Here is a 140,675-nt window from a genome sequence, read left to right on the forward strand (position 1 = left end):
GCAATGGCCCTATGTCTAATTTGGTTAGTGAAGAAATGAGTGTCATTATGCAGTCATGTTTGCTCCAAGATCCCTGTCATTATATCAGTATCACCCCGAGTCCCTCCCTTCTCATCTGTCTCTGCTCTCCAGAGCTCATCAGCCAAAGTTCTGGCACTTCTATAGAGAGAATAGCTGATCAGAGTATTTGTCTGTGAATTCTTCAGTCTGAGACACAGAATAAAACAGCTGAGTTATTGTTGGGCTGCTTGTTACAGTGGAATAAAGGCGAGGCCACATTCCGGTGACACCGTGGTAATTTATTTGTATGAATGCAGAATTCAATATTGGCGAGACGATTTCAAAAAGCAAAACCCTGTTGTCGTTTTTTTATGACAATGCCACTGTGCACTTATTTCCCATGGCCACCACGGCGTGACAGAATGAGTGCAGCTCTAATGCAAATGCATTGAAGTGATGTTGTGAGGATGTTTGAAATATTTGTGTGTTAAGTGTGTGATACAAGCATGGCTGAGACTAATGTTTGGTGAGGTGTAAGCAGGGGATGAGCTGGGGGTATGGATCCCCTGAGACAAGGAGGGTTAAACTTAAAAATAGCCCTGCTGATGAGCAGAGTCAACAGCTAGACAGGGAGGGGACAGAGAAACACTCCTGTCAGCAGAGGCCAGGATGCTAATCGCTATCAGATTAAGAGACATACCTCGAGCACGGGCACTACAGGAGACCACAGTTCAATTTCAAACATTAGACCAAGGACTCAAAGTTTTCAGGACATTATTTCTCTCTCTGTTGTGTGTTTTTATGTTGTTTTGGGGTATAGTTTTACACACTGAAGGTGTGTAAAACCAAAATATCGACACCCCTCTAAAACTGCCTGAACAAAACCCAAACATCATGACCTTCGATAACCTAGTGAAAAGGGACCTCATGAACTGAAAACTGAATGCATATAACACAATGGTGCTGTTGCATCACAGATCAAAGCACAAAAAATTGTACAGTGTCCTCCCTCTTTACCTCCATAGCAACAGTGGGTCTCCTGTGCACACTGATGCACTCAACCCATTCAAGCTCTTTTGTCATTTAGATTAACAAATGCTCCTCAGTTTATAGTACAAGGCTCTTTGTCTTTAGTCTCTGTTGCTCATCACATCTCCACAAGGACCAGGAGCAAAGAGGAGGGTTGGAGGATACTGATTTTCCTCTGAAAATCAGCATCCTCCAAACAAGGACAAACTGAATGAAGTTCTGGCTGTTAGATGTGTTTCCATTCATTGGATCTCTTGTCATCAGCTCCACTCCAAGTAGTTGGAACACTGGAAGATGAGGACACCTAGTGGTAAATATGGCAGATTGCACTGTAGGTGCATGGACAGGGACATGAGGATAGATTTTCCTAAATAATGCTATTTGCTCAAACCATTCGTCAGTCAGTTCACCAGCTTCTCACTTATCCTTAGCGGTGTCTTGTCATGCATATAGTTTCAGTTTGATGCGATGAGGTTTTGATATATGTGCTGCTGAAAATTTTACAACCACCAGTGGAGGTGAAGGGAATTTTACTTGTAGTTGTTTAAGCACAGAAAACATGCATTTGTAAAACTCCCTCTCAGAAACAATGTTGGATAATTCACAGGCATCGCTATAGATGGCTTTTACATGGCCTATTTCTCCCACAGAAAGTAGTTCTGATGGAAACTATTCATAGTTAGGTCTGCAGATTATCCCCAGTGACAGGGACATTATTGGAAAGTACATGGTTGGATTAGCCTGTTAGAGGGCCCCAAGTGCAAAACACCTTCCAAGTAATAGGTGCAATATTTCTCCATATGGGATTTACAGAACTGCTGACCTTTGCACATGCCACCATGCCCAGTCATCCACAAGCTGCCATTAAGTGTATAGCATACAGAAGATGACAACTCCGTTATTTGCCCAAAGACCAATCAGTACTCTTAATGCTGGAACATTACCTGGCCTTACCTGCGTCAGGACCTCTCTTTAGTGATGCTGTACTTGTGAGGTTCAAATTTTTCAACACATTTGCAATTATTCTTATTACCAAAAAAACAACTCAGTAATTCAGCCAATTGTTACTGAGTTTGTCAAATGACAGTTTTGAGTTAATACTTTGAGCACCACAAATTTAATTCCCATCATCCCCACTGATTTGTGGTGGCAGCAGAAATCTCAAGGACTTGCATCTCGACGCCTGGGCAAATATGTCTTTTAACTGGTTTGGCTGAAATGAAACTTTAACTTCCCCCTGGATATTTCGCTCATATTAAGCATATATTTAATCAGGGAAATGACATCTGAAGGAGATCGGTATGAGCATTTTTCATATGTACCACACTGAAACAGGTACACTTTGGTTGCAGTGCCTTGTTTTTCCCTAACCCTGGAATAAAATGTATTAATCTCTACATGATGGTTTACACATGGGTGTAGTAATTAGACTAAGTAGTCAGTGCTGATGTTTACCTTCTGGACTTTCTCAGGAAGATGTAGGAGGTCACTTTTGTTGTTGTTGGATTAACAGACCACCTGAGGGCAGTGTTAGGCTGTTGACCAGACTGTTGGTGAACTCAGCATGATGGAAAGGCCCATTACAAACCTTACACATATTGTGCTTTTATATTATGTAATATTACCCTTGGATTACACATCATTCCTCACAGGAAAAAATATCTCAACCATCAAGCCAATTGCTGGGGCCTGCCAAAAATATTTAGCCACCTAACATTTAGTACTACTCCAACACCCGACCAACAGCAGTGTGGCATGAGTACAGGTCAGCAGTTCTGTGGAGAAACATTGCACCCATTACTTGCAGGGTGTTTCGGCTCGTTCCCAGGAGTATGTTAGACTAACAGCTCTCCAGGAGTCATTCAGGCAAAGCTCATATCCCATTCTATGCTGGGCTGGTTATAAATAGCCCAAAGTGAGCAGGCATGGGAATGGGACAGTCCAAAATAAGTGCACGCACATAGAGACTATTTGAGGAAGAAAGTGAAGATTCAGCCGCTGTTAACACTGGCTATAAATGGTTTCAAAATTGCAAAGTGAATTACCAGTCAGTACAAGCATGGATGGATTCAACAGTATGTCTATCTTCTTTGTGTATCACTCTACATTTTTTTCTGTGGACTGAAGTGCACATAAAAACACTGCATTGTGATAAATGTTTGCCTTTCATGCCCTTCCATCATCATTTTCCTGAGTGCCTGGGTGTGCTGCTGTCTTGCTGTGATGCCAAGTGGTGAACAACACAGGGCACAGTGCTTAGTTGGACTGCCACTACAAGTACCTGTCATTTCTCCTGCACTGTACCTATTTACCCAGCGGGGAGCGTGCCAGCACTACAGACTTGCCCTTTTCTAAATTAGCTATTCAAAATAAGATACAGAGCAAATTATTGTAATGGCTTTCCAGGAGATGCTGAGGAAGCATTTACTGCACACGCTGCTGTTGAGAAGCGGGTACTGTTACAGTGTGCTGTTCTTTCTATTTGTGATTTAAAGTCAGTTTCATTTCAGTTTTTCTTGTTTTCACTCTTTTGTAGCTGTGCTGTGTGTATGAAGTGCTGCTATAGGAAATACTTTGCCTTGCTTGTTTAGAACGTCTTTTACCGTCTTGTCTTGTCCCTGCACCGACACCATGATATCATAACTTTACAGTATGTATTACATCTTAGCCCCTGTCACCAAATGTAGTCCACAATCCCCCTCAGAGGCATCTTCTTATTCAACGCAGATGGCAAGTGGCAATAATAACAAACTGGCAACAGGATCTTACTAAATATATCATTACCCCATAGGCTTGGCAGGATGAGCCTACTGTTCTATTTACGTGCTCCTTTGTCTCTGTCACCCTTTATGGAAAATGATACCCACCAGCTTGAGGGACGTGATTCTCCACTCAAGTTTGCAATTGTGTAAACAAAACAAAGTTAGTAAATGTGATGCTTCCAAGCAGCAAGAAGCAGCCAAGAATGTGACTTTACAGAATGTGACACTCTTATTTCTTAGAATTAGTGAACACATTTAAGAGGAAGACGTTGCGAGAGCATGAGCAATTTAGTCAGATTCCTTCACACTGACAGCACCAGCAGCAGCATGTTTAATAGCCGTAATACTTTCTGTTGACTCTGGCATGAGGAAAAAATCCGTTGATGGATAGATGGAGAGACAGAGGGCTACAGATGGCATATTTTATCAGAGAAATGGGAAATGTCGCTCAAATCAAATAACCCTTCTGCTTGCAGATACACTGGCTTTTATAGGCTTGGAATGGGTGTTATTACAATCCACACCTGCTCCCTATACAGGAAATTACATCACAGACAACACCCTATCTCATTTTCCTCTCCTACAGCATACAGCAGGCATCAAGATAGAGGCCTGTATATAGAGAAGCAGGGCTGTGACTAATGATTATTTTAATTGGCTCACTTTCATTAGTCAGTCGGTTATTTTCTCAGTCGTTCAGTCTGTGAACGAAAATATTGACAGACATCTGTTAGAATTTCCCAAAGCTCAATCAGAGGCATTCATGGGTCTTGTTTTGTCCAGCCAACTATCCACAACTCAAAAATATTCTGTTTACTGTGATATATGATATATAAAAACAGCACATCCACACATCTGAGAAGCTGAGACTAGTGAATTTTTGGCATTTTTATCTTGAAAAATGACTGAAAAAACTATCAAAATAATAGTTGTTTTTTTTTTTATTCAAGCATCAATACAAAAAAAAAAGCCATATAATTTTTTTGAACATTACTGGAAAGACTTCTGTCTCACTTTGTTGTGTTTTCAACTGGCTTTAATTGTTCACATAAAACAGCATTTGAAGGCTTAATTTGCCTAAATTTCACTTTCAGTATCAGAGCCAAAACTCTTGCCCCTGGTTACACATAATTGCTGTTGCATCAGAGGTCCTCGTATTGTTAAAATTGTTGAATCTGTTTTCAATTTAAAGTTTTGGGCGCCCCTCTTAATCAGGTAGTCTTTCAATAGATTAATCTGGACGAGTGGATATCTTCTCAAATGAAAGTGTGTGATTGCATTCATGGTTAATCTACTGCAACTGTCACCCCTAATAAACAGGAGGCAGTTAATGAGAGATAGACTCAATTCCTTTTCCTCAGCCTCTATCTAAAAATCCTCTCATCTCATTCAAAAGAGCCTCAGCTGGAACTGTTCTTGATTGAATGAGGCCCTATCTGCATGCTCACATTTCCTCTGAGACTTGAAACAGGTTTGTCAGGGAGATGCTTTATGTCACAGAGCGCCAACGTTCTGTTGTAGATTTGGGGAGGAACGTCATAACATTGGGAGAGGAGCGCTCTCCTCTACGTGTATTTCTAAATCATGAATTTGGAGATGAGCTTTTATGTAACAGTCAGAGGGAGATGGTGGGGAGCTTGCATGCAAAGTCCAATTCATTTGTAGTGAGGTGTATCAGTATCTGAGACATAAGAGGGTCAAGAAAAATGCTAGGTCATCCCTTCCTATAAAGAGGAATTATGAAACAATATAATGTATAGGCCTGTTATATAACACAAAGGTAAGATTCCCTAGCTACCCTAATGTTACAAACCTTGTGAAATCTGGCTCTGCACACCTTGCTTGATTACCATAAAGCCATTTGTAAAACCACTGATTGGCTGCGCACAGAGCATTGCAATGGTTGCTCTTTTCCTCTGCTGTAATCCCACTGGCATCGGCCATAGTGTAATAGAACTGGAGGGCAAGATCTTAAAGCTTGTCCCTGAACAAAGTGCATCCTCAGCTCTCTTCACCAATCCCAGCCACTGTCTTCGTGTCAGCAGAATTCAGAGTATTGCTCTACCAATCAAAACCACGTTGACAAATGAAAATTATGGAGAAGCTTAAGGTATTGAAGCGCTGCCATATCTCAAGCATGTCAGGAAATGGCTGGCAGTATTCACATACATCAGGGGAGGAGCTGCTGTATTTGTCATCTGGGAAATTGATTGTTTCAGTTTAACATTTGAAATTCAATATGAAGCTGTCACATAAGTGATTGTTAGCAGGGTTTCACCAACATGTGTGTGTGTGTGTGCGCGTGCTCTGGTCCACATTAGGCCACAGTTTGAATAAGTAACTTTGAAACTGAATTTGAAATGGCAGCAGAATGTGTGCATAAAACTTGTTTTGTAATTGCATTGCCTATTAGATATGTTTTAATATTCTCTCTCTCTCTCTCTCTCTCTCTCTCTCTCTCTCTCTCTGTCTGTGAGTGTGTGTGTGTGTGTGTGTGTGTGTGTGTGTGTGTGTGTGTGTGTGTGTGTGTGTGTGTGTGTGTGTGTGTGTGTGTGTGTGTGTCTCAGAGATGGATGAGCCAGTGCATCCCCCCTCCAGCCTCCAGCTGATAGTGGCAGTGATTGACATCATGCTGCTCCATAATAGCCATAATTAAAACCCGGTTAGCTGAGTTTGCAATAGCGGATTTTGCAATAGCCTAATTAGAATGAAAACTAAATTGCAAGGGAAGAAGATTCATGCATTGCTCTTCCACACACCACTGGCACGGCATTAACAGCATTTCTGTTTTTTCTTCAGCAGTGGAAAAAAAAATCCCTTGTTACACTAAAATCTCACCATAATCTTATAAAATTGTGGCGTCTTTAATTCAAACGATCTCACACCTGACAGAGAAATTGTCGCATCCACTGACGCTCCCACAGTCTACTTTGTTTTTTGCATCTTTTCACTCACTTCTATGACTGGAGTATCCCGGGTTGTAGCCGTAGTAGCCGGTGATCCTCAGGATCCGGTCCTCTATGTCGTGCACCCCGTTGGCTGTCACTTTGGGGCTGCTGTCCACTAAGACAGCACGGCTGCCACCGGTCGGCGTCGCCTTGCCCGGCAAGTGCGTGTTCTTCAGGGGCTCCAGCCGGATGCAAGGCTGGTCTCCACTCTCCGAAACACTCTCGGTGCTTGTCATTTTAGGTCCGAGCGGACAGAGATCAGAGGAGACCCGGGATGAGCCCTGATCACCATGCGAGAGACCCTCGGGGCTGCATCAACAATTAGCAAGCAAGAGGAGGACATCCAGATCCACATTCACATTCCTTCAGTGATGCTCCCGGACGCAGAGCAAGGTTATCAAACTCCAGGAGCCTGGCACACATGAAACACTAGGGGGCGTGTCACTACTATAACATGCTCTATCTGAATTCAGTTAAACACAGAGAGGAGAAGCTGGCTGTAGTCAGTGGTGGGGGGCAGAGGACTCAGCCTTCATCATAATCTTCATAAAAACAAGCTGCTAAAAACATGACTTTTTTACATTATGCATGGTATCTCTAAAATATTTAGTGCAATAATTCCTCTGTGGTTTTCAGTAATGAGTTACCTGATTTTTTTTAACTCCTCTGTCTCTATTGACACAGCCAAGTGATTATCTTTTATGTTGGCAGTTGTACCACTGTGCTTTTTATATAATAATGCTCACAGATTATCCTTTGACTTTAAAGTGGCCTTTCTGGCATCACTGTGATGATTCTGTGAATATTCGAATTGGAGCTTGATATTTGATTCTTTTTTGGTAAGTTTTGAAGTGAGCTTCATTGATCTAAAATAAGCTTCTCTCTCGGGTAGCCTTCTTTTTTCCCTTTCATAATCAATGAAAGATAATCAGTTTAAAATAACTATGTGTGTCTATGGCTATTCTGAGGATAGAAAAATCAAATACGACTAACTGCGCAGATTAGATAAATGTTAACCTTTCATTTAACCCCATACGAATATAGTCATTATTTTCATCTTCAATTCACTGCTTTCTCTTGCTGCTTCCTCCTGCTCTCTGATGTCTTTGGACTAATGCTGGACCCCTCAGGGATGTTTCCATTTGTTGTTTCACAATAAAATATGTATGTGCTTTTGAGAAACAAATTCAGCACAGGTTTGTCTCACGCACCGGTTCACAGCTATTGACTCCTCTCTACATTTGAATGTGGGCCACAAGTGTTATTTTTATTTTTCAGCACTTTCACTGTTTCCCTTTAAATACAATAGCTTACAGATTATGAAGTTTGTGCACTTTACTGTATGCCATACTAACTAGTTTTTTTTCTTATTATTTTCAAGCACGTATTATGACATGAATTTTATTCTAAGGTAAAACCCAGAACAATCTCTTTTCCTCAGCTGGCCACAGGTTCTTGTGCTGGCGCGGGGAAGCTCCGCTCCACTGGATCCCCCAGCTTGCAGATGCTGCGCAAAAAAAAAAAAAAAAAGAAAGAAAAAATCAGAAAACTGGGCCCCAAATCCAATAACACAAGATGCAGTGTTTCAGTGTCTCCCTGATACGCCTCTTTCCAAGTCCTCCACTCTCTGTGTTAAATCGATTCCCAGTGTGTGGAGAATTTGCGCCCCTGTTGGCATTGTTGTGCAGGCACATGCTGGGGTTTATGATGCCCTTGGACGCCAGAAGTGCTTCCTCCCCCTCTCTTACTTACTAAACCAATCTCCACCTCATGTTCTTTTGTTTCAGTTTGTTTGTGCTCCAAAGCACTTATCTCACACATTCAGTTCAGGGACAGCTTTGTGGCTACAACAATGAAATGCCAATGCCCAGAAAGTTTCTCCACGCCTTTTGAGAATTTCTAATTTATTATTGGACACTTTCTTACAAGTCTGTTCAGCTACAGTCCAAAAAAAAGTTTTCTTCAATCTCCTACTTTTGTTGTGCTGCTTTACAATTCTGTACCATTTATGCAACACAAAATGTAAACAGCCACATTAGAAGATTATGCGTTGGTTGCTCTCTTTCATGTCTAAGGTACTTGTCTAAGTTATAATTTTCCATCAGATGCCAATACAAAATAAGAATTCAGCTCAAAGAGAAAATTGCTCTCTGACAGCAGTGGGCTCATTAAAAGTCTTTGCAGCCACAACCCACATTAAGAAAGCAATTTATGCATGAGCTGTGTCAGTGTAAGTTCTGGCTTTTTAGGTTTTAAATGCACACATACTGTACTGTAGTGTCTTAAATTGTCATTGCCAAATAATCTCCATAGAAATCATTCAATCCTTGGAGCAATATCTCACAAGCTATCATGAAACGAAGATCTTCTTTAATATCATCTCTAATTGTCCCCCAGCAATGAGGATGGAATGAGGCTGACTTCAATTTCAGACAACATAATTAGCATTCAGAGTGTCTCCAGACAAGAATCCTCTGTGCATGACTATTGTCTAATCTTTGTCTGCTCTTACTTCTTCTGTTTCAGGAGAATACTTTTAAGGGCCTGAGCTTTAAACTGCAATTATCATGTTCATCAGAACCCTGGGCATTTAGTTTAACTTTTATTTTTGGTTAGCATGTTTTTACCAGTGCTTAGTCTGTGCAGCTTGTAAAGTTGCTGTGTGCAAAGAGTGTCTGTTTGGAGATTAATCAAATGAGTTTGGCCATAACTGCTTCACTGAAATAGCTCATTGACTCTTCTCCTCAGTGCTTGTGGTAGGCATTCAACCATAAAACATAATCCTTTGCCTAAGTGGAATAAAAGGACACTCTGAGGAGACAATATGTCCCATGTGACTTCATCCCAGGCCAACCCCAGCGCACCAGCACCCCCCACAGAGGCTCAGCAAGTCACCTTAGAGATCAGTGACCGACTCCCCAGCCACCTGCTGTATAAATATTCAATGTGCACTAAAGATAACCTGGCTCGTGCAGCGGGGAAAGAGAAAGAGGGCTGTTCAGCAGAAGAAGGGGTTGTCATTTGAATATAGTGAACTCAACTGTGTCTGTGTGGTGTGTTGGCCTGCAAAGGTCATGTTTGAAAGCTTGGTAAATATTTAATAACTTTGATCACCAGGTCTCTGAAGTAATGTATGGCTTTAATTAAAGAGAGAAAGGAAAGTGGGAACAATGAAGAATAAATAATCCAATTAGAGCTTATTTACACTATGAATAATCACATTTTTAGGCAATGAATGTGTGCTCGTGCCAGAAAAAAATGTGATACATCTCTTCTTACAATAGAAGCCATTCTCTTGCACAAGAACAGTGAGTGTTGATTTTACTTTCTCTCTTTATCTATTGTGGCTGTGCATGAGATAAAATATCATAATGTCCTTTGAAGCCTGGTATGACCTTTCTTTGTTGTCTCCATGCAAAGAAAAACACAGTCACTTGCTTACGAAGTCTCACAGAGCACTGAACGGCCTGTAGGATTTCTTCCTCCTCTCCCTTCGGCAGCAAAAGTTGATTTGCCTCGAGGAGGCAATTGGCGAATGAGTCTGCTTGCTCTCTTTTAAGGATGCCAGTCCGCATATAAATAAAATATACAATGACCAGACTGCAATTTTAAAAATAGACAATCCACAGTGTAGCCTCTCTGTCATGCCAATTCACTCCGTGCTGTGTTTCATGCCTGTTTGAACATGCTTTTATAGGAAGACAGTTAAAGACTGTATGTACAGTACACACTGCAAACTGTAGTTCAGAGATGTGCCGCTGTCACATGTACTGTACACCAGACCCAGCTGGCAATTGGCCTCAATGTCACATACATGCAGCATCGAACCAGAAGTGTTTTTGCACATGAAAATTTCATTAGCAACTGTCTAGGTATCCACTTTTCTGAAGGTCATCTGCTCCATATGTGGCCATAAAGCATGTGCAACATGATTGAATGTTGCCTGACAGGTGACGCTGCAAGCACGTCACTGAAACTGTCAGTAAAATGGAAGTCACAATATATATATATGTGTGTGTGTGTACACACGCACACATGTCTTAAACATGTGGCTTGTACATGAGAACTTAGCCTTTGACCTTAGACCATATTGTTAAAGAACAATCAATATGCCAATTAAAATGAGAGTGAATGTTTCAGCAAGGGTCTCCATCCCATTAGTTGGAGGTTGTCAATAAGAGGCATGTGTGTATGGACTATTGTATGAGCTTTTTAGATTATTTACTATAATGTATATTTTTACTTATACATGTATAGTTGAGATGAAGATAAACATGAATGCTGTTTGACATTAGCAAGGCAGAAAGTAAATAAAATGCTTAATTTTAAATACATAAAAATGTCCTTTTGGGGTTGGCTGAAAGTTTCTGTCCATTAAGGCACACTGTTAATCAAGAACAAATTGGCAAGATGTATATTCTGTGATGATATCATTTATCTTAGCTTAAAGACTGAAAAACTACATACACCTCAGAGGAACAGAAGGGGACCCTTTCACAGTGGCCATCATTCTCACCAGCTGTTTCTCTTTGATATATACTCTATATCTGTCATGTTATGTCATGTGTTTAATCTTATTACCATGATCCAGAGTGTCTCTGTTCTTGTTTTATTCAAGTGGACAAAGGCAGGGTTCCTCTGGGGGAAGTCTGACTTGATCTCACCTGCAGAAGCACCCGCTGGAGATTTATGGCCTCTGGAGGTAACAAAGTTAAATCCCTCTGCGCAGCTTTTCTGCATGCTCCATCCCTCCTCGCAGCAGTCAGGATGATGGATTAGGCTGCTGGTGTGAGGGGGCTGAGGAGCAAAGGCTGTACGACAGCAGCAGGGACGGAACATTTAGTCTGATTGACCAGACAAGATTGTGAGTAGGCCTAATGTTCACGTCGATATTTGCTTAGGGTCTGTCTCACTCTCACCCGCTCTGAATTTAGATCATTTCAGGATATTTATTGTAACAGATTCTATTTAATAAATTGCAGCTACAGATTTTTCATTTCTTTTCCACCACTGGGATGCTAACAGAAACATGACTGGACATAATAGCAGATAAACCTGCTGAGATGTTTTGATGTGCAATGAAAAAAGAATCTGGCACCACTCTCTAATAAGGCACCATTTAGTGTTGTTAAGTTTAATGCTAACGAGTGTCTCGTTTTTTTCCTGTTACCCATCAAATCTGCATTTGTTAAAGCTAATTAGTTGTTTATACATGGATTTTATGGGATTTTTCACAACTTGACAATGCAAAAGTTGGCCTATGAGTGATCTGAGCCTTACTAAGCTCTAAGCCTCTTTTAGCAACATTGTTTGATTAAGAATTAGTGTTTATGTGACATATTATTTTGCCCTTTGTGCTGAAACACAAAGAGTCTACAGCTCTGTGAGGCTGTGCAAAGGCGTGGTGGTGCATTGAGCTAAATGACAGCATAACATCAGATGACTGGCAGGTTTAATGTTTACCATGTTTACTGTCTTAGTTTGGCATGCTAACGTTTTCTAAATAGCAGATGACAGAAAGTACACCTGAGACTGATGGTAACAGGAACAGAGGAACATCAGCTCCAGAAGCAGATGAGCTGTCAGTTGACAAACAATAAATCAGGACTTAAACCTCAATTCAGTACCCAGCAAGTCGCTGAACTACAGCTGATCACACTGTTTTCCTTGTGGATGGTCAGTTTTTGATTTTGTGATGTTAACACTGTCCATCCACGGCACTAGATCGGCACAGTTACTATTGACAGTAGAGTTTGGAGGGGCGGGGGGGATATCAGCTCAGAGGGTCAATTCTTAGAGTCAAACTCGTTGAACTCTGATCCAATAGAGGCATGCTGACACTGGGAATTCAAGGTCGAGATGCGTATTGACTGGGAGATCTATTAAGGGAGCTGGAAATTCTCCACAGAGCCCTCTGTACCAGCCGTTTTCATTTGTCCTTTAATGAAGAATAGTGTGGGAGCCTGCCACAGTTGTCTCCTGTGGCTGGAGCCCAGGGCGAGGTGGCTGAGGCACGTGGCAGAGCACATGGCCTAGTGGGTCAGGACCAGTATTTCTCTAAATCATCTTCTCCCAGGAGCTCCAGTCATCATGGTATGTCCACTTTGATTCATTAAACTGTGGTTCTTTATGGTTCCTCACACACATAGAGCCACTGACCAAGAGGATAAGTCTTATCAGGAAGTGCTTGTCAGCAAACACTACCTAAACAATGCAATAAAAAACATTTTGGTAGCAAATAATTATCACATTAAAGCTGATGTAAATAATTGGGATTGCAGGTCTGTTGCAGGGTTTTTTGCTGTAGCAGCCAAAAGGCCATCGATAATTTGTGAGCTTTTAGGTGCTTTGATAGGTGGACTTTGTACGGCCTTTGCACTAAGCTAAGCTAACTGGCTGCTAGCAATACCTTCACATTTCTCACACAGAAACAAGAGTGGAATCAATCTTCTTAAGTTTATAATTGACAAATATTCATCTGTGAGAAAAATGTCAAAATGCCTAATGAGCAGTTTTTTATGACTGGTAAGAGAGGCAAAGTCACACATCTCCGAATGGGTATTTCTATTTGTTTATTTTAGGATTCTTGGGTTCCACGTCGGCCTTTAAAATTTTCATTTCCCTCTGAACCTGAGTGCATTATGCCAAAGATCCACATTAATTAAACCACTTAGTTCAACAAGGTGTTTTAGGTACAGGGTCACACTCTCTGTCTCATGGTTACTGTCTCAGCAGAGAAGAATTTACAGATAATCAATGCTTGCATATAGCTCCTAAGGATTTTCCTGAAACAGGAAATGGCCCCAAGCACCTACTCTGTAATCAGCAACTAGCCAGTAAAGGCTGATTGGGATCAGATTATTGATTGATCATTTGTTTAGGTTATGTGCTGTACTTCATCAACACTAACTATGCTGCACATTTAAGAAAACACCGTGTAAACTACCTGACCAACCTACTGTAAATCCACCAGTGAGCAAAAGAGGAGCATATTGACAATTTTGGGAACTATCACTGTAACATCCTGTTGTTGTCATTGTCTTATAGAAAAACTTAAAGTACTGTGATCGATTGAAGCAACTTCAGGAGCTGAGGCAAATCTGAGACCTTTACAACAAACTTTACAGGAAATGAATTACATTTACATTTTCTATGCAATGTAAAAAAAATTACACTTACAATTCAAACAGAATAAATGTCAGAAATTGAATATGATTGATTCTGAACACAGCTAGAAGCTGTTATATTTCTAGTTCTTGTTCAACATGAGCACTTCAACATTAAAATTTTAAGTGGACTCAGAGTAAATGCAGCCATTTGCATGTGTCATCACATTAACTTTAATGAACAATAGGTTGTGAGGTTTTTTCCTTTTCCAACTCACTGAATTTCCAGCACCAGAGTATTAGTATTAGTATTATGTTTTTTGTTTTTGATTTTGATTTCACTGTATGACAAGAATGACCATATCAGTTTCATACATTGTATGTATGGTTTAATAATATTCTGCAGATTATACTGCATGTGTGTTACTATAATATAAGGTGTTAAATGAGCCCCTGTAACACAAGGTGTCATTAAACATAGCAATCAAGCACTTGTTCAAGCTCTGGTGCTTAAATTCATATTATATTTATAATGTCTTGTAAATGCAGAACTGATGCAATAGAAATCATTATGCATTAGCAGAAAAGCTGTTCTTACATTTAAATGTTACTACTTTCATTTAATTTGATCAATTAAAAATTCATTATAGCTGAATGCAAGATGAGAATAATGACATGATTATTTTTCAAAAATTAATTTTTGTCACTTACTCTCTTGTTCCTGCAGTTTGTCACATGGATTAGACAGATGTGCATTTTCTTCTCTGGAACCCAGTTTCTCATACAAATCCTGGTTCCACACTGTGAGTATACTGTTGGTGCTATTTTTATCCTGCCTGCCTATTACAAGATATTATGTTGTTTGCCATCATTTTACAGCTGTTACCAGAGTGCCACCCTCTGGTCAACCTGCTAATCACAGATCCAGGACAGTTCCCTTAGGCACTGACTACACAGATGATGCAGACACCAGACAAAAAGGCAGCAAAAAGGCAGCAGATACAGAAAGATTTACAGGGAAAAGGTTTCAAAATTTGTGCAGAAGTGTTTAGGATGCAGAAAAAGCAAAGTGAGTTGTATCCTTTTCTGGTCTGGTGTTTTTTTTCTCTTATTTTGGACAGAACATGTTCTGAAGGATGTCGATATTTTCAACTAGGAGCGGCACAGAAGGACTATCAGAGGATTATGCTGCCAGTTTGGCTGATGTTCTTCTTAACTGCATTAATTTGCACTAATCATAGATACATGAATGATTAAATTCAAGGTTCACTTACGTAAGTGACATTAATGCAAAATTCACAGACAAGGATATGTTTTATTGGTTGAACTTTGATTTACTTTTTGTAGATTACATTTAGTCATTTGTAGCTATAAGATTTCTGTGTGTTTTTTATGTTTATGTTTTGATTTCTGGAAATTCAATGACTGCCTCTAGAGGGACACAGAGTCATTTACTCCCTCCAATTAAAGCTGGTGCATACTGACAACAGATCTTTTATATATTATCAACGAAGGAGTACAGCATAACATCAGAGAAATGACAATGAGCAATAAATTATCTTGTTTTCCTCTGTTAAGTATGAAAATCTTTTGTTCAGAATCCAAGAGAAACACTACTTAAAAACTATAACCGCCTTAATGAAAACCATTATCTTTGTGACACTGAATTTCTGTCCAGTTGTTGATATTATCCATACTGTACAATATAAACCACTTTCCATTTATATACTACTATATCACTTTATCAACACTGGGAAATTCTCAAAAAGCTGGGATTTCACTAACCTGGTGTACAAATATTAAACCTGCTAATACTAATATTGTTTCACTTGATATTTCTTAATCTTTATTGTAAAGAGTCTGCACATAATTTTCTCCTGATTTGAGACAGCACTAATCCTAGTTGCTAGATCTAGCTGCCTAGTTCTGAGACTATCACAGCTGTAATTAACTCATTTCCGCCAGAGAGCTTCCAGTGTAAATAATTTGTTATGTTCATATTGCGCAATAAAAAGTTAAAGTCTACAAAGTTATTATGACTGTTAATTAATTTAGTGAATAAGGCTCAGTCGACTGGCTGAGAGATGTGAAAAAGTACAGCATGCGCATGAAGGCCTGGGCAAGATTGCTCATGACTGGCTGTGCAAGGCAGCTGCCTTACAGTCAAACCCATTTTCAGTTATTTCCATTAGATGCATTAGATGCAATACATGCCTTACAAATTCAAAAGTTGAATCAATTAATGTACCTCTAGAATTTAGGGATTCATCGGGAGCATTATGAACTCAAATTCATGCTTTAAATTACTGCCCCTTCTTGCAATATGACCAAAAAACTTCCTCAGAGGTGTGTTTGGCTCTTTGTGTCAGTGGACCGAGCCGTGCTGTGTGACAGATGTCATCTGTTTCTGAGGTCCTGTGTTAATTTACGCTGATTTTCACCACTCAGACACAGTGGTCTGCACAGATGAAAATTCAGGATCCTGCTGAAAACTCACAGTGTGGATAAATGGTCACCTCTGCAGTACATAAACTTTATTCTCGTTATTAGAGCGCTTATAGCAGTTTTTGCTATCACATGTACAAGAATACTTCAAAAGCCAGTATTCTTGATTTCTATGCCACTTTAATCAAATGGTTATGGTGTCGCATTTTTCATTCACATGGTATGAGTAAAACAAGCAAGTCAAGTCCAAGTGAAGAGAGTCAACATTCTTTTAAAGCAATTTAATAGGGAATAGCAGACACACTCTGTACGACAGAGAAGACCATGTCTGGATGAAGAGCCTGACTATTTATACCTCCCTTGGGGGATTTAGATTTAAAGCTTTTATTTTTCATTTCATAAACTGGAATGAGAGCTGCTTTAACTGCTATGAAGACAGAGCACGAAGGACGCATAAAACATGGCATCAAAAATTGGATTTGAGGTAAAATCCTGGTGCTCAGCAAGACTTAATGTTCCTTAAATGAATATCCTCATTGGGCAACTTGTATCACAGATTAAAGAGATTCAGTTACATTCCTTTTTTTTCCTCAAATATTTGTAACTATTTACTAGCTGACAGTCCAATTTAATTAAATTAACCAGGCTGTGAACCCAATAACCTTATATTCAAGGGCAGATGAACTTTATCTGACACTCCTCAGCTTGCAGTGTCAGTGTTCTCTGCGATTTGACCAGACTTCCTCACGCACGCCAAAAGCTATCGCACTGGCACCCCATGAAAAACATAATTTACTGGGTGAGGGAGTCAGGGTGCTCCAACTGCACAGCAAGACGGCATTTCCCAGCAACTTTCTGGGAACTGAGATTAGGAGTAATTTCAGATGTTATAGCAGTTTCCAGGTCTCTCAGAGCAGAACTGAGTCCAAAATCCGCAGTTTTAAAAGTCAGTCTGTGAGATAAAATTTGTCTATAAAGCCATGTATGGAACAGGCAGATCAGTTCAAAATAATTAATATTGCCTGTGACAGACTGGGACAACTGAACATGATACATACTAAGACTGTGGAAAGCAACAAAGAAATACTAAAGTTTATAAAATGGTTTTTGCAATCGATTCAGGCTGCAGATATCTATGAAAGAAAATTTTATCAGGTATTTAGGTGTGACGCATTTGGATTGTAAACGCATGCTCACATTACAATGACATAATTCAGTCAGATGGCCTATCTTGTATCAAACCCACAGTGATTGTAGACATTATTATTTATGTCACAACTGTGTTTTACTTTTCCTAAAATACTGTATCCCTGACATTTCTTCTCTCCCCTGCTGTATAGTGAGTTTTAATTGTATGTTTTATGTATATACAACACATAAAAAGCACAAACCATCAGTTCTCTCTCTCAACTTTGACACAGCACACACAACTTTAAATTCTAAAAACGATACATATGCAGTTGATCACTTTTCATGTATCAGATTTAAGAAATGCTCACAGTTTGATCTGTGCAAATGGAGCGATTTTTTTAATTTTAGAGATTTACTCCAGCCAGATCTTTTATATTTGCCTTAAGAAAACCCTGTGTCATTTTTACACAACATGCATTTCATTCATTCTTCTACTTCTTGTTCAGTAGCACAGCCTGATTTGCGAACTGCTGAACCTAGAAATGCCTGATGCCTCTCCCTGATGGCTCATTCTTTATTCAGCTGATAACTCTTAATATATGATTATTCCTTTTATTGAACGTGTTTGAAAATGTGTTGAGAAAAATGTAGCACTGATCTGATAAGGCTGAGTTAAGTTTTTCGTGACTTCACAGCTGCTGGCTTTCAAAGGCTTTGATGCCATTGAATTGATTGTACTATTGAGGTCACAGTTTATGTGTTTCAGATGCTTGTTAAATGATATTCTTGACTTTTATGGGAAATATAAATAAGTCATTTAAGCATTTCCAAATATTCCTTCTAAATAAAAACACAAAAGCAATAGAATCACCTCTCACGATGGCTCTAGAATTAAATCTCTACATTTCACATCTTGTTTTTAAAGATCTTTTCAAAAATTGTGTTTTCTATTTGTGCTGAATCTCAAGATAAAATCTTCAGCACAGTGGTTGGTGCAATGTAACAGATGTTTCTGATTTTGTTATCCAATACAGGTCCTAACAGTGTACAGCTTTCCCATTCTCTGCTTCTCATTAAAGGTACATCAGTTCTCATAAGGTAAATAGACACACACACACAAACTGACAGCAGAAAATCAAGTGCCAAATTTCATAATATCTTGTCCTCTGTGAGCCAGATCATGGGAATGACCATTTCTCGTTAATTTGAGTTTTTTTCACTTATTTCCTATTTCTCAGGAGGCTTGCTCTTGGCTTGCATGTATCACATCATCTCAGATACCATCTGCTTTGGACTGGACAATGAGTGTAGTATTTTAGTTCATATCTGCCTGCATCTTTGAGATTACAAAGTGCTCTCATCTCTTCCCCTGCCCCACTTTACTCAGCTTCCATCTCATTTTCCGCAACCAGAGATAAATATGACTTTTTGAAGTTTAGAATACACACAAAATTCTCAGAAAAGGAAAACAGAAAAGATCAATTCCAACGTGCCTCTCCATTCAGACATCTAATTTGTTTGTTTCGGTCTGAGAATTCATACAGTAGCACTCTATCTCACAGGTTATTAGATGTAAAACTCAGCAGTGTGAACTGCATACTGTTCATAAGTACTTATTTCCCATGCTGTAGTTTCTGATGTCTCCCAGCTGTTCAACATCTGCAGATTTGTGTTTCCTGCCCAGAGTAAAAAGGTCTGTCGATTCATGAGCACATTTCCCATGCTTGCGTGCTCAGTCTGATCCTGTTGCTTCAGTGCTCTGCGCTCTGTACCGCTCCCTTTCTCCAAGGCCTGTAATCTGATACTGGACTCAACAGAATGCACAACACAGATCTTGTAGCACACCATCCTGCCCCCCCCCCCCCCCCCCCCCCTTCACTGCTGCAAATCCCTTGTCACTGTAGACAGAAGATGAACAGCAATGTGCAGGCTCCTCAACTTAAGTTGGCATTTCCTTCAGTGACTTCTTCACATTGATAAGAGCCCTCTCTGGAGACACAGGGAGCAGAGGATGGGGAGGGGGTGTTGGGGGGTGGGGGGAGTGGGGGTGGTGGCACAAATGTAATTGCTGGTATCACATGAGTGTGTAAAACCCACTTGCCAGAACCCATTTGTCAGCGTTTATCTGTTATTTGGAAGACTGTAGAGAGCTTGGCCAAAGGTGGGGGTGGGGGGATCCCTTGGGACGGCGAGCCCCTTACCCCTCTAACCTCGCCCCCGGCAGAGTCATAAAGCTGCTGCGTATCTTTGCGGTGAAACTGGACAAAGTCACGACAGAAAGGACCCAGATTCTCTCTGGTCACAGTGTGGGAATATGTCCTCTCAGGAAGAGGCCAGAATAATAAGAAGACAAGGAAAACCACAGGGAGGAGGATGGGGGGGTGGGGGGGGGGGGGGGTCACTTGTAACTGCACCATCAAAGGGCGGCAGATGTGGAACTGCTCCTTTGCCTCAGTTACCCTGGTTATGAGACAGGGGAACCCCCTTTGGTTTGAGTCCTAGCATTGAATTCCAAAAAACGGTCCATTTAGTCTCCTGCTGTACCATTTAGTCTCTAGACCATCCCGCATACATTTCTGCGTGTTATGACCACACCGTCACGGTTTCCCATAAATCACCGGCATCACACCACCCGCTGTGTGATTAATCTCTCCATCTGCAGCGTGCTGGCTGCGCAGGTGCCAGTGGGCTAGTGTTTCTTTATGGCCAGGTGTATTGGAGTGCGAATGGAGAGACTCAAGAGGTTAGACAGTGGAACATTAGAGTAGAGTGGCAATTGTTCGGTTCCAAAATATGTCAAAATGATAGATGAGTTCAATACTAAGTGTTTGCTTTTGTGTGTGTCGGGAGAATGCAGGATCAGGTGGAAAAAAAAAAAGGCTTTGATTCTTCTCTGGTCGCTGACACAAAGACACCTGATGATTGTTACACTCTTTTAACATCAGATTTTCAGTTTGAAGTATCATTATTTGTTGTTACTGAAATAAGAGCCCCCAGGTCTTCCTGACTGTGGTGGGAATGTGGTTAATGTCGTCTGTCAGGAGCCGCTGACTTATCTAAAAAGCTCTAATCTGTCACTTATTGTTTCTTCTGAATTTGCTCTGTAATACCAGCTCAAGAATTGGGGTCAAACCCAAAAAAAGTCACTCTATGGCCCAACCCATTTGTAATGGTAGTTAAAATGCCAATAGAAAGCCCTCAAGAATTAAAACTATCCCTGACATCCTCCAGCTACAAATTGAAACCAGTGCACTTTATCTGGCAAACAACTGTCAGACTGTTGGTGTGGGAATCTGCTAAAAATTTACCCTTCTTACTGCTGTTGCAGAAGTTACCCGACCACAGTGCATTTGTGCACTCTTATTCACTTTACCAGGTGTGAGAAGAGGTAATGTGACATTCACTGTATACTAAGTTGAATTTGTTTGTACTGTGTAGTTTGTCTGGTCTGTTCGTGTACTTTGGGATTTGATACAGAATTTACCAAATGATAAATCTAATTAATGAGGTAGCAGTGCTGTGTGCTGATGTGAACATGCATACCACCAGCTATCCTGCTGATATGAAAGCATGCAGCACTTCCTGAACACTGCTTTCAAACCCACATCGGCACCAGCTTGTCGTGTGTGTGTGTGTGTGTGTCTGTGTCTGCCATCAAGCTACCACTAGCCTCCTTTTAATCCCAGGTCATTCAGGTCTTCTTAAACACTGAGCCGCAGAATGTAAACACAGCCTTATTAACACTGCCAGACTCAGTAATCTTCCTCAGTAACCTTCAACCACGATTCAGGCTTCAGCTTCAGATGTGCACTCTGCTTTGCTCATTATCGCATGGCACAACATAGTATGGTTTATAGTCAACATTTTTCTAGATGTGATTGGTTTAATTCTTAATTGGCGTCAACATATTATCTCTTCAGACTGCACTGAGATAAAACTGTCATCAAAAGATTTTAAATATGTGTATTTTTAAATGGATTTGAATGACTAAGCATTAGTGAGAAGATAGCTGTAGAGTATTTACAAACTGTTTAATGTACTGTAACCAAGGCGCAGATGATGATAAGGGTTGCAAACAGGGTCTCTAGCTTATAATAGCAAACACTATTTATAAAGATTTTGACAACAAAGTCCAGATGTTCCCTGATGCTCTGCAGCGAGTGTTTACGGTTGTCCTGAAATGCCCTCCAAAAATTTTCCCCGAACACTCAGGTTCATGTCATGATTGTTTTTATTTGTTAAGAGTGTGCTCCATCATTCATGACAGTTAACAAAAACCTGCATCAAAATCAATGCGCCAGATATATCATCTCGACCACCAACATTTCCGTCATAGATTCTGATGTGTCACTGTGGTGGCGGCTAACACAGCCTCGTGCCAATGGCCTCAAACACAGATGAGGAGCAGATGACAAGCTGACTTCTTTCTAACTCCACATCCACATTTTTTTCTTTTCAGTTTTACTCTTACAGTCTTTAGCCCCAACTGACTCTGCGTCAAGTTAGAGAGCACCTTCAAATTCCCTGCTTAAGTGTCTTGCTCAAGGACACTTAAGCAGGAAATTTTTTGCTCAACTAGGGGCTTTAACTTTGGCGCTTTGGTTGGGGGATGATATTTCTAACCACTGGGCCACCCTGCAATCCTGCCTAAACAATCTCATACCAAAATCCTTATCTCGGATGATGGCACAGCAACACAGACGTTTAACAGGCATCTATATAAGCCTTATATCTCGTCCCTTTGCTCTCCCGCCTCAGGATAGTCAGTTAGTCTCATCTCCAGTGGGAGCTCCTGTTCCTCCTCTTGCTGATCTGTTTACAAACCACGACCAAACACCCGGTGACTGGCCCAAAGTTCGTCTCTGTCTGTTTATGCTGTGAGCCAGAGCATGCACGTCAGAACTGAGCCGCAGGAGCCAAGGGGTTGGACTCTAGGGAAGTCAGGGCAGGGCTCGGGGGAGCTGCAGGTGCATGAGGCAGAGCCAGAGAGGATTTTTGCTGGAAGTACCAACTCCAGAAGGATGATGAGAAGAGGCCTGATCTCCGTGATTCCTCTTCCTGCCAGTAGTCAGGGGTCATAAACTAGATCAACATTGGGAACAAAACAGCATGAGTCCACCTAGAAAAGCCAACTAACCAGCGCTTGTCCATCTAAAGTGGGAATCGCCAGAACATGACATTTTTATCAAATCGCCTTGTTTGTGTTTTTCCATGAGAAAGTTAGGAGCTCTTGGACCGGCTCCATGTGCTCACAGCTCTGTACCTAAAGGCAGTGCCTCATGTGATCGGGCTCAGGGACAGCCACCCTTCCCATGGTGCTCATGTTCCTCCCCCGTCCCCAGGGGGATGGAGGGCCAGGTTTGCCTCAACGAGGGAAGGACACAGAAACGGAGTTGGTGCGACAGCGAGAGAGCGAGACGAAAAAAGAGAGACATCTGCTTCTCATCTCGATGGGAAAATTCCCCCGATCCTGGAGATTAGGATGGAGTCCCCCAGACAGAGCACGCTGGCTCCTCCGAGGCTCACCATTTGTAAGCAGGCTCCCTCAGGCCTCGTTGGCTTTAATCCAGAGTAACCCATTTGAGTGAGTGAACCTCAGCTTGTATCGTAGTGACACACCCCCAGCAAGCCAACATTTAGTTTATTACTAGTCCGATTGTGTTTCTGCTTCCTCATAAAACTGATCTTATATTTTGGAATTGTGATATTTGTATAATTCATTAAAAACCAAACTGATAGACTGTGTCACGAGGCCTCACCAATCTGGAGTCGTTCCTCTAGTTACCATGATGCCAGGGGGTGGTGCTCTGTTTATTTTCTGATTAGCACTGCACATTTTCACTCGTTCACGGCTTTGGGTGTGGGGGAGTCAGTTAGTGGTCTGCATTCATTCAACGCCAGCTCGTTCCACTGTGGTTCAAAGCTTATCACAACACCTTCTAACCCCTGCATCGCTTTCAGATCTGCTCCCAAGCACCCAGACAAGACCCACGTTCTGATCTTTGTTGATCTTACCGCTGGGACTGTCAAACACCAGTTTTCAATCATTTTCCAAGCCGATCACCGAGGAGATAAAACGCATTCGCCATTGGCAACACAGTTTTGTGTGGTCTGAATGCAATCGTGCCTGTAATCACGCTTGATATTTTTGGGATGTCTTACAAACATAATAGATGTCCTGGCCTTCATCATAGATGGATATTGGAAGGACCTCACACTTTCTAAAGAAAAGAGTCTCAGCTCAACTATAGATCCTTCAGTGAAGCACACTAGATTACTGAAATCTCTACAAATGCAATAAGAGAAATGAAAGATCTAATGTAATTCAGAGATAAACATCATCATTATCAGCGATCAACTTTTATTTGTGCATGGAATTGAACATACTTAAAAATTACTCAAATTCAGTCACTAAATCTGTAAAAACTCAATATTTTAACTAGTTATCTTCAATCATTTCCAAATATTTGAGGGTTATGTGTTAGCTGGGGGTTTATTCCTGTGTGATGGAGATGAAATCAGAAACTGCAGAGCAAGAAAAAAATTACTTTTAACCACAGGGCAGACAGGCTCCTCCTTTCTCACAACCCCAGCCTCACCATCCTGGAATTTGTGTATTTATTTGCTTATTTTCTTTTTTAGGGTAATGGAAAATTAAACTTCAGCCAGTGTCATTGAAAATGTTTCCTTATACAACTGGGAAGCCATGCCGATTTTGTCACGGGGAACTGAGGCTCATTTGATTGAGCCAAGTGAGACTATCATTCAAGATGGTCATGGTCAAACCTCCTTTTATCCGCTGCATTTGCTTCAACTTAACTAATATAATGCATGTTCATCCTGCAGACCCAGTGTCACTGTCTGGGTGTTTTATCCACTCTGGTGGTCCTCATTTATCTGTCCCCTCCAGGCAGAGCGCCATCTGGGATTGGTTGTCCCCACCATCTCCCTGGCAGCAACACTTCAAGACCAGAACCAGACATTTAATCGCAGGGGTAAAACAACAAACATGCACACTGTCTTGAGTAACGAGATCTCCTGTCCCAGCAAGTGCACAGTAGCCTATGAAAAAAAAATTCAGCTCAGTTTTTTTTAACCAGAGTGAATCTACTGATGATAATAAATGGCACTGCAGCCAAATTCCCGTCAGTCGGCTGTATTATTTATTATTTCAAGTTATTAACTTTCCCTAGCTCTTTGACCTCTGTGATCCTCTCCCTACTCTGCTCCCATTTCCTTGTTCCTTGTTCTACAAGCTATAGCTATTTGAGTAAATGTATTTCTCTACACAAAAATAAATCTCAGTGCTCAATTTTGCTTGGCTGCAGTTTATGTAAATACTTGCTCACAGATGAACTTCACCTAACACTTGCTCGGGCCGTGGCCTACTTTTGTCATTTTTCTCTTAGGGCACCTCTTATGACAGTGAATTGGTCATTTCACCACGAAACCCTGAAGTCACTGCCTTTAAATGAGTCTCTATGGGTTCATTATAATTGTTTGAGAAAGGCGAGTCGTTCCAGCTTTATTGCATTGCTGTCCAATGTTAAAGATCAAACCTTGTACAATCATGTTTAACTAGCCCACATATCAGGATCCAATCATTTGTTGAGTAATTAGAAGAATAGTTTTTTTAGTAGACATTTTGGGACAGAAATTGTGTGGTACATAATCCCCCATAAACCACAGACTGTTATTTTCACATTTTATCTTTTGTATAGATTAAACAAAAGAGAAGAAAGGAGAAGAAGAAAAAACATAAAGTAGTGAGCTTTAGAGGCATTGATGGGAGGTTTTTGGTTTAGTCGAACCAGACTAGCTGTTCATCCCTCCATTTCCACTCATGATACTAAACTAATTGGTTAATCATGACTTGCCCCCACTGTTTACCAAACAGACATGGGAGTGGTATAAATCTTCATCTAGCTATAAGCAAATAAGCATATTTCCCCAAATAATCCATCTATTCTTTTAAGAAAGTGAAAAAAGTGCAGAGGCTCAACAGAATTATATAGTAATTGTAAGTAGCAGCATCATGTACAGCTATAGAACCCTTTACCAGAGCTTATAAAAACTTTATATTATATACTTTATACAGATTGCAGAAGTATTACACAGCTACTGTCAGTTTGCCCAGGTTTGTGAATGTGGCTAAAGTGTCTGTTTTCTGAAGAAACCTTTTAAACATCTTACACAAAGCCCCTGAGGGAGGATAAACTAATTTGAGGTTTAAGGAAAACACTCTGTACACTGAAAAAATAAACAGCAGCACTCAAGTGCGATTGCAGTCCAGTAAATCTCGCTGCCTGACTGAATTCATGTTTATTTAAGTGTCTCCCGCTCCTAGGAATAAATCTAATCTCACTGCCAATCGATCTCAGTGCAACATTTACTATTAAAAGGTATATTCCATTAGCCTCAGCCTCCTTTATCTCGTTTAACAACATGTCAGAGGACTGAAAAAAATCCTGTTAGTTTATAAGGAAGTATGTTTACAGAGTAATCTGAGTACACCTGCTAGACCTAACATTATATTTACATTAAAAATAATTTTGGGGGTTATTATTTGAAGAGAATGTTTTAACATGAGAGAGATGTTAAAAACATCTCATTTATCTGTTTAATGGCCCAGGCTGAATCACCACCAACAGCGCCAACCCATGAACTCCTGAATGTGCACCACATGTGGGACCTCTTAATGGAGTTTAGAGTATCACCACAGGCCTGAGTTATAACCTGCTCTCTGACTGCGGGACCACTTCCGCACAGTTTGCACAGCTCGCTCTTCATTAATAAACCTAACGGCTTTTATAACTGGTGGTGACACAAGCCGTGATAACTCACTCTCAGTGCTGTTTTTCCTTTCCTATATTGCTAGCCGCAGGACCTTGTGCTTGCAGCTTGTGGAGGTGATGAAATTTTATTTTAGACAAACAATCAGTTTCCGTTCTGAGGAGCTAACTGCTGCTGCAGCACCAGGTCCCCTGCACAGTTAGCTGGGGGGTGCACAGCCACATGAACAGACACAAAGATCCTTACACAGTCTTTGTATGGATGCTGGCAGACTTTAACTAGACTGTCCATAAATTAGAAGAAAAACTGTGCATTACTTTGTAGGAGCTGGTCAACATGGGATTTAATTGAACAGTTTTTGCATTACAATGTTCAGTCATTCATTTAAAGACTTGTTACCACTTTCGGGTCTGTACGTAATGCAAAGCCAGCTGCAATTGGCTCAGCCTAGCCTGAAGACTGGAAGCGGGGGAAAACAGCTAGCTTGGCTCTCTGATAAGTTTAAAAGTCCACCTACTAACATCTCTTGAGCTCACCAATCAACATGTTGTATCTTGTGTAATCTGCACACGAACGGAAAACTCCAGTTTGTGGTTTTAGAAGAAGTTACATTCTGAGAAATTTTCTTAACGAACAAGTTCATCCATCCATCGATCCAACAATTTTGTGTCTGAAATATCTCCAGCATGTTGATTCAGTGTAAAACCACAAATGATCAGTTTTACACTTCTGTTTACACTAACTAAATGCAATACTTTCTGAGCTTTAGTGGTGCTGATAGGGAGATTTTGTAACTTTAGCCAGAGTCGGGTTAGTTGTTGTTTCTGGTTTTTATGTTAGGTTAGGCTAACCACTTCCTTGTTCTGCAAGTAGCTCCTCAGACCAAAGAGTGGTATTGGTTTTCTCATCTAAATCTAGGAAAGAAAGGAATTTGTGTATTTACCGAAATGTCAATCATGTGTCAGAGCACAGAATTGTATCAAGTCTTTGCTGCACTGCTCCCATTGGAAGCTTTTGTTCAGCACTGATTGAATACTGCATGGTTTGCTGTAATTGCTCCTCAAATTAAACAGAATAAATTAAGCCAAATTTTCTTGTGACATCAAGAATTAAATTCTCATTTAGCCTGCGGTTACCACAGCAAACTGACATTGTGGTGTCCAAGACACAGCTGCGTGAAGTTAAATAGTATCTGGAGATTTCTGCAGTGACTGATTCATGATACTTCCAGGCTAAAATAACTTCCAATTGTCTGCTAACATGTTGACTGGCTTCCTATGAAGCGAAACAATGCTCACACATGAACAGACTGAGCATGAAAACAGGATGACACCTGACAACCTCGGGAAAATGTGCCTGAGACAAAAATATGTCAATGCTGCATGTAAGCGTAAACAGGATTTGACATGTTTTAAATGAAAGAACTTGTTGTGATATAACGCTAATCACCTTAGGCAACGGTAAGCAGCTTTTTACTCATAGCTGGAGCACTTCCTATTTCCCCATGATTTCAAATATAGTTTTCTTCACAATAATAGAGTTGGTCTGGGAGGAAGGGATTCATGGTTTGTCACAGCTAATTAATGGCAGGAAAAAGGGTCTGGGTGTTAAATATTGCCATATCCTGTTCGGGTCTACTGTCCGGGTGGTTCAACATGGGTAAAATCATATTACATCATCTCCCAGAATCCTCTGGTTCAGCTTGTCCTCTCCACTCCTGTACATTTGCTTTTTTGTTTTTTGTGTTTAAACTATGCATTCAGCAATATGCACACTTTTATACCATACCATACGATGATACATACAATGAATTAATCTATAAGAACTACAGTGATACTGTGACTAACTTCTGTCTTTAGCAGAAACTTTGGTCTCCCTGAAGGGCCCTAACTATTGTTAATGAGATCCTTCAAACTAGAGGGGGGCTCTCTGGCTCACCACCATCCCCTTGAAGGCCCCACTGTGGAGGAAACCAAAGCCGCCCCAACAATGATGAATGGACATCATTAATGTTGTTCATCTGTTTACCTTTTACTCAGCAATCTGGGAAAATGAGGGGTCAACAGCAAAAGGGAAATGTGCTTACTTTGGCACTCCAGTTCCTGAGAGCCACCCATTTGGTCCTCACAACATCAAGAGACACTGCAGACTGCAAGGGATTTATTCATTCGACCAGCTGACCTTCCTTCAATCATGAAGCCTTATCACAAAACCGTTTAGCTGACATTTTGGTCTCTTCTTTGCATCCTAAATCAGTGAAAGCTTCCAAACATTTTCAGAACAAATGAACAAATTGTGAATCAGTAGGCAGAAAACAGCAGCCTGTCTCTTTTTTAAAACTTGTTTTCAGTAAAAAGGCACCATTTAAATGGATAGTATTTCCTTAGGATAAATCTTCCTCCAGTCTCAGGAGGAATGACTCATTTTTTTCTCCAAACACGTTGTTTAACTCAGAACAACAAGACAAGACACATGGTTGACACCATCAAGCTTTGTGGCTTCAGTAAAAGCAGTGAGGGCCTCAAGGTTGATTCACAATCTGACAGCAGAGAGATCCATCTCCCCTGGAGTACGATATCACCCGAGGCAGGTTTGTTTGTCCTGTCAGCGTGTATTTATAGTGCAAACAATTTGAGTGATCTTATTAGGCCCTATCAGCCGGTGCACCTTTAAAAACACAGATAGATCACTGAGCAGATGGTGAGACGGCGTTAAGAGTCTGGTTCTGTCTTCTGAGCAAACAAACAAGTCTGTGCGGCTGCTGTAGCAGGGAGGAGAAGCAATGATCTTTAGCTCTTCCATTCAAAATATCTTTTAAACAAAACATGGAAATGACTTGCACCACATCATTATAGTCTTACATCATCCTTTCCAGACGTGGAGGTATTAATCTCGCCACTTAGGAGGCACAAAACAGCTTCTGGACCATCTTTGGTTCATCTGCACCAGCAATATTGCAGCAATAAGATGGATAATTAGGCAGTCAGAAAAAGAAGATTGATATTGCTGTAAAAGAAAACTTTCACCATCCAGACAATGACAGCTCAGTGAGAAAAGAAGGGCAGGACTCAAACAAAATAATTGTGGAGTCCAATTCCCTGAAGAATCACAGTTTGCTTTGCTTCCATTCTGTCTTCTGTCTGAATTTCAAAGAGCATCCATCACTGCAATGTAGAGATACAATTTAGGAAAAGACTACTGTGACATTGCCCAGTATAATTTAGGGAAATGTCTTTCATCATCCCTCACTGTCTGAACTTACTGATGCTCCGGCCAGGACGGCTGGATGGTAATGGGTGAGGTGGCTTACTTCTGCTTTGAGTGTCTGAGATGTTTAGAAACACCACACTGCTGAGTGTGGTCTGTGCAATAGCAGGAGGCAGTGGAGCTATTCAGCACTGTTGAAGGAATGTGTGGAAGCCCACAAGGAGTCCTTTCCTTCCAGGGTTTCTGCAAACACAGAAGTCCCACACTGAAGATTAACTCTATGTGTCAACAGTAATGGAATCTCCCTTTCTGCCTCTGCAAACTTGACTAAATACTCAAGCCTCAGAGGGAAAATCTCCTTCTGTCCTGGAGCCTGGGCCAGCAATGAGTATACCATCCATGTCACCCCTGAAAAAGATCTCTAAATGTTTACCTTGCCCAAATAGCTCTCACAGAGATTCTTCAGAAGAAGTTCCTCAGCAGGTCTGTGTATACTCTGTGGCATAAATCACCTGTGGTGTATAGTCTAGGAATCAGAAATAAAGCATCAGCAGCAGTGTCAAAGCTCTGTGATTTTACAACATCACATAAATTAGCATTACATGCTGCAGCTTAAAGGAACGATTTAAAATTTACAAGAAAAGAAACCTCGTCTCATCGGTGAGTTCTGTGCAGAAAGATGAATCAGGGCAGAGAGGAGGACAGAGAAGGGGAGGAGATTTAAATGGTCAGCTTGTGAAAAGGTAGTGTGGGGCAATTAGAGGCAAGTGTGTGTTGCAGGCGACTGGAGCTCAGAGCAAGAGGGAAAACTGAAATCTGTCGGCGCAATTTCTTTCAGCTTTTTTTTTCTTTTCTGTGGCGGATCAACACTTGAAGATTTTGGAGTGAATAGACTGCGCTTTTATTTTGTCAAAACTGGTTGTCGTTCTTTTTTGCGTCTTTCTTTTTTTTAAAAAAGGCTTTGGCTCGGTTGATTTTAATTGTGAAAGTATATGTTTGAGACATATATATATATATACATATATATGAAAACATCTTTGTTATTGTTGACTGTATCATTTTATTATCCCAGCACCTCCAGATCGCCTCAGGGGCCTTATTCATTAGTAAGCACAATCTACTTCTTCAGGTTACACGCGGCAGCGGAGCTACGTGACTGCACTCATTCTCAGCCTTACTAAACCGGGAGCGGATGACTTGGAAATTCTCAGTCAGCATCTTTTTTTCTTTTCCGAGTATCTGGGGACTTTTGTTGGATTGTTTTGTTGTGTACACCGGGAGTCGTCATCCCCACCTCTCCACTCGCAGACATCGCGAAATGAAACTCGGTTTTGTCATCGACACCACGGTGGCTCTTTTTCTGCTGCTCTCACCTGCACAGGTAGGAAGTTACACGTTCACAGAAACTTTAGCGCTCGGTTTCTTCTTTCATTTTTTTTAAACCTGTGGTTTCAGAACAAAATCAGACTTTTACTTTATAGTTACTTTATGTGGGTCTTTCCATTGTGGGTTCTAAACTAAACTAACGAACAAACTAGCAAAGTAATAATGATAATGTTGATAGAATATTAAATTATTATATATTAAATTATTATCAGATATGTTATTAGCCTGGTATCAGTCCAAACTGCACATAGGAAATGTCTGATTCAGCAGGATACTGCTGATATTGAAGTGCTAATAATACATTGTGCTTTGACACCTCCATACCGTTTTGAATGGGCGCCATCCTGATTACTTCATTCATAAGATGGAACGTGACAAACTGCATCACTCTCCCTGTGGAGCACATGATGCAAAGTGACTCATTGTTATATTTGGCGAACCTTACTAAGCTTATAATTACAGCCGCATTGTACTTTATGGGCCAGTTTCACAGGGATGGATTATGTTCACTCCTGTGTGATGTGGTGTGGGCGTTTTTTCCCCCTTTTTTTCCTTTTTGTCTCACTGTGTTTAGATTTCCATCGTCTGGGAAATGGTCTGATATCTTATATAGTCTTATATATAGTTAGAATAAGCTGTCTTTGCAGGTAAAACTGGCAAGGAGGTTTACAGTCTTGAATTCTTTTCATCTGCACCATCTTTTTCTCCTCCTGTCTTTTATCTTAGCTTATATCTGCATGAAATACCATGACGAGGAAGATCAACCAGTGTGTGTTTGTGTATGTACTTGTACATCTATCTTTGTGAAGACCAAAAAAAGGATAGAGCTTAAGAAGTGAGGACATTTTGAGAAAGTGAGGACATTGTGGTCTGTCCTCACTAAAGGGCTGTTTGAGGGTTAAGACTTTGGATGGTTAAGATTAGGGTAGGGGCTAGGGAATGCATTATGTCAATGAGTGTCCCCATAAAGATGTAAGTACAAATGTGTGTGTGTGTGTGTGTGTGTGTGTGTGTGTGTGTGTGTGTGTGTGTGTGTGTGTGTGTGTGTGTTGGTGGGTGGGTGTGTGTGTGTGTGTGTGTGTGTGTGTGTGTGTGTGTGTGTGTGTGTGTGTGTAAAAATCTATTGAAACTTAATTTCAGGCTGGTCATATCACTGTCAGGCGACAGTGGATTAATACAAAGCTGTTCTGTTCTCTGTTGCCTGGCTCTGCCTTTTAGTCTTTTAATGAAAATGTGCCAGAACAGGACAGAGCTGAAACTGAAGTGAGGACTCTTTCAAAGGCCCGGTGTCACACCGTAGAGACACTTGTAAGGGGATGTGCATTGGACAGCAGGACTTGTGCCAGCCGACGCTCAGGCTCTTGAACCCATTCAGTCTCTGATTTCCTCCCAAGGTGGCTGAGAGCTGGCAGCTGTCTCTGATAGCTCTCATGTTGAATGCAAAACCAGGCCATTCCTGCTTCCATTAACTCCATACACTGCTACTGCCTGTTGAACTAAAAGTAACACTACAGCAGTTTAACTTTTGCCAGACAGCAGTCCACTTTTAGAGTGTTACGCACAGACTCAGTCAGTCTCTCAAGGTTGGAAAAAGCACCATGTCCCACCAGATTGTCTAACTGGAGACTTTGCAGCTGTTGCTGAGTTGAGAGTGAGTGGGAGAGGCATGGGATCACCACATCTTCTCTAATCCTCATAATCAGCTCATGGCCTGCTTAGTCAAAACAGGAGTGACAAAATCCAGGGCCCTCAACATGTAGTAGGCAGAATGGCCCCCCGCTGCCATGAAGACTGACAGCAAATGTAAACGGTTCAGTTCAGAGATTCAACATCCACTCTGTCAAGACAATCTATGTGGATCTGAACTTGTTATGTCTGAGGTCTGGGTCCTTCTCTAGTCCTTCAGTTGCCATTAATGGCTTTTTGTGGAAAGATCAGCTGAAAAAAATAGATTGTTCTATTTTACTTTCACTGCAAATAAGCACTTTGAGGTTTAGCCTTGAATATGTTTGAGGAACTAAATATTTCACATTTTAAGCAAACAAGTGACACATACTAGAAGCTCTTTTCTGCTCATGGTGACAAAATGGGCCTGTTGTGGTAGGTGTCTGTCCTGCCAGCTCCCGCAGTAAACTGTCAGACTGAAAGTGGAAAAAGCAAACATCAGCCATGTGGTTGCGAATGCTATTTATAAAACCTCTTTCGCTGGGATTTTTAACCCATGAATATGTGCCACTAATTGATAATGATGATTCCTCAACACTATCACAGCTGGAACTACTGTCAGCGGCCTTGTGGCTCGTGCAGTCATTCATGTCTGCTGTGAAATGTGGGAGGGTGAGGGTAACTTCACCGGCTTAATAATTCTGCTCTAATACCAGGGATTTACAGCTGTGCTCAGAGTTTGTGTGTGTGGGGTAGAAACATGTGGTCAGTCACTTTTTATCAAAGGAAATCCTCCGTTATTTAAAAATGACCTTTTAGACAAAGCAATGTCTACTGATTGTCAACAGTTATATGACAGTAGTTTATGTCCAGGTAAGCCACTGAGTAATATTTTTGGTCATGTTTAGAGGCCAGAGGAGATAAAAGACATAAAGTTACAGTATTCACAAGAAGAAAAAGTTAAGTTATTAGAGAGATCTAAAATAAATATATTGTAAGTTAGCAGTGACTATAGTTGCGCCATTGTAAAATCTTCTTTCACTTTGTTAAGCCCTAACAAGTTGTTGTAGCCAATGGGGTCATAGTGAGGCAGAAATAATACAATGGTAAATGCAAGTACAGGCATGTGCTTAGTGAGATTTGAGAATAAAACTACAGCTGAGTATGCAAACAATACATGGCTGATGAAAACATAAAGTACCAAAGTCATTAGCTGTCAATTAGTAACATTATTACTAAATGTTGGGATTTATCCGAAATCAGCACTGCAGCTAATAGAATCCATGTAATCCTCAATCACAACTGTAACTGCAGCGTCTGCTCTTTGTTCATGTGATTCATTTTCATAAAACCGTCCTGGTCCCCAAGTATACACAGTGTGGCTCTTGAGTGTGGGTGGAAGCACCTGGGTTTCCCTTCTGAACAATGGTGGCCTCTTGGTCACCCTATCCCCAGGGCCGTGCAATGGAGAGTATGACATAACTGCCAACCACCGGTTATTTTGCTCACATTCCTCGACACTCTCCATTCTCCTCTTCGGTATATTATAGGTGCATATAAATCACAAAGTGGTTACAGTATGTACAGTGTGTGCATATGTGTCTGTGTTCAAGCCACAGCAGTGAGAATATCACATCTCTGATCCTGTCTGGTCTGCACTCTGCCACTTCAACGAGCTTTGCCAGTAACTGAAGTGCCTGTTGCCTCCTGCCTCCAGCTTTCCCCACCTTATAAAAAAACCGCTGGAATGCTGTATATACAATACCTCTTCTTTACTGTCATAGTGAGTGTGTTGCGAAAATACAGGTGAAATCTTGCATCAACACACCCAAACTTGACTGACATTAATCAGTGTTTTGATGAAGAAACACAGCAGTGCCGGAGACGTGATCATCCACACCACTCAGAATTCAGCTCAAGTCCTTTAAAAATGATTTCCGTTATACTGAGAAAAAGACAGAGGGATAAGAATTATAAGCCTCTGTGGTATGAGATTATGAAATTCTTTGTTGGTGTCTCTTTTAAAATGCAGCGTTTTCCTCCTGTAAAACCAAAGGAACCAGATATGGGAAACACTTCTTGCCTAATTCGTTTGACTTTGCCAGACAGTCATCACTTCACCAGTAAAGCATGTTCCTGAGGTCGGTGAGCAAAGAAAGAAAAAATGAAGACAGTGAGTCTCCTTCTGCTCTCGTATCTGTGTGAGGACATGACGTTACACTGGTGTTTCCTTTACATCATCACCGGCAGCAAAACAGGACTTGAGGCTGACCATCTGTATCACACACGTGTGATACCGTGTGTTTGTGTTTATGGCGTGTTTTTCTTGTTGTTGTTCATATTTAGCCAAATGCAGATAGCATAATGTCACATTTCACTATTGTTACAACGGAGTTTCGTAAGCTGAGGTTTTCTCAAATATCTCCCATCAACAGAGAATATCAGGTGTAGGTTTCAGTTGCATTGTATTGTTGTCAGGATGCAGTTCAGTTATCAACAATCAAACATTAAAAAGTCAAGTTCCCCCTCCCCTCTGTGCCTCTGCCTCTCTCATACACTCGGACATCTTTCTAGCTCAGTGGTAGTGACCTGCTGACTGATAGGGCTTTCATTTGCATTGTTGTGGTATTTCTCTCTAGTTGTAATGCCCCGGCCCTGGGGAGAGTCTCAATCGCAGTCAGGAAATATGGATTTCTCCTTCCTCCTGCGGAGGAGGAGGAACAGTGTTGCTCGGGGCAGCCGTCTGCTCAGGGAGCTTTAATCTCCCATCTGGATGTAATTTACTGTGGTTTACACAGGGAGAACAGCGTTTACTGTAATAGAGACCACAATTACCACCGGTCAGCCTTATCGCAAGACCTGTGTCGTGTGTGTGTATGTTTGCGGACGGGGTGCACGGTTTATACAGTGTTGTGTGTGTTTCTGTTTGTGTCTTTTGGGGGACATTTGTGCATGCATTAATGGACTTATACTGAGGAAATGGTGTTTATCTAAATCAACATTTATATGGACCTTTATCTCTCCCTTGTCTCTTGACCCTTTTACTTTTTTTTACTACTCCCAGAAAACATGATAGTTGGTAACCTAACTCACAGTCAAAGACAAAACAGTTATATTCGTGGACATCATTGTCTATCACGGAGCAATAATTTTATGTTTACATTTTGAGAAGTACGTTTCTGCACTTTCTTGCTGAGAGGCAGATGAGGCGATTGATACCAGTCTCAAGCTTAAAAACCATTTAAAACATTTTACATTTTACAGTGGGTTATGTGCCTATTTCTTATCCTGGCCCATTAATTTGTTGTTGTCTTCACCATGAGGCCAGGCAACCAGTGGAAACTCCAGGAAGTCACTGCAACCTGCCAAGACAGCATGCTACATACCCACAACTCTGGATTTCAAAGGCTCCATTCACCCACATTGCTGGAGAAATTGTTGTGGCACATCTACCACATGTTCTGTTGAAGTTTTGTTGGTGTTTTGGCAGCTCTCTGTGATCATAAGCCCTGACCTGACCACCCTAGAGACCCAGCTGCATACTGTCAGACCTGTAATGGCACTGCTGTCATTGCAGTTTCACCCTCCTCATGTATACAAAACAGAACCTTGCTTTCTTTTGTAGCAATGTAGAATAGATACAGTGACCTACAGACCCCGTGAGAGGCCTGAGAATTAATGTCGTGGTCATGGTGTTGATGATGCGGAATCTAGTTCTCCATAAAGAATGGATGAGGGAGATCAGTGAGGCAGGGAGTTTGCTCTGTTTCTCACTCGTTTAGCTGTCTCTGTGTTTGTATTCACTCTTTCTGCTTTAGTGCTCTCTGTCCTGTGTGGTCTCGTGTTCATAGACAAGCTTTAGTCAGACTGAAAACCAGGACACAGTGCTCTCTGTCTGGCCTACATGTGGCCTCAGTCACAAAACACAGTTCAAGAGTCACAAGCTTGCATCTCATCCATGGACTGTTTATCCACACTGTTACACTCACCGAATAAGGTTGTAAGTTTGAGCTCTTTTGGAAAGTAAATAATGGCTTTATGCCCAATAGCTGGGATCATTATTTACCAGAGTGAAGAAGAGTAGATGAGGGGGTTTTCCAAAACTCAACCAGTCCACTTTTACTCCTGAACTCTGACATATTTACTCATTTCAATTAATTTCAGTTAGTCCAGTGAGTCTGCGGAAAGTCTTCACCTCGTGTTGCAAACTTCAGTCAAGTTGAATGAATCACTTGACTGAGAAACTAAAATACATTGCCACAGCTGAAGTCGCGCTCTCACTGTAATTCCTAAGAATTTGAAACTGAAATCCACAACTACCCCCCCCCCCCCCTTTACCAAACTACACCAAATATGGCAAAGGTATTGTAGTGTGTTCTAACTGGTAACCATAGGATGCTGTTGACTTTAATAATATAAATACAGGCACATTGTGATACTCATATCTTTCAGTTACTCTACTGTTTTGCATAATTTGGACCCGTTGACAGTGTTGGCCACAAGAGGTGTGACCCAGCATGCCAGTCATCATTTGTCAAATAGAGCATATGAAATCATATTTCACACCTATTGTAGATGAACATGATTTATGATACTCCATCATCACTATGGACGTGTAAACAGGATACAAATGGAAATGTGGTTATTGCTCTGGTTATTAATTAATATTTTTAGCACATCTTATCTGTCAGATTGAAATGAAAGTGCTATATCATGATTAATGGGGCTTCCCCAAGTACCTTCCGTTTCACATTACTTGGAAACAAGACATGACTCGCCCCTTACTGTCACTGTTTTGCAATCCAGAGAAGAAGAGGAACCTAGAAGAATTAATCTAAGTTTGCAGCATTTTCCAGTCCAGTCACCCAGGAGAAGGTGTCCTGTCTACTTACTCTAAACTGTCAAAGAAATCTCTGTGCATTTGATTTGCAGTACTTTACACTGTGGAATATGCATCCTGGCTGGTAAGATCTTTTTGGCAAATGACCATGGTACCTGCTGTTGAACTGGCCATCACCCCTTCCCCCTGCTTGACCCTCAGAGTTGAAAAACCTTTTATGACCATTATGCTGGGTCCCCATCATGTTTTATTTTCGCTCCCTACGCACACTGCCCTTCCTCTGACAGATGGAGTTAAGCAAGGAGGTTAAAGATGACGCAGTTCAGCTGTGTGGGAGTGGAGAGTAATGAGGCCCGGGGCCTCTGTGGCCTGACAGCAGGAGCCCAGGGACTCAACAGGTCCTTTGATCTGACCCAGAGGACAGAGCAAACTCTCAGCCAGCAGCTTACAAACTTACACTAGAGACTTCAGAAACATAGGAGACCAGTTTTTAAAGCAGCTTTGCAATCAAGCATTGCTCCGACTAACTGCCCCTCACTCTGAAAACCAATCTGGTCAGCTGTCTGCTTAGAGAAAGGTCTCTGAGAACCACTTGTCTTAAGAAGAAAACAGCTTGTTACATGCACGGGACAGTAACCGGAGGGGGCATGACTCTCATTGCCTATATCTATATAGATATAGCTCCAAACCTGTGATTCCAGTAAAATCTCACTCACCCATCCCTTCCTTTCTCCAATATCCACTCTAGATTTTTTTCCAGTGTAAATGTAGACTCACTCTTCCATGTCTATAAGCTTCCATAAGCTTTGATGTTCACATCAAACACACATGGACCATCAAACCTTGAGGCAGATGAGCTACAACAGCAGAGGATCACATCAGGTTCCACTCCTGTCATCCAAGAACTGAAATCTGAGGCTGCAGTGGGCACAGGCTCAGCAAAAGTGAACAGTTGAAGACTGGAAAAATGTAGCCTGGTCTGATGAATCTGGATTTCTGCTTATTTCTGCTGGTCAGAATTTAGCATCAACAGCATGAATCCATAGACCCAACTTGCTTTGTGTCGACAGTCCAGGCTGGTGGTGGTGGTGTAATGGTGTGAGGATTGTTTTCTTGGCACTTTGGGTCCCTTGATACTAATCAATCACAGTTTGAATCCCACAGTCTGTCTGAGTATTGTTGCTGACTGTGTTCATCCCTTTATAGCCACAATTTACCATCTTCAAATGGCTACTTCCAGTGTGATAATGTACCATGTCACGAAGTGAAAGTCGTTAAACTGGTTCCATGAACATGACAGTGAGTTCAGTGAACTTCAGTGGCCTCCCCAGTTACCACATCTGAATCCAGCCTGACACCTTTGGGATGCAGTAGAAGAGATTTGCAGCATGAATGTGCAGCTGACAAATCTGCAGACGTGATGTGATGCAATAATGTGAACATGGTGCAGAATCTTACAAGAATGTTTCCAACATCTTGTGGAATCCAGACACAAAAAGCTGAGGCCCAGCCCAGTAATAGTGTGATGTTCTAACAAAGTGCGTGGTGAGTGTATATTACTGTATATACAGTATATTTTGCTTTACATGTTTGTTGTTACCAAATAAGGGTTTACTTCTCTCCACAGCTGCTTTTGGGTCTATTTTTTTGTGTATTACCCAACACAGCCCTTGAAGTTTAATCTACCATGTTTAATCTACCATTTATCAAATGAAATTACCAAGTGCCAGTTAGATGTTTTGTGTTAGATTGTGCACGAAAGCAAGTGCTGTTTTTCTTTTGCTGTTGTTGTTGTTGTTGCTTTTAGCTTGTACTGGAAAGTAGCTTTAAATTTTTTTTTCCAAACCCCAGATGTTACACATATATTTCAGAGGACACAGTCAGGTCATGTGAAGTCAAGTTTATTTGCATAGCCTTTAATCACAGTTAGTCTCAAAGGTCTTAACACCCACATTATGAAAACCATAAAAGAAAATGACACATGGCAATGTTAGACCCTCACAGAGGAAAAAAGTCGGGGAATGAAGTGAAACCTTGAGAGGGAAGTGAAACCTTGAGAGCACAAGAAAGTGATCCTGCCTCTGGGATTTATTAGACAAGTACAAGTTTATACACATATTGATGTAAAGTGGTTCTCCCTTTCTGCCAGACCTGAGTTATCTTCCAGTCACCATTAATCACACAGTTAATACTGAAAGCGCACTAGGAGGAAGAAATGACTACGTGAGGATCTTCATGCTGCCTGTTATAATCTGGCAGCTTCTTGTGGCAGCTCACTCTTCTGTTCTCAACCACAGGAGGTGCCAAAGATGCTTCCTTGCCATGTCAAGGCTTAACCCATGACCAAGGTCAGAAAATCCTCTCCACCTCACCACATTCTCAACAGCAACTGAAGCCAGAGCCAAAAAGCCCTTGTGATGCGGCGCAGTCTCATGAACACCCATAGACGTGAAGAGAGTGAGCACATCATGTGCCAATTAACACTAGAAAAGGATTTATTTTATCAGCCTGGCGTTGCTGCAGAGGATGAAAAAAAGTAATCAATGCCCCAGAGAGTGGAAGTGACTTTTAACAATAACTTAAACTGAACTGTGACTTTCCCATGCTGTGCATAAAGACTATTCTGCAAGTGGAGCTTATATCCTGGGGTGGTGTTATAAAACCAATGCAGTTCAGTGAACGCCACTCTATAGAACAGCTCTGCTGTCAGAGGAACAGCTGTACATTGTGGCCAGATGACCAGCCACTGTGAAAAAAAGGGAGATGCCCCAACAGTGCTCTTAACACTGGGAGGACTGAGCCTAAGTAGCTGACTGGAAGCTCTTGTGCATCTCTTGATATGAAGTCTGTCATACACTATGTTCTGCTGCAGTGAAGACAGATCGGTCCCAAATACACAGACCTGCCGGACACTTATCTCAGTGACAGTTTTACAGGAACCTCTGAAATGTTTGTGTGAGTGTGAATGCATCATCATCATCAAAGCAGGACATTCCTCTTTAACCACATTGTTTGGAAAAAAAATGGCTGACTACAGCATTGTACTGACAGATGCTATCCTCACCCTCAAACTGTTTTTGGTTTTTAACAGGAAGTGGATGCAATTTAGCAACGGACAGATGGTGTAAAAAGCAACAGTCCTAACTTCCATCATCTGCAAAAGTGTCTGTCTGTCAGTTTTCTATTATATAACAAGTTTTAGCCCAATTTTCTCAGTTTATCTCACCATCAGTGGGTACACAGACAGTGTTACAGTTGTAAATATCTTCAGGTGTGTGTCACAGAAACTCTGAAATGCTATACCAGTGATGAGGAGAGATTGCGGAAGCAGTTTGTCTGCCGCCTATCTTGTGTTCTGCCTGAGGGTATTTTATCAAATGTAGATTTCCCTTCCTGAGATGGAGTCAACTAGAGGTTTTGTGTTTTCCCAAGCGAATGAGAAATGCACTCTGTTTATCATGGGATGATGGGAAAAAATCAAGACGGAGGAGGAAACCATCAATGGGAAAATAAATAGACAGCAGAATCTTACACCACAGGAAACAGGTTTTGAACCAAAACAGTTGGGCACCCAGACGAATGTGATATATATATATATGAGAGACCGAATCTGCTGCTTGTCAGAAAGACTTTTCCACTGCAGGGTGAAGAAAAAGGTGATCATCCACTTTATTTTACTGTAGTTCCAGCTATCACCAATAGGGGACAAAGATACTTGAGTGTCTGATTTTACTGCAGGCTGATACCGTCCTTATATGAGACTATTTTTTATGTACTTCATGTTCAAGTGTGAAATGTGCAGGTTAAGGAAAGAGGGGTTATAATGTGTGAACATGCCCCTTTTTTTGCCTTAATTTGTATATGTTTGCTATTATCTCTGTTTCATCATTTAATTTGGATGTTCAGCTAAATAGATTAAGGTCTTTACACTATAATATGTATTCACAGTAAACCTGAATGAATAATCAATATTTGTTTGTGTGTTTTACAGAGTCTACCTTTGGCAAGCATAAATACAACTGAAGGTAGGAGTTTCTTTTTGTTTTATTTCTGAAATCTTCTATAAGCGTTGGTGGTGTTACTATAAAAAGAGAGTTAATAAGGGTTACTTTGAAAAAGCAGCTCAGACTGTTCTGTTAAACTATTGTTTTTACTGTGTTCATGGCAGAAAGCAGAGCCTGATGGATGCTAGTCCTGACAAAGTACCTTTAAACAGAAGTGCATTCATCCGTATTGCATTTGTCATGCCCTGTTGATAAATATAAATGACTAAGTTCCTGAATCTTGCATGTCCACTTGTCAATGAATTTGACATGAATTTAGAGAATAGCAGGACATGGCCGGACTAGCAGGGATTACTCTGCTGCTTACCTTCTCATTTCATATCCCCTTTCTCCTTCACATTGCTGTAAATTAATACTGCTAAAAAAGAAATAGAACAGTCAGCTCAAGCAGCAGTAACTGGCCCTTTCCGCTGTACAACATCGTGGTTCATGGCCTCATCTCCCCACTGTAGATGCTTCCCCAGCCGTCTCCTCCCAGCCTGTCTGCTTTTATAAACAGCTGTTGTGGTGTCAGGCTCCATTCAGTGACCCCAGAGGTCACTGCAGTCCCAGAGGTGCCCGTAGGGTAGCCCAGCTCCAGCTCCAGCAGGGTTCTGTTCATGGCCATGTTTCCAGTGTTTGTTTTCTCTTCCTTCTCTGTTTGTTCGGCTGTAGTCGTCCCTGTTCCTCCCACACAGACTGTGCAACTGGGACACTTTCACACATATACTCCCACAGGAAAGCATACTGTACATTACACAAACATTTTTACTTCAAAATGAAAACAGGATGCACACTGGCATATCGCAACTGGTTTTAGGTTTCCGTGCACATGGTATGAGCTTGCCATTGTTGGATTATTGAGGTAGTTACTGATACTGTTTGTGTTTGTGACATTTAGGACTAACATAGAAAGACAGTTTGGTGGCCAGATAATAACTGAATAAATTATGCATTTATCTGACCATATTCAGCTCAGCAGCTATGTTGTCCTCTGAAGACAATGTTGTCATATAATACACACAAGCTGAGTGGTTTGCAATTCCAAAATGCACCATGCTCCAACTTCAAATTCTCATCCACAGTGTTAATGTTTCAAGAAGTGTGGGGTCGCAGCTTCTGCCGGACCATTGAGAAACTTGTGGAGGTGGTGCAGGAATACCCGACCGAAGTGGAACACATCTACAGCCCCTCCTGTGTGCCGCTGGTGAGGTGTGCAGGTTGCTGTGGGGATGAGAACCTGGAGTGTCACCCCACCCGCACCACAAATGTCACCATGCAGGTAAGAAAATGGCTCAGTATTATTGCTACAGTTAAAATGTACGTGATTCATTACTGAGCATATTGCATTTGCTTCTGTTGATAATATTACCTCATTTTATCCCTCAGCTGTTGAAAATCAGGCCATCAGAGCCGGGTCAGGAATATGTTGAGATGACGTTTGTGGAGCATCAGACATGTGAATGTAGGTAAGAAAACAAGTCGTACTTTGTGACATGAAATATTCATAAGTATGCAAATACCAACCCTAGAAATTACATTTGTATGCTGCTAATTCAAAACAGCAAAGTAAAGCCTCTGGTTACATTTTTTATCAACATAATGAGGAAAACTTTCTCATGAACATATCTGCCAAGTTGCCAGATGTACATACTGTATCTGCCAGAACTTCACTGACAACATATTTCACTTTTTTTCCTACAATATCAGCTCTTAGCAGCTAACGCATGATAATGTTTCTTATGGTTAGGTTTGGGCAAAAGAAGCCTTTTGGTTAGGGAGATTAGGGAAAGATCGTGGTCCTGGCCAGAAACTGGAAAAGTCAGCAGTGACCTTTGGGACATGTTTTACCTAATTAGAATTTAACCAAAACCACTATCTTTTCTTAACGTTACAAAAAGAACTTTTGTTGCCTGAACCTAACCACACAAACCCCATTTTCCATCAACCCCACCCTCCTCATTATGGCTTGTGTGCGGTGCAAAAATTTTGCATGCTCTTAACTAGAGAAAACATCACCAATGATCACGATCGAGCAATTATGTGTCCCTCAAAATGTATTTGGTGAAAGACATTAGGAGTTTATAAATGTCATTTCTAGGAGTCAGGGTTGGCAAATACTTACAATGACTGTTAGATAATATTGCACCTGAATATTCTTTCTGATTTATTGAAACATTTGTTCCCCAGAGTCAGGCCACCTATTGTCAAGGTTGAAAGGTAAGAACATGAATGTTTTGTTATAATATCAGTTTTACAATTGGTTAAAAGAATTTTCTACCTCACTGAATGGAGGCTTACTGGTGATTTTGTTCTTGTTGAAGGAAAAGGAAAAGAGGAAGACAAAAGAAGAGAAAGGAGAGACAAAAAATGAAAGAATGTGACAGCAGGTGATGGTACAATCTTGGGAAAAATAATTTAAATACCTTCCAGCTATCAATTAACAGCGTTAACAATACATTGCTCTTTCTTGTGTCCTGTAGGTGCCAGATCCCTCGCAGGTAACTGCAGTGGTGACCCAACCCTCTGATGCCGTGAGGCTCATTATTTATTTCCAGCCCAGTGACGGCATCAAGAGTCTACTCTGCTCATCTATCAATACTGTGCCTGCAGTCAGGCACTCAAAAAGCTGGGTTGTTTAGCTGACATGCCTTCCTGCTGATGGGCAGAGCATTTGTAATGACATGGTTCAACAGGAAGTGTGTCTTGATTGGTGGAAACACTACTGTTATACACCTCACACAATGGATATCCCTGGGAGCCAGTGCAATGTAGAGTCAAACAGACTGATGCCTTTTCTTTTATACCAGTTATTACTGTATCAGTTATTGGAATTTGTTGATTTCTTTGGTATTTAATGGCGGTTATGTTTAAAATCTATATTTATTGATACAGGTGAATATATTTGGACCAGCAACCTGTAAACAGTTTGTCATTCTCTGTTCAAACATTGCAGTCCAGCATAGGACATTGCTGTTCAATGCTGGACTGAGTGTGCAGCTGCTTTGTACATGCAATGATGAAATGTCTCCCTCTAGTGTTTATTGAAACAGTGGTCAAAACTGCTCTAAATCTTAGGTTAATTTACAAATAACATCAGACATATGACACAAGACAGATTGACATTCACAATCCATCAAGTCATCAGCTTATTGGCATTTATCTTTTATGAAAGCAACAGTCCCAGTATCCTTTTTTTGTATGAATCCTCCCCCTCCATAGAACTGTGTGACCAGAGATGAATTTGAAGTTTTTACTGCCCATTCACACCTAAATAAGAACAAAATGTATCAGAAAGCTTTATCAAATGTAGACATCCTCAGAAGATTGTGCATAAATGAATATCAAGTATCCAAATTGCTCTTTGAAATCTCTCATTTTTGGAGGGCAGTATAGAGTAGTAGTTATAGCTACTTTCTAAATGAACAAAACTTTAGCCATGTGGAATCAGTTTATTTCAAAATACACCAGAAAGTGTGCAGTAGGCTGCTGGGTGGATGTGGCAAAGATTAGTAGGAATGGACAGATCAATACAACAGTAATCAATACACTGAAGCAGTCCTCATTTGTTACTAATGCCCATTAAGGATTATCCCTTAAAAAAATTTTTTTTTTGGCTTTGACATCATCACAAGGTTTTCAAAGATAGACTATATAAAAAGCAGTTCTGTTTGTGTGGACCATGGTGACACAAGACTCTGATAATCCCACACCACAGGTGTCTTCCTTTGTCTGTTTTTGGAAGCACTGCAGTAAGGAAGGGATTAACAGAGGCAGTTATATCAAATGATGTCCTTTTTATTTTTTTCATGTACTACATAAAGAAAATCTCTATGAAAATGTAAAAAGTAACATTTCTACTGTTTTAGTATTTTATTTCATTTAAATATTTATTTTGTAATTAAACTGTTATGGTGATCAGCTTCTTTTGTGTGATTTATTTTATTAAACCTAGACTAATAACCTGTACCAATAAGTAATAATACCCTACCTCTAAATGAATTGCTGTTATTATCACTGATATTTTTCACATTCTTACAAACAATAGGCCTCTAATATGAATATATGGATCAAATTCAAGTAGGAAGTTGATTTTGAAATCATATAGAGAAGTGAAATATTTAAAAGAAGATGATACATTAAAAGAGAATTGGGAGAAAGACGCAAATACTGTGATACCAGTGAATGAATGAATGAATGGAAGGAGGCTGATGAACAACAGTGGAAACAGTGGGGGAAAAAAATATGAAGGAACAAGGTGTTGGAGATTCTGTGGAGAAAATAAAGCAGATAGATTTCATTGATTTCTATTTTATCTATTTATTTAATTTTTTTAAAATGTTTTTTAAAAATGTATTTAGTTCATATCTAGGGCTTGAAAAGCCACATAAATCTGCAGTGGCCGCAAACACGGCAAAAACAAGCGCTCCTTTTGCCTCACCATCCTAGAATAAAATACATCTGACCCGTTTCCCTGGCAACCTGTGTCCCCTCAGGTTGACATAGAGCATTTGGGACCCTCGGCGAGGTCTTAACGGTCCCATGCAAATCACATACTCAATTTACTCCCCCTTTTGGAACAAAGAGAAAGACAGCCACCGATTTATAACCCCTAAATAGCCAAATATTACCTTTACACACACTGAAAAGGGCCACGAAAGTGAGTTAGTATGTGTCCATGTTATTTTTCCAAAACAAGACAGTACGTTGCATAATCATTTGGTGGGAGAAAATGTCATGGGAGAACCGCGGTTGCCTGTGAGACAGCGTTGAGGGAGACTTTCATTCCTTCAGAATTAGTAAGGCGTAGCTAGGGTTAGCTAGATGAGAGACGAGTAAAACGAAAGGAAAACGACAACCTTGGATGCCAGTTTAAACGGATATATGTTTTCAAGCAAACGGCGTACTGGTAAGGATGGTAAACATAATAGTATTATCCAAATGTGTTATCGATAGTACAGTGATTAGCTAGTTGCCAAGCTAAAGCTAAGGTAGCTGTCGTTAACCTAGCTAACAGCACAGGGGCAGAGCAGAAAACAGGGAAACATACAGTCGTGGCTACCGACAACAGCTAACGTTAATGTAGTTAATGCTGCATTTCACGCACTGAAATTTTGTCGCAGCTTAGTTGTCTTCACAAGTCAAAGTTAACCAGTGTATGACAGTTGCCAGCAAGTTGTTAACAGTTAGTTAACGTTTGTTTTGAAAAGTTGTGTAAGCAACAACCGTTAGCTGCTTTAAGATGTTGTGAACACTGGAGAGTTCAGACTCCCAGCTAATGATGTTTGCCTTGAACTCATTTTTTTCATCGTCACTTGTCATACGTTACATACATAAAGTGTATGAATGACATGAAATGCTGAAAACCATTTCATACATTACATCTGTAATCACACTGCTTGGTTGTGTGGGAGGTGCAGGCCTTTAAACGCCAACCTCAGATCAATAAATGATTACAGTTACAATAATATTGCAATCTAATATTACGGTGCTAAGTTTTTTGACCTGTTTCATGTCCTGTTCAAAACAGTCACCCTATTTGTTGTCTTCATAAGCTTTTCTTCACAAATGAAGTGGACAAAATAAACACTTTATTTAAATAATGATACAACTCATGCAGAGAGTACAGGCATAAAATATATTGTACAGTTTAATCAACACACAAACAATTTATAGTAGCAGCTTCAAGAAGATATAGTAGCAGGGTTATTGTATTACCTTGCATTACGTAAAACTGCTGTTCCTGACATTATTGTCACTCTGTGTAAAGGAGATTGATCAGCGAGATAGCACTGACCTGCTGACGCATCAATACTAAGTTACTCATAGATCATTTATGTAAGCAGAGATGAAATTGTAATTCAGTCAGTGAAGTGCTAGTGAAGAGCAAAATTAGCCTACTACCACAATAAATACATAGAAATAATTGTGCTGCAGCTTATCCAGAGTGTTGCTGCCAGAGTCACTAACAGGAGGAAAGTGGAGCACACTGCATTAGTTCTTAAATCACTGCACTGGCTTCCTGTGTGTCACAGGATAGATTTAAAGATAAAATTCTGTTACTTGTCAGCTAATCACTAAACAGTCTATGGCCTAAATACTTCTCTGATTTATTTGTACATTGTGAAGCATCCAGACCACTCAGGCTATTTGGGACTTCTTCTTGAATACCTGAGCTCTTGTTAAACCGTCAGCTCATTTAAATCAGCTCTAACAACATCACTCTTTGTTGTGGCTTACCAATAAATTACATACATAACCTCCTCAATCTTTAGTTGTGTGCTTTTGCTTTTCATTGTCTTTTAAATGGAAACTCTTAATGTCTTATTTTTATTGTTTTTGAATAATCTATGCCTCTGTAAAGCACTTTGAATTACCTTGTTTTTTTTAGTTTTTAAAATGCAATTTTAATTGTCTTACTTTTTATGTGTTATCTATGTCTCTGTAAAGCACTTTGAATTACCTTGTTTGTTTTTTAGTTTTTAAAATGCAGTTTTAATTGTCTTACTTTTTATGTATTATCTGTCTCTGTAAAGCACTTTGAATTGCCTTGTGTCTGAATGGCGCTATATAAATAAAATCGCCTTTCTCTGCCTCCACAACCAAATGAGATGAACCGTTTCCTCACATCAAGACACAAAAACAGCAGAGGGAGATGGGGACAAATTTAATGATACAGTGAAAATTATAAACATACAGCGTTATAGCTACAAGTTGACTGCGTCTCTTTACTTTTTCAGTCTCAATTGGAGTGTGTACTGGTTGCTAACAAACCTGTAGTCCTTGCCATGACAAACCCTAAACTCAAGGCAAAAGCAAATTGAACTCTGTCAGAGCTTTACTAGGTTTTGCTCTTACCAAACCCAGTCTGTTTTGATCTTGTTAAACTTTCAACCCTTAACTTTCTGTTTTTCCAGAGGAGACAAGCATGAGCAATTTCAGCAGACCAGACAGACACAGGACACCGGTATTCACCAGGGCAACGCACCTTGGAACATCAAAGCCTGACCTGGAGAGAGATTCGGGCTTCTCAGGTTTGATTCCATTACGTTGCTTCACTGAGATAAACATTTAAGTTTCTTGTCTCCCTATAGATGTTTTATCTTTCTATATTTTTAGAGTCTCATATGGTGGAATTGTCAGTGTGGCACATGTTGTGAAGTGGTGTAAGTGTATATAATTAGCATTTCCCTGATAAGAAAAAATAACAATCAAGACATAAACAAGGTCAACTCTAATCAATCCTGGGGATCTAGGTCACATCTTGTATGTGGGCTATCCTCTATTGGGCCAGTTTTTCTGATGACCATTATTTTTGCAATGAAGGCTGACCTGGATTTGGTTTAATCCTTCTTATCTGGTTGATGGTATCTTTTTCAAGATGCTCTAGAGGTGCTTATCTGCATCTGCCACAGTAATGTTTTGTCTCAGTTACTGTACACAATGGGAAGGACAATCTGTTGCTTTTAAACATGATGAGACCCATATGCTTGTCTTGCTCTCCTCAGATGCCAGCTCTGAGTACCTAAGTACAGTCGATCTGACTGACTCTGAAGATGCAGGAAGGACTGGGTCCATATTTAGCCAGGACCCGACTGGTCCACAGGTGGCTGTAATGGGAGGCTCGTACACTGGACTGTCTCCAATGATCATCATGAACAACTTTGTCCTAAATCAGGTAAAATACAGCAATGTATGTCTGCCTCTGCCTAGCACTGTTTGTTTTATTACTCTTGGAGGTTTGTACAGGCTTGCTAACGTTGGGCTTCTTTGGCTTTTCACCCTGACCGTCAATAGTTGGGTTTCAGTCTAAATATGGAGCAAATTTTAACCATCATGAAACTTGACAAAAAAAAATGCGAGTTAATGAATGTTTCCATTCACTGCTGCTGTGTAATTATTAGGAGTTGGTTTGTCAAGATAAACAGCTAGTGGCGCTACTTCCCCAGTTGGGTGCCATCAAAACCATTGCAGAAAAAGAGGGCTCAACCAGATAACACAAATGAAAGAGTGCCAATAAAATTTGAAACAGCAATAAACAATGTATAAAAATGGAAAAAAATATGACATTTATATTTGTTTAATGTATTGATTTAAGGAACCTAACAGTCTCATTGTTACTCCACACATATCTGATGTTTTCATCTACTGCTATTATCAGTCTCCAGTGAACATTTAAGTGACATGCCTCATGTAAGTCATGATTTATTTCCTGAGTCTGTTTCCACCGCACTTTGGCTTTTATTGACACATCAATTTTTCGACCTCAACCTAAACTCTATTCTGACATACTTTAAGATTTTTTGAATTTCTTGCCTCTCCACTCAGGTGTTTTTATTTGCATATTGAAAATGCGCATTAAAAACCGGTAGATGAACAGAGGTTATTAAATAAACCATTAACCCCAGGTTTTATTACAGTAATCCCTCAGCTAAGAGAGTGCATATGTACACTCTTCATGGTCATTGTGGTTTGATTGTTGTTTTTAATGTGTAATAATTATAATGCACTTTTATGTGATCCTTGGGTTTAATGAGTACTGTATTATAGGTATTGTATGGTGTTATTAGTGGGATATTGAAGGTATTTTTCATCTCTAGCCATCACAGCTGGCTCCAACAGAGAAACAGTGGGGCTTCCCTTCACCTTTGGAAGTGATGCCTCAATCACAAGTGGTTCTTCTCCAGCCCATGGTATCAAATGGCAGCAGCAGCTCTCCAAAGACTTGTTCTGAAAATATCCGACAATCAAAAGGCTACATGCCCATCCTCAAGTCGTACCCCAGAATTGCCCCTCACCCCGCAGACGTGCCTACTAAGAGGGTGGGATCATCCAGAGTGAGGGGGCATTCAACATCAGGATATGACCAGAGACAGAGGAGGCACCGCCACATCCACAGGCTTTACAGGCCTCCCAGCCCGCAGCCAGCATTGCAGACTCCAGTCAAACCCATGTCCAACTCTGAAATAACAAACAACCAGGCACAGGCAGCCGAGAACCAGCAGCAGTTCGATGACAAGTCTCTCTACCCTCTGGCAGGAACCAGCTCTCTGGCCCCCAGCACAGATGAATTCAGCACAGAGGTGGACAGCGATGGGATCCATGCTGACAAATACCAGGACGCGCTCTCAATGGACAGCAACAAACTGAAACGTTTCAGCAATACCTACAATATTCTCAACAAGTCTGGCCTGCTGGGAATCACCATGCGCACAAAGCAGCTGATCAAGGAGAATAAACGCACCCAAGGCCAGCTGCAGCAGCTTCAAGAGCAAACGGCTCTGCTGCTGGAGGCTATTAACAGCAGAGACCCACAGCTCTGGACTAAACTCCAGCTGTCTCTGCAGGACATGGACAATGAACAGTGGGGGGCTAAAGCTCAGAGAATCCTGGCATAATGTATTGGTGCACGTGGCCAGCAGTTCTCAATCTGGAGGGGACATAAGATGATTTCCTGAATGCAAACAAAATATATCTCAAATCTTTACAAGAAAAGCTTTCTTTTTGTGAAATAGTCAATACAGCATCTAGCATAATAACCACACAAACAATAACTGAACTAAACCACATGCTTTAATGCTTTTGTCAGGAGGTTGTAAGTACAAATCATCTTAAATGTCCAGGATGGAGACAAAAACATTCAGAACTGCTGGTTTAAGCTCCAGACATGAAGCTGCAGTACATCCACTATTACCAAGTGGGAGTTAGGAAGCATGCTTACATATAAAACCCTTGCCTATAATAAATGTTCTTCAATCTGCTGTTTGAAATAGCAAGTGTCACTTGCAATAGGGCTATGCCTTCTATATGACAAACTCCTAATTGCATAAACGCATGCCTTACAGCACATGTGAGGACACGGGGTTAAATCCTTATACATGTCTTGAATGTGTTTTCTGTAGAGAAAATTTGAAGCATAATTTTAACTTTTTAGATCAAATAGAAAACCCAGTAAGGACATATGTGGCCTGTTTTTTGATTTTCTCTTTACTGAGATGCATATTGACTCATTGAAGTTTTTCCTATTTACTTTGTTTTTACATTGTATAGTTAACCAGGCTGGCAAAGGAGACATGTCTCCTTTTTCAGCAAGTGTGTATAACAGCTGGATTGCTCACAGAGTTCAGAGGGCTGGCTTAACCACAATGTTTTTGTTTTTTCAAATATACATTGGTTAGTTGTCAGTATTATTTATTTTTAATATTGTTTTTAACCAGGACTAAAGCTGTGTGAATAATATAAACAAACTAAGCACATTATACCGAATTTGCCAGCTCACTGGTGAAGCAAGCTCTACATTCAAAGACGTGGGAATTTGCAAAAATTTAAATTGTAGCAAGTGAAGTGCTGTAGCCTTATAAACTGTCTTTGCATATGTTGCTGCCATGCTTGTTCCTGTTGCAGATTTGAGCTTGATATGATGTAGTATTAACTGAAACTTTAAGACAGAGAAATGACAGCTAAATATTTTTTGTTTAGTTCCTATTACAAACTCTTGCACTTTAGTTAGAAGGTTACTGGTAACATTGTTAGACCAATGTTACGGCTCGTGTCTCTAAATGAGCATTCTGTCTTGAGAAAATAATATGAATATAAATGTTTAACTGGATGCCTGTGCCTTTTGAATATGTTTATGTTTGTACTTCATATCAGTGCTTGAGCAGCTTAGATTTCTGTATTTTACTTGTGAGCTTCATGTGGCAGAAAGTGGAATGTACTTAAGGGACTCCAAAGAATTAGCATTCTTCTTTGAAAGTGTAGAAAGTGGCTCTGGTGAGCTAATACATTCAGAGTTGCAGTGGAAAGATACTCGTCAAGATAAAGTCATGAATGGTTCAGTTTTAAACATTAAGTTTTAAGGTTAATTGGTGTATTATTTATTTTAGCAATGTTTTCTGATCATGAGTAGCTGTAAAACTAAGAAATAATTCAATTAGTCTTGGTTTTGAAATGGTAAAAAGAGGGTTGCTGCAAAAATCATTTTGAATCACTTTTCAGAAATTGCTTTTTCCCTGCTATTGTGAAATGTGCTTTCTGTATCTTTTCTTTAGCAAAAGACACCTTGACTAATAATGCCATAAAACTTTGTTTGAAGACCATTTCCTCTTAGTCTTTTTTTTTTTTTTTGCACTTTCCTGGCTCAGAATGTGAAGCTTTGAAGAAAGACAAATGGCTGCTTCTTGTGATTTGAATACTTTTATTGGTATAACAGGAATAGACAAAATAGCTCTAAAAAGTATACATACTGAAATCCAAAAGGTCTTTGACACAATGTTGAATACGTCAGTAGCTGTAGCCGCAGCATAACAGTGAAAAGTCTTTACTATTGTTATACAGAGGGCCCTATCATTAGCAGTTTAGCAAATACCTCACCTTTGGGGTCATCTGTACGCATGTAAGACATGATTTTATGGCACATTGTGAATAGTACCCTGGATAATAATATGGTAATCATCTTCATTCATTTCCCCTAACCATACTTATAAAAGGAGCGCATTATTGTACCTTTGTCAAACTGTCTGAGTCACATTCTTTTGAGTAGAAAACATCAGGCTCACATCTAAACATCTAACAGTTTATTGTCAAAACAGTGGTGTCAAGCCTGGCAGTTTATGCTATAGACACTGTAGTTCTGTCCGTCTGCTAGCCCTTAATGTCAAAGTAATTTATTTGTATTATTAAGTTTCCTGAATGTCACATTATGTGTGTATGGAAGAGCAATACACTTTGATCTCAGAGCACTGCCATGCGGCTTTCAGATATGTAGCATAATACAAATTTGCAGAAGCCGTGAATGCATGCACTTATGCAAAGCCATCTTTATACCGTGTGAATGTAAGCATGTAGCAGTGCATATGAAACTGTTGTAGGTCAAAAACAACCAATTTACTTGTCTTAATATTGCCTTAAAAAGCTAATTAAAGGATACACTTACACTATGCACTTATTGGAAAGTTTCACATTGCTTATATGGCTCCTGTCCTTAAAGGAATGTATGCTAACAGCTAACTATTTCATGGACTGCTTTAAAAGTCATAAAGCATCCATTTACCACATGGATTTCAAGAAAAGCATTTTCTACATCTTGCTTCTGTGATCTATTGGGAGCTATAGATAGGACATGTGGTTATCACTCAGTCTTGTTTGTGTGCGTCTGTGTCTGTGTCCTCAGAGCACGTCTCCACCGTCTGCACAGGCAGGATAAGGCCGAGGATCCAGCGGGTGCCAAAAACATCCCTTAGGTTGGTTCTCCAGGGGCTGTGGTTCTCCACGAACTCTCCTCTCTGCATCTGACACCAGGTCTGTCCCCGTGCCACCAGCAGCACCTGCTGGCAGCAGAATCCTGCACAGACCAGGCCGATGCCCAGCCACACGTAGAGCATCAGCACCACGAACAGCTGCAAGCCTGAGATTGTTCCTGCAAAGAGAAATTGAGAAGGAAGACGTTAATTCCTCAGCAAGTCACGTATCTTAAATGGTCAGCTTTAACTTGAAATATACAGCAACTCACCCATGAAGAAGTAGCCGGTGGAGAGGGGGAGAAGGGTCAGGAAGGTCAGCGGGTTCTCAAAGGAGATGGAGTACTCCACCGTTAGAAAGGCCACACCAAGGACCAAAGAGTACAAGCATGTGCATGATGTGTAGATGCAGAACATGATGAAATATCGCATGTTCCTGTTGCCGATGCAGTTTCCAGTGAAGAAGCAGTGGTGATCCCTCTTGAGGATAACTTTCTTACACAGTTTGCAGAAGTGACGACCGTTCAGGAGGTAGTGAGCGTCCACTTTGTCAGAGCAGTGGGGCGAACACACTGGAATCACAGTCTCGTTGGCACTTTCAGCAGGATATTTGATAGTCATTATGTAATTCCCCAGTGCATTGAACATCAAGAAGAGAAAAACAACCGTGTGAAGAGTCGTGGACACCCTTGGTGATGTATCTGGGTTTGGGAATATTGTTGGGATGAAGAAGCAGAAGTGCAAAATGAAGGTGACTGCTGTAGCTGTGAAGAAGTATGCCGGTGCCACAGCATTGAGAAGTCTCAGTTTTAACATCCTGGTGAACATATCTGTGTGAGAATGAAGAAGAAAGTAAACACGATGTTAAAACCATTTGACAGTAACGCAGTAACAACTGTTAGAGGCTAGTATAACAAAATCCATCTCAAAATATACTGTATATTTTAGTTGATTTGAGACACAGTATTTCAACAGTTCAGATGGAAATAAGAAGATGAGAAGGAATAACTTCCAATATTATAACCTGGATCAGGACATAAAGCATCTGACTGAAAGTGATTCGCCTCCTAAGGCAGATCATAAATATTAACACAGAGAATGAGTCTGTGCTGAGAAAAACTCCTTTCTGAGCAAATGTGGGTCTGGGGATTCTCAGGGGCCAGTGAGAACTCCAAGAATATCTCAGCCTTTTCACATGTGCTCTCCTAACCTACAGTACTAACAGACTGTGCAAGTCACGGAGTGAATCTAAAACTGTGTATTCGTGCCCTTAAATAGGGGCTTCCGCCTGAATACACTGGGAAGCTCATGCCTTATATGACAGAGAGCATTTACGATTTTCTGTTTTCTCCAGGAGACAGATGAGACCGGTGCCGGTGATGGCGGTCAGTTATTTATTTTTAATTTGATTTGATTTGATTTATTTCCATGACGACGCAATTAAGAGCAATTATCTAATAAAAGCCTCCTCGTCGTGTGCCCGGCTGCCTACCTGCAGATGTCAGAGAGCGGAGGAGCTGTCCTTTCAGCACCGCGGAGACTCGGCTCAGACCTCAGCACGTTCATTCAAACGCAGTGAAGAAGGTGTTGTTGGAGCCACACTGACGTCTTTTTTTTTTTTTTCTTCATTAAAAGGGAGTCTGCTCCTTTGTCTACCGCCGCCTGTTGGTCTGGATGCGTCTGATTTCCTCTTCCTCGTTTTTCATTTTTAAGTTAACCTCGATTTTAGACATATGAATATCTCAAATGTCTGAATTGTTTTTTTTTTTTTTTAATCTTAGCCAATTGTTTGGTCCCATTATTTTAAAATAGGTTTTCACCTTTATCCGCTCATTGCATGTGGAGAGCTCTTATCCTCTTGAACATTGTTAAAATCCGATTTCTGACACTGATTGAAGAGGTGTTCAGACCCTTTGCTTAAGTAAACGTAGTAGAACCAGACTGTGGAAATGCTTTTAATACAAATAATAAAATGATTAAAAAGTCATTCAGTAATGAAAAAAAATCACATAGGTAGAAGTATTATAGAACAAATTCATGTAGTACTTATTGCAGAATCATACTTTATGAGCTCATCATATGTTTTGTTTGTAAAATCTCTTTTTTACTTTGTAGAGTAACTGCAGATGTCAAATAAATGTAGAGGGGGCGAAGTACAATATTAGTCTCTAATGTGTAGTGGAATAAAGGTATAAAGGGACATGAAATGGAAACACTCAAGGGAAGAACAAGCACCACTGAAAGAGAACAGCAAAAAAAAGAGAAAGAAATAGAGACAGATGAGCAGATTTGTTTAGTCTGTCCGGGTTGAAATTTGTAAGAAAGACAATTTTCCTGTAGGTGGCAATGCGTCCTCAGACATTTTAACCTCTCATGTCTGAGTGCTGTCACATCAGTGATGTAGATTTATCATGTGTTGCTTTTATATTCCTCTGCAGGCGTATCAAATCCACACTTTGCTTACCCTGTGTTCTCTCATTGTCTCAAACACACTCCTGATACCTCTCAGCTTTTAAAAAAGGGCTACAGTCATAATCTCAGCCGCTAAATAAGTAACTTTAACCTGGATAGCTGATCATATTATTACACCTGTCTGACCTATATTAATTCGCATAACCCATAAAATTAAAGACGAGACCAAAATATTCCAGGTAATATTACTTGACGCTCCCTTAGCAGCCTTTGAGGCAGGTGTTTAATTGTCAGACGGTCCCTGAGTAGGTGGGAGTTTCTCTTGTTTCTTGGTGTTGGAGGGAAAAAAAACACACAGCAGCAGCTCCATCATCACCAGACGCCGGCGATCAGGAAGCTTTCTAAGGTGAGCGATGTGAATATTAAACATGTATCCGTTCACTGATCTAAACGTGGACCTGAGCGATTTATTGGCGCTTATTCGTGGCGCAATCGTTTTCCACCAAGTTGTAGAGCTGGAGAAAGGTTGGGTGTGCAGATTGTTGTGGGTGCTGCAGTGAGCGGGGGAAGACAGAGTCGCCCCAAAATTGCCTGATTGGAGAGAAAACTACCTTGTTGTTGTTGTTTGTTTGTTTTTTTAATTACAATGTTAAGATGTAGTCAAACCCTCGCTTTCTAAAGCTCCTTGCATCATGGTGCGGTGTTGTTGTTGGTTTGTTGGAGGACGAGGATGTTTCTGGCAACGTGTTAGACCTTTACACCCAAAACTGAAACAGCCCTTCCTCTCCCAACAACACCTATTGTTCCTCTTGGAGTCAGATGGGTGGCGAGTCTTTAATGACAAAACTGTAATATGTGGCTATGTTTGTCAGATCTTTGAGTCTTTCATTCATGCAGTGACCATGCTGCCTTCACTCTGCTGTGGTCTGCTGTTGTTCAGTCTGTTGGATTTCTATAGACGCAAAACCTTTATTGGTCATGTGAGCCAGTAGTTTGACCTGTTGAATCCATGTTACTGTTATTTTTCTGTAGGTTTTAACACAGAAATGTTGCACAAGGCAGGGTTTTATACTGTTTTAGAAAGTATCCCTGAGGTAAACTGAGGCCATAGCTGTTTATATAGTAGATGAATTAGTACTTTTTTGACAGTGCGGTCATGCTAAATGAACTCCCAACTCCTGCCATTTGCCCCTGACTGTGATGAAGGGAGCTGGCCTTTAAAATACCAGGTTTCTAATGGATTTTTGACATTTTAGTAGGTTACTCAAGCAATGGCAGCAGCACGCTGATGAATATACCGTACAGTGGGTTTGAAAAGAGGACTTTCATCTGGGAAAACGTCTTATTATTTGTAGTGGAAAGTGATATGACTAATGTGTCAGCTGAGGTGCATACACACACGTACACACAGCTCATCACATCTGAGGGTAAATGACAGGGGTGATGGCAATTAGTGTTGTTCATTAATTAGGGAGGAGCTCCATCCTGTTTCCAGGCTCCCATTTATGAGTCATCCATAAATAGAGATATTAGGCTTTTGAAGACATCTAAGGATTTTAATGAACGTCCTTAATTGCTATGAGAGAGTCACGGCTTTAAACTCACTCTACACCACCCCCTGCAGGCTGGAAAGGTCACTGTAAAGAGTTTGAAAGCTGGTGACCACTGAAATGTTTTGGAAAATGAATCCAAGATGGCCTTAATGCTTTAAATTAAAGAACAAACTACAGCCTTTTAATCAAACAGGTGGTGAGTGACTGTTCCCAGTTGTATATTAATGCAGGTGTGCAGGTAGTAAACTCCTGCACAGAATTAAATCTCTGCATTTGATTAGTTATTTAAAGTGTAACTGACTCTTCTCCTCTCCACTCTTTGTGATTTGACTCTTTTTTCATTGGATTGTTCAGCCTGTGGCTTCAGGTTTACTATTTTTTCTTGTTTCAAAGGTCTAATCAAAAGCTTTTCAGTGGGTGTATCACTTTAAATTTTAATCTGCGACACCGTAAGGAAGCCTGCACAGTATGTCTCCCAAGAAAAGGGAGCGAATGAATGCTGGACATCTTCAAGCATCACACACGCATTAATATTTCAGGAGACTGAAAAAAAAGAGCTTGCAGTGGTGAGATGGATATGGTCTGTTTGTACAACATCTAACAGCTGCTGAACAAGAGGAAAATAGTGAGTTATGCTTTTGAGAAAATGATGTGCAAACACAAGCCTCTGTCCATGGATGTATTTAATGTGATTTGCTTTTTTTTCTTTTTGAGCAGGTGGACAGCTCCACCTGAACTGACTGATCAAACAGTAAAAACAATAGATGTAGATGTACAAAGATCCTTAGTGGTTTTTATGAGTTATCACTTCTTCTAATAGTGCAAAGCATCAAATATAATCACATAATCTGCTCTGCTTCACATGGAAAGAGTGAAAGAGGCAGAGCAAACAGTGTGTGGCTGAATAATATCCACTGCTCTAAGGTTTAAGCTCCGGGAATATCAAACATCAAACCAGGATGGAGCTTTGAACTTGAATTCATTATTGACTGAATTTGAAAAAGACTTTTTCTGGAAATTCAATTAAGAATCAATTTTTAGAGACAGTAACCAAACAGGAATGTTTTTATGTCTAATCCAGTGAATTATATACCTAAGTATGCAAGGGCATTTATCACCTTGATTTTTAAAAACCTTATTAAAAAATACTTAAAAATAAAATCCATTATTGCCATAAGCATGGCTCCCAATGGTCCAATACTCTCAAAGATATCAAAGAATTGGCTCAAACATTCTACTGTCTCACAGCGTTTATCGTCTAGCCCTGATGCTATAAGGCGGATATACCATCTCTGACTTCCTGTCTTAAATACAGAAATGAATGAGAGTTAACTCTACACTTAAGCCCAGACTGAGGATCTGAGAGGAGCAGCCCACGCTGTTAACAGATTGCACACACTACTGTGTAGCACCAAACAGGCATCTTCCAGTGTACTTTCCCTTCTGTCCTCTCTGGTAGTGATGATGAGGATGATGACGATGCTTGTGACGATGGTGGTGGTATATATTGGTCGGGTTCCAGTGTGCAATATATATAAGACTGCATCATATGTGAGATGTATTTTTGTGACTCATCTCCCCAGCCACATGTCACAGGCTGCTGGGGTATGAATAAAAATGTCAGAAAACACTTGAGAGAAGATCGAACACAAACAAAATATCACAGCAGTGGCTGATGTTACTGTCGTTAGCTGCGAAACCCCCTTTCATTTCTGTTCCACCCGCCTTCTAACCCCAGCAGTTATGTACCATAGGCTCGCTTTTGTTCTTTTTATGTCTTTGTTGGAGAAGAGGCTCCCCGCTATTTGAGATTCCCGCTGTGAATTTTCCTGCTATTCCACAGGCGTATCCATCGCTATCCATCACAGTGATACAGATGCATGCAGTGTTGACACTGATGGATTGTACACAGATATGGGCAAAGCACATGTTGCCATAAGTTTACTGTAACACCAGGAAGCAGCATTTCATATTCACAAACACACACAGATGTCAGACAACCTACCCTCTTGCTTGTCGCACATTTTATACTGACTCTGCCTTTTGTATGTTGCTGCAAGTCCTATCTGATATAACTGCATGGCCTCTTTTTGTAGCAGTAGAGATCCTTTTGGTACATCAGATGTTGTGATATAAGCAGGTTTTATCTTCTTGTTCACTGTGATCCAGGTGCTCAATTAATTTTAAATGACCATGGTTGTGCTTTTTATTCCCCCTGTTAACTACAAATAACATATGATAAATTTAACATTAGAGCTGAAACAGTAAGTCAGTTAATCAGACTGAAAACAGGAAATTAATCAGCAGCTACTTTGATAATTGATCAATTATTTGTCATTTTTTAGCAAAATTGCAAAACAAAACCCTCACTGGTTCCAGCTTCTCAAATATTTACTGACTAAATATCTGTCAGAATATTCAAGCTATTTAAACGTGTCAACATGAAATAAGAAAATAGGAATAAACATTAGTTGCATCCTTCTCTCACAGTATTGCAGACCATTTTCTAAAGCATATACCATAAGTTTTTAGATCGATCTCCTTTGTTGTCTGCCATTAACTTCATTACAGTATGAAAATTAAATACTCTGCTGCTCAGCAACCAGTTCTCAAATCTCAGATGTTGGAGCTTTCTTGATCACAACATATATATATATATATATATATATATATAATTCTTTGGTTAAGACTTGTGCTGCCTACTTCAGAAACAAATAGCCAGAAAGAGAAAGCAATTCTGCCTAATAACTCTAAGCTCTTTCTGATTGAATGCATAACTGATATCAGGATCCTGAGACATGTTGTTGAGTGACTGTATTTTACTTTTGAATATGGCTTTGATTCCTACAGAGAGCAGAGATTTATCTAAGGGAAACTGTTCTGATGAGCAGAGCTTGTACTTTTTGGTAGATGTGGGGGTGAAGATTATTTTGACTCTGAGACTCAGGTTTTCTCACAGGCCCATTTTTAGGATCAGCTCCAGCAGATTTTGCAGTGTAAGAGGCTGTGGGTGGAATCTTCCAGAAGCTCAGAGGGATGCAGAGAACACGCAGACCAGACGGATTCTGTGGTTATTGAGCTGGTTCAGTGTCATGCAGCACACATGTTAGACTCCAGCCATCACTGAAGCCAGATGGGTCCTAATGAGGAATGGGCCCAGTCCACACAGCAGCAGCAGGGCAGACACACACCTCTCCCCCGGGGGCCTACTGAGCATGTGCAGCCAGACAGCAAGCAGGTGTTTGGTTTGTTGAACAGGACTCGTGCGTGCAGTCATGTTATGGCTCATTCAGCCTTCGGAAAGAGGCTGGCTGGAGGGGGAAGGGGGGGGGGGGGAGTAGCATTAACTGTGCACTCTGAGCAGACACACCTTAGTGATCTGTGTTTGTATGTTGTGTGATGGAGAGAGAGTGAGGTATGAAAAGAGTGAAGCCCCCCTCCCTTCTTCTCCACTGAGCAGGTGGTGAGCAGATTGTGCTAAAAAACCTCCGCCCCCTTTCTCCCCCTCAGGCTGGGTCTGCCCCTCCACACACAGCCCAAAACCACCCTCCAACCAGAGCCATCACAGCAGAGGCCTGTAGGTCCTGTAGATTTGAGAATGAGTTGCATTCACACATGGCATCTCCCATTAAAATATCAACGAACTATGCACTAAGTATGGTCAATAGTATGTAGACGCTCCTGTCCTCAAACTCTGGCTGATTTTCATGGTTCCAGTTTAGGGAAAATAAATGTTAATGCCACAGCATGCAAGCACACAAATGCCAAAAATATGACATTTGCGTGCGTCCTACTCTGCAACAAATGTCTGGGAAAGGCCCTTTTTTCCAACACCTTTCGGATAGGCTGGTTGGTCTATCACCCAGCATCAGTGCATATCCTTACTGTCCTCCTCCTCTGACTGAATGGGAGCAAGTCCCTGCAGCCAGGCTCCAAAATGTTGTGGAAATCGTTCTCAGAAGAGTCGAGGCTGTTATAGCAGCATATTAATGTCCTTGATTTAATAATGAGATGTTCAACAATCACATACTCATGTAATATTCTGGTGTCTAGGACACTTATTGCCATGAATGTAATGAATGAGTGCATTGATAAGCTAGAGAAGTCGCTTTACAACTCTCATGTAATTTTGCAAATGCACCGTCAACTTCGACTACAGTTACATTTGAGCTCTGCTTTGATAAGACTTTATTAATTGATTCAATGTCTGGTCAGTGTGAATTATTGGAGCTGTGACCTGCAGGAAATGGAAGCGACAAAAATACACCACAGGTGCATTTTGGTGTGTTAATGGAAAACTACAGGGGGTAGACAAAATAATAAATGTCCAATAAAAAAAATTACTTAAAATCTGAATTAACATAGTCACAATTGTAAATGCTGCCACAAAGGTTGAACGTAAATAAGCTGCATTTGTCGGCCATAAAAGAGTTTTGTCATTCAGGGTTTTGATGACAACAATATATTATTGTAATAGTATTAATAAATAATATTGAATGTATGTCTAGTGAAATGTGTGACAGAACACTGAACAAATATAAACTCCATCAACAAAGAGAGGCATTGTTCAAAAGCTGAAACTAACCAACAGAGATATAGAGATGCACCTACTGTAAATAATGGGTTGACAAATAATGCTTATAGTCATGCTGGACATACGACCCATATAGCTGCTTTAAAGCTGCACTGATAAATATTTAAATAATGTAAGATGTTTGCCAATGCAATCACCATATATGCAGTGATAATATGTCAGTTGTTGTGATTTCATATTGTTCCAAGAAGCTTTAAACTTTTTAAAGTTGTTTGCATTATTTTGCAGGCAATCAGAGAAGGATTGGTTTTACAGAATACCTTTTAAACACCAGAATTACCATAATCAGGGTCTCAGTTTTGGATTAACGTGCAGAGCACAGCTAAATAAAACTTTCATACATATTCTACCTGCTCGGGGCCTTTGAGATGAAGCCAATGACAGGGGAAATGTCAAACCCTTCCTCTCCATGTGGCTATCGCTGTCTCATACAGAGAGAACACTCTTTGCCAACACAAACACAACAGTGGCAGGGGACAACTGCATGTTTAACAAGGCTGCAGTTGAGAAGACAACAACAGCTCCGAAGCCATTATTCTTTTATTTATGGTGATTGCAAGTTGTCCTTGGGGTTAGTCTTTTATCTCACAGTGACTGGCAGTTGATTAGGTGCAGAAGGTTGGAAGTCAGTGCAAGTTCACATTTTATTTATGGTTAATTTCTCTGGCAAAACAGGACCATCTCTCTCTCTTGCTCTCTCTTTCTCTCATTCCCTCAGGCACGTAATGTAATTTATTTGGATCCAACTGAAAGTTTGACGATGGGAGAGAAATCTCTTCCTGGACCGTCCACCAAATGCTTTATGGTGTTGGTTAGACACTGCGGATGGGAATTAGGATCTAACTCCTTTGAAACATGTTTAACTGTAAAGATGTTTCCTGTTACGGCTCTTTTTTATGATGACACAGATACAGCTTCTCGTGTCAGCATGACAAAGCACTTGTGAAGAGATAAGGTGATTTAAAGGATAGTAAAAGTGAATAATGGGTGCCAGAAGTCTGTGGGTCTGTCAGTCCGCCATTTTAGTCTAGACTGCAGTATCTCAGCAGTTATTGGATGTCATGAAAGTTAGACGTATAGACGTTCGTGGTCACCGGAGGATGTATACTGCTCACCCACTGACCTGCCACCATGTTGACTAACTATGAGCTGGATTACCATGAAATTCAGATGAATCTTGTTGACTTTGTTGATGACTTTTCCTGCAGTGCCACCAGAGGGTCAGAGTTTCTGCTTATCCTGTGAAATATCTACCAAAAGGTATAGGCATAAAATTTTTGTTCATGTTCCCAGGCAATGAAGCCTGCTAAACAGGGGTTTTGAGTAGGGTGAAACACTTTACCTGCTAAATGTCAGCATTTTTGCATTGTCATTGTGAGCATGTCATGCTAGCATTAGCATATAGCTCAAACCACCACTATGCCTAAGACCGGCCTCATAAAATCTCTAGCATGGCTGTAGACACTTAGCCTCGTTTCTTTCTGTTTCTATTTTAAGTCAAAATGTGTAGTTGGTGACACTACCAAAATAATGGTGCTTTGAAGCAGTTCATGGTACGGCCGCAACAGAGGCTAATTTAATCAAACTATTACGAAGGAGTGACTCAGGGTTTATTGTGAGTTATCGATCTTCTGACTTACAATTTAATTGTTTTGTCTGAATCACCTCAGGGTGACACACACACACACACACACACGCACACACACACACACACACACACGCACACACACACACACAGATACACACACACACACACACACACACACAGATACCTCAGCTGTTTTTTTGGTGCAATGAGCAGATTAGCTGACCTGAGCTAGCTTTTACCTCTTTACAGCCTGCCCCCCTTTTTTTTCTGCTTCTCTGACTCAAACTCAGGTAATATGTTATCATCAGCTTGCAGCTCCTGCACTGACTTCAGCATCTGTGATCATAGCAGTCTAACTGAGCACAGAGGAGGGATTTCACTCATGCTGCCAGCGGGAGGCACAACACTACTTGCCAAGCCAAACATCAGTTTGTAATCTGCTGCGTTGGCTTAGAAGCCAGATTCAGGGATGAGGAGGAGAGAAATGAGCAGAGGGAAAGGATTAGAGAGACTTCAGATTTTCAGTTGAATAAGCCAGTGAAGAAATGGATACCATGAGATGCATGTAAGCATGTCTGAGTGTTTGTACAAGAGGGATGAGACCGAGAGAGAAAATCCATGGAGTCTCATGGTTAAACTGCTGAGTCATGCTGTGACGTTTGTCCAAATGTTGTGTGAAAGCACACCACAGTCAGCCTGTATCCCTCAGCATCCTGCTCTGCTCCGGAGGTGGAGAGGAAGAGTTTCATTGTTGGCATCAGCAGCCGGCAGCGTTCGAAGTGAATGCCTCGCCTGATGCAAGAAGAAAAACAGCTCAATGAGCCGATAAAAGGTCTGTTTAAGCTTCTGCATGTCAAAGTTTGTCAGTGTGTTTCTCGTTTACAGCTAACTAGTTGTGTTTTTCTATCATAACAGGGCATCATTTCTGTTTGAATTAGCTCCTGTTGCATAGTTCACACAGCTGCGCTTTGATTTGTTTGCTACCACAAGCTCGTCTCAGGAATATAAAAATAGGAACTGAATGGTTCACTTTTTTTACTGCAGCTATTTATATTAGGCTTTTTGACACGATGACAGAATTAATTAAAAAAACACTACAAACTGCATCACCAGAGTGCTATCACAAGCAGTGCATGTTCTCTGAAGAAACTATTGAGGATCAGTCTGGATGCTTTGGTTGATCACAGAACTTCAAAATCTCCTAGAGATCAATTTATTAGTTTGTCCATTAGTTTGTCTGAAAATGTGCTTCCAAAATGACAGTTTTAGACACAAATGTTCACCTAATCAACATTTTAATGAGAGTATTTTTCTTCAGAGTACTCAGTGTTCTTTCCTTGTACCATAAGCCTATACGGATATTAATCCATTTTTAGCAGTAAAATAATCCCTTTGTCCGCGTGGATGGCTTAATTCATTGTCAGCAGAGAGAGAAAGCATGATGTATGGTACAGCAGTGTGCCACACACACACATTATGGATTTGCTTTGTGATCCATCCTCGGGGAATCTCCTCCCCAGTCTTCTCCACAGGGAGGCTCAGATGCTGTGTATCTGACAGCATCTGAATATTGACTGCAAGCTATACAGTTCCCCAACATGAACTAAGAGAGAGAGAGAGAGAGAGAGAGAGAGAGAGAGAGAGAGAGAGAGAGAGAGAGAGAGAGAATATGTGGTGCAGAAAGAGCTGCTAAAAGATTCCTGGGTTGTATTTTTTTTACTTCTTCACCAGACCTCTCCTACAGTGATGTACAGCAGTCCAGCAGCACCGCCATTGATCAGCTCGCCTCCTACACTAGACATCCCGCTGTGGCTTCTGTTGCACAACAAGCACAGTTTGGTAAATGGCTCACTAAACTGTGATGGAGCTTCTCAGGAAGTGACATCATTGGCGCAGTGATAAATCACACCGAGGTTTGGTTCAGTAATGTGTGCCAGTTTGGAGGCCCTTAGCTTCCTCTCCCTTTTCACGCTCGTTTCATTCTCCTGTTACCTCACAGCTCTTGTGAGAGTTGGACAGCAGAGGACTGTGATGCAGCTTTGGCTGCCATTTACTGCTGCAGAGCAAACACCGTGTTTACTACAGAGCACGCTGTTCTCTCACAGTCACCGCGTCGCTGAAAATATTGTGTGAAACCTTTTCTTTTTTTTCCACAAAATCTGATGATTGATATCTCTCACTCAGGTGAATTCGCAGTATTGATGCAAAGCTTCGTAAGCACTGTTGCTGCTCCATTTTCTCACACTGTTTATTCAGTGAGGAGTGTACACAAGCTGAGCAGCTGGGAGTCGGGACCGTATTGATCGAACGCAGGGAGAGTGTGTGCTTCTGGAGGACAGATGGTTCAGGCCTACATTCTGTGGTCATGGCAGTGTGAATGATTATGTCCTGTGTATGCTCCACAGACAGAGGGAAATACACAGAAAGTGCTCATAACTGCCAGTCCTCAACAAGCTGTTCAAACTTGCAGCTGAGTGCACAGTTTAAGCTTTTACTCTTGTGCTGTTAAACTGAGTCTCTTCATTCACATAACAGAAACATATTCTTGTCTACATGGTTGAATGGACTCGTTAGCATCTTCCTGGCACATATTATCTGTTTGTTGCTTTCATGTGACATCTCTACTTCCATTTGTCAGATAAAGGAACGCAGACATAGATCAATGGCTGCTAATGGGCCATGGTGGACAATAGACTGATCCTCGCAAATGCTATCATAATTGCACTTAGAGTAAATGACAGACACTTGTTTGAAGAAAAAAAACAAGTCACAACAAAGTTAAAAAGTAACCCAGTCCATTACTTCCCAATTTCAGCAGTTATTGCCATCACCACATTAGTCCACGTCTCCGTTAAAATACACAAAGTAATTCTCATTCTTTGTAAATACAGGCTTGAATAGGCTGAGGTGGTATTCAACAGATGGGATGATAGCATTAGCTTTGTCTTTAAATTGTCACTTGTTGCCACTGTTTAGTGAAAGTTAAAGCAGAAGCCTCAATCTCAACAGTCACAGGATTATTAAAGAAATTGTATTTATTGTTTATCAGTAAATCCAATGTACAAATCAGTGTATAAGAGCTGAAGAGCTTCAACAGGTGTGTCTCAAAGCCAAAGAGACATCTGTACAACTGTTTATCATTCTAATGCTCTCTCTCTTCTATCCTCTGTGTTTTTATTCAGGTATGGTCCAGTGCTGATGGCGCACTCTGATCTGTTTGTGACGAGAGCGCCCCCTGTGGAGGGGAGTGCTGTGGAGCTCAGTGTTCTGGGCCTCCTGGACTCCTTTGGGGAAGAAAACAGCACAGCAGAGAGATGCTACCACTCCCACTCCCGCAGCAGCGTCCTCCAGGGCCTGCCATTTGGAGGGGTGCCCACGGTCCTCGCCATCAATGTGGTGCTCTGGATGGTATAGACACACACACACACGCACAATAATATACACAGTTTGAACAATAACTCCAGAAGAGCCACATGAATATGAAAGAGTCTTCAAAATGTCATATTGCCATTCTTCCATATCCTACCTTCTATGATGTTGATTAATATACTTTCTTGATTAATTGTTTGGTCACTAGTATAATAGAAGAACACAAAAAATGCCCATCACAGGCTCCCAAAGCTCATTGTAGTGTAATAAAATGTCTTGTTTTGTCCAACCGACAGTCAAAAACCGAGATATTCAGTTTACTGTCACAGAACATTGAAGAAAACCAGACAAATCTTCAAATATTCAAGTGGAAACAGTCACTTTTTGCAGTTTTTTTTTAAAATATCTAAATATTACTCAAACAACCAGTTAACTTTCTAATCATCTTCAAATCAAATAATCAACTAACCATTTCAGCTCTGGTCAAAACCATGTTTAGTGTCTGTCTGATACACTACAGATCAACTCACCTCTGTAGCTGGTGGAAGCCTTGACTACAAGGATTCTTAATATACCCAAACTGCCAACACCCTGCTGAGATATTATGAAGATTCTTGATACAAACAGACAACAAGAGGTGGTACATGGTCAGAGGGCTCTTTCTGTAAAACTGTAGTGTCTAATGCACATCCTGTCTCCAGCACCTCACTCTGCTCTTGACGATAATGAAGTACAACAGCAGCAGCAGCAGGAGTGTTAGTAATGCTGGACATCACCCGTGAATGTGTGACATGAATTCTGACGTATCCTGTATTGGAAACATGTCAACACACACACACTCGTTTTTGTATTCATTGCAAGGACCTACCCGTGACTCTGCATCTGCAGTTGGCAATGTCTGTTCCTCCTACTGTGATGATGCATCAAGGCAAAATCTGCGATCCAAATGTAAACAGGGTACTAAAAAATTGAAAATAAATAAATTACAAACCTCATATCTCTCCCAACTTGTCTGACGGGTCTTTTAAAAGAGAAATCCATGAATTTTACACATTAGATCAGACTACTGGTCCGCCTCGGAAAACAGTTGTATAATGTTGTCTGTGAGACTCTGGAGGGTCTCTCTGAACTCTGAGATAGAATAACCCTGAGGATGTGTTCCGGGTTATCTTGTCATGGATTTGGAGACTATAAGTTTGTGAAGAAAGCTTACAATCCAAAATCTGGGCATGGACTTTAAAAGACATGGTTATGTTACCAGCATTATAGGATCAAAGGTAGTTGGAGTCCCCCAACTTTATGGAAGTTCCCCCATCTTAATGGAAGTGCAGGTGACTAAATCCGGGAATTTTGAGTGGAATTAACTGCAGTTAATTTCATAAAATTGTTAATCTGAATGAAGCTCTAATGAAATTCATGCCTGGCAGAAAACTGTCACTGTGCAGTTTTTTATTTGTGTTCTGCTCCTCACACAATTGCAAACACATAAATATGTGCATCTCATGGATAACATTAATTTGCACAAAAGCTACATGTCTTAACTTTCCTTCCACATTGTTATTACAGCGTATGCACTGTTTACAAACATAGTTGCATATTTCTCCTCTTGTCTCCAGATAATAATTGGCTTCCACTTTCAGTTGTCAACTATCTCAGTTCCACTGTCGGGCCTTGTCAACGTTGATCTCCGGATTCATATTGCTCTCAATCTGCCACCTCCACATTTTAATTGGCTCATTTTATCGCTGCCTGGTTGTCAAGACAACACAGAGGGTTGAGTGCTGTCTCTTAATGACAAGCATGAGTCAAAGCACACTTCCCCCCCAGGTGACTGGAGCACGCCTCTGCATCAATTCCATCATCATACAGAGTAAATCATCTGTGAGACTTGAGGAGAGCATGCCCACGCATCAAGACGAAATAAAATAAAACAACAGGGAGGAGATGGGTGCTGAGAAAATAGAGAGATAATAATGGGGAGATTCTTATTTAAAGGAGTTTGGGCCCTGTATGCAAATGTGAACACTGGCATCATCATTCATCTATGAGCCTGAGTCAAGTTGCCCTGCATGGTTTTAGATCACTAAAGAATGAATCATTCAGCATTTATGGGAGCTTTCTTCCTATTAACATGGCTGTCAACCCCCCACCCCCCCCCCACCCCCTCTTCACTGAATGTCCTCTTAACTCAAATACAGATGTCATTTAATGCCATAACTAAAATCAAACATTGATCAGCACTTTTACTCCATTTGCATTTGTCAACATTCTTCCATGATGTTCCAGTTATGCTCTTAGATATTTAACCTGGGCTGTTCAGCATGAATCCACTATTTCATAGTATAATATGTGATTGAATAGAGTTTTTACCTCCATTGTGATGTGTAGTTTGCTCTCCATTTGTGGCAGAATGGAGGCTATTTAGATTTATTCTTGCTATTGACCACACTTATTCATCATTAGTGCACAGCATGTGTTTGCGTGTGCATGCTGACCCATCTCTGGTAGTTTCCAAGACAACCACGTACTACTCTAAAGAAAGAAGATGGCTCATTATTGCTGCTGCATTTTGAACCTGTCTATTATTTGCAGGCTCTTTATGAGAATGCAGAGACGGGCCTCAGCTTTCAAATCAAGCAGTATGGAAAGGGTGTGGATGATATTAGACCCGGAGCAGATGAGGACATAGAGTGTGGTGTGATTGTGTAAATCAGATTCCCAGGAGCTCTGCATTCATGTTCTTGTTTTGTGTTCCAGTTCCTGTTGCTCATTTTCTCCTGTCTGAGGAAGGCTGCATGGGACTACGGCCGCCTTGCTCTGCTGATGGAGAATGACAGGTAAATCCCTCGCTAAAAACAATACACTAAAAACATTGCGTACTCTCACTTGCCAGTGAGCCATGTCAACATTTAAGATGGAGTAATAAGTCTTGGTGGAACTGCTCCTTAGTCCTGATGCTGAAGCTTTCAGCTCCCTCTGCTGTGTATAAATGGTACTGCGGCTTCTGCTTAAATAATTTCTTGATGTTTGATTGATTGATGATCTGTATGTTCACAGAGAAACTGAGACCTCTGGAATTAAGCCAGGCATACAGCTGCAGCACCTATTTGGTATTTTCACTGTAGATTACTAGTGAATGTGTGTTTTGTTTAAAGTAAGCAAAATTCCCAAAAAAGGATGTCTTCATACAGAGCCGTCCAAAAACCATGACATGTTCATTTCATATGTTACAGTTTTTCACAGTGTTTTTCCTCTGTTTTGTATATCTCATCTAAAACAGAGAAAAACGTGAAATACTCACACCTGAGAAGCTGGAAAAAGTCAATGCTTGGTATTTTAACTTGAATAATTTAAAGGACAAGGATTCAAAGGACAAGAGTATTTTTTTCTGTCAACAAATGAAATGAGAAGACAAAAACCAACAATGCATTCTCTCAGTAGATTATAACATCCCTGCCTTGTCTGTGGCCTCAAGTCCATTGGTTCCTATAGAAGACATAAATCCTAACAGTGGCTCACAAATATAATTTTGTTACTGGTATTTTGAATACCTTGAAGCTTATAACATGAGTCCAGGTTCACCCAGCAGTCTGCAGCGGTTCACTTCTGCTTGACCTGAGTCCCCTCTCCGTGGGAGTGCGGGTTTGATTAGTTCTGCCTGACCAACGGTGGCTTCATAGCACCCGCGGGCAAGCAGCATCTGTGTGTTTTGCCAAGCGGTCCTCTCTCTTACTAATTTAATTATGCTGCTTAATTTGACGTGCTGTTGAACTGTCAGTGGTGCAGCACATAGAGAAATATCCACAAATTCAATCATCACACCAGCTTTATTGGATTTGACCATACTATGTGTTTTATTTCTTCATGCACACAGGGATTGATTTCAGACAGGTACTGTACAGGGACGGTCTGCTGTAGTTACATTATGTCTTAGCTGTGATATCCCTAACAGCACAAAGTTTATTATTGGTTATGCTGATAAGGTCATGTAAGGCCACAAGCTGTGTGATGATCCTGTTATTTCTTTGTGTATGTTTTCTGCCCACTTCAGTCTCACATCCCTATTTTATGGAGAACCAAGTGAGAAAGAGAAGTCTCCTTCAGAGTCCAGCCCCTCTGACTCTGAGACGAAGGATATGGTGAGTTATGACTTTGAAAGTTTTCCATCACTTCTTAAAAGCACAGAGTAATCCCTTAATAGCATCCTCAGATCAATTAAAGGTACCCTATGGAGTTCACCATAAACAAAAGACTGTTGTGTTTACATTCAGCTTCTCTCAACAAAACACATTTTAGGTGCCCTAAAGGTCTAACAAAGATGTTGAAAGGATTTCTAACCTCATAAAATTTTTCCAAAGTCTTTTTTTTGTTTTGAAACCTGCATTTCTTACATTCTTAGTTTACGCTGGAGTGTGGTCCTTTTCTGTGACCTTTTTAAAGCTGCACTAAGCAAAAAAGTTTTGACAACCCCCTGTATGTTGTTTATATTTGTCCTGCACCAAAACTGCTGAGAGACAAAGTTAGCGATGACCTGGTGAACATTATACCACATTTAGAAGCAAAAAGCCACATATTTTTTTTTAATAATTGGTGGAAACAAGGCCAGAGCTAAAAGGAGAGTGAATATTGGACTTGTCTGCTGGGTGTGTAAATGGGCAACTGTTTGCTAACATAATCATAATATGTCATTGTTATGTGGCCAAAAATATTTAGACATTTTTATTTGAAGCTGTTGGGTTATAATTAACTAGAACTAGCCCAGTTAAAACAACGCCACCTCTGTGTTGGTACAAAAGCCTCTCCGTCTTTAGTTTTGTCCACTGAAGAACACATTTTCCATTCAATGCTCTGGCTTCTTTCCCCCGCCGACCCAGCAACCAGCTCTGTCGCCGTGCCACCTTTGGCTCTGGTGCAGAACGAGATTAGCCAAATAACAAAATATTCCACTGTCTCTTCCTTTACTGCTGCCCAGAGCAGCTCAGCACACAGAATGATCACGTGCCAAGCAAATGAAGCCAGGAACGTTGGTCTGTAGTGCACTGGCATTTTATGAACTTCCTGATGACAAATGGTTTTTATTTAGTTTTACTGTGGGACAAAGCCTGAGAAGTTCATTTAATGGCATTGAGATTATACAAAACACAATGTTAAAGGTAACACTTGACATGTATCCCCCTCTAGGGCAGTGATGCCAGGTTAAGTCACCCCCATGCTTGTGGCATACGATTTTATGCACATGCTAGTACAACACATATAAACAATAAAGGGACCTGCTCATCCTAACACTGCGCTGCAGCAGCAGTGGTGGTTAAAAACTCCACAGAGTACGTTTAATCACTGAAATAGTATAATTAGGGTAAAGAAGCATAGTATTTGAGGAGGAGACTGGCAGACTCCAGTTGTCTTCACACTGCAAAATATGAAGGAGAGAGCATGATGGGAGACATAAAAACATGTCTCATCTTAAAGAATGCTATAATCAGCAATACCACGATGTTAGACAGTTTACCAGTCTTACTGATCACATACTCTTTTATTTACAGTAATTATAACAAGGTGTCACAGTTAATTTGGGAGTGACATATCGATGTCTAAAAACGCTGCACGCTGCACTTTTATAATAAAGTCTGCTTGTCTAAGACAACTGCGTCAACCGCTGTTAGTGGAAAGTTTGGATCATGACTCAGCCAAACCGTCTGTGATACCATGACACCTGTGTGATAGACTGAGGTCACTCCCTGCATGTTTATAACGGTGTAAGACAAAGACTCAGACTGGAGTCATTGCCCTGTGCCTACACAAAGCTGAGGCTGCAGTAAAGTGGTTACTGCTCCAGGCTAGACCTATTAAAACCTCCATTTCTGTGTCACTCTGCAGACCTTATTACTATGCAAATAGTGGATGCATGCAAGTAGCCAGATGTGGTGTGCACAGACTTTCATACATATGTAATTTATTATCTTTAATAACCAATCCATTGGATGTTTTATGATTCTCCTCTCCTTCCAGGGCTTCTGCTCGTGGCTCTCATCTCTTTACCATATGAAGTAAGTGCACAAAGCAGTTGCCCTTGTAATTATTTTACCCTTCTCTCATCTAAGCTTCCATCCTTTTATTGACCCTCTGTCTTCAAAGCCGATGTCACTGTCAAATGTAAAGTCTTGTGCTATATCTCATTTAGCAGCAAAAACAAACGAGTCTGGGCCCATGTGACCACTGGTGCCATGGTTTCCTGTTGAATATTTGCACTTTGCTGTAGTCTGACTGAACACAACAGATTTAAGGCCATAAAAAAGCGATTTCCATGGTGTCCATGGTTTCCATAGTATTATGGTGGAGTTTGCGTGCTTCTGTTTTTAGCTCTTGTGGCTCACCCTGGGATCCCTGGGAAAGTGTAAACCCACCCTGTGAGTTCGCACTGTGTGGGCCAGCGTACACCTCTTTTCTTCTTTTTTTTTCATGTATTTTTTTTGTTCTATTTTATGACACTGGGTTTTCTGACCCTCCTGCCTGGTAACCACAGCCTCTGGCATCAAATAGTGGTGCCACAGTTTTACTCATGATGAGGTATAAGCTGTAGATCCGTTTGTCCTGACAGTGGACGGGGCTGCGGTCCAAAGCTCGGTTAAGACTGGACCCCTCTGATTACTATTTCATCTGCAGGGCAGAAATTTCATCACTGACTCCTCAAGAACAATTTGCGATCTTTCTTTTTGCCATTTTGTATGGAGAGTTTGGGAGAGTTTATCTGGTATATAAAGATTCTGAAAGTTTCCCTGCCCTCTCTCTTTCTGCAGGGACGAGGAGATCCGTAGCAAATGTGGCATTGATGCCGTCACATACCTGTCCTTCCAGCGCCACATCATCCTGCTCATGACAGTGGTTTGCTTGCTGTCTTTGGCCGTAATCCTGCCGGTCAACTTTTCCGGAAACCTCCTGGGTATGTCTGTCCACATGTGATGGTCCAGTTAGCCAACTGTTTGAAAAGCCAAGGGATATCCTTAACCTCAGGGGAGGCATATGGGGCACTTCACAGGGAGAGAGGCCAGGCCACACAGAGATGATCACACAGATTTACACACCAAAGGGTTTGTGGGTTAAATGCACAGAAACTTTAGCTTAAAAAAAACAGTGGTAAAGTTGAGTTAAAAAAAAAATGTCTTGTGAAAATTCAAAGGATCAAAATTGAAATCAACTTGAAGGGTAAGTTTAACTTGACCTATAAAACAATATTATGGGGTAAAAGTACTTTATATAACACATAAACACATACATACACAAGGGCTGCACCTCATTTAATGGGAGTTACCAGCATTCTAGTGGCAATCCATCAAGCGCTTCCCTAAGTCAGATTGTAGGAATAGAAAGTGCTTTCCTCTCAACATACACATGTAGGTGTCAGGGGTGGGATGGTGCAAAAAAAAAAAAACAGCTGCTAAATAGCAGCAGAAATGCCTTCTGGCAGTTGTGTGCTTATTTTGTAGGAAGTGATGAGTAAGCCATTCCATAACTGCATAAAGGCAGCAGCCATAATGGAGTCTACGAGGAGCTGGGCCGTCCACAGAAACTTTTTTATTACCGCTGGCTGACATCTTATGGACCAATGTGTCACCCTAGTCATTAAACAAACCAACACCCGTTGACAGGCTGCCATGGCAACAGCAAACAAAGGGTGCCCAAATTAAAACAGCGGAGTTAGGCATGAGTGCGATGTTTGAATTTTGTGTGAAATTTCATTGAGATGACAGAGAGTTCATTAAACTGGAAGGAAAACGTTTTCTCTGAATAGTTGCATTGCTTCATTGTTGCCTCACCCTCCAGACAAAAGAGGAGGGGTTTCCTTTAAGTTATTTAAAAATGAAAATGTCTCGCTCTCTGTCATGTTTCATTATCTCTACAGGAGACAGTCCTGAAAACTTTGGGAGAACAACACTGGCTAATGTTAGTCCAAAGTAAGTCAAACACTGCACAAATGACATCAGACCTCATGAAATATCACAGAACTGTGAAAACAACACTGGACCACCTTTATGCGTTTGAATTACAGCTGTGTTTTTGTGGGCTGACAGGGACAGCTTTCTGTGGCTCCACAGCATCTTTGCTCTGGTTTACTTCATCATCACGTTGCTGTGCATGGCTCACCACTTGATACGGCTGGAGTACAGAGAAGATGAGAAGGTCTGTCACCATCACATCACTTAAACTTAAATCACAAGACTTGATTGTTTAACCACTTCAAAAACATTCATCTTATCAAGTTCATTTTATAATTTTTTTGCGATCTTTATGTTTCATTTTCTGAAAACAAGCAAATATCTCAAATCACTATTTTCCAAATAAAAACATTTCTAGAAAAAAAAATATCAGTATCTTCAAAGAAGACTATGGTAGACTGCTGCACTAGTGTCAAGATAAGTGACATAAAATCAGTCAACTGTTAAAATAACTTGAAATAATCTTACTGTAACTATGGATGTGTTCTCTTAAGAAAACTTTTAGGGCTCCAGAATGGGGCCTACAGCTGTGCTAGCAGCTCTGGAGGCTGTACCACCAAATGTAATCACAACCCAACTAAGATATTTGATTCTAAGCCACTTGATGAGATGGATCTTTTTTCCAGTTTATTATAACATAACTGCTGATGGTGATTGCATTATATGTTGCAGGTAGCCAGGACACTGATGATTACCTCCATACCCAGAGAGATCTCTGATCCAGGACTCATCACCAAACATTTCCAGTACACTTCTTTACTGCCCTATTTCTATTTCTGTGTTTTGTTGAGTCAAGTTAAATCCTGTTCTCATGTTTCTTTCTTGTCATCAGGAAGCCCTGGTCTTTTTTTTTTTTAAATTTTGGAAATACATATACTTGCACAATCTCAGTACGTTCTTTAACTTCTTCTGCTCCATTCACCAGTGAGGCCTACCCCAGCTGTACTGTCACTGACATCCGTTTCTGCTTTGATGTCCACAAGCTGATGAAGCTGGACTTGGAGAGGTATGGTAACTGCTCCAGATTGGAACAGCATGGTTTGTGATCAGTGCAAGGCTCTTGTCTGAGGATGTTGCTTTTTTGCAGGCGCAAAGCGATGAAAGGCAGGCTGTATTTTGCCACAAAAGCCCAGAAGGAGGGGAAGATCATGATCAAGACCCATCCGTGCGCTCAGATATTCTGCTGTGACTTCTGTGGCTTTGAAAAGGTACATTTTATCAGCGTTACTGGGATTTACACATGGCTCTCTGTGTAAAGTTGTAGCAGAAGTGTTGCTGCACAGAAAGGATATTACCACTGGATGGCACTGTAATCCAAATGTAGGAAAATGTAGCAACAACATGCTGTCTTGATGTCTTCCCTCTGTGTATCTGGGGATTTCTGAGAGGACAAAATACAGCAAATGATGTGTGCGCTAACTTTTTTTTTTTTTTTGCAGGTGGATGCAGAACAATACTATAGTGAGTTAGAGGAAAAGCGGACAGATGAGTTCAACGCTGAGAAGAATCGCATCTCCATGAAGAGGCTAGGCATCGCCTTTGTGACTTTTCGGGATGAGAGGATGACTGCTGTGTGAGTAGACAGCAGCATGACTTTGAGGTTTCTATATGTCGGGTCCTCTCATCACATAAACCCTGTCACAGCAGGACACAACCACAGAATTCACAGAGCGGTATGAAAGTGAGTGTTGATGTGCTTTTGTACATCTTGTTTTGCTTTCCAGGATTGTGAAGGACTACAGTCCTGTGCGATGCCGTCGCAGACCCCAGCAGTCCAGCATCACCACGGTGGTGCAGTCTCACAAATGGGGTGTCAGCTATGCACCTGCTCCCAGTGACATCATCTGGTCAGTATGAACATTACTGGAAATCACACACATTTTGAATTCTCCCTCAATTAGCTTTAAAGTCTCAGTCAAATTTTCCCACATTCTATACACTTGTTGCAACTAGTAATGGGACATGTCTGTCCTTCCATTATCTATACCCACTTGTCCTGCGAATGGTCTGAGGGAGCTGTAACCTGTCCCCATTTACATTAACACCTGCAGTTCAAGCAATTTATTAACCTAAGAGGCATGTCTTTGGACTGTGGGAGGAAACCGAAGCACCCAGTGGAAATCCACAGAGACACAGATTTTGAGTGTAATCTCCAGTTTTACATGTCTTATGCATCATTTAGACACATGTCCCTGTAATTAGCCTGACATGTTTGGTATCTTTGGAAACCTCGGGATCATGGCTAGACTTTAAACCAAACTTCTGTGAGCTTTAATAATGCCTGTGTGTGCAACATTAGCTTGTAATGAAGGATCTCAAAGAGTCTATCTATGCATTATGCATCTCAGCTTTGCCAGAGTATCTGCATTAGTACTACTATTCCTGTTTCTTTTTTTACTGAGCACTGTGCTATTCTTTAAGAAAATCTAAATAACCAAGAGCAACATTAAAAATGTATCAGTATGCTGCTGCTTGTGTGTAGCAGATCTCAAACACCATTTAAAGCTCATTCCTTATCCATGATTGGATTAGCCACAATGCGTGTTTCTCATCTTGGAAAGCAAAAGCAGCAGTACTACTGAGATTATGTAACAAGTGAGTGATGCATATGTATGGAAGATTAACCAAAGAGATGGTAGCACTCACTCACTGTGCTTCATGCTTGATTGGCTGCAGTGTGTTTGTATGCAAGTGTGTTTTTGTACTAACTAGACTACTGGAGCAGTCGCAGGCTGCGGGGTTGAACAGGGACTTTAGTTCCATCATTAAAACTGAGCATTGAAGTGTGCTGTCCCCAACCTGCTCTCCAGTCCAGTGCAGTGGAAACACACTCACCGAGTCACAAGAAGCTGGCTATTTCCAGCTTATGTCAATACATGCAGTACAGGCATGTCAGGGGAGAGAAGTGTGTTAACTGTCCTGGATGATTGTGAATTGAGGCTCATTATTTCCCCCGTCACCAGGGAAAACCTGTCAGTGTGTGGATCTCGCTGGTGGCTTCGCTGTGTCCTCCTCAACATCCTCCTCTTCCTGCTACTGTTCTTCCTCACCACTCCCGCCATCATCGTCAACACCATGGACAAGTTCAACGTCACCAAGCCCGTGGAGAGTCTGCGGGTCAGAGTTTGAGATTGATTACAACCTTGTGACCTTGATGCTTCATTTTGAACCTCTTCGGTGTCATTAATTAACCATTTTGCTTTCCAATACAGAGCCCTGTCATTACCCAGTTCTTCCCCACCCTCCTTCTGTGGGCGTTTTCTGTGCTCCTGCCCTTCATCGTCTACTACTCAGCCTTCTTTGAGTCCCACTGGACCAGGTACTCACCAGCCATCAACCGCCACTCTCCTCTCTCCTCTGAAATGGAAATGCCTGTCCTTTACTTCTTCAAATGGACTTAATGTGTAGCTGTCTTCCTCTCAACTCTCTGCATTTCTTTTTCTTTTTTTTTTCATCTCAATTATTTTTTTCTCTTTCACCCTCTTGCTCTTTTTTTACTCTCTCTCCCTCCTCTCTGTCACTCTCCCTGCACTGTTATTCTGGGCAGGTTGTCATAGAGATCTCCATGTGAGGATAATGATATGCACAGTAGTCACCATGTGCTGCTCCTCTGCGCATGGTGACTAGTAGGAGGAGGAGCAGAACAACTGTGCATAAGGAGACAACCTCACGCAGCACCTATGAGCACCCTTTCTTTACATAACCACCCCCACAAACGTGTTGTGCAGGCGTGATGTGCGAAGGACCGAATGCAAATCAACTGTTTACTGGAGTGAAAAGCGTAGTTTGTGCTAATGAACCCAACAGTCCTGTAAATGTAAAGTCAGCTGACTTTGCATTACATTATTTCACAATATGCATCTTTTATGTTGAAGGGAATACTGTAGGTATGGTTTATAAATAAATGTGCATTGCATAATAATATTCATATGATTCCTTTGCTGTAATTTAATGTTTCAGATCTGGTGAGAACCAAGTAACGATGCACAAGTGCTTTTTACTGCTGGTTTTCATGGTCATCATCCTGCCCTCACTTGGTCTGTCCAGGTACTCTGAGAGTAGATCTACAGACTCAAAACAGACATATAACCTCTGCTTTTATTCTTATTTTTATCCAGTTCTTTTGATTTTGCCCACATATTTTATTCTTTCTGTAGTCTGGACCTGTTCTTCACCTGGCTCTTTGATGTCAACTTCCTGGAGGAGAAGGATATCAAATTCCAGTAAGATTTTTTTTTCTTTTTTTTTTCAGTTTCATTTCAGTTACAGCCAAATGCTCAACATTGTTTTCCTTGGTGCAGGTGTGTGTTTCTTCCCGACAACGGTGCATTCTTCGTAAACTACGTGATTACGTCCAGCCTGATTGGCACATCTATGGAGCTGCTTCGTATCCCGGCGCTGACGGTGTACGCCCTCCGCCTGTGCTTTGCAAAGTCCCAGGCTGAGCGGATTCATGTCAAACGGGTTAGCACAGCCTTTCATTCTTACATTTGTGTTTTCATGCAAGACTTGATTTAAAAATTTAAAAAGCTCACTGTGTTTGTGTTTTTGTCTTCAGAGTCAGGCCTACGAGTTCCAGTTTGGCCTGGAGTACGCCTGGACCATGTGTATCTTTGCAGTCAGTATGACCTACAGCATCACATGTCCCATCATTACGCCCTTTGGTGAGCAAACATACTGTTACCCTTTTCTGTCCTCATCTACCTCTTCCTTCTTTCCCTGTTCTCTCTCTGTTTCATGTGTGTATGCGCTGTCTCTCCTCATACTGTAACCTCACTCTCCTCTACTGCCTGCCAGTCCAATGCAGACTGTGTGAATTTGCTGCTGTAGTCCCAGACACCCAGACACAGTGAGTTGCGAGCCAGACGCCCACTCTGCTCCTGTCTCTGCCCAGAGCTCACCAAGCTTCTATTTACTTCTGCAGCCTAATCATCAGTCCAAACAGGCTCTTTTATACTTCATACCCTGCTGCTCTGTGTATTTCACCTGTGTTGTTTCCCTCAGATGGGTGTTTTAGTCTTACAGACTTTTATCTGTGACAGGGCTGAGGCAAAAAATTTCACTGGTGGAGTTAACCACAGAGAACCAAAAGGTTTTCATTTAAGTGCCAAAGGGCAAGATATTAATTTAAAAAATGTGTCAAAGCTGCTTGTTTTCATGAAATATTCTCATGTCCCCCTTTTAAAAAATTACATCACGCCGGAGCCAGTAGTGCTTGAGATACTGAACAGCTATGTGCTATACAGGCTCCCATTGGTTTCAGTGTACTTTTCTACTTTATGACAATTCATTTGTGAAAATGTTGCATTTTCCCTAAGTTAAACAACCCATCAGCATTAAAAGTTTATATTTCTGTACTTTAGTACACAACACTTACTTAAAATTTCAGTTAATTCCACATTTGTCTGTGAATATGCAAACTAATAATAGTAGTATTGAATGCAAAGTTAAGATGGCTTCTTTTTTTTTTTTTTTTACCACATCTGAAGGTCATCTTGTTCAGAGGACAAGTCAAATCTTTGAGTTTCCGCACCACATTTCTTTAGTTGTTAAATAAAGTATTTGCTCTTTGCAGCTGGAAATGACATCCACTATGCTGGATTTCCTCTCTCTTTTATACTTATGGTACTGATCAGTGTATTTGTGTTTTGTTATGCCCCTCAAGGTCTGCTCTATGTGCTCCTGAAGCACATGGTTGACCGATACAACATCTACTATGCATACGTTCCCACAAAACTCAACCAGCGGATCCACAGGGCAGCCATCAGCCAGGTCATCGTGGCTCCCCTTCTCTGCATGTTCTGGCTGCTGTTCTTCTCTGTGCTAAAATTAGGTACTTTATCACTGCCATTTCTATAATTGTTATGTGTTGTAAGTGTAAAGTAGACGTTTATATTTGTGGCACTCTCTCCTTGTTATTAAAGGTCTGGTGCATCCCATCACCCTCTTCACCTTAGTGTCCCTGCTCTCCTGCATTGCCTTTTCCCTCTTCCGCTTGTGCCTTAGGAAGCAACCTGACAAGTCAACGAGCTACCAGGTCAGCTGCTCCACTACAACTCAGAGATCAGGTTCATCTGACGAAGCACTAATACTCTATATATAGTGAATAGTATTTTTTTTCTTTGTTTCAGATGTCTGATCAGCCAGCAGAGGGGACATTCACTGATGCAGACAGGAGTACTGTTACATCCACCACTGCCTCCAATGTACGGTACCAAATTTTTCTCGTATTAGCCTTTACACAACTAAAACATAGGATCATATTAGTATTTGTGCAATTTTTTATCTATTATTTTATTTGATTTATTTATATGTCCTTTTCATGAGTTTTAAACATTTTACAACGTGTGTCATACTTTTTAATGACTTAATTTAGAATCTTAGACTCAATTTTATAAAAGTTACATTTCAGGTTTGTTGTCACAAGAGTTTTCCAGGCTGGTGCATTTAAGTCTGGGGGAAAAACTGGATTTGTAATATATGTTATTTACTTAATTTTTTTAGACTGTATCTTTAACATAACTGTTGGAATTATTAATTTTTTAAGATCTTAACAAAGATATTATCTTGCACTGACTGCGTGCAATAAAATAATCATGATACATGTACAACTTTGTGGATTTACATCCTAAGTGTAGTGTGGGAAAATAAATCCAAATTTAAAACCATACTTCCATCTTGCACACTCCCTGTGAATTGAGTGATTTACTGTGAGACACAATCATAAACCATATGTTGATCTGGCTCCCTCAGCTGTTTGTGGCGTCCGTGCTGCTGGAGCCAGAGCTGGCTTTGACTCCGATGCCCTCCCCGGCCCACCATGGCTACGGCGCCATGGCCAGCTCCCAGGGATCAAGCCACAACCCGGCGGAGGAAGAGGAGGGTGAGGAAGACCATGCGCAGACCCATGAGACTGAGCTCCAAGACCCTCCAGACCCTTACTGCTCCAGCCCGCTTATGGACAGCCCTGTGGGCTTCCAGTAACACCAAATCCCTCAAGCTGATTTCCACGTGTCCTTCACCTGGGGCAACACAGATGCTAAATGCCGCAATGCTGCGTTTTTGCCACTGACCTCAGACTCCAACTTAGCTGCCTCAGATTAGACTGGGCTTGTTAGAAAAGATGAAAACCCGGAAGAGGAAAGGAGCTTGAGAAAACAGGAGCAGGATCCATATAAGCATCACCCTAAATGTATAGACAGCAGTTTGCCAGAACATCTCCTGAATATATCTAAAGGACACGAACCACACATTGCTCTTGATAGAACAACTTAAATGTACAAGTTATTTTAGTTGAACTATCAGATGCTCCATCACAGGGATTCCATCTTCTAATGTGGCTTCATTTGCAAGTTAAAAAGGTTAAAAATAATGAAAGTGACAGGGGTGGAATTGCCTTTGGGTATCTATCAGAGATGCTCTGTCCATGCGGTGCCACTTGGACATGAGTGGAGGTGAAAGTTCCCATCAGAGTGGGTGGTGTGAGCAGGCTTGCCCCGGCAGACTGACAGAGTGGTCTGGGCACGGGTGATATCTGGTTCCTCGGCAGCAGAGCTCGGGGAGGCTGAGGGTGAGGGCAGCTAGTTGTGAAGCCATCTGCAGCGAGAGAGCAGACAGACGGAGGGCCGAATGTAACTCAGAGATGTACTGTAATAAATGTACACTCTCTCCACGGAGGCACAAGCAGCTTGACTGTACCTGAAGCTTGTTGTAACTACTATCAATTTAAGGTTGCTATTTTTGCTACAGTATTTTTGGTGTTATTGATATTGTGCTTTGGGTTGGGAGCTGGGGCCACTGGAGATTGGTCAAGGATTTGCAGAGCTGTCCCATCTTAATCAGAGTATTGCCTAATTATGCTGTTTTGACTGTGTATGTGATACAATTGTATTTTTATTTATTTATTTATTTTAAATGAATAGTGAAACATGTTGGGAAATACACTAAGTTGGTTTCTTGCTGAAAGTTCAATGAGAAAATCAATACCACTACAGTTGTACAATAAATACAATCAGCACTATCACCAGCCAGTTAGCTTAGCTTAGCTTAAAGGCTGGAAACGGGGGAAACAGTTAGCCTAGAGCTAGAGACAAGATCTTGGCTGGGCATTGTAACATCGTGGGTTCTTGTTGTCACCAGCAGAGACTCCAGGAAATTAGTGCGTCTGTCGTTAAGCTAAATTAAACAAAGCCAAGTTAAGCTAACTGGCTGTTAGCTTCGTATTTAACATAAGTATAAGAGTTGTGTCAATCCGAACTAGAGATTCAAAAATTAGAAGCACACCCTGGATTTACAACATTTTAAATTATGTGAAAATTTTTAAAGTAAGAACACCATATGTTACTGCTAAAGCCATTAGGCTATATTTAGCTATTTCTGTTGTAAAAATACTGAAAACAAATGTGTTCTGTTACTATAATGGCTCCAAGTCATTTATTCACTTTCATTTGTTTAGTGTTCAAATATTTCTGTGCTAAAATGTCCTAAATGCAAATAGTAAAATTCAAACATTACTCTACAGTCCCATGATTTCAGTTGCATTAATCTATTCAGTGACACTCCACAGCATGTTAACTATGTTGTATAAAAGAGGTATGCATTTATTTCCTTAAGGTCAAGTTAAACACGTGCTAATCTCATTGATTTACAGTCGGGCTGGATGTTTGCAAGTTTTGTATGTTTGGGGTTATTTTTATCTCTTTATGCTGGGATGAAAGTTTTTTCTCATGAAACTGAATGTAAACCAGATTGTAGTTTGTTTTTCATGTCTCTTGCTGTGCCTTGAAGAAAAATTCCCTTTTGTGTGACAATCCAGCATGGCCTGAAATATGCTGCATGGACTGAAAACTAAAGAGCGGGGAAACAACCAAGACATGAAAACACAACAACAAACACAAAAAGTCAACAACTCAGAGTAGTGATTTTCATTCTCCCAAATAGTCAACAGATAGTTCATTTTATTAGTCAGCAGACAAGTAGTGAATTCATTCCACTAAGATGTCAACAAGTTGTCTTCACACAAGATCCACTTTTGATCATAGCAGATTAGTTTGCTTAGTTGTAATGGAAATCTAGATGTTCCAACTTCCCACTATTTCGTGCACTGTCAAGACTTTTGTCCAATGTTGGTGTAAATGTTGAGCTTGACTGTTCATTCTTAACCTCTCTGGAGCTTTCCCAAGAATGAACCATAAATTTCAAGTTTTACACCAACATCTATGAGAAGTCATAAAGGGCCTCATTATAGTTAACATCTACAGTTCTATGACAACTTATTTGCTGATGAAGATTGCATGACACTGTCAAAAGCTCTGGAACAAGCAAGCAAGTAGATCAGGGGCAGAGATTGTTTTGTCAACTGCTGTTTCCAAGGTAAAGAATGAACTGTCAAGCTCAACACTAAGCTAACTTACAGTGTCTTTACGTCATAGCGGTTGTGTCGCTTAAGATGTTTTTTGTATTGTGGTCTTGTTGGTGCCTTGTGTTGATTTCAGTCAGTGTCCTTTCAGTTTTCAGCTCCTGTTTTCTTTGAACATATAGATCATTGTACAACTTACAGGCAAGCTCTTGTCGAGGATAAAAAAAAAACATAAAAGTTGTTTATCGAGTGTTATTCCCTTGTCTGTGTCTTGGGGTGTTTTCAACACTTTTGACTAACAGTGATAGCCCTGTTGTTAAACAGTTCACATCAGTCTTCTCTCAGAACAGCTGAAACACTTCTTGTTGGTCAGTATAGTGGATTTAAGTCCATTTCGTGCTTTGTCTGCAAGGGTTTATTATAACTTTAATCATATAAAATCATGTGCCTGTGATGTGAAGTTTTTAAACTTTTTTTCAATTGTACTTTCATAAAATTAATTATATATTATTTCATAAAATGAAATGTATTTGCTCCATTTTACAAGGAATCTAATTCTAGTTCCTCATGCTGTATAAAACAGATGAAAGCTGGCAGCAGAGAGGGTATGAAGTGGTCAGTGCAGAGAATCATGAAGTAAAATCTATTTGGGAAAAAAAAACATCAAAGGGCATCTCCAGTGGGTTTCTCTTCCAGAAGCTTGTTTCACAGATCATTAAACGTACTTTCCTTTGAAAAATACAAAATAAAACTTATTAGGGTATTCTTAGCTCTAATGGCTGTACAAGAAGGGATTGTCCATTTTTATGCTTAGCTAGTTTTATTGTATCCTGTCATGTCTGTTCATATACTGTCGGCTTGGCCATCCAAGGTCCTTTTCTAGGTACATTAGCTTTCCAGACATGTCTGTTCCTTTTTGCTCTTGGTTATGAAATGTGTGTCCCATGAATACATGATTTCAAATTTGAGCCTGCTGTAAATGTGGGTTGTTATATCTCAAAGAAGGTTGAGGTTAAGGGACAAGTCTGCATTGAGACTGATCTCTGTCAGGCTAAAGAGTTCATCTGTCAAAAGTGAAGTTCTGTGATCTTAAATTAAAATTAATTCATCTCAATCCATTCATCGTGCGCCATGAACTTCTTATTACTCTCCTCTGCTGTGGTCTAGGATGAAAGGTTTTTGAGAGGCAGAGTCTTCATATGACTTCATGTGGTAGGTCACAGCATCATGTGCACAGCGTGATTTCAGGAAATGTGCGAAGTATGTTTTGAATACAGTGCCGTATTCTGACTAATGCTAAAATATAACATTTAAAATGAATAGTTTGACATTCTGGTAAGTATGATTATTAGCTTTCGTGCCAGCAGATAGATGAAAAAATTGATACCAGTCACTTACACACAGGGGGGGCTGGCTAATAGCTAGTAACTTGGCTCGCCCCAACGTGCTTTCGTCATACGCACTGATGAAGTCACGTGGTCCTCTGACGCGCGCAGCGAAAACGCATAGCGTTCATGTTCAAGATCGACATGGCTAGCATTGCAACTCAACGGAGTAACTCCATCGTGTCATTGTGGAAATTACCATTCTGTCGTCGGAGCAGTCAAGGTAAATTGGCTATTAAAGAATTGGGACTACCCAGACCAAATTTAAATATCAAGCAGGTATCTTCAAAGGCGGGGAAAACCTGAAGCCGCGGATTTTCACCGAGCTGGTATTAGCGGAAAACGTGGCTAGCATGATGCGAAGTAGCTAACCCTCTGATTCACCTGGATGGAAACACAGACACCGCCTGGACAAACACGGGTGTCACCGACATCTCTGGGAGAAGGTGAAAAAACATGAAACATCGAAGATGCATATGGACAGCTGCCTGAAACTTTCGTCTGTCGGAAGAGTTAACATCGCCTCACAGTTGGAGGAGAGCTACATGATAGCGGTGTGTCGTCACAACGATGAGGTGAGTAAGAACCGCCATATTCTATTCCGCCGTACTGACTGTGTCAAATTATGTACGTGTTTGAGTTAGCCTTGCCAGGCAAGAATGAAATTGAGGGGTCCAGCAACCCCGGGATTTTTCGTCGACTGGTCGACTTAGTGGTGTCGCTAAACGAGGTGTTTGAGGGACACAAAAACGGCCGTGTACTCTCTAAATGTTGAATTGTAAGCAGTTGTATGGATTGCACATTGCCAGCTGAATATTACTGTATATACTGAATATGTTCTGTGATGATATGATTTTAGTATAACTTTATTTGATTTTCAATATGGCGTCATTCTCTTAAGTGTGTTTCCATAGTTACTGTGATGATGACTGTATATAGAGTAAATAGATTATGCCAACATTGATTTCATTCATCTAAACAACTGCTGCACCTAAAATAAAATGCTGTCAGATGAAGACAAGGGGATTGTTGTGATTAATAGTAAAGTAGGTCTTTTTTCAATTTCAGAGGTATAAATGAGGGCAAACTAGTAAATGACAATGTATCTGTTGATGGCCACAGTGGAAGTGTTTCATCGTACAACCAAAATAATTGTACTCAAGAAATTAACTATGAACTTGATGTAGCTATACAAAAATAATGTACAGTATGTACAATTCATGTGTGATGCCGCCATCTAGATAGTGGTTGAACAGGAAAGGTGACCAGGAAAACCAAATTATACAATGCAATGTAACATTGTAAAGTGACTTTAGTTATTTTACCCATTGAACGGGTCATCTTAGCCATCATTACAACAACTGCCCCCCTGAGAGATTTGTCAGGAGCAGCCGCTGCTCACACATGCTTGTGTTTGTAAAAGTATGAAGCTAGGACCTGCAGCTGGTTAGCTTAGCGCAAAGAGTGGAAACAGCCTGACTCTGGTAGCTAACGGTTGGTCCAGCACATAATTCCCTGTAAAACTAAAACTTGTATTCAGTAAACTACTTAGATAAAATATGTAAATGAGAGAGCTTAAGATATGCTGCTACATTAAAAAAATATATTTTCGGACAGAGCTAAGCTAGTTGTTTTCCTCTGTCTCCGGGCTTTGTGTTTAGCTTAGCTAACCAGCTGTGGGCTGTTGCTTCATATTTGACACACAGACACAAGAGTGGTACCAATCTTTTCATCTAACTCTAAGAAGACAAATAAATGCATTTCCCAAAATGTCAAACTACAGTGATTCCTCTGGTCAGACTGTCTCACCAAAGACAATTGCAATTGTTGTTTAGTATTTGCAGAGCAGATACCTTCATTTAACAGAGCAGGGGAGAGTCGGTAAATGAATGCAGGTACATGCTAGCTTAGTGTTTGAGGTAGTGTGTCTGCATACAAAGTAGCCTCGGGACAAGCCTCTGTACATACTACAGACCTCATTGGCCCCTGAAACCACATCCGAAGGTGGATGGTGCAATTGATTACATGAGCATCTACTTTTATCCAAACCACACTGGAAAAGATCAGAGTGCCAGTGGTAGATACTGCTTCAGCAAAGTGGTGCAAAAGGATGTCACACTGACTGTGGGGATGTCATTTTCCTGCAGAGGAAAGGGTTTGTTAAGGACTGAAAACCCCCCCATAGCATGCCTGTCATTATATACAATGCTTCTTCATTACTAAGAATTACAAAGAAAGAAAGAAAAGTCCCTGACATTTCCCCTGTCACCCCTGGCAACTGCTGAGAGCATGCTTCTCAGTGAAAGGTGAATTCCTCTGGGTGCGTGGCCTGCCACTCGCCTTTCTCCTGCCCAGATGCCTAGAATAGAAAATGTCTCTGCCTCCTGCAGCACACATATTGTCACTCCCATATGGGTTAGCTTCAGCATGCAAATGTAGCTTAATAAGTTGGTGTTGTTTAGTATTTACATAATCTAGAAGCTCAGAGTAGTAGCTTATTAGTATATGGAACTTTTTTTTTTTTTATCTCCCCAAGAGTATGGTATGTTTTATATGTGTATTTACGCTTTGTAGTGCAAAGAGAAATCCAAGATCCTTGACCTTGGAAATAGCAGTTAACCGAACAATCCTACCATAAAGTCCATTCCATTCAGTGGCTGTCCTGGAGCTTTTAATCATATCACTTCTCCTTAGCAGAGGGATTCTGTTCAGGTTCAATATATTTTTATGAAATTAGATAATAAAAAAAAATTCATGCTGAATGTCGTTTCTTGACCTTTTAAACAGTAGATCTGTTTAGTAGTAAATAAGACCTTTCAGTGATGTCACACAGTCTTTCTGAATTTTCAGCCTGAAATTTGTGCTGAGATTGTTTTGTCAGTTTGATGGGTAATGTTTCACACAGGGATTACCTTACTGAACTGAAAAGGGCTCAGGTATAAATTGCCTTCCTCATTATATCTAACAGGGTCAAGAACTGTTATCTAATGCAGCACATCAGGTCATTTCAGGACACGCAGTACAGCCTTTGCTGCTGAATACCTCAAATTTTTACATAATCTTTGTCATATTTTTTGGACTAAGGAAATAACCATAGAAAATTAGTCGTCAGTTGATTTGATTGGAAACCCTCTGCAAACTAACAGCGATAAATTTAACCGTGAAGAATTTTCCAAAATTCCTTGCTTGAACTGATCCTCTTCCTACAGGATAAGACAAGGCAATATTCTATATTTTGAAAATTGTCTGCAAATCCCATGAAAAACCCAACAATAAATTGATCTTGTCTGTGTATTTAAAGCCTGAAATATCTTATTCCCCTGTGCCATAGACCTCCACTGTTGTCCAAAAACTTTTAAAAACACATCAATGAGCCACACTGTTGCACTGGGCGACATGTTTCTTCATTTATCATGAACATGGTCACTGTAGTTTATTTCAGTCATTCCCTCAGACACCATCCTGCTGCCCTAAATACTTTCTAAAACAATGTCTACATAGCCCACATAGCAAGAGCAGCACGTCAGTGGAGAAGCGGCAGCTTCAGTCCGCCGTCAACACAGAATGCATTCGGACACAGTATTGGTGTTTATTGAGTGTAGATCGGCCACATTTTGGCAGCACTCAGAACCAAGCACTAAATCACCAGAGTTTTGTATAAACAGGCTTAAAGTGTAAGAATACGCTTCGGGATGCGTTTAAACACAACTGAAACGCCTCCTGTGTAGACAAGTTGGGACACGCCAATTTTTATAAATCTGCAGCAAAAAATAGTCCCAACCAAATATTTTTTTTTTCTCTTATTTGAGTAACGTTTGCTAAAAACTACAGTGCTCAGCCGTTTTAGGAAATTGCAAAGCCTTTTCGTAATGAAACAATATGTCTGTGATATATTCAGTCAGAACCACTGGGTGTGAGCCACAAACAGGATAGGCAATTTAAAATATTGAGAGATAAACACTCTGTTGTTTTGGTCTTTTCATTGGATTTGTTGACAATCAGAAAATATATGAATCGCACCAGCTTTATCCTTTGATTGATTGCACTCCATGGTTGCACTAACTGTTGCAGCAGCTGCTGACAGACAGCTCATTCCCACTGTTGTGGTTGTTGCTTGGCAGGCTTGTGTTACAGGCTGCAGCTCCCAGAGAGCTATCAGAGCAAACCTTATTAGCCTGATCTTGCACGCGTAGTCACTATCCACTCCTCGCTCCTCTCCTCAGCATGATTTAGGATGAGTGAATGATTGAGCAATGCCTTTGCCTTTCCTTCTTCATCAAAAACAAACACACACACGCACACATCACTTAACAGTTGCCATGACAACGTTGAATACCCCTTCATTCCAAAACACATTGCAGACTTTCTAAAAATAATGTGTGTTGTCTTTTCTCACAGACTCCTCTCCAGACAACAGCCTTCAGATCAAATCCTCATTCACTACAAGGTAAGACTGTAGAACTATGGGGACTGATTAATTAATTATCACAAGGGAAATTAACACATACTGTAATTTAGCAAGTGGCTTATTGAATTTTGTTGCAGTCAATGCATCGGTGACCTGAGAGAAGGTCGAGCCAGAGTCTCCATGAAGCACAGTGACTAGACGACTGTGGCTCAGTGTTGTTCTGTAGGCTAAAGCGAGACATGGAGCATGGGTCCAACATAAACACAGCAGACTCTCAGTGGGACAGAGAGAACGGGGATACTGTTGGCAGTGCAGAGAGACAGATTAAGGCCATGTCAGCAACTGTTCTAACAGCAGAACAGACAGCCAGCTCACAGATGTGACTTTTACAATGATACAAGCAAATTGTAGAAATGGGAGAAATGAGCCTTGTATGTTAAGATAACTCCTCATAACTAAGCTCCCTTCTCCACGTCCCTCATTAACTATGGCTTCACCTACAGGACACACACAAACTGATGTTAAAGCAGAAACTCGTACAATTATCTATATGGTTTTTACTTGTTTTTGGAGGAATATAAAAACAAAACAGTCCAGATTGTAAGAACAGAAAGGCAAATTTGTGATTTTTTTAAAAAAAATTACTTTATTGATCCCTCCTGGGGATATTACTCTCTGACAACTTTGTGAAATTCTGTAAACAATCGTGATGTGACATTGTGCAGTTGCATGAGTAAGTGGGCTGATGTGCCTGAAGTCGGCCTCGTCTCTGTAGCCAAGGGCGATGAGCCACTCTGCGCTTGGATCTTATGTAACACTAAGGGATGGGCTGTCAGTGGGAAGGAAATCAGGCATTGTGTGATTGATTTCAAATGCTGACCATTGTGTCGTAACCATCATCAGTCTGTGACAAACAATCTGAGGGCAAGAGGAAAACACACTGACCTCGTTTAGCAGTAAAATATCCACAGAAGATCACTTTATTTAGTCTCAAGTAAGCACACAACATGTTTTTCTTTAAAGTGTAGGATGAAATCCAGTTTACAAAGAGTGCGTGCTTGTATTAACTCTAATGATGTGCGTGGTTTTTTTTTTTTTTTTGGTTGAAGGATAACTAGGTGAAGTCATCGCTGTTCAGTAGCAGCTGATAATGATGAGGTAGACAGTGACACACCCATTATGTACAGAGCTGGATGTTAATGGGATAACATGCCAGTTGTCAGTCATGCCTGCTAAAAAGACCTAATGTCAGGTATAATTGAAAACAGAGACAAGGAGAACAACAACCTGCATAGGGCCATGTACTGATACTAAGAAAAGAATCACTATAAATGATACACCACCTACACAGTCAGTTAACAAACATTACACCTGTGGGCTGGAAAGTACAGACTGAACAAACTATGCAGGGATAAAATAGTTCAATAGAAAATTCTGCTTTCATAATTATCTGTAAGGATTGCACATGTAGACGTTGAGAAGTCTATTGTATTGATTGAATGAAACTCGCCTAAAAGCATCAAATTTGCCTTAGATTTCTTGCATTGGGTTCATTAACAGGAAATCCACACAAGTGTATAATTTCTGGAGGATATACTGTACATCACATTTGAAAAACAAAAAAACAAAAATCAATGCTCTCTAACTACACGTACATTTCAGAATATAAAAATAAACTTTATAAATGTAAACTCAGACTAAAGCGATAATAACCACATATCAGCAGCTTGGATTTACAGTTGTATGGTGTTATTATCTAATACTTGGCGCACTGTTGCTAAGTTACTTGGCATTACGACCATGAATGTAAATAACAGCTGAGAATGATACATACAGTGTAATGGCAGCAATAATAATACACACATATTGGATGGAGTCAGCACACAGTATCTCTGTATTATTTGTTCTGTGTCAATAAATTGAGAAGAAATCCTCATCCTCAGTTACATTAGTCTTTGTTTCATAACCCAAAACAACTACTCACTCCCAGTTTCACTTCCATGTTGATGCTCTATGTTGGAGAAACACAGGCCGCCCTGCTTATCTTCACCTCTAAAGCTGAGGTAATACTACGTTTGTAGCCACGACAACACAGTTAATAATCATCACTTAGATAAGCGACTACAGTACAACAAAACTATGTTACACTAACAATGACTGGAAACTGATATCCAAGGAACAAAGATGTTATAATTCCTGCAAGGTGCTTTACTTTCAAACTCTAAAGGTCACATAACAGTCTATTAGTAAGAGTTTAACAGTCAGCTGAGGCCTGTTGAAATACTCACAACCTCTACAAGGGAGAGCATCACACACTGTGTTGAGAAAGGCGCCCATGGACACCTTAACAGTCATAGATCACTGAAAAAAAGCTAATCAGAGAGTATAACAGTTCTTGTCAGTATCTACTGAAGATCAGTTTTAAATTTTGCTTTGCTTATCATCAATAGGTTAAATGTTAGATAACAAAGTCACACACAAAAAGAGGTGTAATGATGTGCAATATTAAAAAAAAACATAGTAATGATTGTGATTACGGTGATAGGATTTTCTTCTGTAAGATCACATTGCTTTGTCCCCCAAAGGTTTTAACATGTATTGTAAAGTATCACTGTGTTCCAGTTAGATAGAGAGCTGCCGTGCTGGCCACAGTAACCATCACAGTTTGAGTAGTGTGTGATGCCTAAATATAATATCTACTGTTTCACAACTGTGCAACTCTTTTAAGATACATCACAAAGACCACTACAGTCACTGCTATCATTTGAGTATATATATATATATATCAGAGCCATTATATACAAAGAGACTAAACTGTTATCCTTTTTCTCAGCGTGAGGAGCTCAGATCACAGGTCCAAACTCAGGTGACCTAAACTAGGCTGGCTCAGATCCTCACAGCATCACCTGGCAGCTAAACATCCACAGCAAAGAAAAATAAACTCTGCGACTGATTGGTCGATCCAATTGTAAAGTGTAACCTCATCATACATTTGCTACGCTACGTGACCCTACTCACAGAGCAAATGTACAGCAGCCAAAGCCATAATGCTGCAAGTTACACAACCTTATTCCATGGCAACCATGTTGAGTGATTTGACAGCAACTGCTCAGCAGCTCCCGCTGTGCGCCTCAGTCGGCCTTGTCCTCTCTGTTCTTGGCCCACCCTCGGCTCATGGCCGCTACCACGATGCTGTACATGTTGAGCCAGGCTTGACGCAGCGGCGCTGTGTAGGCCTGGCCCAGACTGCACTGCAGCATGTAGAGAAGGGACTCACCCACCACCTGCAGAAGTAAAACAAAAAACAAAAAAAAAAACAAGATCACAAACACAGAAAAAAAACATTGTTCACAGTTCAGTCACTTATGAAATTGCTTTTGGAGAGTTGTACTATGAGATGTTTGGTCCTACAGCAAATGACTGTGTGTTGACTCCCACTGCCTGATGCTTCCTTCCAAGGTTGAGCAAAAAGTCCTCCAAGGAGTGAAGGTCGTCCAGGTGGCTGACTGCTGCATCGATCACAAGCATCACCTAGTTTACAGGTACAAAACACACACAAGCAAAACTGTGGATAAGAAAAAAAAAAGGCTTCGAATGTCTGTATACTCGTAGTGGTCACTGCGGTGAAAGGAGCTCACCTTGGTGACATGTTCCAGGAACTCGGGGCTGGAGAGGCAGTCTTGTGTGGAGCCACAGTTTGTACTGTAGTGGAAAAGACTGAGGAGCGCAGGGTCCAGCTCAAACAGTCTACCACAGAGAAATACCACACTTTTCTATAGGTGTATACAGACGGCAATGGTTGCCAAACATCCACGCAGACACAGAATCAATCTATAAATCATACATCTACAAATCTCTCCTGCTAGTGTCTGATTTAGCGGCAGCTGTCTCAAAGTAAATTGTGGATTATTGCAGTCTGTCGCCAAGCAACAAGTCAAGCCTCCGGTGCCTGCATGGTGAAAGTGTGCAGCGAAGGATCTAGCATGATTCTCTCTACACACCTGTGTTACATATTCTGACACCACAGCTATTAAGCAACAACACAGAAAATAGCGAGAACCTGTTACTTATGCAGAAAGTGTTATTAGAATGTATGTTGATGATGGGATAACAGCACAGAATAACAACCGTAAATGTTTTCTTCTCTTACAAGTCACTTCACTGTTCTTAATCCTGTCTGAATCATGCTGATTGTGCAGGACATTACCTGGAAAACATGATGACACCATGAGGAACTTTGTTCTTGCCCAGGCTCTCCCAGCTGCCTCGTATCAGCTCCTTGTCCTTCCCTGACAGCTTCTCCATCCTCCCTCAGGCAGGAAAACACGAGACAAGTTCTTCTAGAGGGGAAACACACAACTCCTCTACAGGACAAGGAGCTTCAGTTTGAGGAAAGCCATAACACTTGAGTGAATCCACACACGAAACTTCCGCCAACCCACCTGGAAAACAAAGTGGAGCATCAAGTGAGTGTAATACAGCTGACTTGCTAATAATGTTTCAGATATAAAGATGGGGACACGGCTGCAGGAGACATGACTCCTAGGCTGGAGACGCACACACATACTGTACCTTCTTGAGGTCAGTCTTCTCTCTGAACTTCTGCTGCTGCTGCCAGGATGAGGGGTCTGTAAGTGTGTGTGTATGTTTATGAGTGTGTGTGTGTGAGTGGGTTTGTGAGTGTGCAGGCAGCAGCCTCGCCTGACACTCTGGTGCACTTGCGCTCTCTTTCCCCCGGCCCACGGTGCAGTCAGGGAGACAAGTTCTGCCACGCTCTTATCTGTCACACTGGCTGCTATCTCTCTCCCCTTCCCGTTTGCCTCTTGATATGCTCTCTCTCCAGCACTGGGGATATTATTCATGCCACTGAAGGAGAAAAAGAGGGATCTCTCTCTTCTGCTCCAGAGAGGCTGCAGCGAGCCACAGCTCCTCCTGCAGGTGAACCAAGGACTAAACACACACAACACACAGAGACTCAACATGCACACAACTCTGCACTCACAACATACACTGCACTTACGCAAATACTCGGCCTTACTCTATGTTCAAGGGAATTCAGATAAACAAGAAATTAAAATGAACAACAGAATAACCCGAAAACACAACGTAAGCATTTCATATAGTGCAATTGCCAATGTTTTAACGCAGATGAAGTCCATTTGAGGCCTATATCATTTATTCTAGGGTGTGTCCTCAACTGCCTGCATTTGCAAACCATGCATTTACAGAATTAAATGTTTGGGAATTTTAATATCGTACAGCGGCTAGAATAATAAGAGACCTGAACGCGCCACCTTGGTGAAATTATATTGTTCATCCGGTAAGAAGAGCCACTCCTCAAACAGCGTGATCATAACATTCGGTGGCCAAGCGCACAGCCTCTCATTAATCTAAATGAGATGTGTTTGTTCCCTTTCTCAGCCTCCACACACATCCGAGGCACTACAGTTTGTTTAAAGAGATGTCACAGGCGCCTGTTCCCTCACGCATTTCTCGGATGCAGGTTCCCACTCTGGTATTATCTAACAGGTTGGGAGAGATTGGTTTTGTTTTCAGCCGTGCACCGGGGGAATCAGAGGTGCACAGCGCTCTCCTCAGGGACTATAAAGCAGAGTGGGGAGGGATACACGGTTCCCATGACAACCATGACAGGATGGAGCCCTTGAAGCTTTGCCATGTGATGTTTGAGATCTCAAGGAAGGGACTCTGTGATAATTTATTGCATCTATAAGAACTATATGACAACATTTTGGCTTCTCAGTTTTTCTTATCTTTGTAATTATGCAAAATTGATCATATTGTTATTTTAATACCCTGACGGTCATACTGAAATCTGTTAAGTCACCTTTACCCTGTCATTATCTGTAGTGATGCACATCAGTCTGGAAGGAAAAACTTGTATTGAAACTATATGAAACATAGTTTAAATTTATCTGCATGGTGCTTTTCAATAGTGCTACCTTAAGACAAATCAGTCAGTGATATCTTATGATATTTTGACCTGAAATCATGCAAACGCGTACTTCAGTCGCTTCAATGACACACTAGCCTACAAGAAGTACCATATAGTACATACCACATGGTATGTACTGGTCTCCACGATGACCCTCTGATTATGATTATATACGTATTCAGACATTCCCATGAAGTTAAAATGATCTCTCAGCTGTCTAAGCACGAGCAAACAGTGAAGGCGTAACATGTGTATTTGATGTGGGTGTATGGGCTCGGAGCAGACCAATGAACTGGTCTGTGTGAATGCAAATTCACAGCGAGGGCTGTTTATTTAGGTGGCAGTGCGGCTGTAGAAATAACCCCAGCCATCTGAGGCCCATGTCAGATGCATGGTGTCCTTACAGGACCTGCCCAATTAAAATATGTGTGCCTATTTGACTTTTTTTAACAAAGCTAAATAAAATAGCAGATGCAGCAGTGACAGATACAATATCTCACTGTATAAATCCTTTTAATCTGGCTATCGAAAGTTAGAGTCGAATTAATGTCACAGGCACAGTGGTCTCAGCTGGTGTCCTGATTTTGTTTTTGAGCTGTTTATTCTGGTAACCAAGGGCTCATCATTCTCTAAATTACAGTCTTCATATTCCTTAGCAAAATTGTTGTCATAAAACCAAAAGCAGCCTTTTTAAGTTTCATCTGTTTGAAATGACATGCAGATTGCATATATGTGTGCGTGTGTGTGTGTGCTAAACTCAGAGCATATAAAACATTAATTACATATTAACATATACAGTTCTGTAAACTTTTTTTTTCTTCCAGTTGTAATACGTAACTTTTGTGACTGTAATGTCCAGATATTTTGTAATTTATAGTTTCACATCTTAAACTATCAAACGTTTGGTGCGGATAGTTAGCCATGACATGAATCATTTTTGAGGACAGTGTTGTTTTCTAGTGGAGAGGCCACAAAAAACTCTGTGCCGCCTGAGCCTTTTTGATCATGGCATTTCTTCCCCTTTGGACTTCACGCTCTCCTCTTCCACATCTTCAATTTTCTCCCCGTCGTCTACATTTTCTTCCCTAAATCAGACATGTTGGGTTAGAAAATGGCTATATTGTAATTACATCGAACTTTTACTTGGCTACAGTATTTGCCTTTTCTTCACTAAAGACTGCAGGGCAAGCTCAGAAAATTATGTAATATAATATGACCAAACCACATGAAGTCCTTGGCTCTCCAGCAGCTGTGCTATTCATAATTTTACCGGACACAGTGGGATTACATAGTAGATGAACAAAACTTGCTAAAAATTCTCACTCCACATACCTGCTATGAATGTCATTTTCATTGCTGTGGTCATTCACGTCCACATCATCCTCAGACCTGGACGAGACTGATGTTCCTGCGCTTTTTCCTCCATTTTCTTCAACAAATTGCTCCTTAAATCCAGCTTTCTTCAGCTTGTTCCTGTATATCTGCTCTGCATGAGCCTTTGCATTTCTCTGCCAGTAAAAAAAGTTATGCCACTGGAGAAGCATGTCGAATACAATATGATGCAATGTTGAAGCTTCATGTCACTTACCTGTATCACCTGTTCGAACAAATAAGGGCGTTCACTAACTCGTGCTTTCATGTCCCGTAACTCTCTCTTGTACTCCCTCATCCTTTGTTGGTCAGCTGCCCTTCATGTAAGAAAAGATTATAGTTTGAGCTACTGTGGCAGGCTTGTGTGGTTGTTGTTGCAACACTGCAAGAATGAATGGTCTTACTTGACCAGTACTCACATATGGTGCTTTAGTTTTTCATTATACACTTCTTTCAAGCTGCTGTGTGGGTCCAGTAACTTTGCATGAAGGGCTACCGTCTTCTTCATGGCCTGGGACCTCATTTGGTACCTTCTCAACCAGTCTGCACTCTCTTGGTTCTTACTGTCCCTCATCTCCATTGACTTTCTGTGAAGGTAGAAATTTATATTTTAGTGTGTAGACACTGTAAAAAGGAAAAATCTACTGTCTACATTTCAACAATCTTGCCAAAATATACCAGTTCACCTGATGGCCATGCAGCGCTTCCTTGCAGCATCTGTGATGTATGTGGGGAGAGTGTCTGTGGACAGTGATGTTAAGGCCCCAAGTGACTTGTTTCTCCTGAGGTGACTTATTCTTGGTTCCTGTCAATGAGAGTTTAGCTGAAATCAAAACAAAATGTATTGTTTGATCACATGTAGCATAAACTTTCTAATCTATGATTAACTTAAAAACCTAGTAGGATGTGATCTGTATGTTAAGTTCTGTGTACATACAACATAGGTAGCAGACTAGTTTATACATTTGTTGAAGTGTATTTGTTGTGATCAAAGCCATGTAAAAAGAAAAGAGAACCTCTTAAAGAATTACTATTAGTCTGAAATTTTAAGTATAGGAGAACAAAAACAAAGATAATTTCTGAACAACACTCAGTGACAGTAATTATGGATTTCTTTCTCACTTCTACATTTTCAGTCTAGAGATTAATTGGTGGGATTCTGATGGTTCTAGGACCTTGTAGTAAGGCTGCTGCCTGCACACACAGAGTATACTTTATAGATTACCCACAGAATAAGAGTTGTTTTATTAATTCTTTCAGAGGAAGAATTAATAAAACAACAACAATCCCTAACAATCTAAGTTTCCCAAATTATACATTTTTTTACAACACAGCAATCTAGTAAAACTACCTGTGTGATGTTATCATGCAAATGTAAATGTTGTAACAGTGTATCTACAGAACCCTCTTTATGTGCCACAAACTCAGCAAAAAGGCAAAATAACTATATATAGTCAACTCAACTCAGAATTTGTCCATATATGTCTGACATGGTCCATAAAATAGAATTCTGGTAATTATATAATTTTGGGCAGCGCCAGAAGATACATGAAAGGAAACCAGAAAGGAACTTTCACTGATCACAAAGTTCCTTCCACCGCTTTGGATTTGTCTTAATTACTGTCATTCTTCCTTAATTACTGTTGTCATTAATCTCACTCGGTAATGAGCATGTGGGAATCATCCACCCGGACAAATTTCAATGAACATATATGGGATTATTGTTGTAAAATGTGTGATCAGTCTCAAAAATATTGCTAGCTGCACTGAGGGACAAAAAGTCAATCAATATTATGCGGTTGTGCAATATATCAAATGCTGCAGAAATGGGGCTTGAGTTAAACTTCATAAATTATGATGTGGAGAAAGTTTGAAATACAACGGTTTAAGGGAGGGGAATATTCCCTCTTTGAAGATGGCCTACTATGCATATTTTAAATAGCTTTACAGTTCCACATCTGAGGGAAGTGGTCTGAACTGCCTCAAAAATAACACATAAGGCATACAAGAACTTTAACCATTCAAATAAATCTTTTATCATCAAACAAATTGCTCCTGAGGAGACGGAAGAGACAGTAAAATGTAACCTGGTCAAATTCCTTTGTCACATTTAAGAAATAAACACTTCAGGGTGTTGAGGGACCACAGAAATACATGACAGACCATTTTATAGTCAGCAAAAACTGCAGTGTCAACATCTGTTTTTATTTGGCCAATTTCTGCACATTTAGTCCAATCATTATTTATATGGACCTTTTTCATCTGGAACATTAAGGGCTTTGAGGAAGCCTAGTGGTTTCCTGTCCTCCTTTCAAAAAGAGAAGGGTATTGACTTGATAAAGTGGTGGGTGGATGTGTCTCGAACCATCCATCAAGCACAGAAGGTGTGAGAAAATTCAAAAAAAGTGATGTCAAACTATAACATGAAACCATCTGGGCCTGGTGCTTTGGAGTCGTGGATGTTTTCTTGTTATGTAACTCCTCTAAAGACGCTGACTCCTCAGGACAGCCACTATCCTTTAAATTTGCTGAGGTAACATTTTTTAGAAAGCCATTGCTTAGTTCTCAGACCCATACCCATCATAAATACTGCTTCTGACAGATCTGTTCACCATGAAAATCTAAAACAACAGCAACTTAACTACAATTAGCGCATATTCTGAGAAGTATTCAAACCAAACTGCACTTAAAGGAATGAATGAACAACAGCAACTAAAAAAAAATAACCAATAAAACATTTTTTACTAATTATCACAGTAGACAAAGCAACAGGTCTGGGAGGAAGGAAGTGTTTTTACCTGTGAGTTTTCTGGGCTCATCCTTCTTTGCCTTGCAGGGAGAGCAGATGTCCTGAGGTAGAAGGGCTGACACTTTGTCACATCTTTACTCTGGGCGTTTCTCAGCGTCTCTGTCTGCAAGGCCTTGTGCAACCGGCTGAAATCAGGGACTTGATGGATGATTTTTGGCTGGAAGCTCGGCTTCTCATCCAGGAATCCCAGCTTTTCCTTCCTGGTGCGTTCAGCAGTGCGAAGTTTAGGGCTGCAGGACGCAGTGGAGTTCTTCTGTCGCACTGTCATCTGAGCATGTTCTGTCCTGCAAACCTCGTCCTGGTCTGCACAGAATGACAGTCAGATAAAGTAGAAACTGTAGTCATGTTGCTGTGCAGAGTGTGATAGAGGCACTTTATATTTAACATGCAGTCAATATGACACTGTGTCAATAAATCTGTAAAAATGAAACAACCTGAGAAGGAAACATTACTCTTCGGTTGAACTGCTCACAGCTCACTGACATATGCAATTTCACAAACCAAAAAAAGTTGGCCTGTATTTTCTAATTTGGCAGTACATAGTGCCAGACACTCCACTAGCCAGCATCATCCCATTTAGATGGAAACAAATCACACAATCAACCCACCTTTCAGTTCAGTATCTAGCGAGTCCTTTTCTGCTTTGTGAGGTTTTTTGACAGTAGGAACCTTGTTCTTCTGATCTTGTGAGACTTGGTTTAACATAGCTATCAGCTTCTCCCTTTTCTCCTTTTCTCTCCCCTGGAAGCCGAAAGGTTTTTGTATGGAGAGCAAGAAGTTTTTCCTCTGCTCGTGACCCTGCTTCCTCTCATTCTCTCTCAGCTCCATCATCTCCTGATAGAGGGGCTGGATGACATGGCTGGGGACCGGAAGAGCACAGAACTTCCTCTGACATTCAGCCTCGGCCTCCTCCTCTTTGCTCATCTGTGTTGTTTTAGATGATGCTGCCCTTTCACACTGTTGTGTCTTGGTAGGAATCAGCGTGGATGTCCTTACTGAACAATGCTTCCAGTCTGTTGAAGATACCCAGGCTGGAGAAGTGGAGTTAGTCTTCTCTGACTGTCTGAGTTGACGTGATGTCTCTTTGTCTGTGGTCAGTGCTGATGTAGAAATGGATCTCCTGATTCCTACATGTCTGAAAAATCAGTAAAGAGCTTTAAGAAAATAAGTATATTAAAATTAAAGCAAAACATAAAAGATTATTGAGCAAACCTACTTGGTCTGACAGTTTAGTTCTTTTTTATGACCAGACTCTTGCTGTATATCTGTTGATAGGAGAGCGTTCTGATGAATCCTCCTTTCCAACTCTTCCAGCTGTCTCTTCTCTGTCTCCTGCAGCTGCTGTTTGAGGGCCTCACTCAGGTCCTTCAACTGCCGCTTGAGAATTAACTCTGATCTGAGTCCATCTTCCAGCAAGGCCTCCAGCTTTGACATGTTTGTCTGACAAAGAAAATGAGAAAAAAAAAAGCCAAGGAGAAAAATGCCAAAGCTGTGAGTTCTTTAACTTCCTATGTTTTCACTGCCTCAAATTATTATTTTTCATATTATATTTCATTACATATTTTCCCTTTTTACAATCACTTTGAACATTTCCAACAATAAAATTTACACATAATATAAGCTGTAATTTGAAAAACCTTACATTACCTTCCCCCTTCTCAAAATAAACAAATAACGTAACTGGTCTGCCAGGACTTTACACAACCTTTTAAGGTACATGCATGCATGAGAATTTCCTGATTTTCTGGAATCTTATATATAGCATATATTTTCAGACTGCTGGTGTGAGCATAACAATTTGAAGACTTTGGGATGACTTTGGGCTGTGGGAAACTGTAGTGGATATGACTATGACATTTTAGAAAAATAATGGTAAATGATTGGCAGTAGTGTAAAGAAGCTAAGAACATTTACTCAAAGTACATTTTGTAGTACATTTTTGTTAGTTTATATTTATATTCCTAGAAATACACATTGATGTATCAGTAATAGTCTAATAATGTCATACATAATAATCACACAGACCATTTTATTGCAGAACCACTCCTTACTTTGATACTTTAAGTATATTTCACTCATAACACTTCTGTACTTTTACTTAAGTAGGATTTTGGATGTAGAACATTTACTTGTATCACAGTATTTTCAGTGGTGGCAAAGAACTTTACAGTAAATTGAGGTATTTGTACTTGAGTGTTTTCATTTTCTGCTAATTTATACTTGTACTCCACTACAATTCAGATTCTGCCCGTAGTTACAGATTCAGATTAATAAGTATATAAAATAATTACAGTCAGCTCCAGCTCTACCAGCTGCAAACTGAACATGATACATATTAATTAATACATGCAAAATCGGTACTTTTAATACTCGTGCTTTACGTATGATATTTTTTTATACACTGTGATAATTTTACTTAAGAAAAATATCTAAATACTTATTTCTCCACTGATGAATGATCAATTCATCGAAAAAGTAGTCAGCTGATTAGTCAATAATGATAATGCTCATTAGTGTTTTGATATTATATGCTATTATAGTAAAATAATAAAGTTAGTTCAAACTCTACCTCCAGTCTGTGTAAGATGGTCACCATGGCAACCAGACCTCTGCGCCCACAACAGTGATGTCGATTTAGTGTATTTAGTGTACATGTATTTAACGTTAGCTAAGATACCAGTTAAATACCTTTTTACTTTTATATTCATATACAGCCCTGTATATGAATAGCCCCCCACTTTGACACTTTAAGGCACATTATAAACGCATGGATTTAACGAAATTCAACTAGAAAGCAATACTGAGCCGCCAACCTGGTAAAAGACGAGTTTTAGGAAGTAGTATTTCTCTGTCGAAGCGTCGTCCAGACTCTTCGCTTACAATACGCACCTCGGCGTATATGCAAAGCTAAAGATGTGTGCTGTCGATATAAAGTTGACACAGTCTTAAAATAACACTTGAAGCGATGCGCGTCTCCTGTACTTGCACTGAGTCGTCGGTTTTGGTCGCATTAGCACTGCCTGTGGACAGAAGCGGCGGCGCGTGCCGCGGCAGACGTGCTCTGTGATTGGACGCGAAACCGGAAGTACTTCCTCTGGAGCGCTTGTGAACACAACATGGCTGGATTACACAGCTGCTCTTATTAGGACACATTCAAGGGGAGACGTCTGTCTGATTGTCATATGAAAGTGTCCAGGCTTCGGAACTCGGACTGGTTTCTCTCGTTTAATACGCGGCTTGTCTTATATGAAGACAGGGTGAAGGCTGAATAATGCACAAGCTCACAAAGGCGGCGCTGGCCTGTAACGGACTTGGGCGATGTTTTGTTACAGACAAGCATATAACTGCTGTAAAAATCATCAGGAGAGGATTAGTGTGTGCAGAACATGGGGACAACTCTGGCAAGAGTGAGGTTTATGATGTTATTATATCCGGGGGAGGAATGGTTGGATCTGCAATGGCATGTTCACTAGGTGAGTGATACCCTCATGGCACTTAGTGGACACATTTTAGTCTGTGACGGTTATTATAAGCCTGTCCACATCAAGATTAAATGTAGTGTTAGAAGGCAATGCAAGGTAGTACTCTATTCATTCACCCAAATGTGCTTATCTGTAGAGAATCGCACAGGAACTTACTCTGAAATCTATTAAAAATGAACTCCCAAGATGTTATGCAACAGAAAAAAAATACGTTGTAAAATTCCTAAATTAAACACACATAACTACACCACAAGATTTTGATAGTCCAGGCTGCTCTGGTAACACTGCTGAGACTTATTTTTACATATGTTTTGTCTTTTTTTAATACATCATTTAACTGTTGACAGGCATGGATCCCAATTTGGTGGGTAAGAAGATTCTGCTGCTTGAAGCTGGTAACAAGAAAGTGATGGACAAGGTTCCAGACGCCTACAGCACCAGAGTCAGCTCCATCAGTCCAGGCTCTGCCACCCTCCTTAGTGGTACAGTATACACTCTTGCAAAGTAACACAAAGAATCAGCATTATCAGATGGTTTAAATCAAGCTTTGTGTTTGTGTTGCAAGGCTTTACACACTTAAAAAGACAGCTTCACCATAGGCAGAAAATAAATCAAAAAGTTATTTCTGTGGTGATTAGCTCCCTTCCTGCTACACTACTAAATAGCTCCCACAAGGTAAGCCAGGGATCAGACACTGTCCGGTCTCCCAGGCTTAGCAGGGATCATATCTGACCGCAGTTGTTCTTCCTGTGATAGGTCACCTGGGATTTTTTCTTAGTTAAGGACGCAAGTTTTTCTACAGCACAGTTTGTACTGTATTCTCATCATAGAATTTGGAGCCAGGGAGTGGGTTATTTCAGGTTGTGTAGCTTTAGCTGAGCTTAATGGACTTTTCTGTAAAACATATCTTTTCTTCTACATTACAGACTGCACAGTCTAGAATCCATTAAAAATAGCTGAACACGACCATCAGTCTAAACCTGTGCATTTTGTTAACGCATGGGATTATGTAGACAGCAATCATTAGGTTAAATTACTTTGATTGTTGGACACATAAGTTCATTCACATTTGTCCTGACTCATGTCTCAAAATAACATCAGCATGTGGTCATCTGAACAATTTAGTTATGAGGGCACGGACAACAACAGTTGCAACATCTCCCCAGTAGGTCATGTGTTCCTGTGCACCATGATAATAGTTTTAGTAATAATAATCTCAAATAGACTCTGTTCCCTTGCACAGTGTGTGGCCAGTTAACTAGTCTTAACTGAATTTAACTCATTCTCCTGAAGAGAGGAAAACACACTCACATTACTAGATTCACACCTGCCTGTTGGTCCCAGTGCTGCTAAATTTTGCCCAGTTCACCTCAGAGTTGACCCTGATCACAAAGACAAGTTGGACCAGTTTCCTCCTACTCTGTACATTATGTAAACATATGTGCTTCCTTTTTTTCTTTAACTTATTTTAGATAAAATTCACAGAATTCATGTTTTGACCTTCAAAATATGATTAGGGTTGTTTGCAATTCAGTGGAAGACAGCGTTGCGTTAAAATTAGTAATGTAATTGTTTTGTAATGTGTTTGTACACAAACAGGTATTGGAGCATGGGAGCACATTACAAAGATGAGGTGCAAGCCGTACAAAAGGATGCAGGTATTTTGATCTTCAGTTCTCTATTACGTTAAGTTGCTTTTTTTTATCCACACAGTACAGTAACCGCCGTTGTACTGCTATGTCAAAAGATCAGAAAAGTATAATTTCAAGACGACAAAAAAAGAAGAAAAAACCTAGAACTGCAACACTGAGTATCTCCCAAAATCCTTCTGTTACACAACTTGAGTTTTTCTGCATATGTTCTCCAGCCTTTCTAATTTACTGGCATACTGTATGTATTTCTGTCATCAATCAATCATAGTACCATGCAATTTGTGGAGAGAAAAATCTGTGACACTCAGCTTCTACTCAGTCATTCCGCTTAATGAACAAGCAACACAATACTGTATCATATAATCATGCATATGGTATGTAATTGTTCTCATTAAAATGGCAAACAGTGGTTTCATGTAACATGCATTTTGTTCATTCCTTTGTGCAATTTATGCCTTTTCAGTAGCTCTGCAGGCTCTGTGGCACACAGGATGCCAAAGAACACAAGGTATATTTAAAAAAAAAAAAAAAAAAAAAGGCCATATCCTAGTTCATTCAGAGTACTGGGTGACTTTCTGACCATGCAAGTTTTAATTATTAAAGCCATCCTTTCTATGAAGAATAAATCATTTTGACATTTTCAAATTGGTACTCGTTCCCGGCATCTTCTAATTATGAAGATTCATGTGAACAACGGGAAGAAGATGAAAGATGAGGAGAGCGGTTGTTTGCTGCAACGTGAAACAGCTTTACGGCTGTGGGTGCAGGCTCAGTCCCTCTTGTAAGATGTGGTCGGTGTGTACCAAACACTCGACCGCAGGGTTTCTCTCTGAGCCTAGGATGTCATCATGCAGTGCCTTACAGTGATTATGGTAGTGTACCTCTCCCATTATACCTTCACTCAGCTACCACTGTTTTGGCTTGTTTGCCCATTGAAACTCGGTCATATACATCTCAGCCATAGTACTGGAAAGTATGTACTGCAGGTCAGCTCTAAATAACACTCTTTCCAACGCAATAAAATACTCCTCTACCTTAAATGTCCAGTAAGCATTGAGGGTTTAGATTTGAAATAGAAGGCAAACAGAGTTTTCGCCATTAAGGCCTCAGTTTGCCCACATTTTTCTCTATAAACTTGGAAGGAAGTGTATTGTTTAAGTCTTGCACAGAAAGCAGTAACTCGTTCTACCCCAAAGCTGCATCATTTCACCCCGCATTAAACAAAACCAAAACAATTTTTGGGCTGGTCTCAGTAAATCTTTCTTCCCAACCACTTATCACAAGTTGCAAACCCACTGCCATTAGTGGTTTTCTGCAGGGTATATCCCCCTACTTTATGGCAAGTTGGAAAAAAGTAGTGCAACAGCATATTACTGCAGAATGATGGGTTCTGTCACCATAGTTACAACCCAGGAGAGGATTAACCTTGTACAAACACTTTTCACCCCCTCATGTTTAACTCAGACGGTGCTTTCAGGGTTGGAATTACAGTTGCCTAAAACTATATCTCATTCTGCCGCTTTTGGTTGCGGATAAATATTGACTTGCTCTGTAATGTTCACAAACATGTCATTTGTTATTTGTGTTTCCAAGAAAATGTTCGCGAAAATCCACATCACAAAGTGTCACTTGGTCCTCCACCTCAGAGAGCTCCATTAAGCTGAAATCAGCCGTCCCAGCCACAGGGGTGTTGGTGACCCTCGTTGCTCTTGGTTTGATGTATGTAGGCTGTGCCAGCCTCCAACAGCAGCTAACGACTTTGATGTGTTCAGCTCAGTGAAGCTGCCCTTTGCTGCCTGGCTATATATATGGAAAGGGGATGCATTTAAGGATAGACTTGTAGACCACAGGCATAATTGGTCTCTCATTTAGGTTTGGGATGCCTGCTCAGATGCCCTGATCACATTCGATAAGGAGAACCTGCAGGACGAGATGGCGTACATCGTGGAGAACGACATCGTTGTGGCTGCACTCACCAAACAGCTGGACAGTCTGTCCGGTAAGCAGAGCAGTTATGATTAAAACATGACGTGCCACACAGTAGCAGTGCTCTGTAAGACCTCTTGAATCGTGTTCCATCTGCCTAATGGATCCTGAGTCTGGCAGCTAATGCAACCACATTTATTCCATCCTGTTCCCCAGGTTTTGTTTATTTGTACTCTCTCTCGGTGACTGTTTTTAAAGACAAGTTAAGCTCTTGGAGCCATCCACGTTTTTCCTGCAGTTTCAATCAAAACCCTCACATTTTGGAAACTGCAGAACCCCGGCACCCTCTGAGGACACGTGAAGTGGTCCAGTGACCTATTTAAAGCTGCCATGTGCTCCCAAGCTTTGCCACCTCTTAAGACACTAAAGCGCTGACAGCGTGTAGTGCTGCATTGCTGTTGACATTAGACCAACTTTTGTGAGGTTCTCAAATAAAACTTAGCTCTGCTATGTGCTTGACAGTTAGTGGCATATTTATAAACAGTTTTCAACATTTTGCACCAAACAACGGATGTGTGGTTACAGCACGTTTTTGCCTCATGTGCCTCCCATTTGTCCGCTTCTCTCTCTCTCCCCTCTCATTTTAGCCGTGGTGTTGTTATGCACAAGATCCAGTACATGAGAAGTATGCTCCCCACCAGCTGTTTTCAATGCAACCCAGCTCTCCACTCACTGAAAACCCATATTTGACATTTGTGTTCAGGAACTAGTAGTCTTTCTTTGGATGGGTCCTGATCCAAGTCGGCATGGGCCAACGTAGCTCGGGATCCTTTCATGTTTTGGGATGACCAGCTGCTTGATATTTTTGGAGGACAAGCAGTTTCAGTGCAAAATCCAACGCGCTGGCAGTGTGTGCAAAGTGTGGTGTGGTGTGCTTGTAGATAAACACTATTAGTCAGTGCAATGTGGCAGGCCAAGACCATTAAGAAGATTGTCAGATGCGAACTTCGGCAGCTACCATGTGCCAGGGAGGAAAACCAGTGGTGTTTTATGAGGTGGTTTATAGATCTTCCACTGCTCTAGCTGCAGGCAAACCATCTTTTCATTTTTTTTTAAGAAAAAAGTAGCAAAGCACTGATTTAGCGTGATGATACATACGCAGGACTAAGATTGATCCCTTTGTTGTGAGAGAATCACAGCAGCTGCCATTTTATTTTAAGGATCACTGCTTTTTTTTCTCCCCATTTTTTTTTCCCTTTTTCATTTTCTTTTCTGCAGCCTTTGTAGTCACCGGTTTTATGTCCCTGTTGTTTGTCAGATAATGTGCAAGTTAAGTACAGGTCCAAGGTGGTGAAGTATACTTGGCCCATGCCCCACCAGGCAGTAGACTACATCCCATGGGTCCAGGTCACTTTGGCCAACGGAGAGACTCTTCAGACCAAGCTGCTGGTCAGTTTGATTCCATCACACATGTTGTACTTGTTCCTCCGTCCTTCTCCTTTTTGGTTTTTACTGTTTTCCTTTTTCTCATCTGTTTTTCAGATTGGAGCCGATGGACCAAACTCAATGGTGAGGCGGGAGTTAGGGATACCCACCGTCAAGTGGAATTATGACCAGTCTGCTGTTGTTGCTGTGCTTCACCTATCAGAAGTGAGTATCACATTCAACACAGGCATATAGCGTAATTCTTACTACTTTTTATAAATGTGTATAATTTGCGCACACAGATATTTAAGCAAGAATTATTGTATGTTACTGAGTTAATTTACTCAGTGTTTTTATTATTACAGTTATTTTAATGCCACATCTGTCAGCAGGCAGAGAACAATACACCCACCCAGCAGAACCCTTTATAATATCTTGTTTTAAATCTTGTTTTTATGTGCAATATATGTAATTAAAATATAGCTATACAAAACAATGCCAAACTATTTCAGCACAATATTTAATTTAATTTAATTTATGTGTTGAACAGCCCACGGAGAACAATGTCGCATGGCAGAGGTTCCTCCCAACAGGACCCATTGCTATGTTACCGGTAATATATCTACATCATCATTTACTGTAGTCGCAGTTGTTGCAAAATATCCATCTGTCACATGGCATTTGATAAAGCCTCAGCATCCATGTTCTGTGCACTGCAGTTGTCGGACACAGAGAGCTCTCTGGTGTGGTCAACCAGCCATCGGCTCGCAGAGGAGCTGTTGGAGCTGGATGAGGAGAGCTTTGTCGACGCCATCAACTCTGCCTTCGTAAGTCTCTCTCGAACCGTTAAACAGCTGATGTTGTATTTTCCGGTCAGATTTCACATCTGTCAGTAAGATCTTGCAACATTTCTGTAATTTGTGTGCAGTGCACTCTAGCTTGCAGGGGTTCTCCATGGACTTACTCACATGTTGAGCTGTTTTCAGTGACTCACACAAACAATATTGTCATTGTTTTGCCCAGGACTTTAAACAATACTAATATTTCACTGCGGGAATGATGTACCTATCCATTCTTTTTATGTTTGGAGAAACTCCTTTTTCCCAAGCTGGCTATTTTTACTGGGCCTGCTGATGGACGGGGTCACCACGATTGAGTCACGTTTGGTTTTAGGCCTGGTTTGCTAATTAAACCTGTGGTCTCCCAGTGTCGACCATTACTGCATGGAATGTTTTTCAAACAGAGCTAATTCAACTGCATAGCCTGGCCGGCATCTTCTTTTAATTAGCCCAGCTCCCGAGGCCCTGCCAAACCAGTTAGTTAGGGAGGAGAAAAAAAAAGCACTTTCGCTGGCCTGGAGTTCTGCTTTGCTCCTATGTCAGCTAATTTCTTTGTCCACTCAAAAGGATAATGTCTATTTTCTCTCTTTTCTGGCCATTTTTTCTCTGCCTGTGAATACGTCTGTGTCTTCCTGCCTGTCTGTCTGCGTGTTCACTGACAGTGGAGTAATGAGAACCAGTCAGAGCTGATCGAGACGGCTGGCTCTCTGTTCCGTGGCACCCTGTCAGCCATCATGCCGTCTGCAGGTTCACCTCGACAGCTCCCTCCAAGTGTGGCAGGGATCGGCCCGAAGAGCCGGGTCATGTTCCCACTGGGCATGGGTCATGCATCAGAGTACATCAGGCACCGGGTGGCTCTGATTGGGTAAGATAAAGTGCAGAAAGTAATGGTCTACACATACGCTTAGGTGCTGTTAATTGTTTACATACTTACACAGTTAATCTCTTTCTTCACATGTAAGGAAATGGCTGTTTGATTTTGCAGTGTGCATAAAATAGCTCGCCATGCACTGAATGTATTTGGATAGTGGAGGTTATGTTTGTCTTTGAAGGGATGCAGCCCATCGTGTCCATCCTCTGGCGGGTCAGGGAGCCAACCTGGGCTTTGGGGATGTGGCTTGCCTCACACAGCTCTTGAGCCAGGCGGCCTTTAACGGGAAGGACCTGGGTCAGTGAGAATTCTAAACAGACACAAGCGCTGCAACTATAGCGCAGTGGTTTCCCCTAAGCTCTTTTCCATAGCCCCAGCTGAAATGCATGCTGTTACTCTGGATTATAAAAAGCATCAGCTTTTCCGGCAACATTTATTTGATGTTTTTCTGCTCATTTTGCCAGGAACTATATGTAAGTTGCTTTTCATAAAAATGGAAATCCTGTTATGAGATGTTGTATTTATTTTTCCTTCTGTTAAATGTTCTGAAGTCAAAATAGCACCACGGCCTAATGTAGAAAACATATGACAGACATACACAAACTTAAAACTGTGTCTTCAGTTGTTAACCCTAAGTCTTTGCTTGTTTGTGCAGGAGCGATGCAGCACTTATTAGAATATGAAACTGAACGGCAGCGCCACAATCTGCCCATGATGGCTGCCATCGATCTCATGAAACGCCTTTACTCCACTAACTCTGCTCCTGTGGTTCTCCTACGCACCTTCGGTCTGCAGGCCACCAACATGCTCCCAGCGCTAAAAGTAAGCTCCCTCTCTTCTAGCATGTCCTCCTGTACGTCCCTGTGAACCTGGCCACCACTCAGATAACATCAACCACCTGTCAAACCTAAGCTCCGCCTCCACTCCGTACCCACCCTCCACCCTCTTTTCTGATTACACGGAGCTTTTCTTTAGTGGTGCCTATAATTTCCAGGGTTCTGAACCTACTACTATGGCATCTAAGTTTAGCCCCAAATTTAGTGTTACCAAAAGTGTGTGGGTGGGGTGCAGGGCTGGCCCTGGGGCAGCGGACAGCGGTGTTGGCTTTGTGTTTTCACACCCCTTTTATTACCGACCACTCATGTGAAATGGCTTTATTCCCTACTAAGTGATCTAGACCAACACAACTGTAACTGGTTGTAAAGGCATTTCACTGTGGAGGCACAAACGTGACATCTTTTCCATATTAAATGATGTGATTTCACTGGTTTACAGGTCTTGTATAGAGGTCTGCAGTCCCTCTCACTTGTAACAGAGCTTTTTAAGTGCAAATCAAAGCTTACTGAGTTTTTGAGTTGATGTCTTTTTTGCCTCTGCAGGAGCAGATCATGGCATTTGCAAGCAAGTGATACATCCATCACGCAGAGGCCACTGATGGCTCTCCACTGACTGTGAGCTCTAAAGGCTGTAAAAATTGTGAATTTAAAAAAAAAAAAAAAACTAAGTTAATAAAGATTTATTTTACTCTATTGGGATTTTTTGTTTCTTGTGTGTGCTCAGGTGTATGACAAATCCACTTCAGCTAGTAGTGCACTATTTTGCAGCTGTCCAGAGCATATTGTGACTTATCAAAAGCATAAAAACTGTTGATTTTATGTCAAAATCCCTTACTACTTTGCAGCTACACTTCATAGACCCAATTCTGAATTATCCAACAAGTACCACACCTGTGCTATGACACATGAAGTATTTCATTCTTAGTGGGAACTGTAGTCTGTACAGTCACGGATAATTTCATAAACTCAGTATTGAAAGATGTCGGAAAGGATGGTCTTGATCAAACAAAGTATAGCTATAAACGAAGCACATTTTTCATGTTTTATTAAAACATACATGTATAGTATACACTTATTCCACTGGATTTAATAAAAACAACAATTTACATATTGTCAGTCATCAGGTTATTCATACTGATGAACATAGAGGCATTTCTGAGCAATTGTGCAGCATAAAGTTTTTGCAATGTCAAAGCAGTTCCTGTCAAAGTATTTCACTAATATAAGTTTACATTATGTATATACAGCAGTAGTTATTGAACACGTTGAATACTGAAAAGACAGCAAAGGCATGGCTTAGAGAGCAGTTACACAGAAAGTCCAAGAGTTAATATTTGACGAGGATAATTAAAATACTCTACATTAGATAAACTTTCAGTTAATTAAATATTTGTACAGTTCACAAGAAACATGACAAACAGAATTCAGTATTACTAATGATTTTGAGCGACCAGCAACAAGTGAAGGAGTCATGGGTTTCAAACTTTTTGCGTAATTTCTGTTTACATTTTTGTTGTATTTAATGACTGTAAATTATGTTGTTGGATGCACTATCTACCCTTGATGAGAGGTTTTTCTTTTGCTAGTCTAAAATACAGTTCAGACCCAGGGCCCCTGCAATTTAGCCACACATGATAAGGTCTTTTTCCTCTCTAGACAAAACAAACAATAATGGCTGAACTTTAAAAATACAGGCATTAACCTCATACTTGTAAAAGCTGTACAACACAGTATGTGAGAGGCATCTCCCCACAGCGCTCTCTTTGCCCCCCTGAGTCATGATGAATCCAGCACTAATGATGAATATGTACAACTCTTTTGTCGACATCAAAGCATCTAATCATGTCTCAGCTACAATATCTGCAAATAAAGTGTTATGTGCAAAGTTGAAGGAAAGAAGCTGTATGGTTTTCGTCCGCTCAATTTCCAATGATGTCTAACTTGTCTAGGGGCAAATGAATTAGGGTCCTGTGAGATCATTTACTGCTAGAATATAAAGAAGGTTGATTTACAAGCATTTAGAAAGACAACTATGGTTGCACTTGCAGCAACTAGTCTGTTAAAGGTTTTCCACTGTACTGTACAGTGCACACCAGGACCACAGTAAGCACCAAAATACCATGACTGGTTGTATTGCTTCTAAATGACCCTCTACACCCTTTACAGGTAGGTGAGAAAGACATTTCAGATCAGACACCCATAAGGAATCAAAAATGTAAACGTTTTACAAAAATAAAGTCAGCCCACCAGTTATGAGCTCAACATACAGTAGAAATAGCTGGCCTTATAAAAATATAGTGATTTTTTTTTTTTTTTTCAACAGTTCTTGGAGCGTTCGCAGGGTGCTGAGGTTGAGAAAACGAAGGAGGGGCGTGGTGGGGACCAGGTGTGTCTGTGAGGGGACGGGCTGATCGAGGGTGGACGGAGGAAGGGAAGCCCCACAGTGACAGACTGTCCCTCTCAGTGCCGGCTGCAGCGACAGCGAGTTGTCCTTAGTGGATGTTGAGGTTTCTGAAGTAGTCAAAGGTTGCCCCCAGGGCCCAGCTGGTCTCCACGTTGTTCACCTTCTTGGCTAGCTGTTGAACAGAATGAGAGGAGGATCTCCATCAAAACCACAAAGAAGCAAACACTGTACAGACAGAAAATGAAGGTTTGTCACACCGCTTTTCATATCATTTGTCTCTTACATCCACTGTCCACAGTAACAAGGCCCTGATTCGCTCACCTGCAGCACAGTGCTGTCCTTGAAGCCAAAGCCCTCCTTTAGCAGACAGGTGATATATGTCATATCCATGCAGAGGAAGGGGCTGATAGCACGGTATTTGGTCATTTTGTTGCACACTGCAAACACAAGAAGCCCCAGGTTTCAGACATGACATTAACACAAGTTTCACATATGTCTGACAAAACAAAAAAAGCATTTGTTGCATCATATGATAGAAACACGTTCCATGTATTAACAAAAAAAAAAAAAAATCTTTTCTAACCTGTGTGCTACATGATTAAAAGATGACCTTTCTGTTTTGTTTGGCTGAATAAACAGGGAGGTGCGAGGAGAACGGCTGAGGGTCAGCACAAGGCTGCGGGTGGGTGGCGTTGTTAAACAGCCTTGTACAGTGTGTGTGTGTGTGTGTTTCAGCATGTGTCAGCCTCCAGGTGGTGTGTGGCTGTCAGGTGCCCTCCTGCCTGGGCCAGACAGACATCTTCGGCTCAGCTGCCAGCCCTGCCTGAGCCAGACTTGTTCCTCGAGACCATGTGACAGTGTTCTCACAACACAAACAGCCTTACATAACACACCAACTCATTCCTACTTGTTAGAAATCTGCTTCTACATGGGCCTTACAGGTGTGACAAACTAGAGCTGATAAGCATGGTGTGCATTGGCTAAATATACTAAAACATTTTATGGTGATGTTAACATGTATTTACTCTATAATTAACTACACTTGTTTTAACATCTGGCTCCATAACACATTTTAGCAAATAATCAGTTACTTTTTACTGTTGTAGTAAATTCTCTTTTGACAGGATAAGCTGTGCCAATTTGGCGCCATTATACCAAGAGTTTTGGGCACAAACAAGCTTTGGTGCTTTTGTTGTTTAGAGCATAGAGTGTTTCGCATGAAGTCTCAGCGTTTGGATGACTGATATATATAACTTGTAAGATTGTTGGTTTCATACACAAGTTTATCCAACCCTAGAGAAGATAACATGTAACTCTTACCTTCCTTGGCTCTCTTCTTAAAATCCCTCACTTCAACCGCACCACCTCGACTGCCATCTGTGCAGAAAAAAAAAACAAACATGCAATTTGAATACCTATTTTGTGCAAAAGATGATAATTAGCACGAAAGATGGAAGGTGACTCTTTGGTCTGTGCCTACTCACCGATGAGGCCAGACTCCACAGCTCTGTCAAAGTAGTAGGAGAAGGCGTAGAAGACGCTGCTGCCCTTCACCTCATAAGGCTGGTGCACTATGCCTTTGATTACCTTCATCACCTCATAGTAGCACAGCTTATAGCCTGCATAACCTGTAGAAAGACAAGGCAGAAGATGTAGTTTTGTAAGAGAATAATTGAACTAAGTAATGAAACGTGGAGTACACAGCCATTTAAAGGTGCAGTGGATGGAATGCAATAGAGAGAGAGCGGAACCTCAGTTTGAGGTCAGCCGAGGGTTGAAGCTTGGGGGTTCACCAGATAATATACAAGGGAAGCCCAAGAAGGACAAGTTTCACACATCCCCGTGGGTATGGTTGGCACAATTATGCCGGCAAAACCATGTGCTGACAAGAGTGGCAGTAAGCGCAGCCCTGTTGGGCTGTCTATTTTTACCACATAATTGTGAGCGGTCCAGATCAAGCCGCTCGTTACATAAAAAAAATAACAACTCAGGGACAAGCCCAGCATCTTTTGGCTACTTGACTGTGGTATGGGAGTGACTGCCTTATTTGTGAAGTTAACTGACAGTTTTCTTTTCGTTTAAATACAAGGTTGAGTGCAGTATAATTGTTCAAGAGGGAAGGCAGAGAGAGAGAGGATGACAAAACATGCGTTTGGCGCCAAGGTTACAGAAACTTCAGCGGATAAATGTTCTCGTGTGAGACTGTATTATACTGTACTCTATTGTGTTCCAGAGTAAAGAAAGGAATGCACGGATCGCTGGATCCAAGGCACTGGGAAGGCAATCAAAACCTCAGAGTGCTTTTATCTTACCGTCTGGAATCCCGCTAACTTTGTAGGTGGTTCCTCCAAAAGTCACATCTTCTCTGAACTTCTTTGGGAGGCAGGAGCTAGTGAAGACTTTCCAATCTAGACCTGGGAAAACAAAAAAACCGTTTGCCATCTTCCAATGACAACACTTATGAAAGAATAGAAAAGTGATAAAAGGTAGTAGATACTCTACCATCAGCTCCTAGTGCCCCAAGAGTTGCCAGTCGAGCCGCATACAGCCCATTTCCAAGGTAACTATGTGATGGTGACACACAATTATGGTAAGTTTTTAGATAAATATGTATGTATTACTCTTGTTTCTTCTTTGTCTGTTATTTACCTGTGTGTGTAGAGTTGATATGTATGGTTAAACAGGTTGAATCTGGCAATGTAACTGGTGGGAGCAGACTGAACGGTTTTCTGTTGGAAAAACAACATATGTTTAGTTCTGTAAATGTTTTTTTTTTTTTTTGCTTCAGCAGTTTTAAATAGACAAATTTTACTATATCAAATATTTAATTCACCTTTGACTTGGGAAGGAAAGTGATTTGTGTAGATCCTCCACCCAAATCCAGGATCCCCACTGTCCTCCTTGTGTTGGAGTACAAGTGACCTATAGCAAATAAGCACAAAGTTAAACTCATCACACTGGATGAAGGAAACAGAGACACAACAAACAGAGAATCCTGTGTGAACTTGTGTCTTTATCTCAGTTTTAGTTTAATTATTAATTATTACAACATCATGTCTGTGCCCTCCAGGAGGGAAAATAATTTACTGGTTTGAAGCTTCAAACCAGTAAATTATCTTCCCTCCTGGAGGGAAAATACTTTACTGGTTTGAAGCTTCAGGTTGTTGTTTAAACTAAATTTCATGGTGCCATAGCTGTGTGGAAAATCAGAGGAAATATTGCTTGTTTTTGCAACCTGTGTGGGGCCAGTGATTCAAGCACATAACCTCAGACAGGAGACAAGAGTCTTTCACTGCCGGACCTCTGTGTACACTGGAGCCTCAGATATGAGCCTTGTAACCACTAACACTACCATAGCAAAACACAAGCAATGTCTTACCTGTAAGGAAGTTCACTGTGACCCAGGCGAGGACTCCTAAAACAGCACATGGGTGAAAATGTGTGCATTAGTTCATAAAAAAAAAACCTGAGAGGTGATTACAGCTGACCTATGCTAAAGTTTCCCATTCAAAGGCATTCAGGCTCACATAAATAAAGTGGAGACGACGCTTAGTCATGTTCTCCTTCATTAGCCTGATATTGAAGCACCAGCGTTGGTCCACCGACATGTAGGATTGCAGACCAGCCCAGGTAATTACAATTGTCTCAGATGTCAAGTTATTGCGCTCATAAAGTGAGGATAATGAATGGCACATAGTGTATGATGAAACATAACATAGTGAGGGTGTCTTAATGAGTGATGTGGAGGATCGCACTAAATTATTGGGTGTGGGACGGCGACTCACGCTGCCATATTTATTTGTCTCAATGAGGTAGTAACAGACCTCTTGTAAAAAAGAATAATAAGAGCAGTACTGTTTGATCCATCTTCAGTGAATGAGGCAGCTAAAGCACCTGGTTTAAAGAAAACTGTTGCATTTGTTGTATATTAATATAAACTGGCATTAAAAGATAACCTACCTTCATTTTTTCCATTCATGAGGGAAACACTGTTGTTTGGCACAAAGAAAGGGGACTCATCAAATACGTCTCGTACCTGTGGAATACATCATTTCATTAGAATTATCTTCCACCCATGTCTTAAAACAAGTTCATTATACTAAACTGCACAGCCAAGTACTCTGCTGTTGTTAGGGATCTTGTGTATCCAGACTTTGGAAGACAAACTGTGTCTGTTCTGTTTTAGAGTGACAGATAACTCAGCCACAAGCATGGCTGGAACAGTAGCCTGGATTTAATACTTTAAATGACAAATATGGTTACTCCACACAACCTCACAACAGCTGTTTTTTTGCAACATGATAGCCACCAAATGGGCAGACTAGCTGTCTTTTTTTTCAGTGACACTTGTAAGCACTTAGTGGTTTCTCATCCCGTTCCTTGGCGGGACGGGTGGTGTCTGTGCCAAACTGTCTGAGGGCAGAGAGAAAACGTGCCTCACCTCCTTCAGAAGAGCATTGGCTTTGTCCTCTGGGAGCAGACGCAGACCCGCTGTGGCCTTCAGGACCACCGGGGTCCTCCTCCACTCCTCCTCTGGGACTGTCTTTTTGGCAATCTTCAGCAACTGTCTGATGGTGTTGCCACCCTGCGGAGGAGATGGCGATCAGGAAGAGACAGCAGAATTAAGATTTGTGGCCAATCAGAGAACACAAGGAAAGACAGATATTTCATAAGTTAATTAAGAAATATATTTAGTAATTAAAGTATTGTTGAACTCAAGGGTAGGTTAATATGACAAACACGAGTGGGAAGCAGTGACAGCATCAGCAGGAGGCATTTTTATAATTACACCATGTTTACATCACATGAGCCCAACCCAAAGAAAATCCCAGTGGTTTTGGTGGTTTGCAGACAGTGAACCAACTCCCTAATTTACCTGATAATTAATAATGAGTGATGGCATAAACACGCATTCATACCTCTTCAGGGTTGTCCTTGTAAGCAGACAGTCCGGGCTTCACAGCATGGTACATTTCATTGTCCAGAACTGGCAGCTCAACTAAAAAAGAAGTCAGCAGACAGTTCATAAACTAAGAGAGGCAACAGTATAATATTTGGGGATATACAAAAAGAAACTTCAGTGCGTGTAATTGCATAGTTTTTCTTTTACAGCTCAAGATATTTAGACTGTGGCACTTCACCTACATCCTGGTTCAGTTTAGAGGTCTGCTTCCTACACAGTTGAGTCAGACAGGCAAATTAAATGTCCACCTTGGCTACTTTTAGAAGCTGCATTGCCCATGCACTTTGCCAGTGCATGCTTGTCCTTACACCACACAGTGAATGACCTAACAGCAAGCAGACAGAGTGGGAGCCAGCAGCATGTGCAAAGCTCTACTATTGGTTTAGAGAGGGAGAGAGAGTATGTGAGAGAGAGAGTGAGAGAGAGACTAGTGCGCTTACCAGGGTCCTTCTGGATGAACTTATAGATGTGGATCCTGGTGCCTGTGCTCCCAGCGTCAAACATGATCCCATAGAAAACACGACTCATGTTGACAGGGGAGGAGGCTTCAGGTACCGGCTGGTAAACCTCAGGCTGGTGGTAAGGCTCAGGTGCAGGATGCACGACTTCAGGTACCGGGTGGAAAGCCTCTGGTATGGGGGGGATGACTTCAGGTGCCGGGTGGAAGACTTCGGGGATCTCGGGGTAGGTCGGCACGCCAGGCTGCGAGACTTCAGGCACCGGGTTGGAGACCTCAGGGAGGAGGTTCTCCGTGTTGGCGGAGTGCTCCCGGTAGCGGTAGAAGTGGGGGACGTAGCGGTGGTGCCGGTAGTAAGTCGCCTCAGCTATGAGGCTCCCAGCCAGAAGCCACACGGATAAAGTGAGGAGCAGGCTCGGCGTGGCCATTGTTTTCACAGCCGGAGAGAAGAGACAGCTGGAGCAAGACAGAAAAAAAAGGGAGAGCTGAAGAGAAGACGCCTTGGTGCTGGATGCTGGAGTGGAAGACTGAGAGAGGCCCTGAGGAGAGAGTAGTGGAGATGGAGAGAGGCAGAGTGGATGCGATGCACACTCAGGACTGTCCGGTCATCTGTTCACAGTATATAAAGACATAAGGGCTTGGCATGGGGCCACACCGACAGCAGCCATCCACCAATCCTGTGGCGGTCCATCCCAACTCCATCAGGAGTCCCCCCTCCTGTGAGCTGAGCTGGAGACGGACTACCTGCCTACCAACAGCTTCTCCCATTTTTTTTTTTTTTTTTTTTTTTTAAGAGAAGGAGGAGGAGAATTATTTTTGGCTATGTTTTTCCCCTCCTCATCTTTACTGGTTATTGTGGAGCCAAAAAAATCCCCTTAAGAAAGGAGAATGGGGTTTATAAAGAAGTCAAAATGAATGGTTATGAATGGTTCACAGTGAAGAGAAATGGTCTTAAAATACTTTTTATGGGTGTATTTAAGACTTGTATAGTAACTTGACTCAGAAATCCCTTCACCCTGCAAACTCTGGACTTTCACAACTTGTCAAGTGCTCAGATTTGGCTACTGCCTAAATTAGGAGTGATTGAAGTTTCTTCTTAGCAGTTATAAAAGCACATCTCTAGAGATTTGATATTAATTATTGCAGTTTTAAAGTAGCAACTTAAAACCACAATTTTTTATTTTCTTCAATCATTTTGGAATGAACCTTTACCATCTAGGTGCTGGTGAGTTTTGTTCTGTTTATTTTGGGGGTTTTGTGGGGAAGAAAATAAATGAAACAGCAACAGAAAATACTTTATTTCTGACTGAATGCATTGTTTTATTATTTATCCTAGTATTACCACCTCTACGAAGTCATGTTCAGTAGCCTGAATGAATCATGCATGTATGGAAAAAAAATTCCTCTGAACTTCCTCTTCATGATCTTGCAATAATCACCACATTAAATCCACTGCAGCAGTTTCACCAACCTTAAAAAATGCAAATGTGACCTGCACTCCAGCTGGCATAAAAGTTAAAAGAATGTTAGCAATCATCTCACTCCCACTCATCTCTGTGTTAACCACAGGCTTTCCAAGGGAAAAATATTTGGGCAGCAAGGCACGTTTCACGAGAGAATGCATGAAAAGCATGAGTGGCTGTTTCTCTGCTTTAGGTGGGTGGTTGGCACGGCACCATAAGCCGTGCTGCAATGTATCAGTTAATGCTTTCTCATGTAATGTTCAGAGTTTTTGGGCTTTAGCTGCAGGATGCAGAGGCATCAGCGACATCCAACAGCAGCGGAGCACAGAGGCACATCAACTCAGAGACCTTACATGAACTGAGATTTGTACTGGGCTGTGATATTTTTCACCCACTTTGTATCAACAGAAAGACGACAGAGCTCTGAAACAGAAAGCGCTAGTAGACTAGAGGCGTCCCCTGGGGAACTGACCCTGTCCCAACCCTGACTTAACATGTGCTTATACGAGACAGTTTCACCTCATGCAGCAGGCGATTGAAGCAGAAACCAAGCTGTCAGTCAGCCCAGCCAGGAGGGTAAGAGGAGGGCAGAGGTCTTGCAGATGGGCACAAGAGAGTGCAGGAAGTCCACAGAGAGGACAATGTGGGGAGGGTGGGGCTTGGCACCAGCGTTCACCCATCATGCCACTCCACTCCCAGGACACTCGACTGTGCAAAGCACTGTTCCAACACTGTAATTTGGACTAAAAATATTGGACTTTCTTTCCTCCTTCCTTTTTTTCTAAATACTGTGGCTACTTTTTTCAATCCTGTGGCTCACCAGAATGGTCGTTCGCCCCTATCAAAGCGTACATGTGCAGGACCTCTCACTGACTGCTGCCCATAGACGTACTGGTCGCATGTTAACAGTGTGATAATGTGACTAATAAAACCTGAATCAAAACGTCTTTAAAAAATATTAAAGTGGAAGTTTTGTCTGGAGTGTGTGTTCAATTTTCAAATTGCAGTGAGTTATTTTCTTGCTGTTAATGTTCAGACACATCCTGTGGTTGATGTCGCAGTTAAAATGGATCATGTTCGGTGTTTGGACAGCTGCAATCCACCTTAGTGTATTTGCTGCATGAATTATGTTTTAGTTTGAAACTCACACCTACTTTATTTTGCAATTATCATGTGATGCAATATGTTGTAAAATGTCATATGAATTTAGATTTTACAAAAGAAATTGGTGAAATTTTGAACATTCACTCCAGAATAACAAACAACAAACTAAACAGATCTGATGGAAAATCTATGTGCAACCAAATTGTGTTAGGATGTCATCCGAATGTGCAACCGCTACTTTTTAAACTGTATGCAAACTGTCCCTCTAAAACATGACACAGCACATTACAAACACAATGTTTTAAACAAGAAGTAGTTTCAGCACAAGGTTTGGTATTTTGTTTCAAGTTAACAGAAACCGTAAAGCATGAGAAGGGACCCCAGCTTTGTAATCTACACTGTGCAATATATCATTAATATGCTGCAATGTTACCCTCAGGAATGCCATGTTTGTGGGTGTCCTACCCCAAAAAGTCCATTGAAGAGACCTAAACCTTGTCATTACAATTCCAATGATAATGACAGCTTTGAAAAGCTCAGGGTTATTTCAGTTTTCTCTCCTCACTGTCATAGTAATTACCTTTAAATTTAGTCTTCAAACTCTGTTCATGATGCCAGAGCAGAGAGCGACCCTATATGATTCAGTTTACAGTAGCTACACCCAACACTGCGATATCTGCTTTTTTGTTTGATAAATAACCTACACTGGTCACTCTCAGGCTCCTGCAAAAAGCCGAACAAGATGATGGAGAGAATTCAGTGGTTTTGAGTTTGAATTATGACCTGTGCTAACTTTACATTGTTTCTGTTGGATGAGCTTCTTCGAAGATGTAAGCCAACTGCATTTACGTTGATCTTAGCGGTTTTCCCATAACTACAGCAAAAAACAACTGTGGGGATGGCAGCGAGTAACACATAGTTCTTTTCAGGACAACATGGACAATACTGTTGACAGGAGCCAAATGTATCTCATGTCATCATGTGGGAGGAGATCATGTGCAAACAGATCCTGTTTGATAGAGCCCAGCATGAGAACCCTGTAATTACAAGACAAGTGACAAATACAGCCATTCTGTGTCAGTCCAGAGGTGGTTGAGCAGCACAGACATCTGTATCTTATAATCTGCCACAGTGATTGGTCAACTGATTAAACACAAAACTGCTACCAAGAGTTAAACAAAGGCAATAGACACAAGTTGATAAAAAAAAAGTGTCATTGCGTTAAGCTGTTCATTTTTCAGTAATTTAGACAAACTTGAACAACAGTCCAACATTGATAAATTATTTGTGATAAACTCAGGTCTACCTTTCAACCGTTTGATGATAGAAGACATTTTTACATGTCAGTAGGAAAAACACAGGTGTGAATAATAAAATTAACACTGTCTGAATTCCATTTAGCTACTCAGGATCCCAATATTGTGAAAGTGATGTAATGTATGCACATTTATTTTTGTGTTACAATTGCTTTGACAAAGACTCAGTGTGGCTGAAACACTGGTGATACAATAATATTTTTTCATCTTCTCCTAAAAATCCTCCTTTCATCATTATTATCCCGTATCCTGTACCTCAGACTTTTCTGCATGTTTGCTTAGAAATGACTAACATTAACTAAATGACTAGTACTAGTGGCTGGTTTCTTTGTGCCTGAGGTATAATGGAACTGCCACACAGCAGGGACCAACAGGGACACAACAACAAATGTTCTCCCCTGAGGGCTAATCCCACCATGTATCTATATATCTGCCATGTGATAGTTGTCTGTACAGTGGCTACCATCAGTAATGTAATTCTAAATGTGTCAGTTGTTTAAATATTTTTAGAGCAAAAATGCCTCAGCATAATTTTCATACAGTATCTTGTGATCTAGCTTGAATGAAGTCGTGTGCGTTAAATATATAATAGGTTGGTTGCCAAAGGTCCTGTTGCAGAGAAATGTGACCTATTCCTCGGCTACGTCGTCTCCATGGCAACAGCACTACACAAACATTCACAGCAGGCTACGGGAGCTTGCTGTCTTTAGCCAACTGCAAAAAATTACCCTGTAACTTTACCATCTTATGGCAGAATAGGTTTGTTTTCTGTTTCGATTTGTTTTTTTGTTTGTTTTTTTGGCAGGTAAAGGACAGCAGCGATGCCGAAGAAGAAAGTTGCCAAAGTAAAGAGGGCTAAAGCCGGGTGAGTGCGTTCATTTGTACCCTTTCTTTGACGTCCAAACTTAAATTAAAGTAACGTTATACTTTGTGTTTTGTTCCAGGAAAGGAAAAAAAGACGGAAAACAGGAGTCAAAAGTGGACAAAGAGTCAGACGTAGAGAAGGCCAAGGCCAACGCCGCCCTATGGGAGCTGAGGTTACAGGTCACCGACCAGTCGCTCGCGCAGTACCGGGAGGCTTGCCGGAAGTTGGCGCGCGTCAACGAGGAGCTCACCAACCAACTGTACCGCGTGGAGAAGGACACCATCGATATAACCGGTTTTCTGAAGAGACAGGATGCAGCCAAAGAGGAGAAGGTCGGGAAGTTAGCATTGCACAGGTGTACATGAACGCGAAGTGATGGGCTCAGTCGTGTTTTATTTGTTTATTTTTTTTTTTTTTTAACAAACTGCCACGTGTTTTTAACAGATCAATATGCTGCAGAAAAGCCTCAAAAGTCAAGAGGCACTTGCACGTGAGGAGCAAAACAAACTGGTGAGTTCATTTAAAACACAGCCACAAGAAAAGAAATGCAACTCCAGCTTTCATTTGGCCCACAAAACATGCACAAGCTAGCGTGTTCATAGTAGAATACGGCATTGCCAGTGATTTACGGTGCGCAACTTAAACCTGTAGCATCTCAAAAATGTGCTGCGCTGTGTTTTAACAGCTGTCTTGTGTGTAATTATGTTGACATTTTATTATGTAAGAAAACAACAACCAAACAAAGCGACCATAAAACAAAAAAACAAACCCTCACATTCCGAGTTACATGGTCTAACGTTATTTTAATCCATGTCAGTGGCCACAGGAAAAAAAAAGAGCATAAAAGTGCTTGGTCGGGAAAAGGCAGTCGCACTGCTGGTCTTGATGTGTTAACCATGCCTCACATGTCACACAGATCCTTATTCTGAAATACCAGTTTATGTTACATAACATACACCAAAGGCTCTTATTTCGACTCCTTTTATCCTCACTGACCTCTGCTGCTCGTAGTAAAGATCAAGCTATCAAACTGACATGACAAAATTCAAGAGGCTTTACTAGACAAAACGTTTAGTTCTTTTGCTAGCAGCTGTTTTCAATCTTCCAGCTCTTACTTCATGCTGGTAAAATGGAGTCCAATAAGCTTCTGATGAAGAAAAAAGAGGCATGGTCTGGACCAACTTGAAACATCCCTATTTTAGACATGTATGGAACTGTCACATATGTCCACTTAGGGAAAAAAACACTGTCCTGTGGTCAACTCTAAAGATGTGAATTCAAGACATGTTGTTCACAGCCCCTTTCTCATTGCGAGGTGATAAAATGGTTCATCTTGAAAATTGACTTAGCTAATGGAAACTACTCCATGAAAGGCACTCAGGGAACGCAAATACCCTGACTTCTGTCTAAGGAGAGACATGATGAAACTCCTTGAGTGTTCAGTCATCTAAATAATTATTCTGTAAAGACTTTTACAACTGCAGTTATTGCATCCTCAATGCATGCAATGCTAATCACTATTAACATTAAACTGGTGAGATATATATATATATATTTTGGCACTTTCACAGAGTGAAAGCTGTAAATGATGCAAACCAGCTTGTGTAAGTACTGCAGACTGGTGCATCGATGGCACAGAGTTATCTGAAGAATAACGATTAGGCTTAAAGTTGTAATCAGATGGTTGATAACCTCTCATTTAGTCGTCATGTACATGTTTGTGGGTGCGCGTTTTGCTAGTCTCTCATGACTTTGGTCACTTTGTCACATTTTTGCTCAGACTGGCTTCTCCACAGTAGCATCTTGAGGTATTCAGACTGTCTGATCTGTGCTTAAGTTGGTTTGCAAAAGAGTATGGCCAGTATGTACGTTGGGACAAAAATCTCCTTCCCTGTAACTCATACAAGCTGCACTTATGTGAACTTTGCATCAGCTCTAGTATATACATGAGTGGATCCTTTTTTTTTTTTTTTTTTTTTTTTTTTTTTTTTACAATTTTAGTCTGCATTTGATATGTAGAATGTTTTCCATTTTGTACATCTAATTATAAGATTGGTCTCAACAGGTTGAAGATTACACACAACAAATCAACGAGATGAAGGAGCTATTCAGAAAGAAGTCCAGCGACTTTAACATGATCCAGGATGGAATGAAGAAAATTAAGGAGTTTCAGAAGAGGAAAGCACAGATGGAGCAGGAGCTCAATGATGTGAGGAAAAGCATGACACGGATGAAATGTTGCCTATCATATTTGTATGGTTATTCTTTTTGTCAGGGTGTTAAAATGCAACCAGTAACCATGGCCTTTTTATTTTACAGATTAGAGAAAGCATGGCTATTGCTGACAAGGAGCACAGGGAAAATCTAAACAAAATGGAGCGCAAATTCTTCAATGAAAAGGTACGGTCAAGCAGAAAAGAGTTAGCTAAAATGATCCCACTCACATCCATATGGAAAATAATGAGATATGATATGGTGAAATTATTGTGAAATAGCTCTGTCCGGGTGGAACAGTGAGTGAGTTTTATAAATTTCCCCTCAGGCTCACCTGGAGAGCGAAGCTGAGCAAACAATAGCCCTGGTGGTGGAAAGGGCCCACAATGAAGCCATTGTGTAAGTGTGTTTCCACTGTCCCCTTACAATCTAATTTTATTCTTTAAGCTGCGCTTTGATGTGCTCAGAGTGCAAAGAAAAAATAAGTTACTCACATAAGTGTTTATGTATATAAATATATATAACTGGAACTAATGTTATTTTCTTGACCACACTGGTTCATCATGTTCACGATAGTGTACATCAGCTTAGCCAATGATCACATCCTCAGCCGCCCCAGAATGTCCTGAGGGGAGGAGAGTGTGAAACGTGTGTGGAAGACCATAGTTTATTACTTTTGAGGCCATGGGATGTATATTTCACCTCTGAGATGCTGTTTAGTTATTTTTTTACAGCTCATAAAAACATCAACATTGATACTGGTGTGGTCCTGTCACTTTGGTCTTAGTGTCAGTAATTGATTTAATTTTGAACATGCCTAGGTTGTCTTTAAAGCTTGAGTACAGTGACCCTGTTCATTTTATCTTATGTGTAAGAATACGAGAAACTGAGAGCGAAAATGTGCAGTATGCTTCACATGGTCAGAGCTCAATCTTCTCCCATTTAAAGCCTTTGCTACATTGACTAATAAACAGTCTTAAAATATTTCATAAAACATTTGTTCCATTCTACTTGGGACACTCTGTGCAGGTTAAAATAAATCCAAACTGTGTACAAATGCTGCCAGGCACAAAATTGAGATTCATGGTGGTGTGTTCATAATTAGATACAAATTTCTCAGTGGCTCATTTGTTTATACTGTAAACTATTTAGGCAGTTGGACGATGCCTCTCGCTCTGTGTTCAAGGAAAACGTCCGTCTCAATGAAGCACTGAAATATCACATAAAGGAGACAGAGGACCTGCAGAAACTGACAAACTCACTGTCAAGGCAAAATGCCTCTCTGGAACTGGACAAGGTATGTTTGAACCATAGGATGGAAAACAGCAGTGTTACTATTAGGCACCAGCAGTCGTTGGACAGAGACCATTCATCTCCATAAAGTCATTTTCAATCATTTCAGTTATGAAACACTTGTCAGATCTGTCCAGAATATATTTCAGGTGGTTTTTCCCTTGTGTTGTTTACTTGTGCTGACCTTGTGTATTTTGCTTGTGGTCCTACTCCTATCCCCCCACCCCCCCATCTCCTGACTACTACCCAGCCTCTCAGTGGTCAGTGGTTGTGGTGAGTTTCCACTGGTGTATGGGTTCAAATTCAGAGGCTTCTCCTTCGCAGGTTTCTGGCACTGATTCTTTAAGATAAATAAATATTGGGCACATTAATCTGACCTCTGATGATGACAGTCAATCAAGCAAGCAGATCGGCCTTGTTGAAGCTTTGGCCACTCACTCAGCAGCACAGACTAGCACACAAATCATTATCTGTTCTCGGTCTATATTGGCATGAAAATGAAAGGTCTTTCCAAAGTTAGCTAAGTTTACTGCTGTGCTCTTCTCTCTACTCACCCAGAACACCTTTGAGTTGATGGTAAAGAAGAATGCAGCGCAGATGGAGGCTCAAAAAGATGAGCTGTCTAAACTGAGGGCCAAGGTAGCTTCCCTGGAGCAGGCCCTAGAGCTTAAGGCTGAGGAATCTGAGCGAGTGGAAAAGAAGGAGAAGGAGAAGATCCTGGTCAGATCCCAGGCCAGCCAGGTAGAGCTGGAGAAGCTTCAGAAGGTGCTCGCCATGCGAGAGAGAGAATTGGGGCACATCAAGCAGCTTGCGAGCACCATTGTGCAACAGCGTACAGAGCTGGAGCAGTTCTTCCACGAGTCACTGGCTCAGGTGAAGCAGGAGATCGTGGCCAGCAGGCTGCAATACAAAAAGGAGGCTCTACAGGCTTATCGCTGGAGGCTGAGAGAAGCCACAGCAGGAAAGCTAAAGTTCCCACCCATCCGCACCTTCCATAAAAGCCCACACAGTACCAACTCTGTCTATTCAGACATGGAGGCAGCTGCGACGTGGTAGGTCCACTTCCCATCATTTCCGTGACTTGTGCTACTGTGTATGTCTTTGTGATATTTTTAATTCCTCATGTTTATTAGTGCCAAGTCACCTGCAGCTAATTCAGTGGTCATCAGACTGTAACGCTCTTCATGGTTCATCTTCATACAGCTTATATATAATAATGAATTTGTACAATAGCAGAGGTTAATATTAATATTTGATTTCATCCTCCTGTTTTTTTAGGACACATCAACCAGGCAGCAAAGTTGAAATCTCAGATCTCACGTGGGAGCAGAAGGAACAAGTGCTCAGGCTTCTCTTCGCTAAAATGAACAGACAGAGGGAAAGGTAATAAAACTTGTCAGTAATTGTTTAGATTTGACTTAAAAGGACTTGACAGTTGCTTGTTCATCACTCATCGACTTCATCCTAGGTAATACATTAAAATTCATTTATAATTCCCTAAAATGAAGTGAAACGTCTGCTTCAATTAACTCTGAAGAACAAAGTGCAGTGACACTAAGCAGTAGTTCGGGCTGAACTTCTGGTGACTCCTCCCTCTTTTTAATGTTTTAAACAGCCATTTTCTCAGCAGAAGAGGATACCATAAAACATCAGTTAGGCTTCAACCAATTTTCTTTTCCATCCAGCTGCTTAAAAAGAATGAAGAAAGAGTCTGGGCACAATAGTAAAAATAGGCCCAGCCGCAGAGTCGTGTGCTTGGAAACAAACATCTGGTCACGTCGATTTGCTTTCAGCCTATTGGTCCCTCTTCACGTGCACCAGCAGTTTATTTTGTTCTTTGAACGCTTGTGGTCAGAGAGCAGCTGGTAACATGATTTTCAGAGAGGAGTGTGCAGGGGATCTGGATGTATGGGGGTATAACAGGCAAGAGGAGATGTATATTCATGTTAACAGTGGTCTGGCACCTAGTCCAGAAGAATAACACAGAACATTTGGTGACTCGAGAGAGTCAGTTAGCAGCATCCATCCGTCGTGTTGACCCTGAGTATCCCCTTTCCAAGATAGGCTGCAGGCCTGAGAGAACAGACACCATTGTGTAAAAACATGACTTTTCACTATGAGGTTCTGTATTTAACTGCAACTCTGCAATTTCCTGATAGGAAAGTTAGCCAACATCTGGCTTTGTCTGCCTCCTCTGAGAAGAAGAGCCTTATTGACAGTGATGCTGCTGGGTAAGACACTAAAGGAATGTACGAGAATAAAAGTTGTACCTCATCCTTGCAATTACGAAGCCTGTACAGATTTATTGGTCCCCACATTCCATGTTTAGCTGAAAAAGCATTGGCTGTGAGAACATGAGTGCCTACATGTGATTTATCAAGATGGCTGCATTTTAACGTTGCATAATGATGACTGTCTTCCAGAATTAGAGACGAGCTCTCCCTGGCGACCTTCATCACCCAGGCGCCTGAGTCCGTTCTTCCCTCGATCCCAAACAGCCTGCCGGATATACACACCACATGACCTCTGTGTGGCCTCTACATGGCACATCACACTCTGGCTTGTTTGCCTCTGCTCCGTGCACTTCCCACAGAGTGTCAATCATGTGTATGGCAGAATACAAGATGTTTGTTTGTGCTCATTATAAATATCTTACCATGCATGTATATATGGCTTTTGAGTTCTCTCTTTCATACATCAAGCTTGTTTGAATTCTATTGCAACCCCATAAAGGATCAGTCCAAAACCTCATTCTTCACCACATAGTGCTGATACCAAGATTTGCCCCAGATAATACACAAGATCTCAAAACAGTGGGTTAGTGGAATACAATGCAGTGTCTCCATGACAACCTTGACAACACTGTATTTGAGGAAATAACATGGATCCATACAAACACTGCCTAATCTGTACAGATCTTTTGCATTGTTGAAATCTTGGCCACAGTGGTTTACATATACAGAATATCTATATACACGCATCTAATATAAAGTCTTTAGAAAGGGGAGTATTTTATATTTAGGAACTATTCACACTGAACATAATGAGTCTGTTTTATGAGTGGAAGGGTTATTTAGGTGTTGTGCTTTATCAGACTGAACAGCAGCAGTTGGATGGAGTATTTAGCGTCCCATTGTTGGCATGGTAACTGCAGGACTTTTCAAGGTGGCATCTTCAGCTTTCCATTGTGAGGTTACAGTTTTGATCTGTGTGTAGAACTGGATGCCCTAGAAAGGAAAAAATAAATAAATAAAAATATGTACATCAAAACTTAAGACTATTATGTTGTTGTTGTTTATTAGATACTTACTTGTTTTCCATAGAAGTTCATGTCCCCTCGGAAGGATCCCCTTGAACCAGTAAAGGAGAACATTGGCAGTGGAACAGGGATGGGAACATTGACTCCAACCTGCGGAAAACAAGCATTGTCCCTTTCATTTCCGTAAGTGTAAGCTTGGTAAAGCAATTCATCGAGAACTCAAATTGCTAGCATGAGAAAGAAGTGGCAGATGAGAGATGTGGTACATCTGTGCTGTTTAAAAAACAAGCTTACATGATCACACTAAACACGGCTAAACCTGTGGCTTATATTTGCAGTTCTGAAAGCGTATCATGCTCTTATGAAAGGGAAGAAAAACTAAATAAAACATTTTGTTATGGAGGCATGGTATGTTTGGTTTAGAGTGTTTGAAACAGCGGGAATAAGTTTGGACACACTAAGGCCCTTTGGCGAAGGTGCAGGAGGAAAAAAAAAAAAGGAAAAGTAGATGTTTGTTGCATCGAGGTTTGGAGAGGAGTACAGCACATGGCCTGCACAGCATTCCCCGACATGTGAACAGCAAACACAGGGCATAACTAGGCTCCACAGGCAAACAAACAGGGAAAAAAGCTGGCCATATTTATGCTTAAACGTCGAACAGGATCCTAGGAATCCCTTTTGAGTTTAATTTAAGATTTCCCCTCCTCGAATACTACCCGGAAAAATGTTTCTATGTCCCCCTGTTTTCATTTAACAGATACATATTTGCTGTAGCTATTTGTAGTCTCGACTGGTGGGGAAGTGGAGGGAAGGGGGTTGCCGAATGTGTGTATTTCAGGTCAGGGGCAAACAAGGCTATACTTGACATGGAAAATAATTGGGTTTTTGAGTGTGTTAAGGTTTTCAAAGAGAAATGTAATGTGCTCCCTCCTGGAGATGCTGTACAGACATGACAGAGGGATGTGAATGTCTCCTTTCTCCCAAAACAGAGGAACACATTTGGAGGCTGCAGCCACTCACCTGGCCCACGTCCACCTCGTGAGTGTATTTGCGTGCAGTGGCGCCATTTGTGGTGAAGATAGCTGTACCGTTGCCATAGGGGTTCCTGTTGACCAAACTGATGGCATCATCCAAAGTGTCTGCCTCAAGAACAACCAACACAGGCCCGAAGATTTCTTCAGTGTAGCACTTCATCTCAGGCTGCAAGGGCATAACGGTGAGCACATTTACTGGCAGTTTACTTTCTTTATAATGATACTCAGATGCATATACATTCATTGCAAGCACATAAAGATGTTAAACCAACATACTGTGACACTGCTGACGATGGTGGGACCCACAAAGTTGCCATTCTCGTAACCCTTAACTTTGACGTTTCGGCCATCCAAGAGCAGCTTCGCTCCCTCCTCCACGCCACTCTGGATCAGACTGCAGACTCTCTCCTTGGCCTGGGGAGAGATCAGAGGCCCGACATCCGCACCAGGCTGGTCTCCTAGAGGGGCCCCAGAAACAACCAGCTATAAGGTTACATGCTACGCTATTCGCATGATGTGAACATGTTAAGGGCACAGACACTCAAAATGCTTCTTTTGACATAAGCATGCAAAAGCCAGGACGAGGGGCACCCTGAGGCACTCCCTCAAAAATGGATACTTAGGGGTTTCCTGTGTATGACACAAATTAGAGTCCATATGACTGAAAACAGGGAGAATCATTCTCTATTTTACTTCTCAAAGGATTTGATGCTCTGAACCGCTATTTACGTCTGGACCGCAGATCTGGCCACAAATTTGCAGCATGGCTGACTCAACAAGCCCTCTCTCCCAGCTGACTTCAATGTAAAGTTACAACAGGGCAAAAGGCGAGAGGTGTGGTTAGGGCGGCGTGGGTGGCCCCGAGATGACTAAACCCAAGGCCCTCAGTGGAGGGGACAGGAGCTCAGGAGAGACAGGAGATGGATGGGCTGACGGGGCGCGGTACCTGCATTCACGCGCAGAGCCTTGGCTCGCTCCACCAGCTCCGGCAGCCAGCTCCGTGCCTCGCCTACTAGGATGGCTGTAGACAGAGCCATGCAGCGTTGTCCCGCTGCCCCGAACGCTGCACCCACAAGTTGGTTCAGAGTGTTCTCCTTGTTGGCATCAGGCATCACCACACCATGGTTCTTGGCTCCCTACAGTACATGAGAAGTGGTTAGCCTTCCTGCAGTTGGAGCTCCACATTACAGCAACTGGTTAGTCACAAGTGAGAACATAATATCAGGGAATTATAAACAATCTACAAATTTTACCACAGTTTTCCAAATCTTACTCCATGTGACAGGAAGGACTGATGGACACAGATCGAAATAAATGGATGTAACACTTGTAATTCACAGATTAGCTCTCAAACACTGATGCACAGCTGCAATTTCTGTTTTGCACCTTCTCCTTTCTATGATGACATGGTCAAAAATACAACCATCTGTTGGTCAATGCTGCCACCTGCTGGACATTCACAGTAAGTCTGACACATTAAACTGGGGTTGCATTATCATTTGATACTCACCATGTTTGACTGGACCCTCTTGCCGTTTTTAGAGCCCCTCTCGTAAATATACTCCCCAGCTTGATTTGAGCCAACAAAGCTGATTGCCTTGATGGCTGGATGGTCACAGATAAAGTTGACAGCTGTGGCAGAAAGAAATGTATTAACTTCAACATCCTAAATTGATTAAATGTTTAGCAAAAGTAGGAACAGATAATTTTTTGTCAGTCAACTAATTGACTCATTGTCAATCAAAGAAAGAAAAAGTTTTTGCACAAAGAAATAATCTTAAAAATAAATCAAATTGGAGGTTTTGTTGTGTGGTGGTAGCTTAACAGGTACAAACAGAAAACAGATTGTAAAATCAGTGTGTCCATGTCTCCATGGTGTGTCCAGGTCTGTGGGTGAAGGTAGTAGAGACCAGCTCTTACCGGCGTGTTGGCCGTGGATGACGTTGAGCGTCCCATCTGGAGCACCAGCATCCTGCAGCATCTTGGCCAGCAGCATGGCGCAGGTCGGCACTCGCTCTGAAGGCTTCAGCAGGTAGGTGTTGCCGCACACCATGCCCATGGGGAACATCCACAGAGGGATCATGGCAGGGAAGTTGAAGGGGGCGATGCCAGCGCACACCCCGAGGGGCAGGCGGTAGGTGTAGGTGTCCATGTCCTTGGTGATGGAGGGCAGGGTTTCACCCAGCATCAGAGAGGTGATGCTGCAGGCGTGCTCCACAACCTCTGCAATGAAAGGAAAGAAACTGAGAAATAGTAAGTATTTGAAACTGTACTCACATATAATTAACATCGTCCTGTTTAAAGAAGAAAAACAGATTTGATTTTCCGAATAAAAGCTAAACTAAATGACTAAATAGGATTTATCCACAATGCAGTAATTGTGCTGTAGTGATAATCACTGGCAGTCATTCAAAGGGCTCGTGAAGTAAACCGCCCTTTGTTCTGTTTTAGCAAGATACAGAGCTAGTATAACTCGTTAACCATTCTTTCAGCCACGAAGTAAAAGCTTACATAAGATTGCAAACGTTAACCTATGAGTTGCCCTTTGTAAAGGTATATTTGTGCAACTTAAACTTACGCAATCCTCTGAACACATCCCCCTCTGCATCTGCAAGGGTCTTGCCTTGTTCCAACGTGATGGCCTTAGCAAGTTCTTTCTGAAACACAAGACAACCACTGTTCTTTGTATTCAACTTCAGGTTTAATATAAATTTAAGAAAAGTTTTATAAACTGTGGGTTCTGATATAATGTGGAAAAGGTGTAAAGCATAACTTAATAAAATCAAGCAGAATAACACTAAACATGAAACTAGTTTTTGTTTGCACCTTACACTTTCTGACCCCTTGACTTACAATATTGTCCTTGATAAGCTGCTGATAGCGGAGAAAGACCTGCTGCCGAGCCAAGATGGAGGTCTCGGACCATGAGTGAAAGGCTTTGGAGCACGAGTCCACAGCAGCCAACATCTCCTCCTGGGTGGCTTTGGGTACACGGGCGATCACCTCGTTGGTAGCCTGCAGAGGATGGGAAAAAGGGGCCATCCGGATGAATCAATTTACAGCTTTAATAATCTAAAGATGAATTAGTTTTAATGATCAGGGGGGTGTTTTGGTCCAGCAACAGTTAGGTAACAGGTGAATCCTAGGACCTGAACAGGCAACAGAGCAAAACACAAATTTTTACTTATTTTATTTTAGCAATTTTACTAAAAGCTGTTGTCAGATGTTCAACCACAGAAACTGGTTTGTACTAACAGGCCCTGTCATTCAATGTTATGTAACAGGTCAGGCCACTCTGTAGACTTTGCTGCCATGCGTCACGTCAGAGCATCATGCATGTTATGTGACTAAGTGCAGCATATGGATGTCCCTAAAAAGAATGAGTAGTGTTTATTGATCCCATCCAGTTACATTTACACTTACTGGATTGTGAATATCCAGCCATTCTGAAGTCTTGGATTCAACAAACTTCCCATCGATGAACAGCTTGGTGGTGGGCTGTGAGGGGAGACGATACATCACATCTGTATTCACTCAGCAGGTGAATTAGATACATGCGACACTTGATATAAACTGTAACAGCAGGCTGACAATGAATTGTGCACTGTTTCAACTCACCACTGAGGAGGAGTAGCACATACGGCCAACTTTAAGTGGGACCTGAGAAAAAAAAACACAGCAAGACTGCAGACTTAAATCATCAAATGAAATAAATATTATCCCTTTATCCAAAAGCTATAATTATAGGTTTGGAATAGACATTTTGTAAAACACTCAAGTGCACACTGCAAGTCTTGTCCAGTTGCAGCCTGAAGGCCTACAAGATTAATGAGCAACTACAAAGTATGAAGTTATGAAAAAGCCTGAAGGGGCCAAAGTCAACCTGACTGGACAAGATAGAAATAATGAAGGCAAATAGAATATGCATCAAAGGTCTAGTGAAAAGCCAAAACAGCTTAAGTTACTCCCATCTGTGTAAAATAAAAGTCTGGACTGTAAAGCAGTGCAGACCTAAATCCTGCAGCACATGACACCTGGCACTTTGTAAACAATGTGAACTGTCAACCCTGCGAGTTCTTAAGGCTGGAAACCCTTCAGATCTTACCTTTGTCCTTAGCACTGATCTTAATGCAGCTGACGCCATGGTGCAAATATTTTTATGTGCCAGGTCGACTTGATTTGACCAGCTCCGCAGGTAGGACGGTGGCCAGCGGGAGACAACATTCCCATTTCTCCCTCACAGACATGTATCATATGAGGGCGGGCTCTGAGGATAAACCGAGGCCTGCTATTGGCTCCATATTCGCACGCCCATGATTAGTGCACCCTGATTGGACCACTGCGGGTGCCTCCTATCCAATCCCTAGTCGGAATTTTGTATAATCCCGCCTTAGCTGTTGAAGGTCGACTAACCATTGGATAGAAAGCGTTTGGCTGTCTTCCTGGAGGTTATGTAATCAGGATCTGGACTGTGACCAAAAGCTGTGCTGCAAATTACACCAGCAAGTCATTCAGGCTGAGGAGTGTTGTCTTTTAGCTTAGCTATGTTTACATGACATTATTTGCTCAAGAAGTTGGACTTTGCTGTAAAATGTGCAGGATATAATCGACGAGCAAGCAGCACCGCTTATCCTAAAAATAAAAGCGATAACGTTACCACAACAATGCACTTGTCCTTAGTTTGTTTCGCCAAGGTACTGTAATAACACTGTTAGCTGTTTGCTAAGTGAGTGAATGTGTGTCTGTGTGTGCTGCAGGTCGCTAATGTGAACCATATGAAACCCCAAATGTTGCTAAGTCATGGACCAAAGAGTAGGTAGGAGGGAGTTAAGGAGGACATCCTATTGGAGGATTGGAGGATGGTGAGAATGTGGACAACTTTGCAGAAAAACTGCTTGCAATAGTCTGTGTGAAAACTAGAGTCAGAGAGCCATGGCAACCCAAACCAAGGTGAACCAGTAGACAGACGAAAAGTTAACTATTTCAAGGGGAAGCGTGCTGTGTTTTCAAATGGATTTAATGTTCCCCTTTTTCTTTCTGTGTAGCCTGTTCTTCATGGGTACTTCAGAAGCTCCTGCTCCTGGAGGGTCCGCATTGGTAAGTCATGCCACAGCATTTGTCTACTTAGCTTTTATTTATTTAAATCATTTTTGATGTCAACAAAATTTTACTTTTTGTGCCCCAGCTTTTGCTCTTAAAGGTATTGAATATGACCAGGTTCCAGTCAATCTAATCAAAGATGGAGGTCAGCAGGTACAACATACAGATTCACACTGTGGTCTACTTTATATTATATATTGCATGAGACAGATGTAATAAATGTTGTTTTGTGCATGATGAAATAACATGAAGCCATGTTATCAGCTACTGGTGTCTGAAAATACAAGTTTAAGATAAGATTGTAGTCTTACAAAGGCTTTCCGTGTGTTCAAGCTGACGAAAGAGTACAAAACATTAAATCCCATGCAACAAGTGCCTGCAGTGGAGATTGATGGCATCACTCTTTCTCAGTCAGTGAGTCCCTGAACTCTTCACCCATGTTACCATAGCACTACTGTTTTTTATGCAAAGCAACGGTAACACTCCAATGAGTGTTTCTGCTCACGCAGCTGGCAGTGATCCAGTACATTGACGAGACCAGGCCGGCACCTCGGCTTCTTCCAGCAGACCCGAAGAAACGTGCCCAGGTTCGAATGATAAGTGACCTCATTGCCTCTGGGATACAGCCTCTGCAGGTGAGTGAATCACAGTTCAAATGCTATCTCTACTCTGGTTCACAAAAAAAAAAAAAACCCTCAAGGCTTGCAGGTTGAGGTGTGAGATAATGCATTCATCTAATGTCACAACATAGATAAACTTCACTGTATTCATTTAATCCTGGATGTTGCAGAATTTGTACGTGATCCAGAAAATAGGAGCAGAGAAGGTGCAGTGGGCTCAGCACTTCATTGATCGTGGTTTCCAAGGTTGGTGGAAGCTAGTTTTCATAATAATACATCTCAAATTACTCCACAGGTTCATCTCCGACATTATTTATAATATTACTCACATTCAGATTTTGTTATTTTGTCCAGCTCTTGAACCCCTTTTGAAGCAAACTGCGGGAAAATACTGTGTAGGTGACGAGGTAAGAGCCTGGTCGTCATATTTAAGTGTAACTATGTGGCATGAAGCAAACGTTTTTCATTTGAGTCAATTCAAATCTTTCAGATATCCATGGCTGACGTCTGTTTGGTTCCACAAGTCTACAATGCAGAGAGGTAAAATCACCCTGAACAAGAAAAATCAAGATGAATTTAATGACATTTTGTACCTGATAGATATACATGATCCTGTACATCCAAACACTGCTGAATTTCATAAAACCCTACACAGAGAAGAATGACCCAACTTTGTCTTTAATCTTCACAGGTTCAAAGTGGATGTTGGGCAGTATCCAACTATCAAAAGGTTAAATCAAACCTTACTTGAGATTGAGGCTTTCAAAGTGAGCCACCCGTCTTGCCAACCAGACACACCTGCAGATCTGCGTGCATAAAACAGCTCGGCAGCTACACAAACATACATATTTTTACATTCTTAAATAAAAGGCTTTGGAAAATAATACTATTTCAGTGTCATTACTTTAAATAGATTTAAGGAATAAGAAGACTGTGGGTTTAAAATATTTATTAGCATTTTGAAATAAATTTGAATTTTATCCATTCTGCCCAGTCCAGCACATTACTGTCGAATATGTACTCATATGTGGGGAAGAGGTGAAGGACATTAAGTAATGTGTAAAACATGCAGATCCAAGATTTGTTATTCAAAGCACAGCATACTAGCTGCATGGTGGAAGTATGGATGGTTATTGTGGAGACGGAAATGAAAGAATAAAAAGGATGCTACAGTAAAGTCTAAGCCTTCAAATACATCATTAGAATTACATGTAAAGAAAAACAGACAAGTAGAAAAATAAATGTTAGGCAAATACACTTGGAGATCATCCTCCACTGTTTAAAGATTAGAAAAACAACTGTCCTGCTTGGGTTTATTTCCCTGATGAATCCATCACTTGTCACCAGGAACCTCCACTGTGCACTTGACTGTGTCGTTGTAGAAGGTACCAGAGCAGTCTGACCCACCAAACACCAGCAGTGTGCAGTGGACTTTGACATTTTCACCCTGTTCATGCTTCTCGGTGTCTGTTAGGATGGAGCAGCCCAAACTTATCATACTGTGTCCGGCACGAGGCTTGGAGCAAAGCATGGGAGATGCCACTGAACTCCACATGTTGGTATCTGGGGACAAATCAAGGAAGGAGGACTCAAGTGTATAAAACAATATATATGACATACTGAAATTTCAGTCTGTTGTAGTGCCAAACACTAACTTTACTGAACAGTTACAGACTAAAATGGATCACACTGATAAGAGTACTTTATTTACATGGATTGAAATGAGTGAAAGGATCAGTGCTCACCAGTGTTGAAGATGTGTACATCTTGTAGGGCCCCGATTGCACTACAGCCCCCACTGACTAAAATCCTGTTGTCTGAAACTGGAAGCGCCGCATGAAACCTGTCCATGTACATGCAAGATGATTTTCTATGTACTATTATTCTTCTGTAGCCAGACTTTGCATATTATGCATCATCATATATCATTTATATTATTACATGTTCAAACAAAAAGAAAATCTGACAACACAATGCAGGAAGATGGTATGATTTTGTCACTAGAGAGTGAGAGGTGATATTTAGCATTAAAACCCATTAAATTCAAATGCAGTTCGGTCTGGCCAAGACATAAAAATACTAAAACCAGATGGGTTCATCAATGACATCTCTCAAGGTTGATTAGCTCTGTGCTCACCCTCGAGGCAGCGGTGGCATGTTCCCACACTTCACAGCTGTGTACTCCATGAATCCTTTACGCAGTAAAGGAAAAAATAATTTCAGTGTAAACTTGGACACAAAAATTACAGCTTAATGCAGTCAACGAATTGGCACCTTACCCAGATCTAGAACGTGGAGATCATTAAGGTAGGCTGCAGTCTTCCGGCCACCAAATATTATTAGCCTCTGTGAGAGAAGTGTGGCTGAATGCCTGTTCAATTCAAACATCATGATATTATTCTTGGAAAAAGAAAAAAAAAAAAAGGGTACAGTAAATTTGCTGTAGCTGTTTTTGAAAGGACACAGACCCGAACCGAGGCAGAGGTCTGTCCCCCTCCACAATGGGTTGGTACCAGAGTTCAAACTCTGGGTTGAAGATGTACAAAGCATTACTGCAGGATTTATCTGCAGAAGAATGGCCCGGCTGGACTCCCCCAAAGACAAAAAGCTCTTTCTTATAAAATGCTGCAGAGTGATACGCCAAAGCTGGAACATTCCCTTTTGCCTGCAGATGGGGTTAATATACAAAAAACAATCTCTGCTCGAGTATTGGTTTAAGAATTCGAGAACCACAACATGTTAGTAACTTGCAATAAAAACCCACAGTGACAAGCTTCCACTTCCAGGTCAGAGTATTAAGGATGTACAGCTCGCTGTAGCGCTGAGACTCCCTCAGGCCTCCGTAAACAAAGACTGACTTGGAGTCTGGGTCATATGTTGCAGAGTGTCCTCTGGAACACAGCGGGACAGGTTCAGAAGCAGAGGAGTTCATGGGGAACCAGAAGTCACTGTCTGGGAACAGTAGAGAGTAGAAATATAGTCAATGTAAAAAAATATTTAGGGATTTCTAATTTGTCTTGATTTCTCCTTTGGTGATTTACACTTTAAATCAGGTGCCTTCATTTTATCCAAAAAGCTGCAGTAAATAATATATGGCCGAACAAATCATTCAACAAACTCCACTGACCTAGCTCAAGCTTCCACAGGGAGTCCTTGCAGTAGTT

At 41.1% G+C, this 140,675-nt stretch overlaps 12 protein-coding genes across 14 annotated transcripts in view; 6 read left to right on the top strand and 6 right to left on the bottom strand.

The window, feature by feature from the left end:
* The first annotated feature begins 30,206 nt into the window (after window positions 1-30,206).
* On the top strand, window positions 30,207-45,267 carry pgfb (placental growth factor b). 2 transcript variants are annotated; one of them, XR_005896267.1, is made up of 7 exons: window positions 30,207-30,802; window positions 41,304-41,337; window positions 42,441-42,637; window positions 42,745-42,820; window positions 43,546-43,575; window positions 43,680-43,745; window positions 43,839-43,874. XR_005896267.1 is itself a non-coding variant. In XM_041061469.1 (7 exons), exons 1-7 carry the CDS (start codon window positions 30,614-30,616, stop codon window positions 43,858-43,860), a joined length of 618 nt encoding a protein of 205 aa, XP_040917403.1. In that variant the 5' UTR covers window positions 30,207-30,613; the 3' UTR covers window positions 43,861-45,267. The 2 variants fall into 2 exon arrangements, 1 of the variants encoding a protein (XP_040917403.1); XM_041061469.1 differs by having other exon boundaries at window positions 42,745-42,824; window positions 43,839-45,267.
* An 851-nt stretch (window positions 45,268-46,118) lies between these two features.
* On the top strand, window positions 46,119-52,448 carry cipca (CLOCK-interacting pacemaker a). Its single transcript, XM_041061439.1, has 4 exons — window positions 46,119-46,264; window positions 48,273-48,389; window positions 48,864-49,033; window positions 49,956-52,448. Exons 1-4 carry the CDS (start codon window positions 46,240-46,242, stop codon window positions 50,751-50,753), a joined length of 1,110 nt encoding a protein of 369 aa, XP_040917373.1. The 5' UTR covers window positions 46,119-46,239; the 3' UTR covers window positions 50,754-52,448.
* Window positions 52,449-53,489: 1,041 nt separating this feature from the next.
* On the bottom strand, window positions 53,490-54,422 carry zdhhc22 (zinc finger DHHC-type palmitoyltransferase 22). Its single transcript, XM_041061440.1, has 2 exons — window positions 53,867-54,422; window positions 53,490-53,773 (listed from the first exon to the last, which is right to left on the bottom strand). Exons 1-2 carry the CDS (start codon window positions 54,420-54,422, stop codon window positions 53,490-53,492), a joined length of 840 nt encoding a protein of 279 aa, XP_040917374.1.
* A 12,508-nt stretch (window positions 54,423-66,930) lies between these two features.
* tmem63c (transmembrane protein 63C) lies at window positions 66,931-85,256 on the top strand. Its single transcript, XM_041060629.1, has 22 exons — window positions 66,931-67,149; window positions 69,868-69,947; window positions 71,162-71,249; window positions 73,120-73,157; window positions 73,908-74,050; window positions 75,011-75,062; window positions 75,180-75,288; window positions 75,777-75,850; window positions 76,030-76,110; window positions 76,192-76,312; window positions 76,544-76,677; window positions 76,829-76,951; window positions 78,068-78,221; window positions 78,317-78,423; window positions 79,065-79,151; window positions 79,262-79,327; window positions 79,406-79,568; window positions 79,663-79,768; window positions 80,770-80,937; window positions 81,029-81,141; window positions 81,236-81,310; window positions 81,858-85,256. Exons 1-22 carry the CDS (start codon window positions 66,940-66,942, stop codon window positions 82,086-82,088), a joined length of 2,523 nt encoding a protein of 840 aa, XP_040916563.1. The 5' UTR covers window positions 66,931-66,939; the 3' UTR covers window positions 82,089-85,256.
* Window positions 85,257-93,386: 8,130 nt separating this feature from the next.
* On the bottom strand, window positions 93,387-94,560 carry ngb (neuroglobin). The gene is made up of 4 exons (XM_041061049.1): window positions 94,463-94,560; window positions 93,894-94,002; window positions 93,667-93,786; window positions 93,387-93,539 (listed from the first exon to the last, which is right to left on the bottom strand). Exons 1-4 carry the CDS (start codon window positions 94,558-94,560, stop codon window positions 93,387-93,389), a joined length of 480 nt encoding a protein of 159 aa, XP_040916983.1.
* A 2,571-nt stretch (window positions 94,561-97,131) lies between these two features.
* Window positions 97,132-101,822, bottom strand: fam161b (FAM161 centrosomal protein B). Its single transcript, XM_041061143.1, has 8 exons — window positions 101,605-101,822; window positions 100,997-101,523; window positions 100,378-100,691; window positions 98,266-98,384; window positions 97,999-98,166; window positions 97,797-97,896; window positions 97,541-97,716; window positions 97,132-97,293 (listed from the first exon to the last, which is right to left on the bottom strand). The coding sequence occupies exons 1-8, from the start codon at window positions 101,820-101,822 to the stop codon at window positions 97,212-97,214; spliced, it is 1,704 nt and encodes a 567-aa protein (XP_040917077.1). The 3' UTR covers window positions 97,132-97,211.
* A 1,672-nt stretch (window positions 101,823-103,494) lies between these two features.
* Window positions 103,495-112,092, top strand: coq6 (coenzyme Q6 monooxygenase). The gene is made up of 12 exons (XM_041061503.1): window positions 103,495-103,861; window positions 104,218-104,352; window positions 105,470-105,528; window positions 107,395-107,521; window positions 108,767-108,897; window positions 108,991-109,098; window positions 109,424-109,486; window positions 109,593-109,700; window positions 110,375-110,577; window positions 110,765-110,880; window positions 111,239-111,405; window positions 111,963-112,092. The coding sequence occupies exons 1-12, from the start codon at window positions 103,660-103,662 to the stop codon at window positions 111,990-111,992; spliced, it is 1,449 nt and encodes a 482-aa protein (XP_040917437.1). The 5' UTR covers window positions 103,495-103,659; the 3' UTR covers window positions 111,993-112,092.
* Window positions 112,093-113,694: 1,602 nt separating this feature from the next.
* entpd5a (ectonucleoside triphosphate diphosphohydrolase 5a) lies at window positions 113,695-120,612 on the bottom strand. The gene is made up of 13 exons (XM_041060481.1): window positions 119,227-120,612; window positions 118,743-118,822; window positions 118,265-118,408; window positions 117,784-117,859; window positions 117,203-117,238; window positions 116,657-116,745; window positions 116,473-116,552; window positions 116,326-116,387; window positions 116,136-116,237; window positions 115,308-115,451; window positions 115,144-115,200; window positions 114,145-114,260; window positions 113,695-113,995 (listed from the first exon to the last, which is right to left on the bottom strand). The coding sequence occupies exons 1-13, from the start codon at window positions 119,669-119,671 to the stop codon at window positions 113,912-113,914; spliced, it is 1,515 nt and encodes a 504-aa protein (XP_040916415.1). The 5' UTR covers window positions 119,672-120,612; the 3' UTR covers window positions 113,695-113,911.
* A 3,335-nt stretch (window positions 120,613-123,947) lies between these two features.
* Window positions 123,948-130,251, top strand: LOC121197618 (basal body-orientation factor 1-like). The gene is made up of 11 exons (XM_041061303.1): window positions 123,948-123,991; window positions 124,071-124,323; window positions 124,436-124,501; window positions 126,057-126,200; window positions 126,311-126,391; window positions 126,534-126,604; window positions 127,358-127,502; window positions 128,057-128,550; window positions 128,777-128,881; window positions 129,658-129,729; window positions 129,922-130,251. Exons 1-11 carry the CDS (start codon window positions 123,948-123,950, stop codon window positions 130,019-130,021), a joined length of 1,575 nt encoding a protein of 524 aa, XP_040917237.1. The 3' UTR covers window positions 130,022-130,251.
* Window positions 130,252-130,311: 60 nt separating this feature from the next.
* Window positions 130,312-136,046, bottom strand: aldh6a1 (aldehyde dehydrogenase 6 family, member A1). Its single transcript, XM_041060478.1, has 12 exons — window positions 135,897-136,046; window positions 135,410-135,451; window positions 135,215-135,289; window positions 134,645-134,806; window positions 134,370-134,448; window positions 133,712-134,014; window positions 133,302-133,423; window positions 132,738-132,927; window positions 132,068-132,249; window positions 131,778-131,957; window positions 130,809-130,907; window positions 130,312-130,725 (listed from the first exon to the last, which is right to left on the bottom strand). Exons 1-12 carry the CDS (start codon window positions 135,933-135,935, stop codon window positions 130,621-130,623), a joined length of 1,578 nt encoding a protein of 525 aa, XP_040916412.1. The 5' UTR covers window positions 135,936-136,046; the 3' UTR covers window positions 130,312-130,620.
* Window positions 136,047-136,262: 216 nt separating this feature from the next.
* Window positions 136,263-138,395, top strand: gstz1 (glutathione S-transferase zeta 1). Of its 2 annotated transcripts, none has more exons than XM_041060482.1 (9): window positions 136,263-136,485; window positions 136,837-136,888; window positions 136,977-137,044; window positions 137,225-137,305; window positions 137,401-137,526; window positions 137,682-137,757; window positions 137,866-137,918; window positions 138,002-138,051; window positions 138,203-138,395. In XM_041060482.1, exons 1-9 carry the CDS (start codon window positions 136,456-136,458, stop codon window positions 138,327-138,329), a joined length of 663 nt encoding a protein of 220 aa, XP_040916416.1. In that variant the 5' UTR covers window positions 136,263-136,455; the 3' UTR covers window positions 138,330-138,395. The 2 variants fall into 2 exon arrangements, with proteins under 2 accessions (XP_040916416.1, XP_040916417.1); XM_041060483.1 differs by lacking the exon at window positions 136,263-136,485 and adding an exon at window positions 136,500-136,741.
* Window positions 138,396-138,548: 153 nt separating this feature from the next.
* zgc:163014 (uncharacterized protein LOC100038766 homolog) overlaps window positions 138,549-140,675 on the bottom strand; it is a 3,612-nt gene continuing 1,485 nt past the window's right edge. Inside the window, exons 7-13 of the mRNA XM_041061159.1 lie at window positions 140,639-140,675; window positions 140,276-140,463; window positions 139,980-140,176; window positions 139,791-139,882; window positions 139,649-139,703; window positions 139,257-139,354; window positions 138,549-139,074 (exon numbers count right to left, since the gene is read on the bottom strand). The exon at window positions 140,639-140,675 is cut by the window's right edge and continues 92 nt beyond it. Of these exons, the coding sequence (XP_040917093.1) occupies window positions 138,845-139,074; window positions 139,257-139,354; window positions 139,649-139,703; window positions 139,791-139,882; window positions 139,980-140,176; window positions 140,276-140,463; window positions 140,639-140,675 (897 nt within the window). The 3' untranslated portion in view covers window positions 138,549-138,844. The remainder of the gene's footprint in view (window positions 139,075-139,256; window positions 139,355-139,648; window positions 139,704-139,790; window positions 139,883-139,979; window positions 140,177-140,275; window positions 140,464-140,638) is intronic.

The sequence above is a fragment of the Toxotes jaculatrix genome, chromosome 17 (assembly GCF_017976425.1).
Source record: "Toxotes jaculatrix isolate fToxJac2 chromosome 17, fToxJac2.pri, whole genome shotgun sequence".
Classification (NCBI taxonomy): Eukaryota; Metazoa; Chordata; class Actinopteri; family Toxotidae; genus Toxotes; species Toxotes jaculatrix.

Coding starts and splice junctions, on each gene's coding strand:
- entpd5a (XM_041060481.1), bottom strand. CDS start 119,671: ATGGCCACGCCGAGCCTGCTCCTCACTTTATCCGTGTGGCTTCTGGCT. Junction 116,388..116,472: donor TATCAACTCTACACACACAG/GTAAATAACAGA, acceptor ACCATCACATAG/TTACCTTGGAAATGGGCTGT. Junction 116,238..116,325: donor TGGGGCACTAGGAGCTGATG/GTAGAGTATCTA, acceptor TTGTTTTCCCAG/GTCTAGATTGGAAAGTCTTC.
- zdhhc22 (XM_041061440.1), bottom strand. CDS start 54,422: ATGTTCACCAGGATGTTAAAACTGAGACTTCTCAATGCTGTGGCACCG. Junction 53,774..53,866: donor CACCGGCTACTTCTTCATGG/GTGAGTTGCTGT, acceptor TTCTCTTTGCAG/GAACAATCTCAGGCTTGCAG.
- LOC121197618 (XM_041061303.1), top strand. CDS start 123,948: ATGCCGAAGAAGAAAGTTGCCAAAGTAAAGAGGGCTAAAGCCGG. Junction 127,503..128,056: donor CCTCTCTGGAACTGGACAAG/GTATGTTTGAAC, acceptor CTACTCACCCAG/AACACCTTTGAGTTGATGGT. Junction 128,551..128,776: donor ATGGAGGCAGCTGCGACGTG/GTAGGTCCACTT, acceptor CTGTTTTTTTAG/GACACATCAACCAGGCAGCA.
- cipca (XM_041061439.1), top strand. CDS start 46,240: ATGTTTTCAAGCAAACGGCGTACTG. Junction 46,265..48,272: donor TTCAAGCAAACGGCGTACTG/GTAAGGATGGTA, acceptor CTGTTTTTCCAG/AGGAGACAAGCATGAGCAAT. Junction 48,390..48,863: donor GAGAGATTCGGGCTTCTCAG/GTTTGATTCCAT, acceptor TGCTCTCCTCAG/ATGCCAGCTCTGAGTACCTA.
- tmem63c (XM_041060629.1), top strand. CDS start 66,940: ATGGCGCACTCTGATCTGTTTGTGACGAGAGCGCCCCCTGTGGAGGGG. Junction 75,851..76,029: donor CTCATCACCAAACATTTCCA/GTACACTTCTTT, acceptor TCCATTCACCAG/TGAGGCCTACCCCAGCTGTA. Junction 76,313..76,543: donor ACTTCTGTGGCTTTGAAAAG/GTACATTTTATC, acceptor TTTTTTTTGCAG/GTGGATGCAGAACAATACTA.
- fam161b (XM_041061143.1), bottom strand. CDS start 101,822: ATGTCAAAGCTGGAGGCCTTGCTGGAAGATGGACTCAGATCAGAGTTA. Junction 98,385..100,377: donor TGAGCCCAGAAAACTCACAG/GTAAAAACACTT, acceptor TCTCATTGACAG/GAACCAAGAATAAGTCACCT. Junction 97,294..97,540: donor GAAAATGACATTCATAGCAG/GTATGTGGAGTG, acceptor TGTCTGATTTAG/GGAAGAAAATGTAGACGACG.
- aldh6a1 (XM_041060478.1), bottom strand. CDS start 135,935: ATGGCGTCAGCTGCATTAAGATCAGTGCTAAGGACAAAG. Junction 134,807..135,214: donor GGCTGGATATTCACAATCCA/GTAAGTGTAAAT, acceptor CATCCTCTGCAG/GCTACCAACGAGGTGATCGC. Junction 134,449..134,644: donor AGCTTATCAAGGACAATATT/GTAAGTCAAGGG, acceptor CTTGTGTTTCAG/AAAGAACTTGCTAAGGCCAT.
- coq6 (XM_041061503.1), top strand. CDS start 103,660: ATGCACAAGCTCACAAAGGCGGCGCTGGCCTGTAACGGACTTGGGCGA. Junction 105,529..107,394: donor AGCCGTACAAAAGGATGCAG/GTATTTTGATCT, acceptor TCTCTCATTTAG/GTTTGGGATGCCTGCTCAGA. Junction 108,898..108,990: donor CTCTTCAGACCAAGCTGCTG/GTCAGTTTGATT, acceptor TCTGTTTTTCAG/ATTGGAGCCGATGGACCAAA.
- gstz1 (XM_041060482.1), top strand. CDS start 136,456: ATGCACTTGTCCTTAGTTTGTTTCGCCAAG. Junction 136,486..136,836: donor CCTTAGTTTGTTTCGCCAAG/GTACTGTAATAA, acceptor CTTTCTGTGTAG/CCTGTTCTTCATGGGTACTT. Junction 137,527..137,681: donor CTGGGATACAGCCTCTGCAG/GTGAGTGAATCA, acceptor TGGATGTTGCAG/AATTTGTACGTGATCCAGAA.
- pgfb (XM_041061469.1), top strand. CDS start 30,614: ATGACTTGGAAATTCTCAGTCAGCATCTTTTTTTCTTTTCCGAGTATC. Junction 30,803..41,303: donor TGCTGCTCTCACCTGCACAG/GTAGGAAGTTAC, acceptor TGTGTTTTACAG/AGTCTACCTTTGGCAAGCAT. Junction 41,338..42,440: donor AAGCATAAATACAACTGAAG/GTAGGAGTTTCT, acceptor TCTCATCCACAG/TGTTAATGTTTCAAGAAGTG.
- ngb (XM_041061049.1), bottom strand. CDS start 94,560: ATGGAGAAGCTGTCAGGGAAGGACAAGGAGCTGATACGAGGCAGCTGG. Junction 93,787..93,893: donor TCCTGGAACATGTCACCAAG/GTGAGCTCCTTT, acceptor CCTGTAAACTAG/GTGATGCTTGTGATCGATGC. Junction 93,540..93,666: donor TCAACACACAGTCATTTGCT/GTAGGACCAAAC, acceptor TTACTTCTGCAG/GTGGTGGGTGAGTCCCTTCT.